General features: G+C 43.5%; 2 protein-coding genes and 1 non-coding gene across 3 annotated transcripts; 2 read left to right on the forward strand and 1 right to left on the reverse strand.

Annotated features, from left to right (window-relative positions):
* Positions 1–32923: 32923 nt before the first annotated feature.
* trnas-aga (transfer RNA serine (anticodon AGA)) lies at positions 32924–33005 on the forward strand. The gene has a single exon. It is a non-coding gene; the product is annotated as a tRNA-Ser (tRNA).
* Positions 33006–54042: 21037 nt separating this feature from the next.
* LOC140734641 (NACHT, LRR and PYD domains-containing protein 3-like) lies at positions 54043–74334 on the forward strand. Its single transcript, XM_073058883.1, has 11 exons — positions 54043–54048; positions 54516–54608; positions 57404–57682; positions 58617–58774; positions 59494–59665; positions 59767–59832; positions 63371–65096; positions 68327–68413; positions 69651–69821; positions 69973–70140; positions 70294–74334. The coding sequence occupies exons 2-11, from the start codon at positions 54548–54550 to the stop codon at positions 70379–70381; spliced, it is 2976 nt and encodes a 991-aa protein (XP_072914984.1). The 5' UTR covers positions 54043–54048; positions 54516–54547; the 3' UTR covers positions 70382–74334.
* Positions 74335–80358: 6024 nt separating this feature from the next.
* Positions 80359–114011, reverse strand: LOC140734012 (equilibrative nucleobase transporter 1-like). The gene is made up of 11 exons (XM_073057591.1): positions 113823–114011; positions 94824–94975; positions 93400–93533; positions 92742–92863; positions 92086–92225; positions 90906–91102; positions 88498–88671; positions 85197–85309; positions 83815–83990; positions 81311–81434; positions 80359–80457 (listed from the first exon to the last, which is right to left on the reverse strand). The coding sequence occupies exons 1-11, from the start codon at positions 114009–114011 to the stop codon at positions 80359–80361; spliced, it is 1620 nt and encodes a 539-aa protein (XP_072913692.1).
* Between the last annotated feature and the right edge of the window lie 14944 nt (positions 114012–128955).

Raw genomic sequence — 128955 nt, forward strand, 5'->3', positions numbered from 1 at the left:
CCTTTTGCAAGGAAGAATGGGAGAAAATCCCCCAAACAAGAATTGAAAGACTCTTAGCTGGTTACAGAAAGCGATTACAAGCTGTGATACTAGCCAAAGGGGGTGTTACTAAGTACTGGCCATGCAGGGTGCCCAAACGTTTGCTTCGGGCCCTTTTCCTTTTTTGTTATTTTGAAACTGTATAAGATGGAAATTTTAAAAAAAGGGTAATCTTGCTTATATTATTAAAGAAATGTGCCATCTTTAACTTTATGCCTTTTGGAAATCAAATCATCTTTTACTCGCTTAGCTCTTCACTGTAACAGAAATTTTGACCAGGGGTGCCCAAACTTTTGCATGCCACTGTATATTTTGGAGATGGTATGAGATCTATAAAAGTGATGGGTTACTCCTGAACACGAAAAGGACCATTATCCTTACGGGAAGGTATGCTGGAGGTGTTGGGGAAGGATTAAACTAACTTGGTAGTGACATGCGAACCGAAGTGATAATACTGAGGATCAGGCAGCTGGTATAAAAACAGATATAGTGTGTTGTGAGATCATTAGGAAGGACAGGCAGATGACAGGGCAACATTACAGTCATTTGGAAGAGTTGCAGTGTAACATGGACACAACATTGCAAAGAATGTGGAATACAGGAGTGAAGGTGTTATATTTGAATCCACGCACTATACTGAATAAGGTCTTGTAGCGCCATTAGAGATTGGCAGCTTTGACGTTGTGGACATCACTGAGACGTGACTGAAAGAAGATTATACCTGGGAGCTGAACATCCAAGGATATACATTGTATTGAAATGACAGGCACGTAGGCAGAGTGGGTAGGGTAGTTCTGTTGGTAAACGATAAAAAAAAAAATTAGAAAGAGGTGATAAAGGACCGGACGATATAGATTGTGTGGGTTGAGTTAAAAAAAATCAAGGTAAAAAGACCCTGATGAGAGCTCTATACAAGCCTCTGAACAGTAGCCAGGATGTGGACTACAAATTACAAAAAGGAGATAGAAAATGCATACCAAAATGGCAACGTTACGATAATAATGGGGATTTCACTATGAACGTAGGTTGGGAAAATGAGGGTAGCGCTGGATCCCAAGAGAGAAAATTCGTAGAATGCTTACGAGATTGGCTTTTTAGAGCAGCTTGTGGTTGAGCCTTCCAGAGGAAAGGTTATTCTGGACTGGGTTATTCGTGAATGAACCAGATTTGATTTGGGAGATTAATGTGATGGAACTTTTAGGAGGAAGTGTAATGGCAGTTAATAATGTTATTCCTATGCCACTCAGCTAGTAGCAGTAGTTCACATACTGTACAAACTGGGTTATCAATGAAGTTCAGATGTGTATCCTGCATGCTGGCGTCCTGGTGTGCTCTGCACTATCTCTGAATAACAAACAAAATATGGTGTCAGAAGTGGTTGATCGTCGAGCGATTGGTGCTGCAAACGAAGTGTGATCCACAACAAGAACTTACATACTTACAGTTCCAGTATTTGGTACTGTAGTTCAGTGGGAGTACGCAATATTTGCAAGTATAAGGCCTGGGTTCAATGCTGGCATGAGCATATATGACACTGGTCCAATCAGTATTGTAAAGAAAATTGTTTATTACACCATTTATAACATTGTTCTTGTAAACGGAGTTCTATCATCCCAACTGTTAATCCTGGGAACAGCAAGTGGAAACGCCTCCAGAAGCATTCACACCTGTCGGCCACAAAGAGCAGGTCGAAGTTAAAGCCTGCTCATTCAATGCAGAAAACGAAAAAGAATTGTTTGTTTCGTCTATTGAATCAGTAGCTTTGATCTTTTAATGGTGAGAGAACAAAAAGTACCTCTCGGAATCCGACAGCCGTTAGGAAGCCATGGGGTCGATAATTCACGGGTATCTTCTTCGTCATGGACGTTAGTATCACATATTTTTCGAATAAAATTCGCTCCATCAATTGCAAACTCTGCTTCTTACACACACAATCAACTTCCTGCTACACGACATCACGATAGCAACAACCGTTAATGATGCAGCACATCATATTCTTAACACATGGCCATCATCATGCTCGAAGTTTTGAAAAAATGTTTTCCGTCTCAAAGTTCTATTTGATATACGCAGAATATATTAATGTTTTAAACCTGTCACAGAGATTTTACTGGCTTCCACAGCAATCTGCATTCTGACTACTTCAATTTAATGCCTGTTGCATACTACTGTATATTACTTCCACTGTTTCCATTAAGCTGTGTGGGAGCACTGCCTCGCAGCAACTGAAATGCTCCCGCGCTAAGGGCCTTTCTTGCCACGCAGCTGAGGTTTTCTTTTACATAATGTTGATATAATTTTGAAATCTAAGTTATTATAATTGTGAAATTTCCTGTAATTAATTGTTAACGAATATAATACATAATTATTCTGGATAATAAATGTACTACAACCTTTACTTTGAAACTTTCAGAGCTTCAGCTTACAATTCTGTCTGCGTTCAACTTACAACACTGTTGACAATTATAACCATAAACACAGAATGCCAGTCGATAGTTCATTTTTAGGAAACTGTCGGCCACTGAACGCCGACACCGTCTAAGTTTAAGAGTTTACGAAACGTGAAAGATTTTCGTTCTCGTACTTTATTTCATTATATTCTTCAATTATAAAATTATTAAAATAAGTGATCCTTCGATTTTCATTCTAAATATACATGGTATGTGTATTATAAAAAATCACATTTAGCGAACTGCGCCGATTTCAAGCCGTGTAAAAATTTCCTCCTTAGGGTAATGTCTGGTCCACGGGACTGTAAAAACAATTAGAGGGAATGTTGATCACATACAGTCCGTTCCACTGTCGAGGACGTTCAATTGGTCTTGTATTATTTACCTTAGCATATGCAACAAAGGAGTTGCGGGATAATCTTAAGGCAGCGGAGTTCTAGCATTTATTACAAAATCTACTCTACTCGAATTTCAATACTTCGAAGACGTCTGCATAACCTAAGTGCAATGAGTAAGACCTAGCTGATGACCTCACAATCGCGACTGACAAGTATAATGGAACCCTTGTTACTTCGCTATTCCCGACCAGTCAGGGACCGACACGCTTCTGTGATACGTAGAGCAACCAGGAAATTCTACAATTGTTACATTAATGTAGCTCTTAAATGCAGAAAATCAGAGATAATAAAATAAACAATACAAACTGTTCCTAAAACAGAGACAATGTTTGAAAAAATTTGGATTATACAAGAATTTTATTTTGTAAATTGGATATGTTCCTTACTTCCACCCTGAGACTTTCTCAATCCCGTGCTTACTGTATGAATCCAATAAAATCCTGTTCATATGTTCAGATACATTTTCATCAACCACGGTGAACTTAAATATCATAATATCTGAGTTAATAATCACTGTTGCCTAATCGGATAAATATCTTTCCCGATTAATGCTAACCGGTTGTACAGTGAGATCTAACAAGAGCGGTCTCCTGATGCGAGAATAATTGGGTTTGTAGTTTATTTAAATCCCCCTCCCCTTTACTAGAAACAGATACTTCACTCCATTTTTCAGCTCCTCCCTGAATTTTCTCTGTGTCAGTCCATAGATACAAGTGTTGGTGCAGGTATTGAGAAAAGCCAACATAAACGCACATTGCTGTAGGATGTAGGTCGGTTTGTTGAAATATCTGTCTGTGAATGAGTAGTTTTCGAGTTGCCAGTTCATGGAATGTACGGCATGGGGCATCCAACATAATAGGAAATTGGCCGACAGAGCGAACAACAGAATCATTGACTTTCTCCGGTTTGCCACCTCTGGATCATTCTGATTTTCGCTGCTGTTCCGAAGTGCCTGGCGAACTTTACTTGTCGCTTTAATCCGTTTGATAGTTAAGACATTAAAGAGCAGGATTAAACACATGGACAGTAAAGGTGTTGTGATGCTGTCAAATACCTCATAGGCTTTCCACAGGGGTGACGTAAGGTATTCAGATGCGGCGACGCAACGCCACTTATCCACTGCAAAGTAGAATGGAATGGACTTAGCACAGCAGGCTGAACTCACTGCTGCTATCACCACAGCCGCTGTTCTCTCGGTGCAATATCGGTTCCGCAGCTTCTGACAGCAAATAGCGATGTAGCGATCGAAAGTGAAAGCGACCGTCAACCAAACGGAACATTCCTTGGCTCCGACACTTAGCACAAGTACCACAGTGCACATGGGAGTTACGAACAGGAATTTTGCAAACAAGTATATGTAATTTATCTTCTCTAATATAATAACAACGATGACCACCATCAGATCTGCTGTCGCCATGGCCACCAGGTAGAGTGTGATGCATTTGGATAGTCCGCATTTTCCGCGGGACAGGATGACAATAGCCGTCAAATTAACTGAAATAAATTGCAAAATACTGTATTACTAACAGCTACCGCAGACTGGTCTATATGACTTTATTTGGTGATGTGAGTAATAGTTGGATCGGAGTTGCCTGGAAATGCCTCCAAATTAGCATTTCGCCAGCGCTGACCGAGATTAGAAAGAAAGCAGAGGTTGATATCTATACACCCTCAAGCGGTTCTGTAAATTAGTGCAGAGAGGACATCAAGTGCTATCCCTAATACTCGAATTAGATAGATAGATAGATAGATAGATAGATAGATAGATAGATACTTTATTCATCCCCATGGGGAAATTCAACCTTTTTTTTCCAATGTCCCATACACTTGTTGTAGCAAAAACTAATTACATACAATACTTAACTCAGTAAAAATATGATAGGCATCTAAATCACTAACTCAAAAAGCATTAATAATAGCTTTAAAAAAAAGTTCTTAAGTCCTGGCGGTTGAATTGTAAAGCCTAATGGCATTGGGGAGTATTGACCTCTTCATCCTGTCTGAGGAGCATTGCATCGATAGTAACCTGTCGCTGAAACTGCTTCTCTGTCTCTGGATGGTGCTATGTAGAGGATGTTCAGGGTTTTCCATAATTGACCGTAGCCTACTCAGCGCCCTTCGCTCAGCTACCGATGTTAAACTCTCCAGTACTTTGCCCACGACAGAGCCCGCCTTCCTTACCAGCTTATTAAGACGTGAGGCGTCCCTCTTCTTAATGCTTCCTCCCCAACACGCCACCACAAAGAAGAGGGCGCTCTCCACAACTGACCTATAGAACATCTTCAGCAACTCACTACAGACATTGAATGACGCCAACCTTCTAAGGAAGTACAGTCGACTCTGTGCCTTCCTGCACAAGGCATCTGTGTTGGCAGTCCAGTCTAGCTTCTCGTCTAACTGTACTCCCAGATACTTGTAGGTCTTAACCTGCTCCACACATTCTCCATTAATGATCACTGGCTCCATATGAGGCCTAGATCTCCTAAAGTCCACCACCATCTCCTTGGTCTTGGTGATATTGAGACGCAGGTAGTTTGAGTTGCACCATATCACAAAGTCCTGTATCAGTTTCCTATACTCCTCTTCCTGTTCATTCCTGACACACCCCACTATGGCCGTGTCATCAGCGAACTTCTGCACATGGCAGGACTCCGAGTTATATTGGAAGTCTGATGTGTACAGGGTGAACAGGACCGGAGAGAGTACGGTTCCCTGCGGCGCAATTAGATGGAGCCTTGCGGAGAAAGGTACGGGCAGTAGAGATATTTTTTTCTATATTCAATATTAAAATGGCATAATTGTATATTAAATTAATTTTCGTCACTGGATTGGATTTGAAATGAATGTATTTAATAATTACATCGATAAAAATACCTTGAATTTCTTGCATTTGAAATCGGAGTATATTTAGAGACGACGGGGGCGGGGTGGTGGGACCTTCTGACTTCTGGAGATGTGAAATGGCTTTCGCGGCTAGCCGGTACAGAGGGATAGATCATACAGCTCAAAATGAGCCGTCGATCTCTGACCGCTCCTCCTGGAGGAACGTTGATACCAGCGAGGTGTCCCGAATATTAGGGCCGCAGAAAGAGGTAGACCAATGTTGCGAGCGGGCACCGTGTGAGAGCTTAAACGTAGGCTTTGCCCACACAAGTGCCTTGGGAAATGAACATGCTCGGAGAAAATCTGAAAGAATTTGAAAACAATACCCGAGCATAAACTTGCACATAGTCAGAAAACATTATGTTGGATTGTTGAATGGAAAGCGAGAAAAGAACCATCGAAGAAGATGGGATAGTTATGGTAATAAAACACAAACTATACTCCTTCCTTCATCAGAAAATAGTGCTGGAAAGAGCAAGGTGATGGTGTAACGGTTCAGTCGCTGCTTTGAGGGCAAGCTCATTTTTGTTTGGAGAAACACAAATAATTGAAAATCATATTTCATTTGCATGATTGCTTTTACTCCGCTGTTGTGGAGGGCCCATGACAAGGAGTCATATTTGTTTATTGAAATCCAGATTCCAAGTTAATTCATCAAGGACGAGGTACCTCAGAATGTTGGACACGTCAGTATATAACTGAACTGTAATTATAAAACGGCCTGAAATTATGTACCATTTATTTCTTGGCTGACACTCTACATCACATGAATTACTTTGCCCCCTTAAACTAAACCACATGGATCGCAGACTTTAAGACATAGAAGCAGAATTAGGCCTGTAGGCCCACTGACAACAGAGGAGAAACCTATTTTACACGGATAAAAAGGATAATCTGATGATAGTTTAGGATTTAATCGAGGGTTGTGAGTTATCGATCTCCCGTTCCTGCAGTAAAATTTAACGGTATCTTGAACGAATTATGCGGGGACTGTCCGATCTCAAAGTGATATTACAGCATAGAGTGAACTCAGCATGGCCAACCTCGATGTGGCAAACTTCACACGTCTCAGCGCTAGTGGGTAATAGATGCCTCTGACAGAAAGTGATGTTTTGCAGAATCTTACTGACCTGTCTTGAGTACTGAAAGGTATGGACCGGAGACGTCGATTGTTTATTCCTCTCCAAGAGTGCTGCCCAATCTGTTGAATTTCTCCAGCATTTTGTGTGTGTTGCATTTTACTTACTAAGCATTTTGTTTTGTTTAATTCAGTGATATTGATAATAATGCAATCTGTAGTGTATACATGTATGCGTGTTTGTCTGTGGGTACTGTATTCATGTATGTATGTAACTCTTCAGTCAACTTTCCATGTAAAATTAAACCATTAAAAGTAACGCGAATTACATTTAGAAAAGAAAGTAACAGCACAGTTTCTTTTCAACAACATATAACTGAAAAGAAGCATTGGACTGTGCACCTTAGACAACGAGATACTGTTAATCTACGATGCCGCAAGCGTAATAAAAGACGGGCCATTACTTTACCAGGAATACCGACTGCTGCAAGTATCGGGCAGTAAATTCTGACGATGTTGTAAATTACAGGATATCCCATTTTCTACCAGGAGCACCGATCAGTTCTACAAATTTTGTCAATTAATCTGCGTGTACTGATTCCAGGAGTTCTTTTATGACAAGCGGAACGATAGTTAAGACAGTTAATGATTAATCAGTCACATTATCCACGATCCAATAAACAAACACGTATGTCAACTACTTTCACTGATTGTGCCAATATCTACCAGAACTTGCTCTTCAGAACTTGCAAGGAGAATTGCAAAAACATTCATTTATTGTTGCTTCGAAAGATTCTCAGTGGAGATCATCAGAACAGCTTTGTTTTGCAATGCTTGAATTGTTAAACAGATTTTTTTCCATTCGATTTTTCAATTTTGGGGAAAGAACCTCCTTATTCTTCAGTTACAGATCAATTGTAAAATTGTTAGCATCAGGTGGACCAATAAGATGAGCTGAGTTGAACGTAGGTGCAATGTGCGATAAGCCTTCCTACGAAGGGATAGGTTAGTCGCTGTTGTGTCTTTTCAGTGCCTTTTCTACTGGAAGCGACACCACCAGGTAGTTAACTTAGGATAGAAAGACGCCTCTTTAGAACAGCTACGAGGAGGAATTACTTTGGCGTGTTGAGTCTGTGAAAATAATTACCGCAGTCAGCTGTGGTGGCCAGTTAATTGCATTTATTTCAAGCGGAGGGTGATAGGTTCACCATTAGTCTAGGTGCCAAAGGTTACGAGAAGGCAGGAGTGTCGGATTGAGTTGGATGATAAATTGGCCATGATAGAATGGCGGAGCAGACGTAATGGACCGAATGCCTATGCCCATACCTATGGTTTTATGTTTTATCGATAGTGTAACAACCAGGGAAGAGGTATTTTCAACTTTGCAGCACATAAAATGGATCAATTCTCAGTGTATGACCGATTGCTTGATTGGACTTTTTGGTGAGCCTGAGAAAAAATTGTAGAGACGCTTGTGGAGATATTTGCTTTATCGTTAGTCACTAGTGAGGTTCTGAACGTGTGAGCCACGTGAGGAAGAGATGAGTCCACCCTAATTCATTGATGAGGGAATGATAGGAGTGCCAGGCTCAAAGAGTTAAACTGTGACTAAGCTGGGAAATTACAAGTAACGAACGACGAATTTGCAGCATTGATCGAGTGCAGGAAACACCTGTACTGGGAGATTGGTGTCACCGTGTTTGTAGGCCAGATTGCATCTATTCCATCGTGTTGAACCTGAAAAGAATCTCACGTTGCCGTGAGCAACACACTCCCCAGCTAAGCCGTGAAGTGGGAAATAACCACAAAGCTTTTTTTTCAAATGGTTTCGACTTTTCTTAATATTAATTTGCAATTCCTTACTGCAAAAGAGGTAGATGGCACGGAATTTGTTAGGTGTGCCAAGAGGGAATCGTAACACAATATGTAGACAAACCTACTGGATGAAGTGCCAAACCAGATCAGGTGCTGCTCAATGTACCAGGTCCATAAAACCACAGGACAATAAGACCATAAGATATAGGAGCAGAATTAGACCATTCGGCCCATCGAGTCTACTCTGGCATTTAATCATGGCTGATCCAATTTTCCCTCAGCCCAATCTTCTGCCCTCTCCCCTTATCCCTTTATGCTCTGACCAATCAAGAATCTATCAACCCGTGTATTAAATTTAACTAAAGACTTGACCTCCACAACTGCATGTGGCAAAAAATTCCACAGACTCTGTTTGAAGAAATTCCTCGTTATCTCCATTCTAAAAGGACGCCCCTCTAATCTGAGGCTATGTCCCCTGGTCTTAGAACCTCCCACTATAAGAAACATCCTCTCCACATCCACTCTATCAAGGCCTTTCACTGTTCTTTTGGTTTCAATGAGGTCACTCGTCATTCTTTTGCATTCTAGTGAATTGTTCTTCGTATGACAAGCCATTATATCATTGAAGCATTTTGGTGAATCTCCTTTCAACCCTCTCCGATTCCAGCGCATCCTTTCTACGATTAAGGGCCCAGAGCTGCTCACAATACTCCAAGTGAGGCCTCACCAGTGCTTTGTAAAGTCTCAACACTACATCCTTGCTTTTATATTCTAGTCCTCTTGAAATGAGTGCTAACATTGCATTTGCCTTCCTTGCCACATACTCAACCTGAAAAATAACTTTTAGAGAATCCTGCACAATGACTCCCAAGTCCATCTGCCCCTACATTTTTTGTATCTTCTCTCCATTTAGAAAATAGTCTACCATTACATTTCTTCCACCAAATTGCATGACCATACACTTTTAGACACGGTATTTCACCTTCCATTTCTTTACCCATTTCCTCTATCTATCTACGTCCTTCTTAAGCCTCTTTACTTCCTCAAAACGACGTGCCCCTCTAACTATCTGCAGATCGTCTGCAATCTGAAACAAAACCACCAATTCCATCATGCAAATCATTCCAACCGATTTGTCAGGCAAGATTTTCTCTTGAGGAACCCGTGCTGACTACAACCTTTTTTATCCTATGCCTCCAAGTACCCTGAGACCTAAACCCTTGATAATCGATTCCAACAACTTCCCAACTGCTGAGGTCGGAGTAGCTGGCCAATAGTTTCCTTTCTTCTGCCTCTCTCCCCTCTTGAAGAGTGAAGTGATATGTGCAATTTTCCAGTCTTCCAGAACCATTCCAGATTCTAGTAATTCATGAAAGATCATTACTAATGCCTCTACGATCTATTTAGCCACATCTTCCAGAACCCTGGAGTGTACACCATCTGGTCTAGGTGACTTATCTACCTTCAGACTTTTCAGGTACTCAAAGACCTTCTCTCTGGTTATGGTAACCTTACACACTTCATGAGCCCTGACGCCTGAAACTTTCACCATACTATTAGTGTCTTCTACTGTGAAGACTGACTCAAAATGCTTATTCAGTTCATCCGCCATTGCATTGACCCCATTAGTACTTCTCCAGCATCGTTTTCCAGCGCTCCAATATCCACTGCCACCTCTCTTTTACAGTTTATGTATGTGAAGAATCTTTTGTTACCCTCTTTAATATTATTTGCTAGTTTATTTTCAGATTCCATCTTTACCTTCTTAATGACATTTTAGTTGCGTTTTGTTCGTTTTTAAAAGCTAATCCTCTAACTTCCCACGATTTTTGTTCTATTATGTGCTCTCTCTTTGGCTTTTATGTTGGCTTTGACCTCTTGTTAGCTACGGTTGTGTCATCTTTTCCATTAAATATCTGTTCCTCTTTGGAACGCATATATCCTGTCTTCCGAATTGTCATTGCTGCTCTGCTGTCATCCCTGCCAGTGTCCTTTTCCAATCAGTTCTGGTCATCTCCTCTCTCATGCCTTTGAAATTCCCTTTCCTCCACTCTATTACTGATACATCTGGCTTTAGCTTCTCGTAAACATCCCTATCAAAAGCCTCTACTCACTATACAGTGCCTATGTTTGTAAACCAGCTATCTGATCTTCAGCACTATCATCACCCTTTCCTACGATACTTCTTATATTGAAATATATGCAACTCTGGTCACTATTCGTTCACTGGTCAAACTTTTGATTTCTGATTTTGTCTCCAGACCTAACAACATCTGCTTCCATAATCTCTCCACTCAGTATTCTGGTACTTTGGTTCCCACCCCCCTGAAACTCTAGTTTAAACCCCACTTGAACCCTCCAGTTGAAGTGCAAACCGTCCCTTCTATACAGGGCTCTACTGTCATGGTCCCGTCTGGTATTCCCCATTACCTCCTTAATTGGGCCCTAACCCCCTTGCCTGATTTCCAATCATCCCCAATTCAGCAAATTACACACACCTGCTTCCCATCAGTAACTGCAGGATAAAAACCCTGGAAACACAACAAGGAACTGCCAGTTCGTTGGTCGACTACAGTGTGAGTAACCTTGTTTCACGGTTCTTAGGACTGGCAGTTCTAAGTCTAGCATCGCTCCTGGATACCGATTCCACGCTCGCCGCGTCACTAACGCCTCCCGACTCTGCCTCTGCGTCCGTGTTCTGCACTTGGGTTCGTCCACTGCCACGCTCGTGTAACACCGACTTCCGTGGTAGAGAACCAAATGATCCAACAGTCTGATACTCTGTCTCCTATTCCCACTCCTTAGCGATGTATTAAACTCTTTAATCTTCTTAGGTCTCGCCTCACTAGCACATGACACGGGTAGAAATCCTGAGAACACAACCAAGAAGGATCTGTCCTTTAACCTAGCACCTACGTCCCTGAACTCCATTTACAGCACCTCTTTACTCGTTTTAGTCGTGTCATTGTTACCTACATGGACCACGACTCCTGGCTGTTCCCCCTCCCATTTAAGAAGGCTGAGGACTCTATCCGGGATATCCTGGACTCTGGCACCTTGGAGGCAATATTCCATCCAGGAATCTCGTTGTCACGCACAGACCTTCCTGTCTGTTCCCCTAACGAATCTCCTCTCATCACATCACAGCGTGCCTTTTCTTCCCTCCCATTCCCTACTGAGTCACACTCAGTGCTAGAGTCCCGACCACTGTCTTCCTGACCTCTTATAACCCCCCCCCCCCCCGACTGTGTTCATGAAGGGGATGGCCACAGGGTTATTTTGTAATAGCTTCTTAAACCCTTTCCCCTTCCTGACTGTCACCTAGTTTTCTGTGTCCTGTACCTTTGGTGTAACTACCTCTCTATATGTCCTTACTATCATCCACCCCAAGCTCCCGAATGATCCGGAGGTCATCCATTTCTATCTCCAACTGCTTAACGTGGATTGTTAGAAGCTGCAGATGGATGCACTTACCGTAGGTGTAATCGGTAGGGACACTGGAGGTCTCCCTGCCTTCGCACTTCCCGCAAGAGGTGCATTCAACTATCCTGCCTGGCATCACCACTGTCCTAGTAGTGCAGATATAAAGAAGAAAAAGAAAATAACTTGAGATGTTCTTTTCTTTTGTTTTCTCTAACTGAAACCTCTCATCTCTGAAGTCTCGAAGATCTAAAGTCTCAAGATCACAACTCTGATTCTGTCTAGTCAGACGACGGCAGCTGTGCTTGCCCCTACTTTCCTGTAAGTTGCTTTTGGCGATGAAGTATCAAGTGTAAGATCTCTCGGTGGGTGAGAATTTGAGACAGTGTGTACAACTGCCTGACCTTTATCATCGCCTTGGACAGGGATAGGAGCAGAAGGTGTGGGAAAGTACTTAATTGGGGGCAGGGAAGATTATGATGCTCTGATGCCAGAACTTGGGAGCATAAATTGGGAAATGGTGTACTCGGGAAAATGCACAACGGAAATGTGGAGGTTGTATTGGGGGCACTTGCATGGGGTCTGGATAGATTTGACCCTTTTAGGCAGGGAAGAATGACAGCGCGAGGAACGAATGGTAGAGAAGAGATTTGGAATGTTTAGTCAAGAGGAAGAAGCTTACTGAAGATTTTGGATGCATAGATCTTCAGTAAGCTTCTTTCTAGCTGAACTATGTCCATACTTCACTGGTGAAGATTCATAGCGACAGGTTTTACGAGCATTCAGAAAAGCATAGTCTGTTTTGCAATTACCAGCATGGCCCTGTGAGGGGCAGATCGTTCCTCACAATTCTGATTGTATTTTCTGAGGATGTAATAGCACACTGATGACGATAGAATAGTGGATGTGCTGCATATTGATTTTCGTCAGGCTTTTGGTAAGGTTCCCCATGGTAGGCTCTTTCAACACATCAGGATACAAGGGACCCAGGGAAACTTACGGGATTTATGATAAGCTTATCCATAGAGGGCAGAAAGTGGTTGTAGATGAATCGTATTCGCTACTGTGGTTGGTGACCAGTGGTGTCCCTGAAGACCCTTGCTCTTCGTTACGTTTTGAAGTGGATTGTATATGGAAGTGAAAGGGTGGCTCTATAAATCTGCAGTTGAAACGAAGCTTGATGGAGTTGTAAATTGTGTAAAATGCTGTCGTAGGTTACAACAGTGCATTGCATGAGGCAGAGGTGGACTTAGAAGGGGCAGATGTTCAACCCGGAAAAATGTGAAACAATTCACTTTGAAAGGTTGAATGAATGCAGATATGCTTGAGGTATTTTCTTTTACACAGGGTGTGGTCGGTTCGTAGAACGCACCGTCAGGGTTAGAGGCAGGGGCGGACACGAAAGGGACCCAACAGTATTTTAGCAGGGCAAACGGATAATAAAAAATTGAGGAAGGAAATATCTGATTGATCAGGTTAAAATGTTGGCAGGAGATCGTGAGCGGAAGGGCCTGTTCCGTGCTATAATGTATAACGTTCTACGTTTCACTATTTCAGACGAAAAGCTTCGAATATGTCAACGATCTGGGGAGGGAACGCAGTCAGCAGCAATGAACGGATCTAATTACGAAGAACTGCCTTTTTTGGGATCAAACCTCCTTCGTAGCGAGTGGTACGACCTCGGGCACAGACAGGATGTCCCTATTGTCCGATTTTTGATTAGAAGTGGAGTGTATTTCAGCAAAGTGAAACACAGAGGGACGGAGCGGTCGGGAGCTGACAGCAGATCAAAATCAGAATCAGGTTTATTATCATTGTACTACACTGTTGGTGAAGGTGATGTTGACTGAGTTTGGGTCTCGTGGACGTTAGACTAATGAGGTGAGGAAGAGATCTCTTGAATCATACGAAATATTGAAAGTTCTTGATAGAGTGGATACGGAGGTAATGTTTCCAAACGTGGGTCAGTCTAGGCACAGCATCGGAATAAAAGGACGCCCCTTTAGAACAGAGATAAAGAGGAATTTAGAATCACAGAACATTACAGCACAGAAACAGGCCTCTTGGCCCTTCTTGGCTGTGCCGAACCATTTTTCCACCTAGTCCCACTGACCTGCACCACATCCCTCCATACCCCTCTCATCCACGTACCTGTCTAAGTTTTTCTTAAATGTTAAGTGAGCCTGCATTCACCCCTTCAACTGGCAGCTGATTCCACACTCCCACTACTCTGAAGAAACTCCCCCTCATGTTCCTTTTAAACTTTCCCTTTTCACCCTTAACCCATGTCCTCTGGCTTTCTTTTCTCCCCTAGTCTCAGTGGAAAAAGCCTGCTTGCATTCATTCTATCTATACCCATCATAATTTTATACAGCTATCAAATCTCCCCTTATTCTTCTATGCTCCAGGGAATAAAGTCCTAACCTATTCAACCTTTCTCTGTAACTCAATTTCTGGTAACATCCTTGTAAACCTTCTCTGCACTCTTTCAAACTTATTGCTATCCTTCCTGTAATTAGATGACCAAAACTGCACACAATACTCCTAATTAGGCCTCACCAGTGTCTTGTACAACCTCACCATAACATTCCAACTCTTATACTCAGTACTTTGATTTATAAAGGCCAATGTGCCAAAAGCTCTCTTTACGACCCCATCTACTTGTGACGCCACTTTTAATAGTTAGGTATCTAAATTTACTTTGGTAAATGTGGCGGGCTGTCAGGAGGGGCCGGTTGCGGTAGAACTCAAGTGCAGACCAACGAATGTTCTTTTACCAGGATTTTATTAGCGGCCCCAGGGGCAACAGTCTTTCAACACCAGGAGGCAGGCATGAAGCCAGAATGACAGGCGGAGGTCTTAATTGAGAAAGGCTGTCCGGCGAGGGCAGACGATTACGGATGCTTCAGGCGAGAATCGGGTTCCAAAGAGGCAGAATCCGGAAACACAGAATTCAACAAATTCATTATAGCCGGTCGGAACGACACAGTTCAGGACTGGGACGAACAGGCAGAGAGGGTGAGTCGAGGCAGGGTTTAAGTGGACCGGGTAATGAGCGAGAACAGAAACAGGTGGGTGCTATTGAGGAGATAAGTGGGTAATTGGCGAGAGTCCGATTAGGGAAGGGGCTGGTTCAAAACCCACATGACCAGGTGAAAGAAGGTAGAATTTAAGGGCTGTAGTGGTCCAGAGCTGTCAGCAGAGCCCTTTTGACCCCGTGTTCAGGTCGGAACCTTAATACGTGCCTTTTGAATTTATTGCCACTGATGGCTGTGGAGGCCGTCATTAGATATAGTTAAATCGGAGATTGGTGGGGTCTTCATTAGTAAGAGCTACAAAGTTTACAGGGATAATGGGAGTGTGATGGATAATAAATGGGCCATAATTAAGTACTGGAGCAGCCTCAATGGGCCAATGGCATAATAATACACCTATCGTTTGTTATATATTTTGTTCCTATGTCGTATTATCATATGGTCTTATGGAATTCCTTTAGTGTTGAATTACCAGCAATTCCATTTATCTCTCTGTGACGTTGTACAAGGCGACTCTCTTGATACGAAATGTTGACCGAAGACGTTGTCATTTGATTTTTTCCCACGGAAGCTCTTCGACCGCCTTCCAATCCACCCCTTCCGCCGATTTCCTTCAGCAGATGATTATTGAGGGAGACTTGCACACTCATTTCAAGCGCAACACATCTGTCTACTTGGATTTAATTGTTGGCAAATTGCCGGCTGCCATAAAATTGAGAACCAAATTGCCGTACAAGGCCGTGATAGGTAGTGAGTAGCGGGGTATCGGACCTTCAGCTAGGTGCGCCTAACGGTGGTCAGCCTGGCTGTTGTATTGAAAGAGGTCTTTCCAACGCACTGCGAGTATGCTGCCACCTACGATGACACGAATACGGATAATGGATCGCAAAAGCTGTGATTGAAGTGAACGTTTGAGGTTTCCCGCGACCTTCAGTCAAAGGAAGTTCAGGAGGATGTTGCCTGGAGGGCAGAACTTTATTAATGGGGAGAGATTTGGATAATTTCTCTTTCACCGCTGGAGTAAAGAAGAATGCAAGTGTCCTGATAAAAGTACATGCGCTTCTGAGAGGCATAGAAATTTAAATACTACCAGCCCCCGCCCCGCCCCATCCCGTGGTTTGCGTTACAAGAAAAGAATGTTGAAAATTCAGTTAGATCTTAAGGATAAGATGTTTTCATATTGTTACGAATGTGCCACAACTCTGAGGGGCCGAAGGGTACAAAGTCGCCCCCTCCTTTTTGAGAATCGCAAGATCGCTATTAATTCGGGTCTGGGACCCAGGAAATGAGAGAGAGAATCCACAAGGTTTTGGAATGTGTGCTGGCCTCAGCGAAACAAAGCCACTGATAACGGCCATTGTCTCGTGGAGACGGAATTGTGTATTGAGTACTGTACTATTCATTGAAGCCCCTCAGGGGATGACCAGTGTGGACTGGTTGAGGGATTGCATCATCCCAACCTGATTGACATCTGAGACCCCGTGAGTAAGGATAAAAGAGGGTCTGGGGAACACCCCTTAGACACACCAGGAGAAACGCTGGAAAGCCAGTGACAGCGTTTTATAGCGAACGCCGGTGAGGGCCCGTGTGCGTCCTCCCTTGCCAGGGTAGCGGGCTCATCACGGAAGAACGGCTTAGCTAAAGGAGAGGCCACAAGTGAACGGCCACAACAACGGGACTTCTGACGGATCGAAATCATAAAAAGGAAAGCCGGCAAGTTTCTAAAAATCTCTCTCTCCAACAAAATGCTGCAGCCTGCATGAACTGAGTGACTTTTATACTTCCATCGGACAATACATTATCCCCTAGACAACGATAGAGCGTATTTCTTATTGATTATTATTATACCTGCACTTTTAGGTTTAGTATTGTCGTATATTATCTGTATGTTTGCATTGATATTATTTTTGTGTATTTTTACTAATAAATACTGTTAAAATAGTACCATCAGACTTCAACGGACCTCTCTATCTTTGCTGGTAAGTGACCCAGTTACGGGGTTCGTAACAATATACAGAGAATGGGTGATATCTGGAACGTGCTTCCAGTGGAGATGGCTGAATCAGATACAATATGAGTATTTCAAACGGGCACTTTTCAGATATATAAAGCATAAAAGAGGGGCAAGAGTGGATAACGGATACTGGAAAATTACCCCGGAGAGGTGGTATTTGGGATCAAAGAAATCGTGACGAACTTGATGAATATTTTGCGTCAACCTTCACTGAGGAAGACGTCAGCAGTATGCCAGAAATTCGAGGGTGTCAGGAGGCAGGATTCAGACTACTAAGGAGAAACTGTTCAGGAAAGGCCTGAAGGTAGGTAGGTCACGGGAATGCACCCCAGAGTTCTGAAAAAGGTAGCTGAAGAGCTGGTGGTGCCATTAATAATGATTTTCCAAGCATCATTAGATTCCGGAATGGTTTCGAGGGACTGAATAATTGCAAGTGTCACTCCACTCTTTAGGAAGTTCGGGAGTCAGAAGAAAGGAAATTATAACCCAGTTAGCCTGACTTCAGTGGCTGGGAAGATATAGGAGTCTATTATTAAAGATGAAGTTTCAGGGTAAGTGTCGGGGTCCGGTCCGGAGCCCGCGTTGATCCGGTCCGCGGACTCCGGACTCCGGGTCTTGCAGCTGTCCCTCCCGTCGCCCTTGAGCCAGTTAGGATCCTCCTGGCTTTAGGAGGCACACCTGTGGCCAATTGAGCTGCAGGTGTTTATAAGGGGCCTTGGACCTGAGACCAGGCAGGTGGTCGCTTTGTTCCGTCTCCTGCTCTCTGCCGGCTCCATACTCTGCCCCGCATTCTGTTTACCGTGCCCGGGTTCTGACCTGCTCCGCATTCTGTTTACCCTGCCCGGGTTCTGACCTGCTCCGCATCCTGTTTGCCCTGCCCAGTTTCCAACATGCTCTGTATTTGTTCTGTCCAGGTTGGTCTTGCCCCCTGCTTTTTCTCGCATGTGCTGGTCCCGCTGCTCCGCCTGTTTTGCCTTGCTCGCGCTGTCTGCCTGCCTCTCCCGTATGTTACCTGGGGATCCTGGCGGTCGTGCTGGTCACACTGGACCTAGTCCCCGTTCTACCCCTTTGCATTCTGCCCTTTCCTATCCGTTGCCGACGTCGGGCAGGCCCGGTTGACCTGCCGCTACCCGGCAGGGTGTTCCGCCCCTTCTGCCCCCCCCCCCCCACTTCCGATGGGTTGTGCCCCGCACCTGGCTAGGAGTCCGCATCTTTCCCAGGCCTCCGTGTTTCCGCCTGGGATGCGGCCCTACCCGGGACATATGCGGCTCACCCAGGGGGTGCTCCCCTCCAGTCGAGCCATGTACCTCAAGACCCCGCCTTTTGCCTGTACTCTGGGATTGTGCCCCGCACCCTCCTGGGAGTCCGCGACTTGCCCAGGCCTCCGTGTTTCCGCCTGGGAGGCGGCCCTACCCGGGACATATGCGGCCCGCCCAGGGGGGTTCTCCTCCAGCCAAGTCAGGTACCCCAGATCCCGCCTCTGCCCGACCTCTGGGATCCTCCTGCCTCGCCTGAACTCTGGGATCCTGCCCTGCCTGCCCGACTAATACTCTCCGTCTGCCTGAACCCCAGCTTTAACCCTTGCATGCCATGGCATCCCCCTCCTGTCCTTCACCTAGTACTTCAGTGCCTGCGTCCTGCACTTGGGTCCATTCCTGTCCCCGTGCCTGACAGTAAGATTCAAAAAACCAAAGTCAGCATGGTTTCCTTCAGGAGAAATCTAGCCTGACAAATTTATTGGAATTCTTTGAGGATATAACACGTAGGATAGAAAAGGAGGGCCAATGGATGTTGCATACTTGGAGTTTCAGAGGCCTTTGACAAGGTGCCGCAAAAGTGGCTGCTTAACAACAGAAGTGTCCCTGTTATTGCAGGACAGACAGTGGTATGGATAGAAGATCAACTGACTGGTAGAAGGCAAGGAATGGGAATCAAGGGGGTATTTACTACTTTTCTGTGATTGGTGGTGTACTGCATGGATGGTGTTGCTTCCGCTTCTTTTCACAATATATTTCAATGACTGAATTGAAAAAATTACAAAAATCAAAGATGCAAAGGCTCTTGGGAGTCCTAAAGAATAACTTGCATATTGAATCGTTGGTAAGGAAAGTAAATTCAGTGTTAGCAATTTTATTATATGTAATGAGCTGCCAGACTAAGTAGTGAAGTAAGTATAATAACATCTTTTAAAAGGAAGCTGGACGAGTATGCAGTTAGGAAATATTTGACGGATTCGTGCAAACACCAGCAAATGGGACAAAGGTGGATAGGCATCTTGCTCGGCATGGCCCATTTGGTCGGATATCTCTATGGATTTATGAACCCATCCATAGCTCGTATAGCTCAGAAATATATTCTTATTACAAAGCATTACGTAAACCCTGTTATTGCATGGCGTTGCAGTTCTTTATAATATTTCTTAAAATTCTCCTGTCGTATCTGACTCCTCTACTCCTTCAGAGGGATTTCCAGCGTTTACCCATTCGCTGAATCGATATGTTTATATTCTCTACTCCTTGGTTAGTTTTACGAATGTCCTTAGTTCAGGAACACTCTGCTGAGCTCATTACAGTAATGAGTTCTTCGCTTCCGTAGAGTGTCACGGAAGTAACGACATCGTTAAGATGGTCTTTGCCTTCCCCACTGCACCCCCCCCCCATATTTTAAATACCTCAATCGTGCCTTACATTATTTTTCTCCGCTCCAAAAGGAACAACGCAGATTCTTTATTATATAGAGTATGTATTAGTATTAATTTGAATTTGCACAGCTTGCCTCCCTCTGCATTTTTTCTTCGCTGTCTGTTTCCGTCTCTTCGTATGTAGCGCTATTTCTGTAAAATTCTATTATTCACTTTCCCCCTGTAAATGTTGGTAAGAAACGAATGGCAAGGTGGAGTATGATGACGTATACCTACTTTGATAATAAATGTACTTCGAAATTTGAACTGTAATCTCTAATTCGCCCATGCAATATTCCGATGAATCACTTATGCGCCAGTACAATCGCAATAGGTGACGACCAAAATTGCACGCATTTTTTGTTGTGATTAACAGATGTTTTATGTTTCTTTACACCTTACGATGGAAAGAAGATCATTGATGAATCAACTGAATTTGGGTCGGACCAGGCTTCTGCCCTAAGGAACTCCTGAAGAGATGTTGTATAGCTCAGATAACCGTCGGCTAACCACAGAACTTATTCTCCTATGTAATAGCTATGAATTCAATTAGACGATAGATTTCACTGGGTTATTATTGTTGTCCTTACTATACCACAGAGGCTGTAACACTGATCTGTCGGCACAAGAAAACATCAAATGGGTGGAAAATGAACTACAGCAGAATGAGCATTATTTCCTTATTATCAGTTGTTTCATGATTCTTGGTGTATTTTTCAGCAGGTAAACCAGGTACCCGAATCCATAGAACTTGAGGATTTCGATTTCTGCTTGCGTGGGCGACGTTTTAGTAGAGGGATACTCATCTGTCTGACATGTTATTTGTTTTTTCTTCTTTTTCCAGTAACATTTCTTTACATCCGGAAATGATTCCAGCAAGTTCAGCTTTTATTTCAATTTGTGTCTCTGAATTTATTTTCATTTTGTATTACTCATGATGCTTTTGGGAGAAGCTCATTGAGTGCCAGCGAACTCTTCAATAGCACTCTATTATAACAGTTTCCTCGTCATGACGGACATAATGGAACTGTGACGCTCAGATCTCATCGCATCTTCACTTTTACCGAACTCTCAGCATTGAGATAAGAAGCTTTCCTAATGTTTTTGGAGCCAAAATGCATAATACCGCTTTCCCCATACTCAAATGTACTTTCTATCATTTTCCCATTCCCAGTGGAGCTTCATTAACCGAGGTAGTTTTGTCCTGCAAGAAACGAAACCAGTTTGCGTTGATGTTCCAGATATTCCTTAGAATTGATAAGAATGAGAGGAAAACGTAGTCAAATAATCACAATCCTGAGGAGTTACACTAATAGCTGTAATCTACTACCTGAACTATTTTCAGTAGCAAGAGAGTCACGAAAAGGAGGACACATCTCTGTCCACAGGATGGTGATGGCATTTTATCACATACTTCAGGGAAGATCGATATATATATCTATATATATATATATATTTATATTATGTTGTGATGTCTCTCTTCAAGATGGCGTCGGAAAGTGTGCATTCTTTGCGTGAAGCTCCGAAGGGAATTATCAAATATTTCCTTTTTGGACTACCACAGCTGAAATCCACATTCACAGCCATAGTTACTCAGTAAGCGACTTCGTTTAAATACGTTGACAATCCATCGATCTGCAAAGTTGGCAAAAACGAGGAAAGCGTGATGGCTAGTAAGTAAGATTGAAAGGCAGAGCCAATAGACCCCCACTTCCTACTATCTTGCTGGCGAATATACAGACTCTGTGATAATAAAGCCCTCAGAGCAAGATTGCAGTGCTAGAGGGACATTAGGGTCTACTGTGAACTTTGCTTCATGGAAACATGACTCATCCCTTCCATGTAGGACGCATCGCTGCATCCCGAGGGTTTCACCCACTCACCGCAAAGACAGAACAGCTGAGTCTCTTGCAGGTAGAGAGGGGCGTAGTCTGCTTCATGATTAACTCCTCTTGCTGCAAAGACGTAACGTTTCTGATCAGTCCTGCTCACTCGATCTGGAATATCTAGCGTTCAAGTGTTGTCTATTTTATCTGCCGAGGGAGTTTTTCGGAATCGGGTTGTAAGCTACGCAGATGGAATATGAGATGTTGTTCCTCCAGCCGGACAGTAGTCTTAGCGTGGCAGTAGTGGAGCCCCTGGACCGACGTGTTGGGATGAGGACTAGAGTAAAAATATTTGCCCACCGGGAAATCCTGCTTTTGCGGATGGACAGAACGTGCTCCGCAAAGCAGTTCCCCAAACAGGAGAAAGTTTGTAGATGCTGGAAATCCAAGCAACACACTCAAAATGCTGGAGGAGCTCAGGAGACCAGGCACCATCTAAGGAAAAAGGTAGTCGACGTTTCGGGCCGAGACCCTTCATCAGGACTGGAGAAAAAAAAGACGAGTAGGAGCAAGAAGGTGAAGGACCGGCAGAAGAACCACAAGGTGGTAGGGGAAACCGAGGGGGGTGGCAGGGGTGAAATCGAGCAAATCTATGTCGGGTTTCACCAGTCTAGAGGAGCACATCCAACCTGATGGTATGAACATCGATTAATCCAACTTCCGGTAATTTCCCCCTCCCATTTCTTTCTTCTTCTTTCTCCACCTTGTCTCTTCTCTACTCCTCACCTGCCGCTCTGGTGCCGCTCCTCATTTCCTTTCCTCTGTTGTCAACTCTCCTGTCCTATCATATTCCTTCTTCTCCAACCCGTTACCTTTTCTACCTATCACTTCCCATCATCTTTAATCATCCCTTCCCCCACCGATCTGGCTTCACTTATCATCTTCTTCCTTGTTCCCCTTCCCCTCTTCAACAGCCAATGCTACAAAATGGCGGAATCCATCAATAAGGATCCCCATAATCCAGGACATCCCCCTTTCTCATTCTTAATTTAGTATTGTAATATTTAATTACAACACAGAACATAGAATAGTACAGCACATTAAAGGCACTTGGCCCACAATGTTGTGCCGACCCTTAAACCCTACCTCCCACATAACCCGACCTTAAATTCCTCCATATATCTGCTTAGTAGATTCTTAAACTTCACTAGTGTATCTGCCTCCACCACTGACTCAGGCAGTGCATTCCACGCACCAACCACTCCCTGAGTGAAAAACCTTCCTCTAATATCCCCCTTGAACTTCCCTCTCCTTACCTTAAAGCCATGTCCTCTTGTACTGAGCAGTGTTGCCCTGGGGAAGAGGCACTGGCAGTCCACTCTGTCTATTCCTCTTAATATCTTGTACACAATTTATAGTTTGTTAATAAGCGTTGTGATTATCTGCTGCCGCCAGGTACCAAATTTCACGATATATGCCAGTGTTATTAAGCCTGATTCCGAATCTAAAGCGAACTGGCACAGGAGAGGATCTAATGACAGCTTAATCAGTTATCATCCGATTAAAATGGGGCGGCAGGGTCAGGGTTGAGAGTCATGACAAAATAAAACACAGAACTGTGAACATAAACTTCTGTATAATACAAGAAAGGGTGCCTACGCCCTCGATGTTTTGCCAAGTCAATGACAATCTAAGCTAAACCCATGCATGCAGAATGTTCATAACCCCTCCCCCCCATTCTTAGCGTATTCATGTTTCCATCTAAAAACATCGCAAGCGTCTTTGTCTTACTCACCTGCGCTACCGCCCCAGGCATTCACCGGTCTGTATAATAAAGCTGGACTCATTCATCTCATTTGAATTTACACCCCCACCCCACACTCGCCGCCTTCGTTTGGACATGTCGAAAATGGATTACACTAGCAATGCTCTGCATAATCTTATTTACTGCCAGACTCTCCGATAAACTCTCATCTACACTATAATCTAGGCACAATCGTTATGAAATTCTTTTTCGCCCTCTTTAAAGGCCGCAGGTCATTGCTATAAAAGAGGAAAGCAGATTTAAATGCATATTGCAGATACCGGCCTTATCTCCGAATGGCCTGTCTCTATGCTGTAGTTCTGTCCTGTATAATTTGATCACCCAAAGTGAACTACTTCACGTTAGCTGGATTAAACTCCATCTGATCTGTCTGCGCACATACTAATCTATATAACACTTAATCAAACTAAAAAGGAAGTGGGAAAGCCAGGATATGAAGGCGGAGGGAAGGGAAGAAATGCAAGCTGGCTGATTAAGGGCAGGAGTACAAGCTTTACCCGCGATTCTATTGGAGCCATCTACTCTATCCGCTGCTCCCTGTATAGCCTTCTCTACATCCATGAGACCCGACGTAGATCGGGGGATCGCTTCAGCGACCAGCTTCGCTCCATCCGCCACAAAAGGCGAGATTACCCGGTTACCGCAGATTTTGCTTCTGCTTCCCATTCCTATTCTGACATGTTGCTCCATATTTCCTCCACTACTACGACGAGAAATACCTCATATTCGGTCTGGGCAGCCTTCAACGACGGTATGAACATTGATTTCTCAAACTTCCAATATATCTCCTCCTCCCCGTTCTCTCTTTTTCATTCCCTATTCTGGCTCCCACTTCTTCTCACTTTTCCATCACCTCACTCGTGGGCCCCTCCTCTTTCGCTTTCTCCCGTGGTCCACTCTCCTTCACCATTAGATGCCTTCTTCAGCCCCTTATCTTTTCCATCTTTTGCTTCGCAGCTTCTTACTTCGTCACCCCTCCTATTTCCACTTACCTTCTCCTTTAATCAGCTTCACCTATTACCTTTTTTTCTGCTTTCCCCCATTCCTTTACAGGCCTGATTAAGGGTCTCGACTAGAAACGTCGACAGTTTACTCCGCTCTATAGATGCACCTGACCTGTTGGGTTCCTCCAGCATTTTGTGTGTGCTCAGGATTTCTAACAGCTGCAGAATCGCTTGCGTTTCAAATCTGCTGGGAAAGCCTTCCATAATGGATACTGTAACGTTACTTACTAAAACCAATGTAGAGAACCTCTTCAGTTTTACCTTCACAGGCCGGTCCATAACATTCATTAGCTCCTCGAAAAACTCGAAATTAGTAAGATGCGACTTGCCCCACCAAGGCCATACTGATTGCCCGGTTAAGCCATGAATTTCCAAATGCTCATAAATACTGCTATTGAATGTTCTCCAATAGCCTCCCGTTAGACTGTATGACGTAGGAGCAGAATTAGAATATTCGGTCTATGGAGTCCACTCCATCATTTTTTCATGGCTGATTCATTATCCCTCACAACCCAATTCTACTACCTTTGTCCGTAACACTTAACACCCTTGCTAATCAAGAACTTATTTGAATCTGTAATTTAACCTTCAGGGAATCCTGCACGAAGAATCCCGTTCCTTTGCACCTCTGATTATTGAATTTGTTCCCTGTTTAGAAAAGTCTTCGCTTTTATTTCAACAAAGATCCATGACAATGCACTTTCTGGCACAGAATTCAACCTGCCGTTATTTCGCCCATTCTCCTGACCTAATTTCTTCTGCAGATACTCTGCTTTCTCAACTCGAACTGTCCCTCCAACTATTTTTGTATCTTCTGCATATAGGCCACAATTCTGCATCCAAATCATTGACATATAACGTGAGACGAAGTGGTCCCAACACCAACCACTGTGGAACACAACCAGACACCGGCAGCGAAACCAGAAGAGGCCTGCTTTATTCCCACCCTTTACGTTCTGCCAGTCAACTAATCTTCTCCTGCCCCAACAATCTTTTCATCTACCTATGTCATAATCCTGGGGTGTATTACATCTGTTGAAATATCCGTCTTCAGTCCATTCAGCTGGCCAAACACCTTTTCTTTAGTAACAGTGACCACACTCACTTTTGTCCCATGATGCACTGCGATCAAGTCGGCGACTAGGAAGAGGGAATATGAGGCTTGTCCTGTAATCTGTGTCTAGCATGAAATTAGTAATACAGGAGGCCATGAGATTCAGGAGTGGGAAGTGGAATTAAAATGACTGGCCACCGGAAGTTCACGGCTGTTAAGGCTGGCCAAGGTACTTGACGAAGATCTGATTCAGACCTCAACAATGTAGGGGAGGCAATAAATTACACCGATTGGTTGTCATGCAAAGAACTGCTTCAATTGGAACGACAGTACAGAATTCTCAATTCAGTCAAAGGAACAACTGTACGGGAAGATGTACCATTTGGGTCTTTTGTAGGAAAGGTGATTCGTGGGGAGGAGCAAAGAGGCAAGGAATAGCGGCGAGTGTGATTTCTACAGAAAAAGGAGAAGGGAGGGAGGTAAAAATGTTGTTGGATGTGGGATCCCGGCAAAGTTTTGGAGAATACTACATTGGATACGGAAATTAAATTGATAGGGCGGCGGTGTAGTCTTAGACAAGGACAAGGCTATCTCTGGTATAATTTTCTGCAAGCAGTTTGTCAGTGATGGGGTGAAGCCGGACGTGCGGGAAATGGACGAGTTACAGATGATGCCTCACAGGAGAACAGATGCTGCAGAGACGTAGGAATCCAGGGTATAGAATTGCATTCTTGCGAGTGTCACTGCGGAAAACGGTGTCGATAAGATTACTGGGGCAATCAGCGGGTTTGTAAAAGACGTTGGTAGCCAATCTTCTCCGTGGGTGGAGACAGGGCGATGGAAAAATGAGAGAGAGGTGTCACAGATAGACAAAGTGAAATTCAGAACGAAGTAAAAGTTGTTTGAGAAGTTGATGAAATTGACGAATCCGCATGGGTGCAGGAAATAACACCAATGCAGTCTTCAACGTAGCGGAGAAAGAGTTGGGCAGTTTTATAGATACAACTTTAGAAGTTAATTGCTCTACGAATCCCTTGCAAAGGCAGGTGTGGCTGGGGTCCCATGCGAGTGCCCAGGCGAAACATTTGGCAGAATGAGAGGAGCCACAAGATTGTTGTTGTCGAGACCCCGTTCTGCCAGACGGGGGAGCGCGGTGGTGGAGGGGAAATATTTTGGTCTGTCAGCAAGAAAGAATTGGAGAACATTGAAGCCTCCCTGATGGGCAATAGAACTGTATAGCAAGTGAACGTCCATGGTGAAAATGCTGTTGTCATGGCGGGGGTACAGACGTTTGTTGAAATTATGTGGACCTTGGGTAGTGTCGCGAATAACAGAACCAAAAGGAACAAAATGGAGTACAGATATGAAGACACGACTTCAGTAGGGCAGCACCAGGCGGAGACAATGGGCTTGGTGATTCCGTTACGTTGTCAGACTTGGGTAGGAGGTAGCACCGGAATTGCAGGGCTGGGAAATAATAACGTTTGAGACTGTAGAGGGGAAATATTTGAAGATGTTGAGGTCTGTGACGGTGCAGGAGACAGTAGTCTGTTCCGCCTAAGCGGGGTTCTGCTTCAGATACATGTACGTGGAGGTGTCCGTGAACTGCAGAATGACATTGAGATTTGGTTGAGATAGGGACAGGACTGGATGCTTAAGGTTGCTGTGTGTCGATAGTTAGAAGAGATAGAGGGAAGGAACAGGGGAGAAGTGTTGTCGGGGCAATATCATTGCTGCATTCATTTGGGAGATACTAGTGTGCTTATCAACTGACTCTATATGAGTAGAGATCAAAAACTAAGAACGGTACTAGCTCTCTAATAAAATTATACTACATACCACCAGCCGTCCGTCCCTAACATCCATCGGAATGTTGAGGAGCAGATATACAGGCAGATTAGGAAAACGTGCAAAAAAGGGAATGTTTTCGGGGGAGACCGATTTTCCCAATATGGACTAGAACATTTTGACTGCAAGTGATTTAGACAGAACAAAATACCTTACGTGCAGCCAGGAGAAGTGCTTAAATCATTATACAGATATTCCTAGTAGAAGGGAGGCGATACTGGACTTGGTTTTGTGAAATACGCTTGGGCAGATGACAAACTATTTAATGCTAAACAGTGGTTCCCAACCTTTTCTATGCCCCACACCCCTAGGAAATGTTTGATTAATGTTTGCACCCCCTACAAAAGTAATATCATATTTGAAGATGAGAAGTCTAATTTCTAATTTTTGAACCACAAATTGAACCGCATACTATACTAAGGGTGAACAAATTGAATTAAAAGAAAATAAGCTTTTAATTCAGTGCATAAAATGAAAATATGAACTGAGCAATTAGATTCTAATTTATTCAGAAAAATTGTAAACAGTAAAATCAATCCCAATTGTGAACATAAAATTCAATGACTTCTTTGCTCCTGCTTCTCATTCATGATTTAGTCAAAACGTGGAACTTTCTTGCTGACTGCGATCCGCAGGTCTGCCTGTGGATTCAGGCGATTCCTAGATTTTGTCTTGATTGACAAAAGAGAACTGAATTCAGATTCACACAAGTATGTTGTTGCAAATGGAGTGAGGACACGGAGTGCTTTTCCACCAAGTCTTGGGAACATATCCAGCGCTGCACACCAAAACTCCTCCAAAGTCTTGCTTTCAAATTGTATTTCAAGAGCTCGATTTGTCCACAAATCAATAAGATCTTCCTTCAGCTCTTCATAATCTGACATTTTCTCCAAATTGTAGGAATATGGATTCATGATCCATTCTTCTGAAATCTTCAGGTCTCCAGCAGCAAAATATCCATCAAACAATTCCGACAGCATTTCCAAATGAGCCATAATTTCTTCACGCACAGTAGATGTTATGGATCCAGCATCATCAACCATCTCATCTACTGAAGGAAAATTTGAGAGACTGCCTCTTTCCATCCTTCGACGCCAATGGCGTAACTTTTCTTTGAAGGCATTCAACTTTTCACAAGCCTTCAATATGTTTATCCCTTTTCCTTGAAAAGAAACACTCAGGTCATTCATACTAGTGAAAATGTCAGCTAAGTAAGCCAGCATTTGGGCGAATTCCTGTGATTCCATTGCCCCAACCAGATCACATTCACGCTCCTCCAGAAAAACTTTGATTTCTTCCCGCAGCTCAAAGAAGCTGGTTAAAGCTTGTCTTTGTGACAACCAACGGACAAAGTGTGGAAAAGCAAATCTGAATGCTCACTTCTCAGATCCTCACAAAATGATTTGAAGATGCGATGGTCCAGAGCACACCCCCGATCCAGTTGATGATCTTCACACAAGGATCAAGGACTTTCTTCAAATTTGGAGGCAATGTTTTTGATGCCAAAGCACGCCGATGAAGAAAACAATGGGTAACTTGCAAGTCTGGAATCTCCTTTTTCATCAATGCAGAAAAGCCAGATTTATTTCCAAGCATTGCAGATGCCCATCAGTGCACACAGAACCATTGACTTTGATATCTAAATCATGTTTGGCAAAGACGTCTTTCACCAGCTGCATCACATCCTTTGCAGTTGTGTTTGTTTTCAGATCTTTACAAAACAGGAAATCTTCCTTCACAGCACCATCATTGACATACCTCACTAATGTGATGAGTTGACTACAACTGGAGACATCAGTTGACTCATCCAACTGAATGGAGATTTTAAAAGGACCAGCTCAGACATCTGAGATGACTTGGTCCAAAATATTTTCACTCTAATCACTGACTCCGTTGTGAATGACGTTATTTGATAGGGGCACCTGTTCAAATTTTTTTCTTGCTTCTTTGCCCAGGATAATTGTTGCCATTTCCAGTGCACATGGCTTGATGAGATCTTCCCAAATTGTATGGGGCTTCTTGGATTTGGCCAATTTATATGCCACTTGGTATGAAGCAAGAAATAGTGGTTTTTCAACAGAAACGAAACCTAATTTTGGAAGAGTTCCATGTGAATCAAAACGAGCTCTTTTGATTTTCAATGACCCAACATCAAGTCCTTCAATCAGCACTTGTTCTTGAAGTGCTCTTGAAGCTTGGATGACTTCAGATTTGAGTTGGAAAGCACAACTCTACAAAGAATGCACTGGGTTTTTTTGCATGCCATTATTTCCTGTTGTGCAAGTGAAAGCAAAGCACACATAGTCATCATTCCATTTCCTTCTTTTTGACATGATGAAGGGTTAACGAAGGGAAAAATATGAGCTAATATGAGAAAAGCTATCTGACTAAGTCAGGGATGACCGCTTTACTCAACCAGACACGCCTATAGCAAAGTATCACGAGAAATACGCTTTCGAATATTATATTACGATATTATCTGCGGTTAAGCCAAGATAAATCGTCCGGTGGAAATGCTACGGGGACGCAACGCGAATTAGTAGGCTACTGTCTATTGAATTTACACACCTATTTCCGATGATTACTGGAGATATGAACTCCCATCACACGATTCAAAATTCTCGGTGCTAACCATGATACCTCCTGAACTAACATAATTCAAAATTATCAATGATTCAAGAAAAAAACCTTTTAAGAGAAAAAAAACCTTTGAAATTCAAAAACTTCTTTAATGCATCGAGACAAATACGAATGAATGAATTCAGCTGCTTTTTATCAAAATGCGGCTTTTTAAAATTTTATAATTGAATAATTTACCTACTGTCTGCGGGTTTGGTTTTAACGCGAAGTCGTTACTTGATGGTTGATTCAGGATATATTAAGATTTTGGCATTATGAGATGATTTTTAACTCTGAGATGTAACCTTCTAACTAACAATGATGAGACACCTCGACTCTGAGGTGTAACTTCCCAGGTAACACTGATGAGACTCCTCAACTGTGAGGTGTAACTTCCCAGGTAACACGAATAAGAATCCTCAATGCTGACTCGGGCAGCGGGAGACTGGAGTGAGTTTACATCTCTCTCGACTCGGGCAGCGGGAGACTGGAGCGTGCTTGGGACAAACGTTACTACCACTTCTCAAGGCACACTGGCAGCTGGCTGAGTGATGACTCGTGACTCGTCACTCAAGGACACAAGCCACACTTTGTCGCACCCCCTGAAATGCCATCTCGGCACCTCAGGTTGGGAATCCCTGTGCTAGAACAATTTAGGACACCGTGGGCATAAAACCACAATTTTTAAGTTATCTATGATCAAGGATAGCATGAATTTTGTAGTTGAGTATTAAATAGGGGCTGGGCAAATTATGAGAATGTCAGGCAGGAACTAGGGAGCGTTAATTGGTAGCAGCTGCTTTTAGGCAAGTCGTTATCTGGCATGTGAAAGACATTTAAAGACCAATTGTATAGTGTACAGGACAAATGTGTTTCAATAAGATCAAGGATAGGGTGGTAAGATGAAGTATTCTTGGATTATGAGAGAGGTGGTAAAATAGATTCAGAACAACAACAAAATAAGAAGCTTTGGCCAGTTTTAGGAAGATAAAATCAAACTGGGTCTTTGAAGGTTATTCAGAAGCTAGAAAAGGACTGGTGAAAGCAAATAGGAGAGTCAAGAAGATTCCCTTAGCAGGTAGAGCAAGAGGCTAACTAAGTAGAGGGTACGATCACTCAACGATAAATAAGAGAACATGTGCTTGGAGGCAGAGTACTCGGCGAGGTGCTAAATGAATACTTTGCACTATTTATCAAGGAGAAGAACATAGCGGATAGTAAGATCGGTGTAGAGAGTACTAATATGCTAGTGAATTTTGAGATAAGCTGACAGGTAGTGTTGGTCATCTTGAAGAACATGAAGGCAGATGTACTCAAGGCCTTTTAGAATTCAATCTAGGTTATGGAAAGACGAAAGAGACGAGATTTAAGAGAGCTGCGGACTTACTGAAGGCGTTTTAAAATGCTCCATCTCATTGGCTCATCCAGAAGCCTACAACGAATGAAGATGCATTGGATGTGGGTGCTTGGGATAGTAAATTCGCAGATGATACACGGATTGGTGGTATGTAGATAGCCTAACTCTGTGTGTGTGTGTGTGTGTGTGTGTGTGTGTGTGTGTGTGTGTGTGTGTGTGTGTGTGTGTGTGTGTGTGTGTGTGTGTGTGTGTGTGTGTGTGTGTGTGTGTGTGTGTGTGTGTGTCATCATATCCAGGGCCTGATAGTATATTTCTCAAGTTACTGAAAGAGTAGATTGCTAGAAAATTGACAAAATAGTGTCACTAGCAACATCTGAGTTCCCAGTGGAATGGAGATGAGCGACTGTTCCTTTAGGAATAATCTACATAATTATTGTCAGTGGGTCTCACATCAATGCGATGCAGAGTTATAGTTTACGTAAAAATGGGACCCAAACGATTTGTATTGGCGTGGAAATTATAAGCAGGAATCAAGAAGTCTGGCAGAGGTTAATGTGATCTATGTTGTGAGGGTGTGAACATGGCTGGAATACCAAGTATGTGTTTTTTCATGAATGCTTACAGAGCAAAGGTATGGAGCTGAAGTGTAATTGTACATAATGTTACAGAAACAGCAGAGAGAAAGTTATGAGATCAAGAGGAAGGTATACAAATTACCTGATCCATTTTATGTACTCCCTCTGTAGAGGGAGTGCAGATGGGAATAGTAGAAGGGCTCGGCATTATTCCCCAATCATTCTGTGATTCAAGAATAGTGTTAGAGGAAAAGAGGTAACTTGCAGAATCTCCGATGTAAAGCCATAGTTGGCAAAACACACTGGTTAGTTCAAACTTGGTTTGGGGGGAATTCCTAGAAACAGTAATCGGATACTGTTATTTGCACATTGACTGTTTTTGTGTGTGGATTTCATTAATACAATTCTATGTGCAGTTGTGGTGGGGGACTGAGGAGAATCTGTCCAGCTCTGAATGAGTCTTCTTCCGGACAACTGCCCGACCGGAAATAGGGGCGTAAGGCATTGATTTGAAACGCTAGGTATGTTTAATCCTCCGCAGACACAATCTGGCATGCTAACTAGTCCCAACAGTTTATGTTTTTAGTCCAGGATCTGCCCTTTTTTCTCTGACCGGGGAAAGATAGTTACGCCGTGCACCCAAAGATGCATCTATTGCATCCAGTGAAGAACGCCCTTCTGCCTGCTCAGCTGTGTGGCCTTGCGATAAAGTCGATTAACAAACCATCCATTGGTGTTATTCAGACACTGAGAGCAAAATTGGGAATTGGGTGTTTGTGGTCGCGGCAAACCCAGTCCCCTCCAATTGAGTTTGTATTCGTTCAAATGTCTGCACGTAGTTAATTGTGAATGGTCATCGATTTGAACGTGAACTCTGTCTCTTCCTCCACAGATGCTGACCGATCTGCTGAATATTTTCAGCAGGATCCGCTTTTAGTTCGGTATGCATTCTGTTTCTCAAATACCGGCGTCAGTATTGCCTGTGCTACACATATGATGCATGGTAGTCGTGGCCGAGTGGTTAAGGCGATGGACTAGAAATCCATTGGGGTTTCCCCGCGCAGGTTCGAATCCTGCCGACTACGTGTTTTGATTTTGGGTTTTGCGTCCGTGACACCCTGATCCAGTTCTCAGATGCAGACTGTAAAATCCTGATCCAAACACCAATCTCTGGTCACCGCCACCAAACTTGGGAAGCGCCCAGTTATTCTGCTTTGCTTCAGATGGTCTCTTTGGCAATCGGGCAGCGCGTTCGGTAACCGGAAGGATGATGTTTTGTGCTTACACAGGGACGCTGGAAAGCCAGCAGCTTTTTCTGTTCGTTTTGTATGCTCAGTGCTGTTCCTCTTTTATTTACTAAAAGCTATCCCCCTATATAGAAAGCAAAATACTACCACCACTTGCGTGTCTTTCCACGCATTTCCCCGTAAGATTAATGCACGGGGCATGGAACATGAAACCAATACAAACTCTCATGTGGCACCAACGCCTCTCAGTCTTCTTTAATATGGAGTATTTACTTTAATTCACCGTGGATGAGTATTTCCATCCTCTTTTTCTATTTGGGACTGTCGTGCAGTCTTGTGTTTGGTGAAGGTTTTGCTTCACCTGCCTCTACCTCACCGTTTCAAACTAAGTCTGTGATTTTATAATTAAATAAAGTCTGTTGTGTTTGGTTTAAAGTATATAAGCTTGTGCGACGCCAGGCAAACAAGCTCTCTTTTCTCACTAACGCAGTCTCTCGGTAATGACTGAACAAACCGATGAGAGTTCAGACAGATTTTCAACGCAAAATGGATCGAAGAGTGTGAGGCGAGATCGGCAACAGCAGACTGTGGTTAGATAATCAGCCTGGTTTGGATTCAATAGCGGAGTTGGCTCAAGGACTGGAATAGCCCACTCCGACTTCTGTTTTATATTGTTCAACGTGCAGCCTTTCTGATCTTCAAAGAGAAGAGTTTACCAACATGAGAATTTGGCTATGAGCATGTAGCTCAGTGGGAGAGCGCAAGCTTCGAATGTCTGAAGTTCAGATACAATCGCCGGCATCGCCACATTGGTGACCATGCATTTTCAAAAAAGGGGAAAAATACCAGATGAAGAAATTCCGAGCAAAGATTCTGATACTATCTCCGGGATGTCTAACATTTTCTTTCCCTCGCTCTCCGGAGTAAAACACTGGGATAAGCAACTGCCAGCCAAACATTCAAGGAACACACATTGGATAGTTATAAACGGGCTCTTGTTGTGTGGTGTATAAAGGCTCGAAAGGTGGAAATTGGCAATTCGTCCCGCCTTTAAAGTGAGTGTGCATCTAACCATCAACATTCCTGACTGTACGGGGCTATTAGCGAACTGCAGAACGCACACCCTGATGGGCCGTTTATTGTCTCCGGTGATTTTAACCAAGCGAACCTTAAGTCAGTGCTCCCCAAATTCCATCAGTATATGGACTTTGCAACGAGGGGGGAGAATGCGTCGGACCTTATTTACACAAACATTCCCGGCGCTTATCGAGCAGAGCCCCGCCCCCACCTCGGTTACTCAGACCACATCTCTGATATGCTAATCCCTGCATACAGACCGCTCGTCAGGCGCTCCAGACGAATTTAGAAGCGGGTGAAAACCTGGCCAGCAGGAACCATCTCTGCTCTTCAAGACTGCTTTGAGCACACTGACTGGCACATGTTTAGGGAGGCTGCAACCGATGGCGACTCTACCAACTTAGAGGAGTACACAGCATCAGTGACCAGCAACATCAGCAAGTGCATTGATGACGTTACTCTGTCCAAGACCATCACTATACGTGCCAACCAGAAGCCATGGATGACCGCGGAGGTGCGGGCACTGCTGAGGACCCGCGACTCCGCCTTCAGAGCAGGCGACGACGCAGCCCTAACAAAAGCAAGAACCAGACTGTCCCGGGCCATCAGAGGGGCAAAGCGTGCACACGTCCAGCGTATCCACAGCCACTTCCAGGACAGCGGCGACACGCGGCGCATGTGGAAGGGCATCCAGGATATCATCAATTGCAGGACAACATCACCTGACTGTGCGGGTGATGCCTCCCTTCCAGATGCGCTGAATAACTTCTACGCCCATTTTGAGGCGGAAAATTACGTGGCGGTAAGGAAGTCCACCCCTCCTACAAATGACCAGGTTCTGTGTCTCACCATGGCCGATGTGAGAAGAACCCTGTGCAGGGTCAACTCACGGAAGGCTGCTGGTCCAGACAACATCCCTGGTAGAGTGCTTAGAGGATGTGCGGACCAGCTAGCAGATGTTCTCATTGACATCTTCAACATCCCCCTGAGCAGGAGGATGTTCACCTGGTGGCGAATCTCACCTGGTCCCTCAACACCAGCTCTATAGCAAAGAAAGCCTAGCAGCGTCTCTACTTTCTGCGAAGGCTGAGGAAAGTCCATCTCTCCCTCCCCCGCCCCCATCCTCATCACATTCTACAGGGGTTGTATTGAGAGTATCCTGAGCAGCTGCATCACTGCCTGGTTCGGAAATTGCACCATCTCGGATCGCAAGACCCTGCAGCGGATAGTGAGGTCAGCTGAGAAGATCCTCGGGGTCTTTCTTCCCGCCATTACGGACATTTACACTACACGCTGCATCCGCAAAGCAAACAGCATTATGAAGGACCCCACACAACCCTCATACAAACTCTTCTCCCTCCTGCCGTCTGGGTAAAGGCACCGAAGCATTCGGGCTCACACGACCAGACTATGTAACAGTTTTTCCCCCCCAAGCTATCAGACTCCTCAATACCCAGAGCCTGGACTGACACCTTACTGCCCTATTGTCTTGTTTATTATTTATTATAATGCCTGCACTGTTTTGTGCACTTTATGCAGTCCTGGGTAGGTCTGTAGTCTAGTCAAGTTTTTTTTCTGTGTTTTTTTTTACGTAGCTCAGTCTAGTTTTTGTACTGTGTCATGTAACACCATGGTCCTGAAAAAACGTTGTCTCATTTTTACTATGTGCTGTACTAGCATTTATGGTCGAAATGATAATAAAAAGTAAGGTCAGAACAATTTGATTATCGATCCCTCTGACTGAAGAACGCAGCCATGAATGCGCTAATGAGTTAAACCAATTCTTGAATAGATTTGATAATTGCCCTGCTGTTCACACCCACCTCAGTACACCAGTCCAGGTACCAATGCTCCCTCAGCACCAACGTCTCCCCTCCTCCCTTCTCCCCCACCAGTTCAACACATGGATGAACAACACAGGCTACCATTGTCTACATCCTCTCATTGCCCTGCACCTACCATTAACAGCTCCGCATACCAACTCCTGTCGTCCCGATCTTCACTACCCCCGCAGCTCCCGCCTTCCACCTTCCAGTCATTATGGACCTATCTTCACTACTGAGCAGGTGAGAAGGGCTTTGGGGAAACTCAGACACGGCAAAGCCTTGGGACCGGATGGTGTGAACCCCAGGGTCCTGAAGGAGCGTGCTGAGCAGCTGTGTGGAGTTCTCCAGCGCATTTTCAATCCGATTCTCTGCCTGGAAAATATTTCAAGTGTGTGGAAAATATCATGTGTGGTCCCAGTACTCAAGAAGGGCCAAACTAAAGACTCTCATCCAGTGGTCCTGGCCTCACCCATCATGAAGACCCTAGAGAGGTTGGTCTTGGCTCACCCTCGTCAAATCATCCCTTGATCCCCTGCATTTTACCTACCAAGAGCATAATTGACTCGACAATGATGCCATCTATCTGCTGAACAGACCTTACTCCAATTTGGATAAACAGAAGCACTGTGAGAACCAGGTTTTTAAAAAAATTTCTCAAGTGCCTTCAATATCATTCCACTCTCACTGCTGGGGGAAAGGCTCCGTTCAATGCAGTTGGCACTTTTATTGTATCCTCGAATATGGACTACTTGACCGGCAGACCACAGTTTGTGCTGCTTTAGAGCTGTGTGTCAGACTTAGCTATAAGCAGTGATGTTGTTCAGGGGCTGATAATCGATGCAGGGATGGAACTTGCTATCTTTCTTGTTCACAAAAAAGAAGCCCGCTCCTGCCGGCGAGGTTGACGGACAGATAAACCCCATGTTCAATGCCTCCTTAATGTATTCCTCCATGGCCACCATTTCAGGACGAAAGAGGGAAAAGAGCCATCCCAGGCGAGGACTAGTGCCAGGTAGGAGGTCTATGGCACAGCCGTATGGCCACTGTGGGGGCAGGGTGGTGGCCTTTATTTTACTGAAAACCTCAAGGAGATCCACATATTCACCCGGAATCCCAGACGGGCCCCACATCCTTAGCTGTGTTACGAATGTGCCACAACTCTGAGGGGCCGAAGGGTGCAAAGTAGCCCCCTCCTTTTTGAGAATCGCAAGATCGCTATTAATTCAGGTCTGGGACCCAGGAAATGAGAGAGAGACGTTTGGAATGTGTCCTGGCCTCCGCGATACAAAGCCACGGATAACGGTCATTGTCTCTTGGAGACGGAATTGTGTATTGAGTGCTGTACTATTCATTGAAGCCCTCAGGGAATGACCAGAGTGGGCTGGTTGAGGGATTGCATCATCACAACCTGATTGACATCTGAGACCCCGTGAGTAAGGATACAAGAGGATCTGGGGAACAACCCCTTTAGACGCACCAGGAGAAACGCTAGAAATCCCGTGACAGCGTTTAAGAGCGACAGCCGGTGGGGCCCACGTGCGTCCTTTCCCTTGCCTGGGATTGGCGGTCGTACCACGGAAGAACGGCTTAGCTAAAGGAGTGGACACCAACGAAATTTCGAAGGATGGACATCATAAAAAGGAAAAGCTGGCAAGTTTCAAAAATCCCTCTCTTTGCTCCAACCAAAGGCTGCAGCCTGCATGAACTAAATGGCTTTTTATATTTCCATCGGACAATACATTATCCCCTAGACAACGATGGAGCTTATTTCTTATTGATTACTATTATACCCGGACCTTTAGAGTTAGTATTGACGACGTATATTATGTGTATGTTTGCATTGATATTATTTTTGTGTATTTTTACCAATAAATATTGTGAAAAATAGTACCATCAGACTTCAACGGACCTCTCTATCTTTGCTGGTAAGTGACCCAGTTACGGGGTTCGTAACAGCTGAGACAGGAGGGGATTCATAGAATGGAACTTGAACTGGACCCAGACAGGTAGACAGGCATGCCGGTCCCCACTCTTGGAGTACCTTCATGATGGTTACCTTCGAGCACCAGTTGGAGCGGTTGGGTGGAAAGGTGGATCTGGCCGTTTCCCAGAGGTCGACCGTCCAGCGCCTTGACGTTGCTCTTTTCTCTTAATTCCCGAGTTGGAACTCCCCTTATTTGAGCGAGAGAGATGTCCATGAGACTCCCAGCAGCTCCGGAGTCAATAAACACTTTAGGTTTATGGGTCTGAGACCTCTACGACAAGGTAACTGCGAGCTTTACAGAATTAGGAGAAGATGACTGAAAGGAGAACCGACCCGTCATTATTCCCCTCCATTCCTTTCCTGTCCATATACCTATCCAATTTTACTTTAAATGACAATACCGAACCTGCCTCTACCACTTCTGCTGGAAGCTCATTCCACACAGCTACCACTCTCTGAGTAAAGAAATTGCCCCTCGTGTTACCCTTAAACTTTTGCCCCATAACTCTCAAATCATGTCCTCTTGTTTGAATCTCCCCTACTCTCAATGGAAAAAGCCTATCGATGTCAACTCGATCTATCCCCCTCATTATTTTAAATACCTCTATCAAGTCCCCCCTCGACCTTCTACGCTCCAAAGAATAAAGACCTTACTTGTTCAGCCTTTCCCTGTAACTTAGGTGCTGAAACCCAGGTAACATTCTAATAAATCTTCTTTGTACTCTCTCTATTTTGTTGATACCTTTCCTATAATTCGGTGACCAGAACTGTACACAATACTCCAAATTCGGCCTTACCAATGCCTTGTACAATTTTAACATTACATCCCAACTCCTATACTCAATGCTCTGATTTATAAAGGCTAGCATACCAAAAGCTTTCTTCACCACCCTATCCACATGCGATTCCCCCTTTCGGGAACTATGCACCATTATTCCTAGATCACTCTGTTCTACTCATTCTTCAATGCCCTACGATGTATGTCCCATTTGAATTATTCCTACCAAAATGTAGCACCTCACACTTATCAGTATTAAACTCCATCTGCCATCGTTCAGCCCACTCTTCTAACTGGCCTGAATCTCTCTGCAAGCTTTGAAAACATACTTCATTATCCACGCCACCTACCTTAGTATCATCTGCATACTTACTAATCCAATTTACCACCCCATCATCCAGATCATTAATGTATATGACAAACAACACTGGACCCAATACAGATCCCTAAGGCACACCACTAGTCACCAGCCTCCAACCTGAAAAACAGTTATCCACCACTACTCTCTGGCATCTCCCATCTAACCACTGTTGAATCCATTTTACTACTTCAATATTAATACCTAACGATTGAACCTTCCTAACTAACCCTCCATGTGGAACCTTGTCAAAGGCCTTACTGGTCTGTATAGACAACATCCACTGATCTATCCTCGTCAACGTTCCTCATAACCTCTTCAAAAAATTCAATAAGATTTGTCAAACATGACCTTCCACACACAAATCCATGCTGACTGTTCCTAATCAGACCCTGTCTATCCAGATAATTATATATACCATCTCTAAGAAAACTTACCATTAATTTACCCACTACTGACGTCAAACTGACATGCCTATAATTGCTAGGTTTACTCTCAGAAACCTTTTTAAACAATGGAACCACGTGAGCAATATGCTAATCCTCCGGCACCATCCCCGTTTCTGATGACATTTGAAATATTTCTGTCAGAGCCCCTGCTATTTCTACACCAACTTCCCTCAAGGTCCTAGGGAATATCCTGTCAGGATCCGGAGATTTATCCACTTTTATATTCCTTAAATGAGCCAGTACTTCCTCCTCTTTAATTGTCATAGTTTCCATAACTTCCCTCCTTGTTTCTCTTATCTTACACAATTCAATATCCTTCTCCTTGGTGAATACCGAAGAAAAGAAATTGTTCAAAATCTCCCCCACCTCTTTCAGCTCCACACATAGCCGTCCACGCTGATTCTCTAAGGGACCAATTTTATCACTCACTATCCTTTTGCTATTAATGTAACTATAGAAACCCTTCGGATTTATTTTCACCTTACTTGTCAAAGCAACCTCGTATCTTCTTTTAGCTTTTCTAATTTCTTTCTTAAGATTGTTTTTACATTCTTTATATTCCTCGAGCACCTCATTTACTCCATGCACTACCCATAGTGCTTTCCCCTTAGATTCCTTCTTCACCTCTCCTGCCTATCCCCTCCTTGCTTCCCCTCCCCCACCCCTTGATCTTTCCTCTGATTGGTTTTCCACCCTCCCCCCACCTTCTTTATGGGGCCCCTGCCCCCTCCTTCTTTAGTCCTGACGAAGGGTCTTGATCCGAAACGTTGACTGCTTCTTTCAACGGATGCTGCCCGACCTGCTGTGTTCATCCAGCTTTTTTGTACGTCTTGATTTGACCACAGCATCTGCAGTGTACTTTGTGTTTACTATATTTATTATCGATCTCCCTCTTTTTCTGAACCAAGTTTCCAATATTCCTTGAAAACCATGGCGCTCTCAAACTTTTAACCTTTCCTTTCAACCTAACAGGAACATAAAGATTCTGTACCCTCAAAATTTCCCCTTTAAATGACCTCCATTTCCCTATTACATCCTTCCCATAAAACAAATTGTCCCAATCCACTCCTTCTAAGTCCTTTCGCATCTCCTCAAAGTTAGCCTTTCTCCAATCAAAACTCTCAACCCTGAGTCCAGTCCTATCCTTCTCCATTATTATATTGAAACTAATGGTATTGTGATCACTGGACCCAAAGTGCTCCCCAACACATGCGTCCGTCACCTGCCCTACCTCATTCCCTACCAGGAGATCCAACGCTGCTCCTTCTCTAGCCGGTACCTCTATGTATTGCTGCAAAAAACTATCCTGCACACATTTTACAAACTTCAAACCATCCAGCCTTTTTAAAGAATGGGCTTCCCAGTCCATGTGTGGAAAATTAAAATCTCCCACAATCACAACCTTGTGCTTACTACAAGTATCTGCTACCTCCTTACAAATTTGCTCCTCCAATTCTCGCTCCTCATTAGGTGGTCTATAATATACCCCTATAAGTGTTACTACACCTTTCCCATACCTCAATTCCACCCAAATAGTCTCCCTAGATGAGCCCTCTAATCTAAACACAAAAATACAACTGCAGATGCTGTGGATCAATGAATACGTACACAACGCTGGAAGAACTCAGCAGGTCAGGCAGCATCCGTGAGAAAAGAGTAGCCAACGTTTCGGGATGAGACCCTTCATCAGGAATGGGGTCTATCCTGCCAAAGCACCACTGTAATATTTTCTCGGACAAGCAATGCAACACCTCCTCCTTTTGCCCCTCCGATTCTATCACACCTGAAGCAATGAAATCCAGGAATATTTAGTTGCCAATCAGACCCTTTCTGCAACCATGTTTCACTAATAGCTACAACATCATATTTCCAGGTATCAATCCATGCTCTAAGCTTATCCACCTTTCTTACAATGCTCCTAGCATTAAAATAGATGCATTTAAGAAACTTTCCACCTCTTCCTCTCTGTTTATCCCTAACGATGCGAACAACTTTATTATCTTTTTCTTCCTTCTCCCCTACATCTTCAGTCTACAGGCAGAAGGTCTTATGAACAGGCACTAACAACAGGTGAAGAACCCCATTATGTAGATGCCATGACTACAGTCAAACAATCTCGAACTACAAGCAAAAATTCATTTTATGAACAGGCATTGATTATAGGCAGATGATCCCCACGTGAACAGGTGCGCCATTTGGCTGGAACCACCTTTCTGGATAGCACCCAGAACGGACCCTCCTCTGTCTTGGGACCCTGGCCCTCCAGCACAGGATATGCAACCCCTCAACTGACCTGAATAGTTCCCAGATACATTGATTAGGATTGAGCTCCTGGTGTGGACAGATCCATGGAATATGGAGAGTGCAACTGTGCAGTGTTCCCATTGTGTGGCTGACCCAAGAGATTTGGAGGTGGCAACCGTGCACAGTGTTCCACATTTTGGGTCTGACTCAGTCATTTCCTGATATAACCCATGCTTTACAATCCACTGAGATTCCAGAGGCATTTGACTTCATACTCCTCTGGGTTCCTAGGGCTGGATTCACTTCCCTGTTGATCAGCCATTGGAGACTTGGATGGACAATTGGACTTGCAGGATGATTTGGAACCCTGTGGGGAGATATTGCAAAGTTCTGGAATAGATATGCTGACTGGAACTGTGCTCCTGGTGTGGCCTGACCCAGAGATAGACGAACTGGAATCATGCACGGTCTTCTCAGATCCAGAGATTTCATATTGGTTGGACAACTGTTGTTATCTCAAGTCTTATGAGGAAATACCAAAGAAAAAAATTGGGATGTTTTCAAGTAGAATCCTTCTTGTTCCTCTATCAGTGCAGACATCAGGAGAGAGTTTAGTAAGAGCGGGCTTACTCACAGTTGGTACAAATCGGTGAAGGAGTGTAGGGGTACCTGCACAGGCGGGATTAAATCTCTTGATGGATAGGGGTTACAGGAGGAGGAGGAGGGGGGATCAGAATCACAAACTTCAGGAGGGTGAGTCGCTGGGGGAGAGGGAACATGCAGGTCAGGGCAATGAACATCCTCCTGTTCTTATTGTCATTGGGGTTTAGTTTTGGTGCAAAACTCACACCAATTAACTTTTTCAATCACAGTCTCAGGGCACTGAAAACTTAAGAGACTGCTGCAGTGGTCTGTTCTCAGATCTTTTGGGAGGCCATGACTTCATTTTTTCTGCAATGGGACAAGAGAAGGGGGAGCTTCCCTTTCTTCCTAGGAGTGTGTTATTAGAAAGTGTGGAGGGAGATTCCCTTTGTGTCTGACTCCAAGTATATGTGAATGGTTAGAGGGAGCTTCACCTTATGCCTGACCCAGGGAGTATTTGACCAGATGGTGTGAAAGGAGCTTTATTTTGTATTTGACTGAGGAAGTGTTTGATTGGACACCTTCTTTCTAGCATCTGGTGGGCAGGAATCAGTCAATCTGGAATAGATTCCATTCCTGTACGTTACAGTGATTGCCAAAGTTGGATGGAATTTGTGTGGGGTGGGGTGAGGGTGCTAGTGGACCTGGAGAGGTTCTGTGATGCTTCTCAGTCTCCGGGCTGATCTCAGAAATGTATCCTCCATAATTTACTTCACAGGCTGTTGTCAGGGTGGGCAGCTCTGAGAAACATCCCAACACTGAATCCTTTTTGTGAGATGCTAGGGGAAGGGGAGGTGGGTGAAGTGAGAGGGGGTTTAACACCTCTTTCTCCCCCTAATACATGGATGGGTCCCACCCCTAACTCCTTGATCACTTTGTGACCCCTTTCTTATCACCGTCTCCTCACCTCCCTCTTGTTACCTGGCAGGCAGGAGTTGGTCTTGCTGGAGACATATTCTGTTCTTGTTGGACAAAGTGAGTGCCAAGGTTGGCTGGATTTCAGGTGTGGTGAGGGTGCTGCAGATAGGGAGAAACTGTATTGCTTCTTGCTCTCTACATGCGCACTGGAAATGTTACCCCATGATTCACCTCACGGGTGGGGCAGCTCTGTGACATCACAAATAAAGTGACACGCAATATTGATGGTGGAGGGGGAGTGTCATGACAAGTGGGAGGAGGGAAATTCTCATTAAAACGTGGTGTGCACCTACTTAAACCTCCTCAATCAGCTCCCACTCTCCCTCCCAGCACAGTACAGGCTTGGCCATTCTTTTGCCCCCACTCCCTTTGGGTAGAAGATACAAAACCCTGAAAGCATATACAATTAGCCTCAAGGATAGCTTCTGTCCCACTGTTCTAAGACAATCAGATGGACTCATCCTCAGTTTACCTCATCGTGGCCATTGCACCTTACTGTCCGCCATTCAAGCACTTTGTTTTGTAACTTTAACTCTATATTTTCCATTCTGTTATTGCTTTTCCTCCTCAATGTACTAATGTGACAAAATGATCCGATCTGTATGAAAGGCATGCAAAACAGTGTTTCACTGTTCCTCGGTATATATTTCAGTAATAAACCAATATACAAGGACTTCCTGTAAGCAAAGGGATTTACTTCAGTGTACTTTATTAATTAGTTCAGCATAGCATCATGGGCCAATGTCTAATTCAATTTACTACCTCATTCAGAATCATCTCAAAGCCTCAAAGTCCGGTGCAGATGCTACTGCACCACCAGCTCTCAGTAATGCAATTTACCCAGCAGGGATCTCTGTTACAGAGGGAGTCTTTTCTTCATCACAAACACCTGTTAAGAAGGTAATCTCCCACATCATGGACCTCTGTTCCAAGTGGATTCTCTATCCCATTGGGATACCTGAAAATGAGTGACTTACTCCCCCCATCAGATACCTCTGTTAAACTGGCAGTTTCTCACATATGGACGAGTGCTGAAGAAGGAACGTTCTCTCATTCTGAATACCGGTCAAAAACCAAGCCTATCCCCCATCATGGAGCCTTGTTAAAGAGCTGATATCAACATCTGAAACCCCTTTTGAAGAAGTACTCATTGGAAAGGGTCGGGAGAGGTGCTCGACTGCATCTTGAATGTGATATACTGGGTGTGATTGCCTGAGCAGCAGAAGGCAATCATGCTACACTGAGACTGGCCAGCACCTCAACAGAAATTGAAAAGGCGAGTGTAAAGGGCAATGTTATGATAGTCATGGGATATCTTAACATGCAGGTCGATTGAGAAAATCAGGTTGGTAATGGATCTCAAGAGAGTGAGTTTGTTGAATGCCTAAGAGATAGCTTTTTAGAGCAGTTTGTCCTTGAGCCTATTAGGGGAGCAGCTAGATTGGATTGGGTGTTATGTAATGAACCAGAGGCGATTGGGGAGCTTAAGGTAAAAGAACCCTTAGGAACTGGTGATCACAATATGACTGTGTTCAACTTGAAACTTGATAAGGAGAAAATAAAGTCTGATGTAGCAGTATTTAAATGGAGTAAGGGAAATTACAGTGGAATGAGAAAGGAGTTAGCCAAAGTAAATTGGAAGGAGCTGCTGGCAGGGATGTCAGCAGAGCAGCAATGGTGTGTGTTTCTGGGAAAAATGAGGAAGGTGTGGGATACGCATATTCCAAATATGAAGAAATACTCAAATGGTAGAATACTACATCTGTAGCTGACAAGGGAAATCAAAGCTAAGGTAAAAACAAAAGAAAGGGCATACAACAAAGCAAAAAATAGTGGGAAGATTGAGGATTGGGAAGTTTTTAAAAACCTACAGAGAGCAACCAAAGAAATCATTAGAAGAGAAAAGATGAAATATGTAAGCAAGCTAGCAAATAATATCAAAGTGGACAGTAACAGTTTTTTCAAGTATGTTAAAATTAAAAGAGAAATGAGAATGGAAATAGGACTGCTAGAAAATGAAACAGGAGAAATAATAATGGAGGACAAGGAGATGGCTGATGAACTAAATGAGTATTTTGTGTCAGTCTTCACTGTGGAAGACACTAGCAGTATGCCAGATGTTGTAGTGTGTGAAGGAAGAGAAGTGGGTGCAGTTACTGTTACAAGGGAGAAGGTGCTCAAAAAGATGAAAGGCCCAAAGGTACATAAGTGACCCAGATCAGAGCAACTGCATGCTAGGGTTCTGAAAGAGGTAGCATTAGATATTGTTTCAAAAATCATTGGACTCTGGCATGATACCAGAGAACTGGAAAATTGCAAATGTTGCTCCACTTTTAAGAAAGGAGGAAGGCAGCTGAAAGGAAATTTTAGACCAGTTAGCCTGACCTCAGTAGTTGGGAAGACGTTGGATTCAATTGTTAAGGATGAGGTGATGGAGTACTTGCTGACACAGGACAAGATAGGACAAAGTCAGCATGGTTTGCCTCAGGGAAAATCCTGTCTGACAAACCTGTTGGAATTCTTTGGGGAGGTTTTAAGTAGGATAGATAAAGGGGATGTAGTAGATGTTGTATACTTGGCCTTTCAGAAGACCTTTGAGAAGATGCTGCACATGAGACTGCTTACCAAGTTAAGAGCACATGGTATTGCAGGAAAGTTACTAACATGGTTAGAGCATTGGCTGATTGGTAGGAGGCAGCAACTGGGAATAAAATGATTCTTTTCTTGTTGATTGCCAGTGACTAGTGGTGTTCCGCAGGTGTCGGTGTTGGGACCACTTCTTTATATGCTGTATATAAATGATTTAGATGACGGAATAGATGGCATTGTGCCAAGTTTGCAAATGATACAAAGATTGGTGGAGTGGTAGGTAGTATTGAGGAAGCAGGTAGGATGCAGAAGAACTTAGATAAGGAGAATGGGCAAGAAAGTGGCAAATGAAATACAATGTTGGAAAATGCATGGTCATGCACTTTGGTAGTAGAAATAAACATGCAGACTATTTTCTAAACGGGGAGAAAATCCAAAAATCTGAGATGCAAAAGGACTTGGGAGTCCTTGTGCAGAACACCCTAAAGGTTAACTTGCAGGTAGAGTCGGTGGTGACAAAGGCAAATACCATGATAGCATTCATTTCAAGAGGTCTAGAATACAAGAGCAAGGATGTGATGCTGAGGCTTTATAAAGCACTGGTGAGGCTTCACCTTGAGTATTGTGAACAGTTTTGGGTCCCACATCTTAGAAAAGATGTGTTGGCATTAGAGAGGGTCCAAAGGAGGTTAACAAGGATGATTCCAGGAATGAAAGGGTTGTCATATGAGAAAGATTTGATGGTTCTGGGTCTGTACCCACTGGAATTCAGAAGGGGGGCTTTCATTGAAATCTTTCAAATGTTGAAAGGCCTAGATAGGGTCAATGTGGAAAGGATGTTTCCCATAGTGTGTGAGTCTAGGACCAGAGGGCACAGCCTCAGGATAGAGGGGCACCCTTTCACAACAGAGATATGGGAAATTACTCTAGCCAAAGGGTTGTGAATTTGTGGAATTTGTTGCCAGAAGCAGCTGTGGAGGCCAGGTCGCTGGGTGTATTTAAGGCAGAGATTGATAGGTTCTTGATTGGACTTAACATCAAAGGTTACAGGGAGAAGGCTGGGAGCTGGGGTTGAGGAGGAGATAGAAAAAAGGATCAGCCATGATTGAATGGTGGAACAGACTTGATGGACTATATGGCCTAATTCTACTCCTATGTCGAGGCTGAGGGAGCTAGTAATAGGGTGCTCTGCCTCTTGCCTCACCAAACAGTGCCTCCCATGCGGGGGGTGGGGAGGTGTGTGGTGTCTACAGACACCCCAAAGCATCCCAGGCAGTGTTAGCATCCACCACTGGGACTTTTGGACTTTATTCTGGACTCTGGGGTTGCTGGGAACAGCTGAGCCCTCAGATAGGGTTAGTGTAGCTTTCCAGCGGGGTCATGGTTGACAGCCTGCCCCAGCATGCCTAGTGGCCGGCGCTATTTATTGTTCTTGTTTTAAAATGCTTTCGTAGTACTCTGGTGGGATGTTCAAGTTCATTTACTGTTACATTTTAGCTTGGGTTATACAGTCATTCGCATGTGTGACTAGGGCGTGTAATAATCACATCCCCTATCTGTATGTAAACACGAGGAAATCTGCAGATGCTGGAAATTCAAACAACAACACACACAAAATGCTGGTGGAACACAGCAGGCCAGGCAGCATCTATAGGGAGAAGCGCTGTCGACGTTTTGGGCCGAGACCCTTCGTCAGGACTAACCGAAAGGAAAGATAGTAAAAGATTTGAAAGTAGTGGGGGGAGGGGGAAATGAGAAATGATAGGAGAAGGTGGGTGATAGGTGGGATGAAGCTAAGAGCTGGAAAGGTGATTGGTGAAAGTGATACAGAGCTGGAGAAGGGAAAGGATCATGGGATGGGAGACCTCAGGAGAAAGAAAGGATGAGGGGGAAGCACCAGAGGGAGATGGAAAACAGGCAAACAAATAAATATGTCAGGGATGGGGTAAGAACACATTTTTCCCTCCCCCCCTCTGCTTTTCACAGGGATCACTCCCTACACGACTCCCTTGTCCATTCATCCTCCTCCATCCCTTCCCACTGATCTCCCTCCTGGCACTTATCCTTGTAAACGGAACAAGTGCTACACCTGCCCTTACACTTCCTCCCTCACCACCATTCAGGGCCCCACACAATCCTTCCAGGTGAGGCAACACTTCACCTGTGAGTCGGCTGGTGTGGTATACTGTGTCCAGTGCTCCCGGTGTGGCCTTTTATATATTGGTGAGACCCGACGCAGACTGGGAGACCGTTTCGCTGAACACCTACGCTTGGTCCACCAAAATAAGCAGGATCTCCCAGTGGCCACACATTTTAATTCCACGTCCCATTCCCATTTTGATATGTCTATCCATGGCCTCCTGTATTGTCAAAATGAATCCAAACTCAGGTTGGAGGAACAACACCTTATATACCGGCTGGGTGGCCTCCAACCTGATGGCATGAACATTGACTTATCTAACTTCCGTTAATGCCCCTCCTCCCCATTCTTACCCCATCCCTGACATATTTAGTTGTTTGCCTGTTCTCATCTCCCTCTGGTGCTCCCCCCCCCCCTTTCTGTCTCCTGAGGCCTACCATCCCATGATCCTTTCCCTTCTCCAGCTCTGTATCACTTTCGCCAATCACCTTTCCAGCTCTTAGCTTCATCCCACCCCCTCCGGTCTTCTCCTAACATTTCACATTTCCCCCTCCCCTCACTAGTTTCAAATCTCTTACTATCTTTCCTTCCGGTTAGTCCTGACGAAGGGTCTCGCCCCGAAACATCGACAGCGCTTCTCCCTATAGATGCTGCCTAGCCTGCTGTGTTCCACCAGCATTTTGTGTCTGTTGTTGTTCCCTATCTGTATGTAACTGAGTGTGTTCTCTACCTGGGTCATAGCCGCTGGTCAGTTTTGTGCTTGTCACAATAAAACTGGCAGTTCAGCTAAACAAGCTTCTCTTGTCTGTCACCATGGACTGAATGCTCCTCACAATAGAAAGCTCGAAGTAAATTTATTATCAAAGTACATGTATTGTGCTTATAAAAAGTATTCACCCCTCCCTTTGGGACATTGAATCACAATGAATGTAATTTGGCTTTTTTGACATCAACAGAAGAAGTCCCTTTCATGTCAAAGTTAAAACAAATCTCTACAAAGTGATCTAAATTAATTACAAATATGAAACACAAAATAAATGATTGCATAAGTATTCTCCCCCTTCAAGTCAGTATTTAGTAGATGCACCTTTGGCAGGAATTACAGGCTTGATTCTGTGTGTATAGATCTCTATTGCTTTGTACATCTGGACACTGCAAATTATTCCCCACTCTTCTTTACAAAACTGCTCAAGTTCTGTCAGATTTTACAGGGATCATGAGCGAACAGCCCTTTCCAAGTCCAGCCACAAATTCTCAATTGAATTGAGGTCTGGACTCTGACCTGGCCACTTCCAATAAATTATGTACCTGTATTCCCAGATCCCTTTGCTCTACCACACTGCTCAGAGCCTTACAGTTTATTGTGTAAGACCTAATCTGGTTGGTTCTACTGAAGTGCAAAACCTTGCACTTGTCTGCATTAAATTCCATCTGCCATTTTTCCAGCAGATCCCTTCTGCAAGTCATGATGGCCTTCCTCACTGTCCAGTACACCCCCAATCTTGATGTCATATGTAAATTTGCTCATCCAGTTAACCACATCATCATCCAGATCATTGCTATAGATGACAAACAACAAAGTCCCAGCACTGAATCCTGTGGCACACCACTAGCCACAGGCCTCCAGTCAGAAAGACAACCCTTGACAACCACTAGAATGCAATGTAGGGAAGTGCATGGTAATGCACTTTGGTAGAAGGTTTAAAAGTATAGACAGGAGAAAAATCAAAAATCAGAGGTGCAAAAGGACTTGGAACTCCTTGTGGGGGATTCCCTAAAGGTTGAGTCAGTGGTAAGAAAGGCAAAGGCAATGTTAGCGTTCATTTCAAGAGGACTAGAATATAAGAACAAGGATGTAATGCTGAGGCATTATTAGGCATTAGTCAGACCACATTAGAAGTATTGTGAGCAGTGTTGAGTCCATTATCTCAGAAAGTTAATGCTGGTATTGGAGAGGGTCCACCAGAGGTCCACAGAATGATTCTGGGGATGAAAGGGTTAATGTAAGAGGAGCGTATGATGGCATTGGACCTGTACTCACTGGAGTTCAGATGAAATTAGACATGATTGCATGGCAGAGATCATTCAACAGGCCAAATGTCCTAATTCTTCTCCTACCGTGTAAGTTATGGCTTATGGTCTGAAAAGGGAGGATTCCATGCATAGTATGTAAGAGTGATCTTGGTGTCTGCATTGATGGATCCACAATGATTGTACCAGAGATGGTTGTCATTTTGAGCACTGAATTAAAGAACTGGGAGTGGATGCTACAACTGTGAAGGCTGGAGGCCAAAGATGACCTTTTCTGGGATTGGAGGACTGTGTGTGTGCATGGGTAGATGGGAAGGAGAAACAAGGCTTGTTTTGCTGTTGTTTCATTGCTTAGCTTGTTCTGTTTCATTGTATTCTGTCTTATTGTGCCAAACATTGTGGGCATGCTGTGTTGTCATCGGAGTGTGTGCCCCAGCAAACCCTCGGGTGTGTTGGTTTGTTAACGCAATTGACGCATTTCCTCTGTATGTTTCAATGCTAAACCTGGAAACATGTGTCCAGTCTTGGTAGCCACAATCACAGGAATAACATGATGATGCAGGAGAGGGTACATAACACATGTACCAGGAAGTGTTGTAATTGGAGAATTATAGTGATAAGTGGAGAATGACTGAGCTAGGATTATTTTCCTTGAATAAAGGGTATTGACATATATAAACCTACAAGAAATCAAGACAGGCACAATTGGATCAGGACCTACTCCCCATTCACAGGAAAGAATCACACAATGAAAACGGAGTAAGCTCACTGCCCAAATGGCTGGTAGAGGCAGGAAATTCATTGAAATACAGGTGATTGAAGGAACACATACACAATAATCTGTGGGACTAAGGTGAAACCTACTTACCCGAGATAGAACTATTTACTCTCTCCCTTTGTGTCCTGCCTGATAATGAATTCTCAATCCATGTTAGCACAGTACACTCAATTTCATGAGTTACAACATTATTTACGAATCTCTTCTGCAGGAATCTATTGAATATGTTGCAAAAACCCAACATGAATAAACCATATCCAGTTGCCTTATATAACTTCCACTAGTCTTGTAACTATGCCCCTCACTATAAATTCTACCACTCATGGAAACTTCGTTAATTCATTATACTCTCTAAGGATCATATTTGTTTCATTAATGTCATGACTTAGGCTTCTGAACTTCCAAGAATCTGCTGATAAATTGTTTTCGGCCACATCCAGTACTAGTATTGGGACCAAATTTGATCTCAAAGTGTGGTATCAGCAGTATTCATTAGAATACATCAATATTTCTGACCTCCATCCAGAGTGCAATAAAGACCACTGTGCCATTTGTCTTCCTAACAATTGCTCCACTTTGTTGCTAATCTTCTGCAATATTTGCACAAAATGCTCTGATCATATGAAATTATTCTCCAATTACAATAGTCTGCCACTCTATTCCACTTATGGTGTGCATGATTTCACACTCTCCTACATTAAATTTAATTCACCAAATTTTCACCCACTCACCCAACCTATTGATATGAAATTGCAGATCCACATCACAACAGCTGCCCAAGTATTTCATGTCATCAGCAAAATGGTAACTTGCACTCTGTGTTCTCCTCCCACTTGTTAATCTAAGTTAGAAATAATTGAAGAATAGGAACTCAGTTTGTTATATTCTTTCAGTTTGTGCAACATCTGTTTATTTCAAATCTTCTGTTCCCAAAGCAAATCCAATCTTTAGTCCATGCTAATACACGTTTGCTAATAACATGCACTCTTACCTTGTACACCGGCCATTTGAGGCATATTGTCAACTGCATTCTCAAAATCTAAAAACCACATCGATAGATTCCTCTTTAACCAACTCTTCTTGATCCATAATTAATTCCAGCAAACTTGTCAAACAATTTATTCCCATAAAATGATTTGTTTCCACCAGTCTTCTCTAAATGACAATCCATTTTCCTTTATGAAGGAGTCCAGCATTTTGCCAACAACAGATGTGAAGCTAATAGGCCTAAAGTTAAAGTCTTCTGTCTTCCCCTTTTTAAAGAAAGTGTGTCAGATTTGTGGTTTTCAAAGCCGCTGCGAACTTTTCAGAAGTCTGTGTTTTGACAAAACACAACCAGTTCTTCCATCGTCATTGCAGCCACTTCTTTTAAAGCACTTGGGTGCAGCCAACCAGGACCAAGTGAATTGTTTGACTTTAGTCCCATTATTAACATCTTGTCCCTTGCAGTAATTTTCAAAGTGTTTTATGAGTACATCCTTGATTACATAGAAACATAGAAAACCTACAGCATAATACAGGCCCTTCGACTCACAAAGTTGTGCCAAACATATCCCTACCCTAGAAATTACTAACCTTACCCATAGCCCTCTATTTTTGTAAGCTCCACCTCTGTATCCACCTCCACCACCATTGCCAGCAGCCCACTCCACGCACTCACCACTCTCTGAGTAAAAAACTTACCCCTGACATCTCCTCTTTACCTACACCCCAGCACCTTAAACCTGTGTCCTCTTGTGGCAACCATTTCAGCCCTGGGAAAAAGCCTCTGACTATCCACACGATCAATGCCTCTCATCATCTTGTACACCTCTATCAGGTCACCTCTCATCCTCCGTCGCTCCAAGGAGAAAAGGCTTAGTTCACTAAACCTGTTTTCATAAGACATGCTCCCCAATCCAGGCAACATCCTTGTAAATCTCCTTTGCACCCTTTCTATGGTTTCCACATTCTTCCTGTAGTGAGGCAACCAGAACTGAGCACAGTACTCCAAGTGGGGTCATATCGCATGCCACTCATGTGGTGCCCGGAGGAGCTCACATATATCAGTCGTGGAAGAATTGGAATAAAATATATCAATAATAGTCCTACACTTATTCATTGTAGTGCCTGAGGCCATTCAGCCCATTGACTTCATGGCTGTATTCAGGGAAGCAATCACATCAATCCCATTTTGCCTCTCCTTATTTCTCCATTTACCTTGCAACTTATTCTCCCTCTGCCGCATCCTGTCCATCTCCCTTTGGTTTAGATGCCACACTAAGAATAAATTACATCAATTGACCTACCAGTTTAGTGTTTCAAATTGGGAACAAATCATGGATTGGAGTTCATGAAAAGGGAAGTAGTGTTCAAACTCTACAAGGTGTTGATGAAGCCACAAATGAGTAATGTGGGCAGTTTTGTTAACAATTAATACATGATAATTAGCATTAAAATGTGCTAAGGAGAGCCACCAGAGTTTGGCCCAGTACATCAACTGTACTCTTTTCAATAAATGCTGCCTGGCCTGCTGAGTTCCCCCAGCATTTTGTGTGTGTCCCTTGAATTTCCAGCATCTGCAGATTTTCTCTTGTTTGTCACCAGAATAATTCCTGGGATGGGAGCGTCAACTTATCGCTGGTTAAATCACAAATTTCAGGACAAGAAGTGGCGTTAGTTAATGCAGACCTGGAACCTTCACAGATGAAGTCTGAAATTTCTGCATGGCAATTAATGACAATCCCCAGTGAAATCTACGCCCAGTAAATTGAAGGAGATCCCAAGATCAAAATGGAAAGGACTCTAGGAACTCGGCAGGTTGTGCAGAATCTGTAGAGGGAAATGGACAGTTGATGTTTTGGATCAAGATAAATGCAACCCAGATAAAGGGACTTGATTGATTAGGCAGTCGCATTCTGAGAGGGATTATGCTTGTTCATAGAAGTGTTTCCAGATTGGGAAGGAGTTGAGATGAGGGTTGTTGGTGGCCGAACGGACGAAACCACTGTGATAACTATCGGGTCCTCCAGCCACTGCTGATGCTGTGGGGAACTCCAGAGACACGCAGGCGCAGCGCCGACCTTAGGTAGTGCGGTTTCTTTGGTTTGGGCGGACATGAGGAAGGGGTTGGTTGGAGCAGAAGGGACTTTGTTGGTGCTTGGGGAGTGAGACCGAGCTCTACCGGGCCCGTTGGTGCCCGCAGCCCGGCTCTACCGCGAATCCTCGGCCTGATGAAGGGTCTCGGCTGGAAACGTAGACTGCTAATTCCCCTCTAACGATTCTGTCTGACTTCCTCCAGCATTTTGTGTGCGTTCTTCGGGTCAGACCCGGTTTCTGTTACCGTACTTCTTGTTCTCAGCTGGGAAAGGCAGTATAAAGGCACCCGCGGTGGGGGTGATTTACTTCGTTTGCGAGAGTAAAGTACGTGGACAAACTCCCGGTAGAAGGTTCCCGAGGGGCGTGGGACAGTGTGTGATCAAGGGAGGATAGGCTTTGGGGGATCGGAATGCGCGTCCCTTGCTTTAATTATTGTCGTTTTTTAAAATTTTACAGAGCACCAAAATTTAGGAACATCTTCCAATACCATGCAAGAAAGTACAGAAAGAGGACAAGATCTAGTGACTTCAACAACAAGGAGCCATACGGGTTTGTTACAGTCTAGATCTTGTTCTTTGAACGTACAGTTGAGAAAGAGAAGGTGCGGGCACAGCGAGGGGAGCGAGTACTGTTATATAGGGAGGAGTGCAGGCATTGATACATCTTTCGTACGAGGGATTTTCGTATGCTGCAAATCAGTGACGGAGGAGAGGAGCTTCCTGAGCAGCAGAATAATCCGAGGAATGGAATGATCCAGGGAGAAGAAAGACCCTAGAAGTATAATGGAGTTTTTACTGTCGCGGGCGGCTACGGAATCTTTAGGGTTCAGGTCCTAAATAGAGATGTTGCATTCATTCCTCGAGATAGTGGGAAGGGTAAACTGCAACAGGTGGAGCTGCCTCTGGAGGCTGATGTAGGATGGAAAGTAGTTCTCATTTGAACTAGCTGGAGGGATGAACGTCCTTTCCTCTGCCATATCCTGAGATCTGATTTTTAAAACAGTTCCAAAGATGTTTGGAAAGGGAGACGTAGAAGAAATGAATCCCATGTGTAGAGCCTGGTCTCCTTCAGGCTCACAATGAAATGGTCCAGGCTTCAACACTGGAGATGAGGATGTAGAGCAGAGGACTAGATGTAATTATGTGTCTTACAGTGACCACAACTTCAGTCTTGAAGAAAAAGTCATTAGTTTTTTTAAAAAAGCACTGAAGCTTTACAGGAGTGTTGCCAACAGAAGTGAGAGCTGAGAGGTAATGTTACAGCTATATAGGACCCTGGGCAGACCCCACTTGGAGTAAACGTGAGGGAATCTGCAGATGCTGGAAATTCAAACAACAACACACACAAAATGCTGGTGGAACACAGCAGGCCAGGCCGCATCTATAGGGAGAAGCGCTGTCGACGTTTGGGGCCGAGACCCTGACAAAGATGCTGCCTGGCCTGCTGTGTTGCACCAGCATTTTGTGTGTGTTGTTGTTTGAATCCCCACTTGGAGTGCTGTGCTTAGTTCTGGTCACCTCACTACAGGAAGGATGTGGAAACTATAGAAAGGGTGCAGAGGAGATTTACAAGGTCGTTGCCTGGACTGGGGAGCATGCCTTATGAGAATAGGTTGAGTGAACTTGGCCTTGGAGTGACAGAGGATGAAAGGTGACCGGATAGAGGTGTATAAGATGATGAGGGGCATTGATCGTGTGGATAGTCAGAGGCTTTTTCCCAGTGTTGAAATGGCTATCATGATAGGGCACAGCTTTAAGGTGCTTGGAAGTAGGTAGAGAGGAGATGTCAGGGTTAAGTTTTTTACACAGAGAGTGGTGAGTGTGGAAGGGGCTGCTGGCAGCGGTGGTGGAGGCGGATACAATAGGGTCTTTTAAGAGACTCCTTGATAGGTACATGGAGCTTAGAAAAATAGAGGGCTATGGGTAACTCTAGGTGATTTCTAAAGTGAGTACATGTTCAGCACAGCACTGTGGACCAAAGGACCTGTAATATGCTGTAGTTTTTCTATATTTAAAAAAAAGAAATGTTGTATCTGGCCACAAATGGGAGTATTAGTGCTGAAGACAAAAGTGTTTTTCAGCAGATTAAATGTGGTTGGTTTCAACATGAAGGATGTAAAGTTATGAAAGAGATGATGTGGTAATACATGGTTACTTCAGAAAGTTGGGAGTGTGGGCAGTTACTGTAAGGGGGGAATCTGTCAGATAGTTGCTGCACCTCCTCCTGTGTGACTACTGCATCTGCAGATATAAATCTCTCTCCCCTGTCTACCCCAAATACTGGTTAAATTCTGATCTGGATAGATGGAGAACTTTGTAATTAAATGTTGGCAGCTAAATATACAAGGAGCAAAACTGTCAGATTATCCTGAGAATAAATAATCTTTAATGTTGCCCTTTTGGAAAAGATATCTAGCCTCTTTCACCCTGCCTGTAAGTGAGCCCATAGGAGAAGTGTGGAGCAGATTTCTAACAGAACAACTGTTTTGTGCTTGCTGCTATGGGTACAGAAGTTGTCTTTTGATCCCAGGTTCATTTAAATTTGCTGAATCACCTGAATTTATATTCCCAGCAGCGGTGGAGATAAGTGGATAACCAGAGATAAGCATTCCACATGTGTTGTAGGCAAGTTACTGACCTAGTTATTAGTGATTATCTGGTAGAGGAGGTGATCCATGAGAAGCTGGAATACTGATTACATAACATGGGCATGTCAGTTATTTCCTTTGAGACCAGACCACGTTGTATCACTGGACGCTGACATGTGCAGTGTATAGGAATATCACACTGCTGATGTGGCTCAGTGTTTATATCTGCTGATAACAGAGAGATCATTGATGCCTGACAGGTCAATAGGAAGCTCAGCTTTCTCCATTTTCATTCACAGATTATAGCTCAACATTCACTGAGATCAGGACAGATTTGTGTGATTTCAAATAGTTCAAGGGCCAGCAGAATGTGTGACCCAGGGAGTGGTGGTGGGGTCGCAAGAGTCTGGACAGTGAGTGACCCAACAGGGTTCTTGCTTTTGGAGGATAATAACAGTAAGATCTGTCTGTGTCACTGCAGTAGTTACTATAGAGATCCCCATTCATCAGTGCATTCACATGCTGTGTAATTATTTTTAATCAATTTTGCTATCTACCCTGCTAATGCACTGACGTAGTCACCTCCTGTCAAGATGATCAACTTTGCCACTGACCCAGTTAATAATCAATCAAACTGTCCTGCTCCAGAATCTGCTCGTCCAGAACCTTGACTCACACTGCAGTCCCTCATTCTGAGTCCGTGTAGTGCACGGTTTAAATCACTCTACTGTAACCTGCATTTCGTGATTTTTTTCAGGTGGGAAATTAACTCGTATACGAAAGTTTTTCAAGCGCCTCTTGCCAAGTGGCTCATCAAGGAGGGATGATCAGGCTTCAGGAATCACAACCACAGAACAAAGTGCGATTAAGGAGAGTTGCCTTGTGGAATCTCTCCTGGCTACAGGGAGAGAGGAGCAAGGTCAGCATGAAAATAGTGTTGTCAGGGATGGTGACCAGGCTGCTGCGGACAGCCCGCGTGAGGCGACTCCTCCCCTCAGAGATTCATTAATGAGGGAAATGTCAAGTTTTGACCAAGGTACGGGTGAGTGAACTGGGAGAGGACAGGGGCAGGGGAATGAGGAAGAACAAAGCTGGGGAATTGAGGAGGAAAAGGTGGTGATAGCAGCTATGGAGGAGACAAAGTGCTGTGGGAGGGTGCAGAGGAATATTGGGGGGGCAGAAATGAAAAGGGAGTGGGTAGGAGAGGGGACTATTGCACCTTCAGAGCAGGAGTGTTGATGATGATGCTCAGAGCCTTTGGTTTATTGTATTGGAAGAAATGTAGCTGCTGGGTGAATAAGTATTTCTGGGTGGAAGTGCCATTTTCAATGGGATTTATTGCCCACTCCCCACTGCCCCCGATGGCCTGTTCATCAGTACGGAACTTCTGGCGTAAGGACTCACTGCACCTTTGGGTGGGTTTTAATCCCAGCAACACTGAACAAATGGAGAAATATTTCAGGATGGGGCTGTGACCTGCAGGTGGTGGGTCAGTTTCCATGCACCTGCCCTCGTCGTCTTTGGTCAGTGAGCCAAGAGGCTTGGGAGCCTCTTCTCATTACCACCATCAGGGAGGAAGTGTGACTCCGAAGACGTGCACTCAATGCGTTAAGAACAGCTTCCTCTTCTCCGCTGTTAGATTTCTGAACAGTCCATGGACACTACCTCACTTGTTGGCTGTCTTCACATTGTATATTTTTAAAAATAAATTTATTGTTGCAATGTAGTGATAAAAAACCTGATTCTGATCTTGGTGAACAACAGCAGTGCATTTTGAAGGGGAAACACACAAAATTCACTGTGAAAGTGAGAGTTTCGCGCTGGGGAATTGTACATGGAACTGGGGAGGTGAGAGGGGTGGTGGGCACGGTTCAGCAAGCTTTAGGGATGAACAAGGGCTCAGGACTGGAACTAGTGGTGGGTGAGGGCCATTTTTTGGCCGATGTTTACTTTTCCATTCCTGTACATAGACCCAACGTTCCAGCTTGTGAGACAGTGGGATGATTACCAACTGTTCCAGCTGACCAACTTCCACCGAGAAAGACTGAAACAGGCGATTGAAGAAGGGGTAGAGGGACTTGCCATGATGTTGAGACAGAAGGGCCATTTCAGTGGACAAGAACAAGAGGTGAGTGGCAGGTAGAGGGTTCATTCAGTTTATTTTAACTGAACTGACAGCATCAAAGGGAAGAGACCAAATGTGGTGTTGCTCTCATTCTCGCGTTCTGGGGCTGATTACTGCAGTGACAGTGTTATGTGTACCGCAGATCAGAGCCATAACCTGTGAGTTGGGGAGCACTGAGATCTGCAGCTTCAGAGCCCTTCTATTCATGTCCCATCTAGACCTGTGGCCCAGTTTGCTTCATTACATCACAAGGAAAATTCAGGATGAAGTAGCCAACTGTATTCAACATTGGCTTAGCGTGAAAAACTACATTGGTAGCAGATGGTTGACTCTCTGACTGGAGGCCTGTGGTGAGTGGTGTGCTGTCGGGGTTGGTGCTTGGTGAATTGTTGCTTGTTATCTATGTCAGTGATCTGGAAGATATTGTGGAAAACTGGATCAGCAAATTTGCAGATGGCACAAAGACTGGGGTAATAGTAGACAGAAGGAAGGCTATTAAAGTTTGTAGCATGACAGGATACACCACTTTGTTTCAGAGGCATTTAGCCACACACACACACACACACACACACACACACACACACACACACACACACACACACACACACACACACACACACACACACACACACACACACACACACACACACACACACAAAGTTGTCAGCATAAGTGTGGTGGGTAGAGGGCCGTTTATAATCTGACTCTGTCGTTCCTTACAGAAAGTCAGAGAGCTTGCGGAGAAGGGAAACCGGACAGAGAGCTGCACACTCTTTCTCAACCTGGTGACAGAGAAAACCTTACAGGCTCGCAGGGTGATGTGGGAATCCTTTGTGAAAATGCGGAATAGGATCCTAAAGTTGGACCAAGCACTGAATAAAATCCAGGAGATGGGTATGGTAAAACAACACACTGAACACAAAATTAGAATGAAACAGTGGACAATTAATAATAATATTCAAATTTTGTTTCATGAATCCTCATTAATTTAACAGGTCCTAATCCTCATGAGTACATGAACATCGCTCAAGGTTTATCTGAGTTATCTGCTCAGCTGAAAGGTGAGAGAGGAAATGCAGGTTTGAAATCTTTCTCATTAGAATCGATGCCAGGATAAATCTTAGAATGGGACGGCTGGCCTGTCAAGAGAAGCTAAACAATTCATTGTCCTTGGAATTTAGAAGACTGGGTGGGTCAACATCTAAAGGGGTCTTGATGGGGCAGGCGCTACTTGTGCAAGTCACGACCAAGGGGGTAGATATATATATAATTTTTTTTTTGAAATATTGTTTGTTTTGAATGATTTGTTGAGAGAGTGGAATGGCTAAATTACTGATGTAGAAGACCATGAGGGATATCAGGTTGGAGCAGATTACGGAGACAGAGGCATCAAGGACCTGCAGTGGATTGTGAATGGGAACTCAATTGTTAATTCAGGCTACTGTAGGATGAGCAGTGAAAATACGGAGTGAAGTGTGAGCTGGCTGAGTGAAGAGGGTCTTGCTACATGTTGAAGGACTACAATTAGAGTTTCAAAAAAATTCATGTTGATGGGGCAAAGAGACCAAGTGGAAAGCCAGAGCAGTTCATCTGAGGAGGAGGTGAGGAAATGAACGGAGTGGGTTGTTGAAGACCCATCGATAGAGCAGGAATGGGATGATATTGTGTTGAAGGTGGATGGATCCTGTGATCGAGAGAATATGGTATCACCATCCCAGCTCATGCTCACGTGGACACCCAGTGGAAACAGTCTAGTGAAAATCATTTCCTCTCCCAGTGCACTGATGAATGGTATAACAAAAACACATTGATATAGTACAGATGCAACCCCTGCCCATTCACGGACTGCCCCTTTCCCTGTACAGTCTCCTCCAGAAAGCCTATCCAAGGGCTGATGCAAGAGCCGCCAGCAGATGTGTCATGCCAGCCATGAACATATCTTTTCCCCTTCTTTTCACTGCATATTGACAATTTTCTCTGAATTCCAAGTTTTCTCTTCCATCTTCATCAGCACTAACTCATCTTTTTGGAGCCTGTTGTTTTACCTCCTCCCTGTCACCATCCAGGGAGAGAAACACCTTACTGGAGAAGCAGTAGTGTGTTGCATTTGTACTTCAGTGCATTGGATTAGGTACTCATCGGTGGCCTCCTTCACATTGGAATAAATAAATACAACCTGGCTGAGCACTCTGCAACACGATTACATCTCCCAACCCCACCCAGACACACAGATAGAACACAGAACATTACAGTGCAGTACAAGGCCTTTGGCCCACAAGGTTGTGCTGATATTTTAACCTACTCTTAAGATCAATCGAACCCTTTCCTCCTACATAGCCCTCCATTTTTATATTATCGATATACCTGCTTAAGAGTTTCTTAAGTGTGCCTAATGCATCTGCCTCTACCACCACCCCTGGCAGGGTGTCCACACACCACACTCTGTGTTTTAAAAAAAAATACCTCTGATATCCCCTCTATAGTTTTCTCCAGCCTCCTTCAAATTATGTCCCCTTGCATTAGCCATTTCTAGCCTTGGAAAAAGTCACTGGCTATCCACTCCAACCATGTTGCCTGTTATCTTGTACATCTCTGTGAAGTCACCTCTTATTCTTCTTTGCTCTAAAGAGAATAGGCTTCATTTGCTTAACCTATCCTGATAAAACATGCTTTCTAGTCCAGTCAACATCCTAGTAAATCTGCTCTGCACTCTCTCTAAAGCTTCCACATCCTCCTAGAATTCAAAATATTATCGAAGTACATATATGACACTATATACAACCCTGAGATTCATTTTCTTGTGGGCAATCACAGTAAATACAAGAAACACAATAGAATCAATGAGAGACCGCACCCCACAAGATGGACAATGACCAACGTGCAAAGAAAAACTAACCTTCCAAAAACAGTAGAAATAATAATAAAAAAATAAATGATAAATATCAAGTACATGAGATGAAAAGTCCTTGAAAGTGAGTCCATAGATTGTAGGAGTAATTTGGTAATGGGGTGAGTGAAATTTAATGAAGTTATCTGTCTGGTTTGAGTGAATGATGGTTGAGGGGTAATAACTGTCCCTGAACCCGGTAGTGCAGGTCCTAAGGCTCCTGTAACTTCTTCCTGATGGCAGCAGCGAGAAGAGTGCATGACCTGAATGGTGAGGCCCTTGATGGATGCTGCTTTCCTGTGATAGCGCTCCTTATAGTTGTGCGTAGTGGAGGGGTAGGCTTTACTCAAGATGATCTGGGCCATATCCACTACTATAGGCTTTTCTGTATAAGGGCATTGATGTTTTCATACCTGGCTGTGATACAAACAGTCAATGTACCCTCCACCACACATCTGTAGATGTTTGTCAAAGTTTTAGATGACATGCTGAATCTTCGCAAACTTCTATGAAAGCATAGGTGCTGTCATGCTTTGTTTATCTCGAGTATCTCTTGAGATACTTGTGAATCTCAAATCTGTACTCTTCTCAGAATATCCAGTGCTCTGTACCCCATCTCTCCTGAGCCCAGGACAGATCCTCTGAAATAATGAAGTGATCAGAGCTGAAAATAATGCTCCAAGTGTAATCTAACCAGAGTTTTATAGAGCTGTATCATTACCTTGAGACTCTTGAACTCAATCCCTTGACTAATGAATCAGTAGTTTCAATTGCCTTCCACTTGAATTCTCCATCTTAATTTCCAATTTGGACCCCCCCAACTTTGGCCCTCTATGTATTCCAACAAAGTCCAGAGTAGTTCAAGGAATAACACACTGATTTTCAACAAGATGCATGACAGCACTCTGATCTCAACTTTAAATGTAATATCTCCATATTACAACCTCTCCAGTCTCTATCTGATTGTTTTCTTGTTATGACAGCCTGTCAATCTGTAAAGTTAACTGAGTTCTCCTTTCTCCACAAATGCTGCTCAAACTGTTGGCTTTTTCTCTCAACTCCAGCATTACTCTCATGCAGTAGACCAGCTGTCACTATCCTCTCTCAGCACCACGTGCATCATTCAGTCTTCCTCAGTCCAGCCTGTCTCACAGACATTCCCTCTGTGCTCTTCACTCACCCCTCTCTGCAGCTGAGGACATTCTGGTTTCCCAACTTCTCCATATTCTAATGAAAGATTCTCGACTGGAAATGTTAACTCTACTTCTCTAGATGCTGGCTGGCTCGCTGAGATCTCACAGCACATCCTGCTGTTATTTGATATAATTCTTGTGAATCTCAAATCTGTACTCTTCCCAGAATATCCAGTGCTCTGTACCCCATCTCTCCACAACAGCCGAAAAGAGCAGTTTTGTCTATGAGAAAGTGGTAGCTGCAATTTACAGTGCAATGTCTGCTACAGTACAAATGTGGAACATAAAGGTGTCAAACTTTTACCTTTACAGCTGTGTGCACAGCAAACTGTGATATCTGACATTCCCCTTTGCTGTTCACTATCTACTCAGTGACTGTTAATCAAATATTACTTTGTTTGCTGAAGTCCATGTAAACATTGAGTTAAACGCTAAACGTTGAGTGAGTTGAATATTTCAAGTTCTACTTTAAGTACAGGAGCTAACGTTGTGGCCACTTTCTGTCTCTCGCCATGGAAGATGTTCAAGAGAAACACAAGGAGACTCTGCGGGCACAAACGGAAACACTGAGAGTGAACACGATGCTGATGAGGGAGAAGGTGAAGGGTTTCCTGCTGGTTGATCATTGTGCTGAGCTCACGGTCATTTCTACAGTTCAAGGTCAGAAGCTGGTGGAACATGAGCTGCTGGCAAAAGGCCGAGACCATGAGCAGTGGGGACAGAAGCTTCTCCGGGGTGAGCTGGAAAAATTTCAGATTGATGAATTGTTCCGGAGCAGCATTTCCCAGAGTGAATCGAAGTCTGGAATTTCGGCATCAGTGGCTGGAGTGGCAGGGATTGGGAAAACAACAATGATGAAAAAGATTGTTTGTGACTGGACCATGGGGAAAATATATCAACAATTCCAATTTGTCTTCAGTTTCAAATTTCGAGATTTGAATTCCATTAACTGTAGAATAAACCTGAGGGAACTGATTCAGGATCAGTATCCTTACTTTAGGAATATCCTGGGAGAAATCTGGAAGAACCCGGAGGGATTACTCTTCATATTTGATGGTTTGGATGAGTTCAAGCACAGAATAGATTTTGCTGATAATCAGAGACACACAGAACCTCAGCACGTGTGCACAGATCCTGAAGACTGGTGTGAAGTGTCGGACATTGTGTACAGTTTAATCCAGCACAAGCTGCTCCCTGGGTGTTCAGTGCTTGTGACCACCCGTACTGCTATGTTACATTTATTGGAAAAAGCTGAGATCAGTGTCTGGGTTGAAATTCTGGGATTTATTGGTGATGAACAGAAAGAATATTTCAACAGATTTTTTGAAGATTCGGCGATGGCAGCAGCTGTTTTAAAACACATGGAGGAGAATGAAATTTTGTACACCATGAGCTACAACCCGTCCTACTGCCTCATCCTCAGTCTGGCACTGGGCTCCTTCCTCACACAGAGAGACAGAGACACAGTGCAACTTCCCAAAACCATCACCCAACTGTATTCTCACTATATTTACAACATTCTGAAACATTGCAGCTGTGAGATTGAAAGCCCTCGTGATGTATTACTGAGGGTTGGTCAGATGGCCTTTGCTGGAGTGTCTGAGGGGAAGATTGTGTTTACAGATGAAGATTTGATCAAGTACAATCTGCAACCTTCCCAATTCCTGTTGGAACTTTTGGAGAGAGAGGATTGTGCCCGGAATGTGGTGTACACATTCCCACACCTCACCATCCAAGAGTTTGTAGCTGCACTTGCACAATTCCTGAACCCAGATTGTGGGGGAATCCTGAAACTCTTCACTGAAGCCCACAGCAAGGCAGATGGGCGATATGACATAGTACTTCGCTTTGTTGCTGGTCTCTCCTCCCCAGAGTCAGCTCGGGGCCTGGAGGAGTTTCTGGGTCCATTTGCTCGCCAAACAACCTGCCGAGTCATTGACTGGATGAAGGGAGAGATTAAACGCCAGAATGAAAATTCCAGGAGTGTTGTGAGAAAAAGGACCCTTTTGAACACATTGCACTATGTGTTTGAGTCCCAGAGTAGTGGACTGGCTCAGGCTACACTGGGATCTGTGGAAAGACTTTCATTCTGTGGATTGCTACTGACCCCAGTTGACTGTGCAGTCCTGTCTCATGTCATTGGGTTCTGTGATACAATAAAACACCTCGATCTGGAGTGTTGCTATATTGAGTGTGAAGGACTCCAGCGGCTGGGACCTGAGCTGCACAAATGCCAAGAGTTGGGGTAACTATTCATTTATCTGTATATGAGAATTGTTATTTTTCTCTTTGTTTTGCTTCAAAAGGAAACAATTCGTTAGAACTGCAGAGAAGCAAATAAGACACTTTTGACAAATGACCATACCTAAAATTATTTCCAGGTATGGAGGGAATAAATTGGCTCCTTGGGATGAGCAGCATCCCAAGGAATGCTTATGTTGGCGCGTGGCCTAGTGGACAAGGCATCGGTCTAGTGATCTGAAGGTCACTGGTTCGAGCCTCAGCTAAGGCAGCGTGTTGTGTCCTTGAACAAGACACTTAACAACACATTGCTGTGAGGCAACACCGGCACCAAGCTGCTTGGGTCCTAGTGCCCTTCCCTTGGACAACATCAATGGCGTGTAGAGGGGAAGTCTTGCAGCTTGGGCAACTGCCGGTCTCCCATACAACTCTGCCCAGGCCTGCACCCTGGAAACCTTCCAAGGCGCAAATCCATGGTCTCATGAGACTAATGGATGCCTATAATGGGATGGGCAGTTCGGGTCTTTGTCAGATCAGTAATACCATCCAGTGAGTTAATTCTGTTTGTGCCCGTGGTCCTCACTGATGAGGTTCCTTCCTGCTGTTACCGGCTCCCAGGCTGACATTAACAGTGTGCCTGACCATCTCGCCCTCTTCCCATATGACAAGACAAGTGAGAGCAGGAAAACCAGGAATTTGGTAATAAGGGACAGTATAACTCAGGGCAATCAGTGGGTGGGCTGAGTTTTCCCCACAGGTTGGGGGTTGGGCCAACAGTGTGGCGTCTAATGCAGTCGGTACTGCTAGTTCTTGACCCCGGGAATTCTTTGCAATCCATCCCATGTAATGTCCTGCTCAGAGAACTTCAGAAAAGCCTAAAACTCTTGGACAATCTCTGGTGAGAACTTAATCCTGAGGAATGAAGTGTTGCATTTTGAATCACTAATAATGCTTGGGTATGAACCTTGAACGGTCACTCCCTGGATGTATTGACATCAGAGAGAATACAGTGCTAGTGATCCTGGTCTGATTCTGATCTCCAGGACTGAATGTGTGGCATTTCTTCCATAATTTCTCCTTCTCACCATCTGTCTTTCCTCCGTTTGCTCTTTTATTCCCCCATTGTGCACAGAGGTGAGATATAAATGCTTCTCTTGTGTAGGTGAGAGGTAGATCTGGGAATGCTAGGGATGTGGGGAGAATAAAATGAGTGTTTGATGTTCAGCCCAGACTGTACTCTGAAAGGTCTGTTTCTGTGAAGTGACTTGACTTAAATACTTACCAGATTCTTGCTTTCATGATCAGAATCAGGTTTATTATCTCTGATATGTCGTGAAATTTGTTCCTTTGTGGCAGCAGTACAGTGCAATACATAAAATAAACTATAACATAGTGAGCCATATATTAGAAAATAAAAGACACAAGAGGTATAGCAGATGCTGGAAATCTAGAGCAGTACAATGTGCTGGAGGAGCTCAGCAAGTCTGGCAGCATCTGTGAGAATAAACATGGATGGGAATAAACTGTTGACATTTTGGCTGACATAAAGTGCACTGCAGATGCGGGGGTCAAAGCAACAAGTACAAACAAGCTGGAGGAACTCAGCAGGTCACATCCGTGGAAACGAGCAGTCAATGTTTCGGGCTGAGACCCTTCGTCAGGACTCAAATACTACAGGTAGTGCAAAAAGTGGTGAGGTAGTGTTCATGGGTTCATTGTTCAAAAATCTGATGCATGGGGGCGAAGAAGCTGTTTCTATCGTGCTGAGTACTGGTCCGTAGGGTCCTGTAGCACTTCTCTGCAGGTAGTAACGAGAGGAGGGCATGTCCTGGGTGGTGGCGTCCTGATGATGGATGCTGCCCTTTGATGGTATCTTTGATGGTGGGGAGGCTAGTGTATATGATGAAGCTGGCTTAGTTTCTAATCCTCTGTTGCTTTTTCTGATCGTTTCCAGTGGCCCCTCTGCACCAGATAGCAGAATAATCTCCCTGGTGTATCTGTAGAAGTTTTCTAAAATCTTTGACATACCAAATCTCCTCCAGCTCCTAATGAAGTCTTGCCACTGTCGTGCTTTCTTTGTAATTGCATCAATATGTTGCAATATGATTAGCTGGAATTAAAGAGGAAGGTGGTTGTGATGAAACTATACTGTATGTAGCAGCTGTTAGACCGCAGCTGGGATACTCAGTACCATTTTGCTCACTGTAGGTAGCAGGCAGTTGACTGGAGAGGATGCAGAGGAGGTTAATGAGAATGCTGTCTGGAATAGAGCACTTTCACCAAGTGGTGACACTGGGTTTGTTTTCCAAGGAGTATGGAAGGCTTCAGAAATAGTTTGGCAAAGGAACTAAACAGTTATGTGGGGGATAGAATGGTCATTTTTTTCCCCTGAGTACAGAGCTGTCTGTAACCAAAGGGCAGAAGTTTCGGTCCAGACTAAGAGTTTTAAACAGGAACTCAGGAAGAAAGTTTCAACCAGAAGGAACTGTTGGGGGCAGAGGGTGGGTGGGGTGAAGGCGGTACTCTTACCATGAAGTAGCTGTTAGATGACCAATGGTATAGAAGGTCATGGCCCAGTATTTGAGCATGGAGAGGTAGTGGATGGTCAAGACGTGTAATATATCGAAGGAGGGATCATGTACTAAAACTGTGCAGTATTCCAGATGAGGCCTCATCAACACACTCTACAACCGCAAGAAAATGTCACTATTTTGAAAGAGCAACTCCTTCACTATGAAGGTCAAGATGTTGTTTCCTTTGTGACCTGTTTGTTGGACTTGCTTGCTGACTTTCTATGATACCTACATGCAAACACCTGGATTTATACTCTTGTCATTTAATAGTCTACCTTTGGATTTCTTTTACTGAATTTTATGACCTTGAATGTGCACAATTAAACTCTTAACTATTCTATTGCTCAGTCTATCCATCTTCTTTTGCAGAATCACATTGTCCTAATTACAACATGTTCTTCCACCTATTTTGTATCATTGGCAAACTTGAAAACCTTTCATTTCATTTCATTTCTGACTCCAGTCATCAGTGCAAACAGTAGACAACTGAGAGCTACAAACAGATTCCCAGGCTGGTACCCTCGCTACATTCTTCCAGCTGGGAAAAGCGCCCATTTATTACAACTGTTGTCTTTGGGACAGTTATCATTCCATGCTAGCACACTTTCTGCAGCACCCTGCATCTGACTGGAGGCATCTCATTTTGTCTGTCTCTGTTTAGATTGGATAATAATAAACTGGGAGATTCAGGCGTGAAACTAGTGTGTGCGACTCTGAAGAACCCGGAGTGTAAAATACAGAAATTGCTGTAAGTACCATTCTGTGAGAGATTATTTTTACAGCCACTGGGTGTTTGAAACAACATCAGTTTTGTTGTTGCCAATAAATTATATATAGCTAAGCAGATACATAAATATATGCATACATATATTAAAATAAAGGGACCCTTTCTAGCTGGCTGCCAGTGACTAGTGGTGTTCTGCAATGAACAGCGTTGGGACTGCTTCTTTACACGTTACGCTCGTGCATTTTGGTGGAAGGAATAAAGGTGTAGACTATTTCCTACAGAGGGAGCAAATTCTGAAATAATGGATGCAAGGGGACCTTGTGCAGGATTCCCTAAAGTTTAACGTACAGGTTGAGTTGGTGATCATCTTCATCATGTCCCATGTTGTATGATGTGGGTGATCATGATCTTTGACCATAATTGTTCTTAGCAAATTTTTCTACAGAAGTGGTTTGCCATTGCCTTCTTTTGGTCTGTGTCTTTGCAAGACAGATGATCCCAGCCATTATCAGTGCTCTTCAGAGATTGTCTATCTGGCGTCAGTGGTTGCATAACCAGGACTTGCAAAATATATCAGGTGCTCATATGACCATCCACCACCTGCTCCAGTGGCTTTACGTGATCCTGAATTGGGGGGCTAAGCAGGTGATGCATCTTGCCCAAAGATGACCTGCAGTTTAGTGGAGGGAGGGAGCATCTTACATCTTCTTTGGTAGAAAAGAACCTCCATCCTGCCAGCCTACAGAGTCAGTGGTAAGGAAGGCAAATACATTTCAAGAGGACTAGTATATAAAAGCCAGAATATAGTGCTGAGCCTTTATAATGCAATGGTCAGACCACACAGTATTAGGAACAGTTTTGGGCCCCTTATATAAGAAAGGATATACTGACATTGGAGAGGCCCCAAGGAGGATCATGAGAATGACCCTGTGAATGAAACGGTTAATGTATAAGGAGTGTTTGATGACTTTGGGTCTGTACTGTCATTGCCACAGAAGGCTGTGGAGGTCGTCATTGGGTATATTTAAAGTAGAGGTTTTTAAAATGGGTTCTTGATTAGTCAGGGTGTCAAAGGTTATGGAGAGAAGGCAGGAGAACGGGGTTAAGAAGGATAAATGAGCCATGATGGAATGGCAGAGCAGACTCAATAGGCCAAATGGCCTAAATCTGCTCCTATGTCTTACGGGTTTATGGTCTAATCACTGGAGATTTCCACTGTGTCCCGTCTATGTCCTCACTCTCCCTCTCTAATCTCTAGATTGCGTGCTAATGGTCTCACACATTTCTGCACCTTGGATCTTGCTTCTGCTCTCAGTGCAAGTCGCTCACTGACGAAACTGGACCTGGGTGGGAATAAACTGGGAGATTCTGGAGTGGAGCTGCTCACTGAGGCTCTGAAGTACCCAGAATGTAAAATAGAGAAACTGTGGTAAGTATCTATGGGAGAGATTGTGTTCAGTCGCTGGGTGGCTGACACTGATAGTTAAAATGCTAAATAATTGTGTTACTGACAAACATTGGGGATTCGTACTGTCATCTGTCTCTTTGTACCCTTTACCCTCAATCTTTCTGATCTCCAGGTTAGGTGCCAATGGCCTCACAGATTCCTGCATGGAGAATTTTGTCTCTGCTCTCATTACAATTCCCTCACTGACAGATCTGAGCTTGAGATCAAACTGCTTCACAGACCAATCAATCCCAGCTTTCCAGCACCTTATACTGACCTGCCGGAATTTGGAACGGATTTGGTGAGTGTGCTAATGTTTGACATACCTGATGAATAAACTTTTCTGTTGACATTTGTGTGCAAGTGTCGTTGAAGTACTAATCTCAACTCCATGTTGTTGATACTTGTGAAACCCATATACTTTAGCTTTCTTAATTCTTTCATTCTTTCACAGGCTGGAAAGGAATGCATTCAGTTGTGCTGGCGCCCTACAATTGGAATCACTCCAGCGATCCAGATCCAAACTGAGTGTGGAAGTGTGACCATCTCAACAGTTCCTGCCATGCATTCAAAATGGTTGTGCTCTGGTTTAAAACCGAAGGCATCCAGTGCTTCCTGATGGAGCTGCTATTGTGCTCTTCCTTTGGAACACTAATAGTTGCAGTCATTCTGGGGGTTGGAATTACCTAGGGACAATCCTGTTGTCCACATTGCTGTGGGTGATGTGGTTGGAAATTTTTCTCATTCAGTCAGCAGCCTGAAAGTATGATGATAGTTTATTACATACCTCTGAATGTTAATTTATAATCCGTGGGCTTTCGCAGAACTACACTGAGACACAGGATTGAATATTCAGCCTGCCACTCATTGTCACATGAATGCTAATGCTGTGGGATTGAAATTATAATGAACCTTTGTGCAACTTATTGTATCCACAAGTGAGAGTTACTTTGCCATAGAGTAATAGAGACCTACAGCTCAGAAACAGGCCTTTTGGGCCATCTATTCCATGCCAATCCTCTATCCTTATCCTCTTATTTCATACAACCAAATATATAATTTTATATACAATGGATTCCAGTTAATTGCATCATTGGCTAATTGGTGCAGCTGCTTATTTGGGACAACTCTAATAATTCTTAAGAACAAAATTGAGACAATTGCTGGGTTTCTCTGTTTATTTGGGTCTCATGCTGCTTAAATTTGGGCAGGGAACTATTGCTGAATTGTTTCTAATTGGCAGCAGTCATATGCACTTATTGTGGCCTTTAGAGCCTACGCCATATTTAAATCAAACAGTTTGTAAGTAGCATTTGTTGTGTTGATGTTCAAAAACCAGTGATTTTGTCATTGACAGTTGATGATAAATAAGCGGTAAGACAATTTAGAGTTGTTTTCCTCACTGTGGTTTCAAGCATTCAGGCTTGGAGATGCCAGAAATGGCCAAGAGTGAAAATGGAAGGATTACACTTCAACAAGTTTCAAAGGTACACTTAATGTCAGAGAAATGTATACAATATGCATCCTGAAATGCTTTTTCTTCGCAACCATCCATGAAAACAGAGGAGTGCCCCAAAGAATGAATGAATGACAGTTAAATGTTAGAACCCCAAAGACCCCCCCATGCGTAAGTGGAAGCAAGCAACAATCCACCCCTCCCCCACTGGCAAAAAAATCATTGGCACCCGCCACCAAACTCTCAAACGTGAGCAAAGCAACAGTAAAGACACAGACTTGCAGTACCCCAAAGACTACTTGTTCACCGGTATTCAACATACCACAGGCTCTCTCTCTCTCTCTCCCTAATAAGGAAGAAAGAGATGTCTTTGTTTCACAGCGAGAGGGGAGACCTAACAAACAACTCGCTGGTTTATGATGTTAAAAGTCCGTTGTGTCACTTTTTGTCGAGCTCTGTGCCCAAAGATTTCGGGTCTCTTGGCACACAGCTGTAGATCTTCTGACTCCCCTGACGACACATGGATCTCCTGCCGTGACACCGGCCTTCGATCCGCCCGTCTTCAGAGCTCCAAGATCCTCTGCCTCCAAAGGCGAGCTGAACTCTTAGGCCGAGCCCTTGGCGTGTCAAACAACGGCCAGTTGTGAAACCCCGAGAGTGGGTCCCATTCCCGCAAAGAACCATAGTCAGTATGTTACTCCGGGTCAGGGCCTTCAAAAGAACCCTGAAAGGGAAAAACAGAGATATTAAAGATGGAAATAGAGCTGTTTGCAAAGATGCAAGCAAAGGAGTTGCTGTTAGGCGCCATTAACCCTCCTAAGCTCCACCTCCTAGTTAGTAACTACGAAGAATTTGGAGGTATCAACAATCGTCTTGAATGTTACAATGAAAGTGAATATTTGGAGAATGTGATCACCATATGAAGGCAGTCCATTATCTGCACTAGGTATCTGTGCTGATTTAGTTCATTGCAAACATTGGATGAATTCCTCCATAGATAACCTAATACTCAGTTTATGGTAGTGTAACACCATTGGTAGTGTTCTAATTCATTCTGTATTTCATTCCAATATGTATTTTTTTAAGTTTGTCTTTAATTATTTCTAGGAAACCAGCTAATTGGAACAGCCACTTAATTGAGCCAAAATGTGCTGGTCTCAATGTGTCCCAATTAACTGGAATCTACTACAAATTTACAAGATCACTGGCAACCCCATTCTCCTGAGCTCTAGAGAAGAAAGTCCTAACCCATTTAACCTTCCCTGATAACTCAGGGTTTCAAGTCCTGGCAGCATCAGTAGCTGGACTTTCTTTCCCACAGTGTGCACAGCTCTGTACTCCCTCATTTATCCATTCGCTATAGCTCAATTCTTTTTCGTTTCTGGGAGAAGAGTAGATCCCCACCCTGACCTGTTAGTCATGTCCTCCTGCTCTGAATTTTGCAACTGTTAACGTTTTTTTCTACCTACGTCCTCACTCTCTAAATGCCCCCATCCACCAGCTGATCAGATAGTGTTGTTTTACAACTTATTCCCCATCCTCACACTAGTTTTACTCTGTTAGAATAGTCACTCTAGTCTTACTCTATCAGAGTCTATTCTCAACTGCTGCAAGGGATGTCAGTGAGACAGCGCACCTTCCCCAAGATACTGAGAGCTGGCTGCCATGCTGTTGCTGTTTGATTTATGTAATTACCAAGATGATTACAGGATCACTGTGCATGGAGTCCCAGTCAATGAATTTTTGTTTCTTCTGGCTGGTCATGACTTGGTAAGTGAGATAAAATTTTGGTATGGAGAAGCCGAGGTATAGCTGTGGCAGAGCAATTTGAGCTACTTTATAAGAATGGGGTCTAATGCAAAGCTAAAGAGCTGGAAATATTAATGCCATAGTGCAGACTAAAGGATGTGTTTTGAATGCAAGCGAACTACATCCTGGAGGAACTTCTTAGTCTGTGAATGGAGGTCCTTCTGCCCCCATGTGGCAGGCTTAAGGGTCGTACTCAAAAACAAAACCACTGGAATAACATGTTGGATCAAGCTGCATTTGGGCAACTGTGATGGACAATACTCTGCATCAGGAAGAAAATAGAGGGGGAGGGTAGCCAGTGTATGGAACTGAGAACAAGGGGTAATGGGTAGAGAGAAGGAGGAATGTTGTAAAGATACAGCAGGTTATGGAGGCAGTAAGGAATATTGGGAATCTGGAAATGTAAGATAATCGATAGTCTGAATGGAGGAGGGAGGACTAGTAGCTACAGAAGGTGATGGGTGAAACCAGACTGAGGGAGGTAGGGTGATAAGCAGATTAGAACCAGGTAGATGAGATGTGTCCTGATAAGGGAGGAATCAGGAAAGTCTGAATGTCCTACCATTTCGTAACAAATTTGAATCTTCTCCCATCCATGCCCCTCACTAACTGAACAGCACAAGTTACTGTTCACCAGCTACCTTTAAGTGCCCCTTGCTGTCTGGACATTGCAAGTGCACTCAGACACCTGCTCATGGCGACCATCCCCAGACTGTCCTCAATCTAGTTTATTTGCTCTCTGACCGCCTGGATTTTGCCTGTGGCGCCTATTTCTTCAGCAGCACAAAAAGTGGTGCACCATCAGCCTGAGTTTGAACAGATCGTTGAAGTGCAGCACTATACATGTAAACTCCAGATTTCTTCCAGTTCGCTGGCTATAGGAAAGAGTAAGTCAGAGGAATATGTGGCTGAGGGGATGGCACGCATGTCACTTCTGGCTTCTTGGATCATTGGGACTGTTTCTAGGAAAGATCTGGTGCATACAAGAAGGGCAGGTTACGCTCAGATCAAGAACAGGGACCAACATTTTTGAAGGGAAGATTTCTGTGTTGATGGGGAATTTTCAAAATGGAAATAGGTCTAGAGCAGATTTTCAGATTGGGAAGTACAGTCATTTGGAGAAAGTATGTCAGTCAGTCCAATACACAGAACAGGCAGTGAAATGTATGCAAGATTACACCTATTTTAATGCATGGTATATAATCAGTAAGGTAGATGGACTTGAAATTTTAAAATGTGACCTTGTTGCCATCACTGAGACATGGCTGAGTGGTGGGCAGAATTCTGGAGGAATGACACAGGATTGTTGTTGTTTATGCAGTTCCAATGGTAATGTTCTTGTTTCTAATCGCGATTACAGTTAGAGACTCTGAACTAACATTCTGAGCTCTGATGAGCCATCACAAACACCATTGCCATATAAATAGTTCAAGAATCAGTAGGACATAGTGATCATAACTCTAAATTCCAATGCCTTACTGTTAACTCAGGAATATGTTCAACAGAGAAGCAGTTTCAGCGACAGGTTGCTATCGATGCAATGCTCCTCAGACAGGATGAAGAGATCAATATTCCCCAATGCCATTCGACTTTACAATTCAACCGCCAGGAGTAAGATATGTTAAAGTGCCGGGGTTAGGACTCAATGTATTTAAGTAAACTACTTAAGAACTTTTTAAAAGCTATTATTAATGCTTTTTGAGAGGGTGATTTTAGATGCATATATTTTTACTGAGTTAAGTATTGTATGTAATTAGTTTTGCTACAATAAGTGTATGGGACATTGGAAAAAATGTTGAATTTCCCCATGGGGATGAATAAAGTATCTATCTATCTATCTATCTAACATAATTCCCCCACCCCACCCCGCTAATCTTCTGTACTCCAGTCAGGCAGAAGCTCGAGAACACGTACCACCAGATTCAAGGACAGCTATGATCCTGCTATTATAGGACCTCTTATGCAACAAAATGAACCAATGTTCTCCCAAAGTCCCTTTTCAAGGCTTTTGCACTTTATTTGCCCACCTGTATGCATCAATTATCGTTTTGTACTTGCATCATGTGGATGGAATGATCTGTTTGGAAAGCATATAAACAAGATTCACAATCTCTCAGTGCATGTGACAATAATATACCGATCAGGTAGTTATGTAAGGGGTGGACCAAAAATTTTAAAAGGCAGGTTTCAATATTTTCAGCCAGGTGACTAAAATGTTATGAGATAAAATACAGCAGCAATGTGTACAAAAGCAAAAATAAAATTCTGAGGGATGGAATTAATTTCCACTTAGCAAGGTAATGACCAATTATGGATTCACTTGGAAAGATCTGTATGATAAATTTTCCTGCCTTCTTGTTCCAGAGAGGTAAGAAAATGTATGGATGATGGGTATGCTGTTGTTGTAGTTTACAGTTTACAACGGGCAACAAGAACTAAATAATCATTTCCGATAAGAGGCAGTATGTGAAATTAGACAAGCACATCTTCACATCCTTCTCAGTTGCAGGAATGTGTTCTCTTCCTTTTCATTTTCTCTCTGCAGCAATAACTGCATCTCTAGTGATCATTCAGTTAAACTGTTAAGTTTGGGGATGACACCCTGTCATTGGACCAATTACCAGAGGTGATGGATCCAAGTACCACTGGGAAGTATGTAAACAAGCTAGTGTCTGGGTGCAATCACAACAACCTGGAGATGAATATCAATTTCAGGAGAAATGTGTCTTCTCTCCACCCACCCACTTATCAACAACTCCGCAGTTAGCATTGTTACAACATTAAAGTTCCTAGGCATCATTATTTCACAGGACATTATGTGAAATAACCGTATTTCCTTAATTTATAAGAAGGCTCGGCATGATGTACTTCTTGCAACAGCTGGTAGAATTCCATCTTTCCCAGAAAAAATTGTTGCAGTTCATGCAGGTTTCAATCACACCAGTGCATGGTAACCTGTCTAGATGATTATCACCCAGTGGCAATTAAATCCACAGTGATGAAGTGTTTGAGAGGCTGGTGTTGAAGAATATCGGCTCCTGTCTGAGTTGCGACTCGGATCTGCTCTAATTCGCCTATCAAAGCAGCAGGTCTACAGTGCATGCTATCCCTTTGGCTCTTCGCAAAACTCTGAAACATCTACACAGCAAAGATGCATACATCAGGATGCTCTTTATCGATTACAGCTCGGCATTTAACACCATCCCCTCAAAACAATCTGCAAAACTCCAGGACAGGAGCCTCAATACCCCTTTGAGCAAGTAGATCCTGGATTTCCTTACTTGTAAACCCCAGTTAGTTCAGATTGGCAGTATCATTTTCTTCACAGTCTCAATCAAAACAGGAGCACCACATGGTTGTGTATGTAATCCTCTGAGTGGTGTAAGAATAACAACCTCTCATACAACGTCAGTAAGACCAAGGAACTGATAGTACACTTCAGAAGGGGGAAACCAGAGATCCATGAACCAGTAATCATCGGAAGATCAGAGTTGGAGAGGGTCAATAACTTTAAATTCCGATCTCAGAGGACCTGACCTGGAGCCATCATATAAACATAATCGCGAAGGAAGTATGACAGCGCCTCTACTTCAAAGATCCTCAGTACCCAAGCCATGCTCTTTTATCGCTGCTACCATCAGATAGAAGGTACAGGTGCTTCAGGACCCTCACCACCAGGGTCAGGAACAGTTTGTAGTCCTCAACCATTAGGGTCTTGAACAAAAGGGAATAACTACACTCATTTATGGACTCTTGTTAATTTCATGCTGGTTATTTATTTCTATTTATTTATTATCTGCATTTGCAGTTTGTTTACAGTTTAGAGATCCTGTTCCTTCTCTAGATATTGGTTACTGTTCTATCGATTTGCTAAGCATGCCCGCAGAAAACGAATATGGTGACATGTATGTACTCTGATAAAAAAAAACTTTGCTCTTAAAGAGGGGGAAGACAGGTTCAAAAAAGTGAAGTAGCCTCCACAACTCATCGGAGTTGTATGGTTAATTTTGGTTAATAGGGGCACATGGGGCCGGTACATTTTGTTTCATTTAAGTGGTTGCCTCAATTAGCAGGGTTCATGGAAATAATTGAAAAGGTAGAAAAGAAGACAAACGACCGCTTAACTAAGTTTAAAAAAGTGTCTAAATGTAAAACAGAACAAATTAGAACATTACAGTAATGGAGTAGTATTTGTAAAATTGTGCATTAGATCCTAATCAACGAGGAATTCATCCAGTGTATGCCGCTATGTTCCTTCGATTGACTTTAAATGAGCAAAATTAGCGCAGACACCTAGTGCAGTTAACAGGTTAGCTTCGTACAATGCTTTTGACGACTGCATCTTCCAAATATTCATTTTCATTGTAACATTCAAGATGATTGTCGATATCCTCAATTAGGCATGGTACTCTAAACTGAGAGGAACCAGCCTATCCTGCCTTTTAGTTTATACTTGTTAACCAATACCCAATTCTCACTATATATTACACTCAGTTATACCCATACTCTTAACTTTTATCAAGGGCTCCTTCGTATTCTTTTTGGCCCAGAAAATCACGTTCAAATAAATTCAACAAACTTGTAATCTCAGTGGTACCGGACTGGCTACTAATTTGGGGTTTTGTATGTTACCTTTATTAATAGAGTACCTGTAACCCTTTATTGTTTTTATGGTTAGATGTTATACAATAAATGTCCCAATACACCAGCCGTGTTCAAACGGAGCGCTAGAAACAGAGCTCCCGCGGACTCTAATGCTGATCTATCCGGTTCTGCGGGATATCGGAACTTTACTGAAGTGCGAAACTTCTTCCCTTCCCCCTCGTAAGAGGAGTCTAATGCCAGAAAGTACAGGTTCGTGTAAGAGGTATAGGATCTTATAAGGATTTTAGGAAAACCTTTTATCACCCTAAGGGGTGGTTAAAATCTAGAATACATTGGCCAAGGGAATGGTTGAGCTCAAAACCACCCCTAGCGGCCCAAAAAGTCCTTATCAGTCGTCAAGAACCCATTTCTCTGCGCATGGTCCGTGGCCTTCTCTGACTTAAAAGTGCGCGTCTTGATTCCTCTTAATTCTGTCCGAATCTCTTCCTCCATCGTAACCTCAGATAGTGCGCTACAGAGCCCAGCTAGGGGAAGTGACATCCTGTAGTCTAAACCCTCTACAAAGTACTGCAAACCTTTGCTTTGCGCCCCTATGAAGGGGAATATGTTCTCACTATCGATCCTCATCCGAAAATTATTTCTACCCTAGCCCTCAGCCTCCTCCGTACGAAGGAATAATAACAAAAATCTGAGCGTACTAAACGTTCCTAGACGTAACATTTCTATTTTAGTTCAATCAGTCCTCTTTTGAATATCATCAGTTAAATGCCATTTGTAATGTCAATACAATTACATGATATTGGGGTCACAGTTACTGCGTTACTGCTATAGAGACCCGTGTTCGGTCCTGACCTCTGGCTCTGTCGTGTGGGGATTGTCGCTTTGCATTCATTATCCTGAGTGTTTAGTTGGGAATTTAGATCAGAGGCAAGGTAGAGATGTCAGACTGCGCGTTTTCCCAAAACGGAAATGGGTAATACATGATATATTTATAAGTTGATTGGAGGAAAGTATTGGGGGGGGGGCGGGGGGGGGGGAACTGATGCCAGAGGTAGTTTTTTTTTGACACAATGCATGGGACGCATTGCTGGGGACAAGTAGAGACAGGTAAGTTACGGATATTTAAGAAACTTTTAGTTAGGCAAATGGGAAGGAAAAAATAGAGAGCTATGTGTATTGGAAGGGTTAGTTTGATCTTGGTGAAGGTCGGCACAACATCTTCGGTGGAAAGACGTAGTGTGCTGTACTGTCCTACGTTCTTTGAGTTGTAGAATCTGAGAAGAGTTGATGAGAATGTGGGAAGAAAGACATCAGCGCGGACTCTATGCGTAATGCATTTCTTTAGGTGCTCTGGAATTAGTGTCAATTGGCGCTTGATGGTCGGAACCGAGTCGGTGAACAGAAGGGTCATCTTCTCCACTGTGTGACTCTTACACGGAGAGCTCAGCTCCGAAATAAAGGAGAGACTCATCGATTTCAGTCTCACTTGTTTTCGTATCAATGTAGAGTACACTCGGGGAAAAGATTTAATTTTGTGAATACACTAACTCTGCTTTTTATCACTGAATGGAAGGACTTTAATCCATTAATATTCTTATTGTTTCACTATTGTACCACATGAAATGTGAGCATTGCCCTTGGGTCTCAAGAGTATTCTCTATCGAGCCACCAGTATTCTGCACGACCTTTGTCCCGAGATACAGTTTCGGATGAAAGGACTTCTCTACTGTCACACAGTCCCAAACTGCACGTCGGAGCCTCTTTGTTTAATTGAGATTATTGACAAAGACCTGCCTTGCTGGAGGTTTTACCTTGCGCGGAGCAGAGATCACACTGGACAATCAAGGTTAAAAAACGCAATGAAATCCCTGTCTGACTGGCAGTGTTAGTAAGAAATAAAGGAATTCAGTGCGAAACAGACATTTAATTGTGTTACGGACGAAACCATTGATTATATAACATTAGCTGTGCATCTTTCACTCTCTGTTGATAGTTCAGACACAAATAGCCCAAATTAAATATTCCGAATTGTTGAACGGAAATAACAGATACGTAGGTAAACCATAGGTGGGTGTGGTTATGGCTTGCAAGTTATATTCAGGCTGTAGCCAGGAAAATATAGGTATATGTCCAGACAGACCATTGAAGAGTATAAGGGATGTACTGTACACCTAAGAAGGAAATTATGAAGGAGAAAAGGGGACATGTGACATTTCTGGCAGATGAATGTAAACATTAATCATAAGAGGTATGTAAATATATCTTAACCAAGGAGATGGTATATCTCCTTAAGACTCAATATGCGCATCTAGATATTTTCATGCTGAACAGCTCTCTGAGCCTATTTGAAGGAAAGTGCGAACTCCTAACAGTAGCCACTACTTCACCACGCCAGCTCTGACTCACCCGACTTCCTCAGAAGCTTTGACACATCCGCCCTTCCCCTATTAGCTCCAGCCAACCACACAATCACTCCACCTGCTCCCACTGACCGAGTACTAGTCCCTCCCATTCCCAAACCCTCTGCCACTGGACCCTCCCGCTAAACAGACATGTCTCGTTAGCAGCTCCCACTGCTCCGAGGTCCCCCATGAAAGACGTGTTGTCCGTGCTCCTGTACGCCTCTTGCTATTCCATAGACGTACCACTTCACCCCGTTCTCTTCATTCTCTTCCGTCTGCACCACAGGTAGACATTCAATGGGTGGGCGAAGGCCAAGGACACAAGCGCAATAAACACGACGTTCAGCTGTCAGACAGAGGAACGACACAGAATAAATAGCCATCAGTGGATGAGAACTTTTTAAGAAACTCAAAAATTCTTCCTTCCTAATAGCAACGTGGTTTATTGTACCAACATACTACCCCATGACCTGTCGTCCATGTCCAATCTAAATCCAACATTATAAGCAACAATCCAGCAAATAACTAACATGGTCTGGTTCTGATACACACAAGGATGGAATGTTGGACGAATGATATGTAATGTATCTTAAAATGTTCCATTTAGGACCGTGTCCTGAAGACTGACTTGTGTATGGACATTAGATACATCTATCACTGGATTTCGCCAACTCATCATGATAGATTTTCATCAGATTCAGCTACTTTTGTTTCAACCTCATTCGTCTTATTCAACGTAGAACTGTCATATTCAGATGCACTCCGTCCATTCTTTTCTCGGTACATCAGCCACTGGATCAGTTCACTCATACAGAATGGGGAAAGTTTATCACTTTCACTGCCAAGTTCCAAACACTGCCGTGTCCTTCACCTTTCCCATCTGTATGAAACCTCACAAAATGCTTGAGGATCTCAGCATGTCAGGCAACATCTATAGAAATAAATAAACAGTCGACGTTTCTGACCGAGACCTTTAATCAGGATTTCCTGCACCTGTAGATTTTCTCGTGTTAGTGTATGAAACTTCTTCTCGAATCTCTCCACATCAGGGGATAGAGATGGTCCTTTGGTTGAATAGCACCCCAATAATACCGTTTCCTCAGTTATGCCAGTTGGATAATCTGCTGAAGGGCACAGGTTATCTACCTTTCTGGAACCGTCCTGACACCTTGGACGGGGAAGGAACTTCCGATACTTACGTACAATGGGTTATTCTTCAAAGGTCCCTTGACGAGAATGAAACATGGATACTGGATGAGGGAGAACATGGCCGCTAGAGCCTGCGTGGTTCCGTAGACCTTTCCGAAACAACACGGGGGGAAACTGTGGCAAGAGGAGAAGGAGGCGGTTAAATGTTTAAAATACCACACTTCCACAATTGAGTGATTCGGCTAAACTGACGATTTTGGGGTTGGCTCAGCACAGTCTGTTCCCTGCCCTACCTTTAAATTCCCTGGTCCCCTTTCCCTGCGTTGCATTTAGAACCAGCGGAACCTTGTGTCCGGCCTCCAATTAATATCTTTGTGGCCCATTCACCGCGCTGTTTTGAAACGGTCGATGGTTAAATTTTACCGGGTACACCAGAAAACTGACCGGAAGTATGTTGTGCGTCAACAACTATAATATCTAAAAGCTCAGAGAATGAGAGTAGTCTTACTGAGACATTAAACATCCCGAGCAGGTGGCAAAGCACTATCAACTCTGCCCTCCATCTCGTCTCCCATATTTCACGCACCTCTGCCCTCACTCTATCTCCCCGCCAGCCCACCAGGGATAGAGTCCCCCTGGTCCTCACCTATCACCCTACCAGCCTACAGATCCAACGTATAATCCTCCGTAACTTCCGCCACCTCCTACGTGATCCCATCACCAGCCACATCTTCCCCCCCCCCCCCCACTCTCGGCTTTCCGCAGGGATCGCACCCTACGCGACTCCCTTGTCCACTCATTCCCCCCTTCCCTCCCCAAGGACCTCCCTCCGGGCACTCATCCCTGCAAACGGAAGAAGTGCTACACCTGCCCCCGCACTTCTTCCCTCACCACCATCCCAGGCCCCAGACAGTCCTTGCAGGTGAGGCACCACTTCACCTGCGAGTCAACTGGGGTGATATACTGTATCCAGTGCTCCCGATGTGGCCATTTATACATTGGGGAGACCCGCCGCAGACTGGGAATCCGTTTCGCCGAACACCGGCGCTCCGTCCTCCAGCAGTGGCGGGATCTCCCTATGGCCACACACTTCAATTCCATAGACCATTCCCACTCCGACATGTCTGTCCATGGCCTCCTCTACCGTCAAGATGAGGCCACACGCAGGTCGATGGAGCAATACCTTATCTCCCGCCTAGGTAGCCTCCTTCCTGCCGGCATGAACATCCAACTCACTGACCTCCGTTGATGCCCCTCCCCTACCCTTAACCCCACCCCTATCTATTATTTTAGTCTGGTTCTCTTTTTCTCTCTTCCCCCCCCCCCCTCACTATAATCTCTCCCCCCCAGACCTACCTTTTTTCCTCTTTTATTTCCCATAATTCTCTACCTTCCCCCAGCCCATTTCCCTCCAGCCTATCACTTCCCAGCTCTCTACTTTATCCCTCCCCCCACTTCTTATAAACCCTCGACCATCCCATGTTACTTCACTCCCGATGAAGGGTTTCGGCCCGAAACGTCATTATTACCTCCTTCCACAGATGCTGTCTGGCCTGCTGTGTTCTGCCAGCCTTTTGTGTTTTTTTATTCATTTCCAGCATCTGCAGATTCACTCATCGTGCCACCACTTAATAGCAGAGATTTCTTTACGGAAATTTCTTTAGAGAACGGGTAGTGTAGTTCTAGATAACACACGCAAAATAATGGAGGAACTCAGCAGGCTAGGCAACATCTGGGAAAAGAGTACAGCCGACATTTCGGGTTTTAAATGCTGCCTGGCCTGCTGAGTTCCTCCAGCATTTTGTGTGTGCTATTCGGATTTCCAGCATCCGCAGATTTTCTCGTTTGCAGTGTAGGTCTGGAATTTTCTATCCCAGAAGGTGACGGAGTAATATGACGAAGCATACGTATATACGAAGGATTATTGGCATAGAAGATAATTGGCATAAGGCAGCTTGCAGGTCAAATTCATTAAATGGCGGGTTAGGGCAATTTGATGGGCAGAGTGGCCTCATCCCTTTCCTTTTGTGATTGCATTTTCGTGACCACAACTCCAAGTTCCGGAACGCAGGCTACCAAATTCCTTCCAGGATGGGAAGCGGGAGGAGCTCACCTGCTAGATAAGCTGTCCTACAGACCTGTGTCCCAGATTCGATCTGACTGTGTGTGCTGTCCCGGTTAAGCTTGAACGTTCCCCCTGTCGCTGTCTGAATCTCCCATTGGGGCTCTGTCCTTCCTGTCACATCCAAAATACATGCTGGGTAGTGGATTAGCAGGCTACTATGACTTTCTGTGGTCAGTTTTGTGGGGATATTAGTCAGGGAATCGTATGTCACTGTGGACGAGCTAGACTCGGAGAACATGGGTCCTTCTTTCATTGTTGAAATTGAATAGGGATTCTACCCGCAGCCTGAGAGCCCAGAATCGTTGATATAATTTTAGGGAATGCAATAAGATTCGTGAATGACAAGTACAACAGCGTGCTAGCTGGTCGGCTCGGAGTCGGTAGGCCGAAGAGCCAGTTTCCGCACTGAATGACTCTACTTGGACTTACGCAACGGCGACGAATGCTGCCTCACTTCCGTAGAGGAACGCTACATGGACCACGTGTAGGATGAAGGTCAAGAACTGCACCTTCAGCACTGGGATAGCGGCGCAGAGAGAGAAGAGGACGGACAGAGTGACGATGAAAACGAGGGAAAGAACCGCTGACTGCATGTCTTCCAGCCGCTGACGGGCAGCCGAGCCTGAAACAAGAGGGGAGACCAGCTATGTGTTACTCCAGGACCCTCCTTGTCCATCTGGACAGTTTAAAACCATAAGGTAAAACACTTGAGCGACAACAGATCAGCAGCATCCACAGAAATAGAAATAAATAACAATTTAAAGGTGAAATTAAAGCGTGTTGGACTATTAATGGGAATACTACCAATTATTCTGGAGAATATGCAGTGCGATGCCACAGATCCGGATGATCAATGCTAGTTTTTCTTTGTTTGAATATATCTGTCTGGGACAGACAGGAGTATTCAAACTCTGGGAGTGAGAAGAGCATCGAGCGTTTTTAGAATACCGAGACAAAAACAGAAGATGTTGGGATCAGGTCTGGTCGCACCTTTTGGGAGTGAGAAAGTGCACTGTTTTTCTCTTCCCTCCCTGATTGCCAGCTTCCTGGCTCAGGGTTCTCTTGGCAATTATTGCCCGCATTATCTCTGTTCTTACTAATCCTTTCCTCTCTACACTTTCATGCACTTTATATTTTGTTTTCTGTATTGCGGTTACCGACATGTATCTTTCACTTTTTCTCAGTTCTTCGCTATTGGCAGATCTGCTTTCGACCTTTTTCTCTTATGTTATAGCGACACGGAGATCTTTAATAGTTCCAATATTATTGGACTCGTAATCAAGTGGCATACAACTATTCAAATACCATTCTTGATTTTGAGAGAGAGAGAGAGAGAGAGAGAGAGAGAGAGAGAGAGAGAGAGAGAGAGAGAGAGAGAGAGAGAGAGAGAGAGAGAGAGAGAGAGAGAGAGAGAGAGAGAGAGGTTGAGGTGCGTGAAGGAGGAAGAGGTATTGTCCGAGAGAAGGGAAAAGTAGGAGTTACATAACAAAAAAAAAGTTCGAGAGGAAGGAGAGGAGAGAGAAGACAGTGTGCATGATGGGTGGTGCGCGAGGAGAGCTGTGAAAGAGAGAGTGTTGCAGTGGGGGACAGAAGGGCAAGAGGAAGCTGAGTGAGAGAAGAGCATTTAAGAAAGAAGGGAATAGAAGAAAATGCGTGATGAGTGTAGAAATGGAATTCTGATCGAATCCGTTATAGCGATGCCAAGGGTAAAGAACGCAGAGATCCGAGGGTAAAGTTAGTCCCCTAAATGGTATTAAATCCCGACCTCCGAAGGCGGGAAACTATCTTCACTGCCATAGATTACCTGTGACAGAGCCTATTCGTCGACTTCTCCGTTTGTGTCGATCCAGGATCAGCCCATTCCAGGGAGCACAGAAAACGGCGCACATCTGGGTGAACGCGAAGGCGTTTGTATAGCTGCTGACTGTCAGAGAGGAGAGGAGTTGTGGGCAGATGCAGAGAAGGAACGGGTCAGATATTGCCCAGATGGGCGGGTGGATAGATAGATTGATAGTCAGAGAAAGGGTCAGAAAGATAGATAAATGGATAGACAGATAGATAGACAGATGTATAGATAGATGGAGCAGGAAGGGAAACGGGGAAAATAGAAAAAAATGTAAAACCGTAGTAAGTTTCGCCGTATTCTTTTAGCGAGGTAAACGACTTCAAGTAGTTTTTAACAGGGAACCACACCATTAGTATAGTTACTATAGTACATGGCTAGAGTGTGTCAGACAATGTAAAGAGCCGTTGAAGTTCAGCCACAGTGTTCAAACAGACCTCCTCAGTGACCTGCCTGTTCTGCAGTGAACGCCCAGGGTTTGATTGCAAACGGCAATATACTGACCCTCCCGCATACCCCTTTTTTGCTCTTCACTTACCTCTCATTCACATCTCGCTTAGCTTCTCTTCCTACTCATGAATCTCAAGCAGATACTGACTCTTCCGATTCTCTCTCCTTTCTAACCTTCTACTCCTCTCCACTATCTTCTCCTCTTTCACACATTCTATTCTCCATTCTCTCTCACACAAGCTGTCTTTCCTACTGTTCTCTCACTCCCATTTCTTGCTCGCTTTACATCTGACCTTGCCCTTTATTTGCTGAACTCCAACACCCTTCAGGTATTCATTCTCACTCCCGCATTCTGTTCCTTTCCATCAACGTTACCTTCATCTTAATTCCTATACATGCACTTATTCATGTTCTAACTCTCCTTTCCTATTCTCTCTCTCACTTCAACTTTCACATATTCTGTTTCTACAAGTAACACAATGGACTCTTAAGAGGATAACATTTGTTTACTCTGGGGAGATTATACCGAGCGCCGCTTCACCCTGCGGAGTGTATATAGCACCCCTCTATTTGGAGGAAATTGCACAAAGCGTCTTTCCCATCCTGAGTAGATTACTCCGAGCGTATCGGTGGTCTCCTGGTGCGCTTCTGTATATAGTGACGCTCCCAGGCGGGTAGTATTACTTCACAGCACGGACTTCTCTGGATGGTAATAAAGCAACATGGCCGACGTTATATGTTGCAGTTCTGAACACAAGAAAATTCGCCAAACCTTTATAAAGCTCGCAATCCCATGAGACCTCTTCGCTCTCTGTAACACCCCTTCTCCCTGTCAGCAGTTTTGAGCCTTTACTACTCTCTTTGTAGCACCGCCTGGCACCTAGACCCCTCTCTATCTCTGTAAACCACTACGACCTCCACAGCCCTCTTTAACTCTGTGAATCGGTCTAATTCTTCCTACCATCTTGGATATCTGTACCACTTTCTAGTCTCAGTATCGATATCTACCCCTGTCGCCTGCTCCGGACTATACAACGCTTCTTATGCTCATAGTTAGTGGTTGGCAAAGCGGTTTGCAGCGTCAGCGATAGGGGTTTAATTTCAGCCTCTGTCTGTATGGGGTTTGTACGTTCTCCCCGTGATGGGGTGTATTTCCACCGGGTGCTTCGGTATCCTCCCACATTACAAGGACGTAGGGTTAGCAAGTTGTAGACATACTATATTGGTTGCGGTCACAGGTAACACTTCTAGACTGCCCTGCACGATCTTCAGACTAAGTTGGTCGTTGTGGCTGATGGCACATTTCTCTGTATGGTTCGACGTACATGTGACAAATAAAGTTAATCTTTCAAATATAATCTTATATCTCCAGTCCTGTTACAACTATTATGCCCCAATTCTGGTTTTAACTGTCATATGATCTTATACCCCCCACCTTTGTACCAGCTCGTGGCCTTAAACCCTTCCTATCTCTGTAATTTCCCTGAATAGGGACCACTGACACCAGTCCCAGTCTCTGCTACCGTATTTGCACACTGCCAGATATTTATCTATTAGCCCCTTACAACCTCTAGAACCCCGCCATCTCTGTAAGCCCCTCCAGCCTCCAAGGCCCCACGTATTCTTGTACTATCTTACTCCCTCCTATGATGGCACGTTCATCGCTTGCGAAGCTCAGGAAGGATCGCTTCGCCCCTTCTCCATCGCTATAGTACTTTTCTTTCCACTGCATCGCGTAGGTTTATAGAGAAGATCGGTGCGCACGGACTGATTCCACTCTTTAGGCGGTGGAACGTTCCACACTGGTTACAGCGAGTTGCGGCGACTGTGGCGACCGCAGTGCGGTAGGTGGAGTATTGGAATTTTTCTTCTCCTAGACAGACTGCCTGGCAAGACTAACGAGTCCCCTCTACCCAGATTTGGAATCGGAGTTGTCCTTCTCCTAGGCTGGCCTCCAGCCAAGGATGATGAGCCCAGCTTGCACGCCAGGTTATACCTCTGGACACTCGGGTCGCGCCATGACGTAGCAAACGGAGTAAAAATGAGGTACCACGTGAAGGGCGTTTTCTATGAGCACAGTAGTGTAGGAGAGGCCATATGCGAGTAACCTCATGCATAGCAAACCTTACAGTGGTCCGACGGAGATGACTACATCTGGAAAGGAGAGGCTATGGCAGACGCTTCACTTTAATTAAGTGAGTTGGACGTCCAACCCAGGACTCACGGTGACGTCTGTAACTTCCTCCATATATCTGTAAACACCCCGCTTATTCTCCGCACCAGTCACTTTCTCTACAAGCACCCTCCAAACATCAACTCTTATATTTCTGTAACAATCTCAAGTTGCCTAAATGCGTCCCTATCTCTATTACATCCTCTGATCCTTCTACCTCAGCAGCCTATCACTTGTTGTCCGCCCGCTTTCTCCCCCTCCCCCTCTCTTTCTTTCTGTCTGTCTCTCTCTCTCTCTCTCTCTCTCTCTCTCTCTCTCTCTCTCTCTCTCTCTCCTCTCTCTCTCTCTCTCTCTCTCTCTCTCTCTCTCTCTCCTCTCTCTCTCTCTCTCTCTCTCTCTCTCATCTCTCCTCTCTCTCCTCACTCTCTCTCCTCTCTCTCTCTCTCTCTCTCTCTCCTCTCTCTCTCTCTCTCTCTCCTCTCTCTCTCTCTCTCTCTCTCTCTCTCTCTCTCTCTCTCTCTCTCTCTCTCTCATCTCTCTCTCTCTCTCTCTCTCTCCTCTCTCTCTCCTCTCTCTCTCTCTCCATCTATCTATATATATCATCTATCTTACTGTCTCTTTTAACTGCAATGGGTTCCTCCCTTACCTTTGTTGGGATCCCCGTCCGTCATCAAGTTCAGCATGGGATTCAGGGTCCCGATAAACAGGAAGTGACGGAGCTGGATAAGCGACAGCCAGAGGAGGTGCGTAAGATAAAGCCGGGAGAAAATGCAATTCGCGAAAGAGGGAATTTGATCCTGGTTATCTCTGTCCACCGACTCTGTAATGAGCAAGGGGAAAATAGATCTGAAAATAACTGATCATTCATGGTGGATATTTCCAGGCGTTATATTCCTGAAACTAATTCTCGTTGCAGTTTAAGAGGCTGATTGTCTCTGTACTCTGGTTTGGTACAATAGCCAACTCAGTCAGGAGACCCGACCCAACCCCGTCGTTCACTTGTATCAGCTATCCATGCAGCAGAAAATGCAGGGCTAAAAGCACACACACTAGGCTTCTATTCCGCTTCTGTAATGTCACTGAATGATTGCTTAGCTCCTTAAGGTGAACTCTTGATCTCACAATCTATCTCGTCGTGGCCTATTTTCCTTATTGTCAACCTGCCCTATACTTTCTTTGCAACTGTCAGACTTTATTCTGCATTGTTTTCCCCTCGCATTCAATGCACCATTGTGCTGAAATTATATGAAAGGCGTGTAAAAGACGTTTATGTTTCACCGTGTCTCTGTACATGTGATAATTATAAATCAGTTTCCCAATTTACCCTGTTCACACAATTTACATAACTCAACATTGTAAATTATGAGTGACTAAGATACAAGAGACAGCCACGATCTTTATCCCATGGAAGCGAAGTGTACAGCTATAGGGCAAAGGGTTGAGGTGAAAGGGGAGACATTATCAGGAGATACGAGGAGTAAGGTGATGGTGAATAGCTGGAGCGACCTACCTGAGGACATAGCATAGGCAAATGCAGTTACGTTTAAAGGACATTTGTACTAGAACTTGAATCAGAAAAGCGTAGCAGAATTCAGGTCGAACGCAGACAAACAGGGTCAGTGCAGAGAGCATCACGTTGGGTATGGATGAAGTGAGCCTAATGCGCTCATGTCTGTGCTCTACGAATCTATGTCCTCCGCGATGTTCTCCCCATCGGGACCATGCCGCATCATAGAGCAATGTCCTTTCATTTCAGACAGTGGAGGAAGCTGTTTGTGTAACATAAATCATTGTATATTTTACATTTTTACTTCTCAGGTCATAGGGAAACCATTTGGCCATCGAACCTGTCTAAATGCCTTTTACACGTAGTGATTGCATATAATTTCAGCAGCTACTCTGACAGCGGGTTCCCAATATCAACTGCTCTCCGAAAACCTTGCCCTCAGACCCCATTAAAACGTTTTCCTCTTACTTTTGGTTTATCTTTATACAAAGATATTGGGGGAAATGACAATCGACCATACTGATGTCTCTCATTATCTTACACGGTGCTATCAATTGACCCCCCGACTTCCATTCCTTCATGGAAAACAAGCCCAGTCGTTTCCTTATCTCTTCATAACTCTTGTCCTTCTAGTGCCTCCAACAAACGATGGAATCTCTAGCGCACTTCTTGTAACGTGGCGAGCAAAGCTAGACATGCAGATATTTGATGCATTCAATCCTATTCGTTCCAAGCGCTCCTTGCGCTCCCGCAACCCTTCAGCATCATCCTGCTTCTGTAGTCCCACAGGGGAGGTGGATTATAGGAGGCAGAGCTTGAGGCGCAGAAAGGGTAGCAGAATGACGGGGCAATGGTAGAAAAGACTGCAGGAGGAAAGACGTCAAGGGCTTTTTGTGGTTAAGCAGGGAAAGAGAGGCTGGTATGAAGAGGTACAGTGGAGAGTAGAGAGTAAATGGGGGTGGGGTGAGGTAGGCAGCCATAGGAAGCGGAATTTTGGGACGTGGAAGAGAAGAGACAGTAGGGAAGTAATGGTAGTGCAGGAAGGGGATGGATACTGAAGGAATGGGGGAAAGGAGGCGAAGCGCACGGACGTAGTAATACGCGTGGTGCTATAGAAAGAGGTGGTGTTAGGGCAGAATACCGGGAATATAGTGAAGGGAGCTACTGTTGGAGGATGGTGGGGATAGTAAGGGGAGTCGAGGAGAGAAATAGCTGGATAAGGTTAGAGCACAAAGTTTAGATGTCGTTGCTTTGATGCCAAGGAATAAAACAGAGAGGAATGAAGGGGAGGATATGGGAGGATGTGGGATTTGGGGTTGGGGGGGGGGGGGGGAGGTTGGGAAACGGCGGGCTGAGGTTAGAGTGCAGTGCTTGGAAGGAGTTGATTTGGTGGTCAAGGGATGAAATGGTAGAGAAGGGAGAGTAGGCAGGAAAAGAAAGCCAGTGAAACAGAATGAGGCTAGGAGGGACAGAAAGGAGAAGGGCAGAATAGTGGTGAGGGCCGGTGTTTGAGTGGGGAATGGAACATGGTCTGGGGTAGTTCTTACCTTCTTTCCCATTGGGCTGGAGATTCCCATCACTACTTTCGTGTATCTCTGCCGTATCCCCTTTGGACTCCATCCTCCCGTCTCTCCCCCCCAACCACCGCGTCGTCCCTTCCCTCTTCAGCTCCTCCTCCGGTCTGCTCCAAGCTCTCGCTCCTAGTTCTGGCTGTTTCCCAGTTGGAGCGCCTCTGATGGAACGTCTGCTCTTCACGGGAGAACCGCGAACCATTTAAACATCCTTCAAGTCACCCTATGAGGGAAAACATTCGATAAACTACATGTTATTAGGATAGACAAGGTGGCCGCACCAGCTCTCGGGCGATTTACTGTGGAGGAGATGGACTAGTGCGAAACATTTTTCCAAAACGATCATGTAATGAAGAATTGAATTCATGGAAAATCCAGTTAATGTCCGTTTACATTTCGGTATATGGCACCGGTTAGCTTCGACATAATCCCGCTCCATCTGCTAACCTTTGCATATCTTCCATTCTCCCGAGTGTCCGTTCTACTTATAACTTGCATTTAAACCTCGATTACTGACTGGCTAGTAACCACTCCTGGTTATCTGTTATTCCATATATAAACTTTACGATTCTATCGAATATATTCCAGCCTGCAAACACGTCCTCTGATAGGTATTATTCTATATATAAATTGCATGGACGCTCCGATAAGATGCCCGACCATTATTCTCTTGCATTCATCTTTGCCCTGTGAGTGATCATTTGAACACAATAATTAGATTCCAACCTTCAGCTCACTGCTGGGGTTTGCTGTTCTGTAGATAACCCCCAGTAGAAGAAATATACGGTTAGATTCCATTTTGCATTGTGATTTCTGTATCCGTTACGCTCCATATAACTCTCGACACCACAGTTATTTTCCTCCCGGTAGTATCCTTTATTCTATATGTAACGTGTCCTTCAGTCCCAAACGAGTTCCCTCCATCAGATTTCATCCTCTATCTAATTTCCATCCATCTGCTGTCCCATCAGGACCCCACGATTAGATTGGGGGCCTGTAACTTACTCATTGGGATATGATATCCCTTGCATAAACCCTAAGAATCCCACAATTATAGGCCGAGATGTAACTCACTCCTGGGTGTCTATTATTCTCCACACAAACCACGCTGACTCCCAATCCCCTCCCCTCCATGTATTGCCCAGCTCTGCCTTACCCGTAGGTATATCCCTCTGGAATGGGGTATGGGATATGTGTCCGTGGCATCAGAAAGATAGTGCGCACGATGTGAAAGAGGCTTAGGGAACTGATGAATAGGAAGATGGATCTCAGGGAGAAACCAGTTTCGTACAACACCTGCAGGGAGGGGAAGAGAGCGGGAGGGAAAATGTAGAGGGTGAGAAAGTGTGTCTTTCAGTCACCACCACCGCCCCCCTCCCCCCATTCATCCATGTTCCTGTTCTGTATCACGAGCGCTTTCGCCCTGAAAAAAAACCTTCACTATGTTCGGTCTGCTAATCTCATAACTTCTGTTTCCCCCTGCCACCTTCTGCTACCCATCCTTTTCCGTCCATTCCATAGTCTCTCACACTGGAGCATCCCAAGGAATTGTTGCTTCAACAATTCCCTGATTCTGATTTCTCTCATCCAAATCATTTTGTACCCCGGGGCTAATCCCGCACCGATGTCTTCTGCCCTTCTTGAATATATCTTCCTCTCTTTCAGTTTCCCCTTTACCCATTTGGTCAGACTGTCTAAACGTGTTGTGACCGTGGGCAATTTCCTGCTTATTTACCAATCCCAGTCTTGTTTAAACCCAATGTGAGATATAGGAACTACATTCAAAGTTGTGTAGGTGCTTGGAGCTCTTACCTTGACAACCAGAAACACTGCTGGTGATGAATTGTAGGCTCCGTCGTACAGTGTGATAACAATAGAGCGCTTGCTTCCAAATAGATTTCCAACCTGGGGGGATGTTGTGTACCTAATAAACACTCAGCGGGATGTCAGGAAGAAGGCTAAATATTGAAACCCAATATTTCACCACATAAATTGCAACACCCTATCAAGGGCCCCCTTACACTTTGTGATTAGATGTCGGAGACACGCGTAGAGGCAATCCCCTACCGATAGGTGGGGGATTACTTGCATAGCTGCTGCTATATGGGATTCAATGTACAACATTCAAATAATATATTGTCAGAGAGTCATCCTGAGGGAGCATTTCATTTGAGGAAAGTTATTGCCGAGGGAGCGCCGCTTCGCAGGAGACCAGAACCCAAGTAGCGCCGCAATCCGAAAATGAACAGCACAACGCCGTGTGGGGCGGGGGGGGGGGGGGGTGATATTTGTGTAGCGGAGCACTGTGTGCGGGTCGCAGCATGATAGAGCGCTGCACTGTGAAATCTGGAGTGCGGAATGAGCGCGACTCTGTGAGCACCGCATTGAGGGGTCGCCGTTGCTGAAAAGAGTGTTTGCAACTGAGGAAATATGTTGAGGGAGCATTGCAAAGTTGGAGAGGAGCGTTTACCCTGTACGTTTGATATCAGCAAGATAGCTCCGCCCAGTCCAAGTAGGGTAAGTGCAGGAAACAGGAGCTTTGCCGAAGTTGCAAGTGAGAGAGACAAAGAAAAATCTGACTGCTTTCTAGTTGTAAAATTTTCACTGCAGCAAGAAGTTTCAGCGATTGTCCAATCACGTGGGACAAACAAGGAGACATTTATTTCAACCCAGGTGCCTGGGCGTACCAGTAGGAACAGTTCCTGGCGCCGCATGTTCTAACAACTTAGACAGTGCTTTAAAGATAAGTATCGAGGGCCGTCTGTGGCGTCACAGCATTTATTTATAATAGTGGCTGGAATATCTTTACATCGACATGACGTGACAGAATCAGGTGAAAGGTCTGATGAGAAACAGCGCCCGCTATTGCGGATAGATTCTTGTCCAACAGTGCGTTCCTACCTTTGCGACAGCTCTGCGCTCCCTCGGTAGTACCGCCAACAGCACTGTAGCTCCCATAGTACAACACTGAGGCTGTACTTCCCTTCCTGCGCTGCGGCGCAGCTCAGCACCTGCCATGCTGAGAGTTCATCACTCCCTCTACACTAACGGTATTACAAATCATTATTTCCTCGGTAAAACTAAGTTGTCGGCTCTGTACTCTTAGCACCACCGCTCCCTCTGAACTGCTCCGACCGCATGTCGGCGTTCCCTCAGTATTTCGGCAGTCCCTCTGCGCTGCACTTTAGTGCAACTCTTCCAAAATTGCGGCTTACCAGGTGATAGGAAATGTGAGGAAAGGCCCGGCTATAAGCTGCCAGTGTAACAGATAGAATGGGCATCTACTTATATCTCTTTCCATCAAACACACATATTAACAAACACACGCACACCAGACTCACCAGCCGTGGAGAAGGGCGATCATCAGTGTTGCGGAAGTGTAGAAGAAGCTGTGAAGATACGAATACGAATTGGGACACCTAGAGACGGGGCTTTCAATGCCCACCTCCTCCCGCAGGCATTCCCTCACCCATAACCACCCGGAGTAGGCACCCTATTCTTCATCACCGTTCCCAACCTCAGAGTTTTCGAATCACATGGCGGTTGGCGATGTAATAATTCGACTGGCCTTTTTTAGAAATCTTCCCCAGAACTCCGTCGAAGAATTGCGCCCGATTCCTTTTACTACTGGGTGATCTACTATCGGTATTATATCTCATTCCCTTTTTCATTGCACCATATCCTCTTGCTTCTCCTTTCCATTCGATCTCTTTCGTTCTTTTCCTCTCAGAACCAATCATGACCGCGCCTTCCACACGTCTAAAGCCCTCTCCCTTCGTCCTCGTCATCCACGTGACAGTTGCGCCTCCCGGACTCCAGTTCGTCGGTAGCTTTCCCCGTTGACCCAATCGCTACTGCCTGTTCTCCACACCCAGCTCACCAGAGGGAACTTACATGGCCACGAAGCGGGTCACCATGGTGCCGACAGTAATCGAACCAAGAAGCCAATGGCTATCACCGCCAATGTTCATGACGAAAGTGGCGATGGTGTAGATTAACGTGAATTGCTCATCCTGTAGAGCGCAGTCCACTGTGTGATAGAGAGACTGGGGTGAGCGGGTGATTGCTCGTCAGAGTAAGGAGAGAGGAAGTGATAGGGGGACCGAGGACGAGAAAGTGAGTGAGGGGAAGAAGAAATGAGAGAGAGGGAAGGAGGGAACGAAAGGAGGAAGAAGGGAAGAATAGCAAGAAGGAAACGTTGTGGAAGGGATGGAGAATGTGATCAGGGGTATAATGCCTGTGGAAGGAGAGGATAAGAGAGAGAGAGAGAGAGAGAGAGAGAGAGAGAGAGAGAGAGAGAGAGAGAGAGAGAGAGAGAGAGAGAGAGAGAGAGAGAGAGAGAGAGAGAGAGAGAGGAGAGAGAGGGAGAGAGAGAGATGAGAGAGAGAGAGAGAGAGAGAGAGAGAGAGAGAGAGAGAGAGAGAGAGAGAGAGAAATAAATAAACACATAAATCGGGGAAGTGGAAGGGAGAGAGAAAAGGGTAAAGGTATGAAAAAGATCCAGGGAGACGAGAGAGAAACAGTAAGGAACTGGGAGGGCAAAGGAGGATTAAGCGAGGGAGTAGTAATGACGGAGGGAGAATGTGATGTGTGGGGATGGGTTGAGTGATGTAGGGGCAACAGTAGATGTATCATAGGCAGTTGAGAAACAGCAGTCAAAGTGATTAATTACAGTTAAATCACTGGCCTTTGTTTACTCTGCTGATGAAGTCTGCCACATCCCTTCCCAAGGAGCCATTTCAGCCTCTATAGTCCTAAGGGAATTATTACCAACCAATCTTTTGGTTCTTTGACAGAATGGGTCAGAATCAACAGCATCAGAATTTTACACAGAATGTTTCTTACCCCCCCATATTAAAACAACAAAGTGGGGCAATTTTGCAATGTAGAGTTAGAGATAAATTAATAATTACCTTGATACTTTGGCAATTGTGTAGCCTGGCTCCCAGCTGCTGAAGCCCCTCACAATGAATGTGGTGGCACACAGATCGAGGTGTTTATTTTATCAGAGCCCAATGGCATGAGAGAACACCAAAAGCCAATTCAGGTTAGTTGTAATCCAGTAAATGAAAGCATTTGTTCAGATCCCAGTATAGCCTGAGACAGTCCACTACTCTAAAACCCAACAGCTAGTGCAATATGTCCAGGAGGCTCCTTTTGCCATCTTCACTCCATGCATTTCCAATCGGGCATTTAACCTCTTCCTTTACCCAGTCAATTATGTGGCAGGGTGTTTGATGAGGAAATGGACCCAGAAACTTTCCAGGCCCCAGGTTGACCCTGGAAAGGAGAGACCAATAACAAAGTGAAGAAAGAACTCAAATCACCCATCTTTCTTGCTGTGGGCTTCAGTGAGAAGTTTTAGGATATCCCTGGGATCTGAAATCACGAATCATGCAAATGTGGCTACAAACACTTGGATGTTGAGGTGTGGGAATGTGTACACAATGCTCCGGACACAATCTTCTCTCTCCAGAAGTTCCATTAGAAATTGGGATGTTTGCAAATTGTACTTAATTAAATCCCTATATTGTAAGCACAATCTTCTCAGACACACCTGTGAAGGCCATCTGACCAACCTTCAGTAACACATCACAGAGGCTTTCAATCTCATGATTTCGGGATGTGGTAAAGAAAAACACAAGAGATTCTATAGATGCTGGAAATCCGAGCAACACACAAAATGCTGGAGGAAATCAGAAGATTAGGCAGCATCGATGGAAATTTCAGGCTGAAACCCTTCTTAGGGAGTCTTCTTGATGTTTCACACCGAAAGACTTCTTCAGGTAAATATAATAGTTAAGTGGGTGGTGGCCTTGAGTGCTCATTGTTCGCCTCTGTGGCTCAATGTGAAGAAAGGGTCCAGTGCCAGACTGAGGAGCTCGCAGTAAGAGGGGTTGTACTTAAGGTGTACAGGATATTGTGCTTCCTCACATGTTTGAAAACAGCTGCTGCCTCTATCAGATCTTCAAAAAAATTGTTAAAATATTCAAAGGTTCAAAGGTCCAATTTAATGTCAGAGAAATGTATACAATATACATCCTGAAATGCTTTTTCTTCACAAACATCCACAAAAACAGAGAAGTGCTCCAAAGAATTAATGACAAAGATACATAAGAACCCTGAAGACGCTCCCCAGCTCCCCTCCCTCCCACGCATACTGTAAGTGGCAGCGAGCAACAGGCAAATATTCTCCCTATCATCACCAACAAATAACAGAATTTCAACCCAGACACTGATCTTTACTTTTTTCAATTAAATGCAATACAGTGGCAGTTGGTGTTGATTATTGAACACCCTGGGAGTAGCTTGTTCTGGATTAAATTGTACACAATGTCAGACACTTCACACCAGTCTCTGACTGTTGGCAAAATCTATTCTGTGCTTGAATTCATCCAAACCATCAGATATAAACAACAGTCCCTCCAAGTTCTTCCAGATATCTCCCAGGGCATTCCTAAAGTAGGGATACTGATCCTAAATCAGCTCTCTCGTTTATTCTACAATTAATGGAGTTTAAATTCTGGAACTTGAAACTAAAGACAAATTGGAATTGTTAGATTTTTCACGTGGCCCAGTTATAAGCTTTTTTTGCATCCTTGTTGGTTTCCCAATTCCTAGCATTCCAGTTACTGTTGTTGAACTTGCAGATTTGGATTCACTCTGGGAACTCCCAGACTTGGATTTACCCTAGGAAAAGCTGCCCTGGAACAATTGATCAGTTTGAATTTTATCCAGTTCTCCATGGGGATATTTCTGTTTCCACATCTCATGGCTTTGTACCATTGCCCCTGCTCACGTTGTACAAGTCTCCACTCTTGGAAAGCAGAACTACCCATGAGCCCAGTGTATTAATCTACTCGTGAGAAACTCTTCACCTTCTCCTTCATCAGGAATATGGTTCCTCTCAGAGTTTTAGTTTGTGCCCACAAAGACTCATAATGTTTCTGCTGAACATCTTCCACGGGAACAGACAGAAAATGGACACATTAGATATACAATGTACGAGATTACATGAATTAACTTGATGCTTTCATAAGTGAGAAGTGACTCAATATTGAAGGGTGTCCAATAAAAATCCAATCCTCACACTCTTATTTTAACTGAGTTATAAAGATAAAAGTTCCCCCAAAAGACCCCCACCATCTGGGTCATACAATCATTTCACAGCTGCCAATGGAATTCCCTCAGCTCACCCAAATCTTCAGACCCCCACTTATAGTTGAGCCTCCCAGCTTCTGAGGATATAAACCCATTCTCTCACTAAACCCTCTAATTCTTCTCATGCTTTATTTCAGTATTTCGACATTTAAGAGGTTTGGATAAGTGCATTGTTGGGAGGAGTATGGATCCCACCTCTCCTATTGAGCCCAACAATAGATCTGTACATTTAATGAAGCCAAATCCATCTCATCCATTTTCATAAATTTACCAATTACAATTAGTAATCAAACTCCTTCCACTATAAGATTCTATCAACAACTGAGGTGTAAACAACAAATCAAAGATGACAGCTGAATAAAAGAACTATGCAGAGAATGCAGTTCTGTTTAACCATTAAGAAGAAACTAGTCTAGAACTTTACAAGCAGGAGCCATGGTGCTGGAATTATACTGGATATCTCTGCAAAGTCACTAATAGATACAGGGTAAGATATGTAGAAAAATGCTCAGAGGTACGAGTGCAATAAAGTTGTAGAGGTAGGGGATTTCAACTTTCCTACAGTTAACTGGGATTGCATTTTCTGAAAGTCTTGGAGTCAGTGTAATTCGTAAAGTGCATTGAAGTGAGATGTTTTAACCAGTACTTTGGTATTGGCAAATGAATGTCTGAAGTGTGGGAAGGACAATTTCAATATAAAACATTAGACGGGAAAAGGACCTGGCAACACAGCACCTTGTAGGTTGGTGCTCATCTGACAAGTGGAAATCATTCAAAGGTGAAACAATAAGAGTTCAGAGTCAATGGATTCCCATGTGTGTGGAAGCAAAGGCAGCACATTCAGGGAACCTTGAATGTCAAGAAGTACCAAAGGCCCGATGAAGAGAAAAGAAGTGTGTGGGAATCATGCCTCAGATTCAAAAGCTCAAAGTACATTTATTATTTTATTATTATTATTTTGAAGAGGTGACCAAAGGCAGGGCAGTAGAATTGTCCACATGGACTTTAGCAAGGTCTTGGATATGTTTCTGGTTGGCTGGTCTGGATGGTTAGAACACATGAGATTTAGGATGAGTTAGCCAATTGGAAACAAAATTGACTTGGTGGTGGGAGACACATGATGGTGGTGGAGACTAGTGTTTTGACTCAAGTTCAGTGCTGTGTCTCCTGATTGTCATGTATATTAATAGTAGAACAATACAGGCCCTCTGTCCACCACTACGTCTGTGCTGATCATGGCCAAACTAATCCCTGTCTGCCATCTTTATTTCTGCTTTTCTTGTATGATAATGTGTCTATTTGAATGCCTTTTAAATATTACTATCCTTTGGCAGTGCGGAACAGACATCTACTGCCCTCTGTAGAACATATGTACCCTGCAAATTTCTATTTAGCTTTACAAACCCACCATAAGCAAAGTCCTCTGTTGTTTGAAACTTTCAGCCTGGGAAAAAGATAGACTATCTATTCTATTCAGGCTTTTCATAATATTCTTATGTCAGATCATCCTCAGCCTCAGACACTGCAAAAAACAAGCAAACAAGCAAACTTGTAAATAATACTCTCCAATGCAGGCAACATTCTGCACGCTCTCAAAGACTGCACACCATTCCTGTAATGTGGTGACCAGAACTCTACACAATTCTCCAAATGTGGCCGAGCTGAAATTTTATACAGCAGCAGTATGACATTTTGTCTTTGATACTCAATGCCATGCCCAGTGAAGGTAAGCATGCCATATGCACTCTTTTCCACCATGGGCAGCTGTGTTACTTATTTCAGGAAGCTATTGAGCTGTAATGTGGATAAGTATGTAGGTGGTATGGTAAGAAAGTTAGCAGGCAATACCAGTGTTGAGGGTACAGTGCAGAGTGAAGATTGACAATGTTTATGATCCGGCGACAATGAATATAGAATTGAGACAGGTTTTTATATAAAATAAACTTTTATTTAAACTCAGCTCAACAACAAATGAAAAGTAAACAAAGGTCTAAATGAACTGGAAGTTAACTACTATACGGCAACTAAAAGCGATAAATGCGAATACAGTTCTTAGAGTGATAAATGCAAAAGTCCAAGTGATTTATACAGTCAATTGGGAGAGACCTTCCTGAAGTAACAAATTCCTCGACGATGTGAGGTTACTGCTGATCCTAGCTGAAATATGCCTTGCCTGAAGGATTTACGATGAAGGAAAGAAAAATGGCTTAAAGAAACTGACCTTTTCTGTGGCGAATAATACTGTGTCCAACCCTTTCTGCTTTTATAGCAGGGATTATCTCAGATGCAGGTTAATACCTCTTTGAATGAGGATTCAATAAGGTCGATCTTGTATTACTGCCAACAACACTAACTTTACTCGATCCTTCGACTTTTCCATACTTCGATAAATTCTTCACTCTCTGACTGAATTGAAGCAGTAGAAACCAAATCACAACTAGCAGTGGTTTTGAAAACTGCCAGCACAACTTACAATCGAGAGTAAAACTCCGCTTTAAAATGAAACTCCATCATGAGACAACTACACAGCATAACGGAGTAACTGACGAATTAAACAACTAACTGACTTGCGTCACAACAAGGCTTTCCAGTTTTATATCTGTTGGAATAGGCCATCACATGACCTCTCACTGGCGGGAAATTACATCACCCTACCATCACAAGACCATTACATCATGCTCACCAGATACTCAATTACATCATAGTCATGAGGTAGTCACAAGATACCCATGGGGTATGTAACACAATGTTTACAGAAGTATCTTAGTCACTGGAAAAATGGGCAACAGAGTTGTAGGTGGAACTTAAATCAGACAACTGCAAAACCATGCATTTTGAAAAGCTAAACCAGACCAGTATAAACACAGGTTGACAGGATGGTGAAGGTGGTCATCAGACATAGTACTAAATATAAGAGTCAGGTTGTCAGATTACAATTATACAAACTGTTAGTGAGATCATACTTGGAGTATTGTGCACAGAATAATAAGGCTGTTATTAATTAGACAGGTTGTGGAAGAGATTCACAAAGATTGTTGCCTGTACTTGAGTTCTAAGGAGAGATCAGCTAGGCCTGGGTAGTCTTCCTGGAGGCTGAGGAGGTGACCTTAGGAAGCTTTATAACATTATGAGGTGTACAGGCAGAATAGTCTCTGTCTTTTCCTAGGGTAAGGGATCCAAACCTATGGGGCATATATTTAAGTGAGAGGAAAGGTATAAAGGGGACTGAGAGGCAAGAATGTCCACATAGTGGTGGTAGGCATGTGGAATGTATTGCTAAAGGTGGTGGTAGAGTCAGGTACAGCAACAACATTAAAATAACACTTGGACAGGCATGTGGATAGAAATGAAAAGAAAAAATTTTGCTTTATTGTCTATACAGTGTCAAATGGGATTAGCTCAGAGAAGAATCTTAGCTGGAATGAACAAATTGAAGAGGCAGTTTCCACGGCCTTTTACTCTATGAACCCAGCAGATATAGAGAAAGAAAGCAAGGAAGGTGTATGTATAGAAAATGTAGGACAGTGGACTACAGAGGAGTTGGGTATAATTGATGGTAAATGTCAATTTATATCACGGGGAGGAGGTTGAGTATCTGGACCCTTCCAGGGGTGTGTGGAGGTTTCATAGTGTGCCAGGACCCTGCCTGTCAGAGACAAATTATTCACAGATCAACATCGCCACTGCAGTGAAAAAACATGAGAAGATGAGCAAGTGTCATTCTGTTCTCTATCCCATGTGATAATAAACTGACCTCACAGTTTTCTTTCCGCTCAGCTCATGTTCGTATCCACAATGTGTCCCTCTCATCTGAACATCAAGCTAAGCCGTTCAACCCCTTCTTCAATCATGTGCGTCAATATCTTTTGGTAGTTGTTCCACTGCACCACGTACTGGGAAATTGTCCACTTTGGATCTATGATCAGAAATTAAAATATTTCTGAAAGCAAACCACATTTCAAAAATAGTTTATTTTTATGATTCTAACTAGTAGTATAAATTAAAGTCAAACAGTGAATGTCAAATATTTGGGCTTTTAGAAGCATGAAGAAATAGATTATTAGGTAAAATTAAAGTATTCTGTATAAGAATGTTAATTGGCGAATGAAGAGAAAGCAGCTGAAAAGCATTTGATTTTTTGTTTGTCAGCTGTAATGTTTGCAGAACCAAGGGGATCAGGCCCAGCTGTATGCAATGTCCTAAGGCTCAGCTTTACTCAGTGTGTGTGACTGAGTGAAAGAGGGGTTCACAGCGATCAGTACTGGGGCCCTGCTCTAGACAGTGTGTGTCACTGACTGGAATAGGGGGGAAAGTGTTAAATATCTAAGCTTGATGAAAGTGCAACTTCAACTATGTTGGCTGCAAGTAGTTCAAAGAGTGGCATTAGAGAAATAGACAGGTTGATTGAATAGACAAGGACATGGTAGATGGAAAATAAATTCATCCATCTGAGTCAAAAACATGGTAAGTGGAGTGTTGTATTTGCTCCTGAGGTGACTCCCTCTGCTGATGGGGAAATTAGAAGTGAGCACGATAATGTGTAACACATAATGCAGCTGAATAAATCAGGCATTTGGCCAATGGAGAACGTCAATCACATCAAGTAGCAGACAATAAAATAACAAACAGAACATCCCACCCTCAAAGTTTCATCAGCACAGAGACAAACATTGAACATTCAAACATATTTTCTGACTGGCATCATTCTCATCACTCTTTCTAAAGCGACATCTCTCCTATAGATGGGTGACCAAAACTGAACACAATATTCCAAGTGCAGCTTCAATGTTTTGTAAAACTGCAAACAACATCTCAGCTTCTAGTCTCAATGCTTTGAATGATGAAGGCCAGGATGCCAAAAGTTGCCTTAATGAACCTGCATTCCTGCAACACCACTTTCAGGACACTTTGTAACTGGTAACCAACCTTCCTCTGTTCTGCTACACTGACTGTGAAATTCTAATACTTGCCTTACATCAAATATTAGACCTCTTGGTGCACTCAATAAATCCATTCTCAGCCCCAGATTTGCATAGCACGAGCAGTAGTACATCTGCAGAAATAGATTAGTAAACCTGCTGCAATTATGCCATGTCAAAATACATTAGAACACAATTAAATCAAACAACCGTATTCTGTGGTGAAACCCTCAAAGCTCACTTGTTAGAATCATAACTTCAAAGCTATTTGATAAGCAGACTTTTTGAAAAAAGTTAAAACTAGCCTAGCCTAGGCCAATATTTGCCTAGGCTAGAGTATCCTACAATTTTTTTCCTAGAAACACTTGAGGAAACCGTCAGAGCCTAGTAACCCAAAACCTGACAAAAGGGATGAAGGGGCATTTAATCTTGTGAAAATGAATTTGTTCAATCACAATCCCTGGACACATGCTCCAATCCTCTTGCCAAGCATGATTTCCTCACCTGACCACCTCTCCCTGCCTCAATGGGACAAATATATCCATAACCCCATGAATGTGGTTCCTAAATAATTTTCATATTTCTGTTGTACAGAGCTCCTAAATTTTTGGCTAATCACTTCGTAATTTGCAATCCTTTAATTAATACTTCTCCATAGTGCTCCTACCCCTGTCCAAGGCTATGCTAAAGGGAACGGAGTAGTGGTCACTGTTTCCAAAATGCTCACCCAATAAGAAATCTGTCCCTTGACCAGGTTGATTGTTGAGTACCAGATCTCTTCTATTCAGCCTGTCTACATATTGGGTTAGGAATTCTTTCACTACCCACCTACTAAATTTTGTTTAATCGAAACCGAGGGTTCCCAACTGCGCTGACACTGGCTGACAGCTACAAAATGGCTTGTAATTCCTTCGTTCACCTGTTCTGACAGCTCCTCCTAAACCAACAGGACCTTCCACTAGTGGCAGTGGATACCGGGGAACCCTCATCTTGCAGCTACACTTCCTCCAATACACATTCACAAAATACACACAGCAACTACCACAGTTCAACCCCCAGATCCACCAACATTCTCACATCCCTCCTTTCTCCTGCCACACTACAATGCATATAGTACATCCTTGCCCTCACAAATACACAATTTTCTCTCTTACATACTGCTCTCCCCCCAACAAGATCTCTTGTAATGCCTTTATCTCTGCCCTCCCACCCCACTCTCCTCACTAGTTCCTCAGTTGAGACGGTGCCTCTGATGAGAGGAATCACCTCACTTGGGCCAGTTCCAGTGTCTCTCACATCACACTCTCAAGTCAGAATTTGTTCCTTTTCCTCTGTGGCAAGATCCACAATATTATCCTCAGTATGACTTTGCTTTTGTGTCTTGGCTCCCATGTTCTGATCAGCTTTCTTTGATTGTCTGAGCAGTAAAAATCACTTGGAAACTTTTCATATCGGAGATAATTTCCCAAGTGAAACACGATAAACTGCAAATTACAGCCGAATGATTTAGAACTGAGCCAGGGCTCCAAGTGAGCATATTCTGGAACATGAGAACACTAATGAATGCTCATTGGGTCACTGGTAGGGTAACCAAATGCATGTACACACAGAGAGCAGAGCAAGAAAGACAGACAGACAGATTACATATCACAAAATAAGTAAATGCATTGATAAATAGTGGGTCTTAATGGCATTTACTACAGGGGTGCTGGCAAATGTTGCTGTCACTGTCCTCCACATGAAAAACCTGCCTGGGTCACATATTGTCTAACTCTCCTGGGCACTCAAATCCCCTCCCCCATCACACCAGCCCATCCCCACCCAGGGTACATTACCCCTTCCACCCATGGAACCACACAATAACCTCCCTGTTCTCCTAATCAGGTCACACCCTGGTTTGTAACCTCTCCCACCCCATCCCTGTAAGACCCAACTGCCCTGCCTTCCCAGGTCAGACATGAACCACACGTCCTGCCCCCGGTCATTCCATCCTTCTGTTCCTGGGTTACACCTCTCTTGGTGAATCTGAAATGTCCCAATTTGCCACACACTCAGTAAGTGCAGTCCTCAAATCTGAAGAAAGTGTACAAAAGCAAACCAAATATTGATCCTCTGTTGTGCAGCATCCTTCCATCTGACAGAGTGACAGAGTCACATCAGCAAATAGTATCTGAGGTCACACATGCCCTTTTCCATTGATCCATGGTTAGATCTCAAAAAAGGCCCATCAGATGTCTCCATTACAACTTGTATATAGTAAACATATTCCCACACTCTCAGGTTTCAAAACCTATGTTATCCAACCGTCACTTATTCCAAATAAATTAAATACCACTGTACAGAGAGCACTGGTCTCTGGTTACAGAGTGGTCTTTATCCCTGGTGCTAGGAATTTAAATGCAGGCAAATAATCAAATGATCAAATAATCTGAAATAAAATGTCATTACCAACATTGGCTAGTGTCCTGCTACTCCACAATTAGATATCTATGCCCTTCTCCCAGAGACACCCACTTTCTGTGAACAAATGTTAAATACTCCCAACTTTAGCACAAATTTTTGTGTCTTCCCTTCCACTGTACGATCTCATGGTTTTGAAACATTAATTCCAATCTCCTCTTGGTTTACAAACATAATGTGAATCACGGTTAGGGCTATAGATTTATACATAATGACATTGTAAAATTCTCGAGCTAAAACTGAGGGCACATATTCCCCTTTTACTTTCAAACATATTTCAACCATTCAAAACCGAGTAAGATGTAATACACCACCAATACATCAACTAGTCCTCTCTCCTCTTCATCACCACTGAGTTAAAGTTCTAATTAGCACTGAGCCTTTCCCTGATACACTACTGAGGGCAAATGAAAATTTGCCTCAGGAGCAAGGTGTGGGGAAAGGGCCAGATTTGCATTCCAAAATTTGATTGCTCCGCCTAACTCATCAGGATAATTTGACAGTTTCACTCCCAATATTACTGACATTAACCTTTCATAATTAGATACCAAATTATTTTTAATTACTTGACAGAGAATTCCAATAGCCTTTGCTGGATTTAAAGCAGTATCTGGGGATTGTTATTTGACTTGGTCAGCATGGCAGCAGTAGATTGAATGTAATCCTGATAAGTGTGAGGTGATGGTCAGTTGTGGGTGTATAATTCACACAACGACCAGTCAGCAGCAACTGGCACGGTATGCAGTGGTTAGCATGATGCTATTATAGCTTGGAATGTGTAGTTCAGAGTTTAATCCTGGTGCCACTTGTAAAGAGATTATACATTTTCCAAATGAACAAGTGGGTTTCCTTCCATATTCCAAAGGCATACCACTTGGTAGGGTAATTGGTTATTGTGAATTGTCCTGTGATTACAGAAATATTAAGTTGGTGGGTCGTTGGACACTATGATTTCTGGGCCAGAAGAGGCTGTTTCACGCTGTTTCTCTAAAATGTATAAAACATGGTCAAGAGGTTTAGTTGCTGCTCTGATCAAGCATTAGACTGAGGAATAAATATCAATTTAAGTGACTCTGACAGTCGAGTGATTTTGATGACAGATGGGGTGGTTTTAGTATCTCAGATTCACACACAGTGCAGGAAGTGTACACCATGAACGATAGAGGTCTAAGGACTACTGAGGAACACAGAAACCTTGGTGCAAGTATACCTGATGATAGCATCACATGAAGATGATGTCTGAAGGAAGCATGCAGGATGTCTATCTTTCATTGGATGAGACATAAAGTACGAGTGCAGGAGGTCTTGGTACAACTTTACAAGATGCCGATGAGGCTATATTTGCAATAATGCTCACAGTTTTGTTTTCCACACAATAAAATTGATGTGAATGAACTGGAGGGGAGAAGAGGATATTGTCTTTGAACAAAAACATTAACATTCACTTCACACAAATATGGACTGCTCTGCTGAATATTCACAGAATTTCCTGAGTATAAATTTCCAGCACTTGCAGTATTTCCTGGGATTAAGTATTTCTGTTGAGATAGGTTGGGCTTGTTGTCCTTGGAGCACTGGAGACCAAAGAGAATCATGATAGAGGGACATAAAATCATTAGAGATATGGACAAGGAGATAGCAAACACCATAGAACCAGGGTCAAGCAGTATAGAAATGGTCCCTTCAGCTAAAATGGTCAATGCTGTCCAAGATTCCCATCTAAGCTCATCCAATTTTCCTGCATTTGCCCTATATCCTTCTAAAACAGGTGTCCATGGACTTCTCAGTCAATGGCTGGGCATCATGTCATCAAAAAAGCTTCAAAACCCCTGTTCTAAATGTTTCTTCTCCATGTACCTGTCTAAGTACCTTTTAAATATCTTCATCTATTTCCCTTGGCACCTCATTCCACAGACTGAGCATCTTCCTACTGAAAAAGTTGCCCCTTAGGTCCCTTTTAAATCTCTTCCCTTTTGCCTTAAATCTATGCCCTCTAGTTCTTGATTCTCCACCCATAGCCCTGCACCTCCTATGATTTTCTACACCCTTATAAGATCACCCCTCATTTTCCCATGCTCCAGTGAACAATCCCAACATGCTCAGCCATAACTCATTCACAATTCTTGGCATCATCCTCTTCACTCTTTCTAATTTAGTAACATCTCTCCTATAGATGGATGACCAAAACTGAACACAATATTCCAAATGTGGCTTCAATGTTTTGTGCAACTGCAAAACAACATCTCAACTTCTAGTCTTGATGCTTTGAATGATGAAGGCCAGGATGCCAAAAGTTGCCTTAATAAACCTGCATTCCTGCAACACCACTTTCAGGACACTTTGTAACTGGTAGCCAAAGCTCCCTCTGTTCTACTACACTCCTCTGGACTCTACCTTGACAGTGAAAGCCGTACCCTTACTTGTCTTTCCAGAATCGAAATCAGAATTAGAATCAGGTTTATTATCACCGGCATGTCACGTGAATTTTTTTAAACTTAGCAGCAGCAGTTCAATGCAATAGATAATCTAGCAGAGAAAAAGTGATAATTCTGTAATAAAATAACAATAAATAAGCAAGTAAATCAATTATGTATATTGAATAGATTAAAACCATGCAAAAACAGAAATACTGTATATTAAAAAAGTGATGTTCGACGATTTAAAAGTGAAGTCCAAAGATTCAATGTTCATTTAGGAATCGGATGGCAGAGGGGAAGAAGTTGTTCCTGAATCACTGAGTGTGTGCCTTCAGGCTTCTGCTCCTCCTACCTGATGGTAACAGTGTGAAAAGGGCATGCCCTGGGTGCTGGAGGTCCTTAATAATGGACACTGCCTTTCTGAGACACCGCTCCTTGAAGATGTCCTGGGTACTTTGTAGGCTAGTACCCAAGATGGAGCTGACTAGATTTACAACCTTCTGCAACCTCTTTCAGTCCTGTGCAGTAGTCCCTCGATACCAGACAGAGATGCCGCCTGTCAGTATGCTCTCCATGGTACAACTAAAGAAGTTTTTGATTGTATTTGTTGACATGCCAAATCTCTTCAAACTCTTAATAAAGTACAGTTGCTGCCTTGCCTTCTTTATAACTACATCGAAATATTGGGACCAGGTTAGATCTTCAGAGACCTTGACACCCAGGAACTGGTCCCTCTATGAGGATTGGTATGTGTTCTTTTGTCTTACTCTTCCTGAAGTCCACAATCAGCTCTTTTGTCTTTCTGACATTGAGTGCCAGGTTGTTGTTGCAGCACCACTCCACTAGTTTTCAGATCTCACTGCTGTACATCCTCTCATCACCATCTGAGATTCTACGAAAACCTGATGTAGGTGTTTGTGTTGTTCAGGTCGTCTAAAGCCTTGTGGGGAGCCATTGAGATTGCGTCTGCCGTTGATGTATTGTGGCAATAGGCAAATTGCAATGGGTCCAGGTCCTTATTGAGGCAGAAGTTCAGTCTGCTCATGACCAACCTCTCAAAGCATTTCATCACTGTCGATGTGAGTGCTACTGAGTGATAGTTGTTAAGGCATTCCACATTTTTCTTCTTAGGCACTGGTATAATTGTTGCCTTTTTGAAGCAAGTGGGAATTTCCACCAGTAGCAGTGAGAGCTTGAAAATGTCTTTGAAAACTCACGCTAGTTGGTTGGCACAGGTTTTCAGAGCCATACCAAGTACTCCATCGGGACCTTCAACCTTGTGACGGTTCACTCTCTTTAAAGACAGTCTAACATCGGCCTTGAAGACAGAGATCACAGGGTCATCAGGTGCAATAGGGATCTTCACAGCTGTAGTTGTGCTCTCCCTCTTAAAGCATGCATCGAAGGCATAGAGTTCATCTGGTAGTGAAGCCTCGCTGCCATTCATGCTATTGGGTTTCGCTTTGTAGAAAGCAATGTCTTGCAGGCCCTTCCAGAGTCTTCCAAAATACAACTCCTTGTACTTATCCAAATTAAACCACATTTGCCACTCCTCCGCACTATAACTGATCAAAATTCCTCTGTATATATTGACAAGTATCTTCAGTGTTCATGACTCCACCTACTTAAGTGTTATCTGCAGACTTACTAATTCTCATCCAAACTGTCCATATAGATTACTAGCAATGAACTCAGGAACATCACTAGCAACAGGCCTCCCATCTGAAATATGACTTTCTGGCATTACCTTTTGCTTGCTACCGTCAAGCCAATTTGTATATCTAATTAGCCAGCTCTTCATGGATCACATATGATCTAATTTTTTTTAATCAACCTACCATGCAGAACCTTATCAAAGGACTTAGTGAAGTCCATATAGACCATGTACCTTGGCAGAGGTGTCCAAAACCAGAGGACACAGATTCCAGCAAATTATTAAGAGGCTGAGAGGGATTTGAGGAAGATGTTTTTTAATTTGAAGTGTAGTTTAAAACAGGAACACACTGCCCAAAGAGGAGCAGGAGGATACAGTTAGTTTCACAACATTTAAGAAGTACATGAGCATTGAAGCTGCCAGTGGACTATGAACCAAGTACTGATCAATGGGACCTGTGTACAGAGTAAGTGGATGCTCAGAATATGCACAGCATGTCTCTCTGCTGTATGATCCATGACACTGGGCATGCTAAATTAAACGTTCAATATTCAAAGTCAATTTATTATAAAGTACATGCGTGTCACCATATGCAATCCTGTGGTTGTTTTTGCTTGCATACTCAATAAATGTATGATCGAATAATAACCAGTTACAGAATCAATGAAAGACCACACCAATATGAGTGTTTACCCGGTGTGCAAAAGACAACAAACTGCAAATACAAAGTGCTTCGCCCACTGCTCTACTTTCTCTCCACCCATGACTTTGTGGCTAGTCACAGCTCAAATGCCATCATAAATCTGTTGACAACGTAACTACTGTTGGCAGAATTTCAGATGGTAAATTGAGGGTGCTTAGAAGCAAGGTGTATCAGCCATTTAAGTGGTGTTGCAGCAACAACCTTGCACTCAACGTCAAAGACTATAGAACAATATAGTCTTCAGAATGGGTAAGGTAAGTGAATATACACCAGCCCTTATAGAGGAATCAGAAATGGAAACTGCATATTTCCATGTTTCTAAGTGTCAACATCTCTGAGGATCGATGCAGCTACAAAGAAGGCACAACAGTGGCCATATTTCATTAGGAGCTTGAGGAGATTTGATATGCCTCCAAAGACACTTACAAATTTCTACAGTTGTATCATGGAGATCATTCTAACTGGCTATATCACAATCTGTAAGCAGGGGTGGTGGGGTAGTGGGGGTCTACTGCACAGGATTGAAATAGGTTGCAGTGAGTTGTAAACTCAGTCAGCTCCATCATGGGCACTAGCATCTGTAATGTCCAGGATATCTTTAAGGAGTGATGCCTCAGAAAGGCAGCATCCATCATTAAAGGCCCTCATCACGCAGGACATGCCCTGTTCTTATTGCTGCCATTAGGAAGGAGGTATAAGAGCCTCAAGGCACACACTCAGTGATTCAGGAACAGTTTCTTTCCCTCTGCCATCCGATTTCTGAATGGACATTGAATCCATGAGCACTACCTCACTACCTTTTTATTTTTCATTTTTGCACTACTTACTTGATGTAACTATTTAATGTATATATACTTCCTGTAATTCAGCTTTTTTCCTGTATTACGTATTACATTGTAATGTTGTCACAAAGACAAAAGATTTCACAACATACGCCAGTGATATTAAACTTGATTCTGATTCTGAGGAAGAAATAATAATAATAAATCAATAAGCAATAAATATCGAGAACACAGGATGAAAAGGCTTGAACAATACTGACACCAAACTGCCTGTTTCAAAGCTCCACACCCCCCTTCAGCTTCAAATATACCAACTATGCTCCTTTGTCACAATTGGGAATATTGGATTTTATCCAGGTATCATACAGAGTTTGGTAGGATGTGCTGGAGAAAACTGGCAATTAGTGAACACAAGAGATTCTGCATATGCTCAAAATCTTGAGCAACATGCAGAGTATTCTGGAGGAATGAACATCCACAGAGGGAAATGAACGACATTCAAGAATAAGGATGGGGTGGTGTAGGTTGGAATCTTTTGGAATGGGAAAAGTGGTGAGACGATGGGGGCTGACAGGAAGTTTATGCTAGTGGGAGTTCAAAGAATAATAACACTGGTTGATGACAGGAGGCTGCTCCTTGACAGTGGGGAAGTGAGCAGGAGAGGCTGATTCTCCTTGAGATGTTCAGCTGTGGAAAGTTTTAGGCAGCAGAGCGATTCAATATATTTCTGGCAGACACTGGTAGACTGTTGACCTGCAGGTGGGGCAAATAGTTTGGGAAAAGTGAGGGAGGGGGAGTGTTGTTGGGGATAAGGTTGGGACAGGTGTGATCTTTTTGAATGGCAAGCCGGCTGGATGTGCTGAGAGACCTATATCTGTTTCTAGTATCTATGTGCTTAAAGAGAAGGAATAAATAAACCTTTCTTGGGTTGTCAAGCTGTACCAATGGGTTTTGTAGGATTTTGTGTTTGGAGCCTAGATGTTCCCTATCTGTGTTAACAATTTGGATGATGGAGCAAACACAACAGTTCCAAGTCTGATGACACAAAATGTATGTCATTAATGACAAAGAATTGTATAGGTTATTTTATGTGTCTTGTTTGAATCTATGAGCCTGCAATACTGATGGAAGTGTTCCTTCTTACCTGTACATCTCCTTAAGTGTATTTATGGCAATAAGGACTGACCAATTTCGATTCGGTGTCTAGGTTTCTTCTTAGTTTGTGAAACAGAATCAGCAGGAAGATCGTGGGCAGAAGGTCCCATAAACTTGCTGGTCCAGAGTTTAACCTTCACGTGGCAATGCTGGGAATGCACCAGAAGGAGTGACCACACAGCAAGGCGTGGCCCAGAATGATGGGTGCTACAGGGATGGGTTAGGATGTGACCCACGAAGATTCACATTCTGGGGGGTTGAACAGTGTGCCAGCCCGGGTTGGTTGAAGTTGTGTGACCAGGTGTAGTAATGCAGTGGGACAGACTGGGAGGATCTGGTCCATATGATCTACAAGGAAATGTTTACCCTCACATATCAGTTATTCCTTAAACCTCTTGTTAATATTGTTTATAACAGTTCATCAGAATTTGGGAACGTCCGTCACTATCATGGCCAAAGGTGCAAACAAAGGAGGGGCTGTAGTGGACTTTCAGATCAAGGCAACACATAGGTTTGAGTAGCCTTCTGTAAATTGTTAATATACTCCATGCAGTGGGTCTGAATCTGCTGCAAATTGACAAGCTTCACAAATGAAGAGGGGGGCAGGGCATGGGCCAGGAAGGGAATGTTAGTATCTACAGTGGAAACATAGTCATGGGTGGAGGGAAACAGAAACTGTCTAACAAAACGTTAAAAAATGTAAAATGCACAAAATCAGAGATTTAGGAGAGAGGGTTCCTGAGGAATAGAGTGAGTTGGGAAGAAGGAGGCAACTGAGCAGTGAAGGTGATAAAATTAGATATGGATACCCAGATAAGAGCAGTAATAGCGAGCAGATCAGACACAGTAACAGGACAGTGATTGTGATATGTGTGTGTGGGAGGTGGAGGGGGTCCTGCGTCACATGAATAGATCGTCTTCTCGTGGCATGTAGGAGGGAAATCTGTCATCATGGTTGGGTCTAATGAGATGAATGTGCTGTAGCTCTCCAATCCAAATAAAAACAACAACAAGAAAAATCATTCTAAGGGAAGACGTGATTTCATGTGCAGTGTGCAAGGTTTGGATCTGAATATGATGGTTCAAGTTGCAAAAAAAGACCATTCTGTGAATACTGTCCCAGACACATATTAGCATTGGGGATAAAAGTGTTGGCCAAAGGTTAAAATACGTTGATTTCAATGAGGCAAGTAAAGTAGAGATTTTAAACAAATGTTTGGTGTACACCTATCATTTAATTAGAATGTTGGCATCTGAAGTCGCAGATCATAGAGTGCAGAAATAGGCCTTTGTCCCATGGTGACTATGCCAACCATTAGTCTATCTGCACTAATCCTATTTACCAGCACGTGATCTGTGGCTTATTGTACATTTACAATTCAAATACTATCTAGATTCTCCAAAAATGTTGTGAGATATATGTATATTTAAGAAAGAGGTTGATAGATTCTTGATTGGTCAGGGCGTGAAAGGGTACGGAGAAAAGGCAGGAGATTGTGGCTGGGAGGAAAATTGGATCAGCCATGATGAAATGGCGGCGCAGGCTCAGGTGGCCCAAATTGCCTAATTATGCTCCTATATAGTCTTATGGTCTTATAGTTTCAATGTATGCAGAATCATCGTTGTTGCTGATGAGGCCAACCATTGTAGTATCATCAGCGAACATAATGATATGGTTTGAGGTGAATCTGACAGTACAGTTGCCAGCGACATTGTCTTCTTTTGCTCTCCTGCTCAGCGCCTGGTCTTGTGCAGACATGAGCAGTGCTTCTGTGGAGAACCTCAGCCGTGCAATTTCCAGCAATTTGTAGGACTTTCTTATGTCAGCCATCTCTGATATCTGGTGATGGTACATCCCGTGCAGTGGCTTGTCCTAACATGGCCTCTGGTCCTTTGGCTCTCCTTCACCCACTTCCGTTTCTATGCCCTCTGCCTGCTGTCTGAGGTGCTCCCCCAGCAGATTGTCCTTTGAGGCCATTTTACTGACATACTCATGGATGTTTTGCATTTCTTCCAGGATGGTGGCCTTGACACTTCTAAATCTCTGTCCTCCTTTACTCTGGCGGATATACTGTCAGTTGACTTTGGACTTTTGGTGAATTTTCCATTTACTTTTAGTAGTTTCTGGGTTTGATGTCAATGGCTTCCAGTTCATTCCTGGCTAGGACACTATTGCGGGTGGGTATCTGAAGACTGGTAGGGCGAATGTGTTGATACCTCTGATCTTGTTCTTCTCATTCAACAGGCTTTTTCAGACCTGTTTCACTCTTTGGAGGTACTTGGATGTTGCAGCCTTCCTTGTGTCATCATCGTGTCTTCCATGCATCTGCAGGATTGCTGGGTATTTGTAGCTGAACTGTACATCTAGTTTGTGGCCTTCATGGAACTCAACTATTTCACAACCTCATTTTGAGAGTTTTCCACTTTTCATTACCATCCAGCTGCACTTTTCGAGTCCAGATGAGATCTCGATGTCTGTGCTGTACACCATTGTCAGGTGGATTAGTGAGTCAATATCTCTCATTTCTGACATACAGCTTGATGCCATCCGTGAAAAGGAGATTACTGATGACCAGTCCACTCTTAAATCTGTACTTATATTCAATCTTTGAGATGATGTGGCTGAGGGGGTTCATGCTTAATGGAACAGCAGTGGGGATAGTGCATCACCCTGTTATATTTCACATCTGATGGACACTTCTGCTACTGCTTTTGAGTTAACTTCTAGCATTGTTCTCCAGCAGTTTATTAAGCGCTTGACATAGATCCTTAGAGTCATGTTGACCTTGTGCAGAAAATGGCATTTGCACGATCCAAGTGTGGGGCATTGAGTCAATGCTTTCTGGTAGTCGATGCAGGCTGTACTTTGGTTGGGTTGTCTGTTATTGGAGACTTGCATAAGTGCTTTGTCTACCAGTAGTTGGTGCTTGGAACCTCTGGTTCCATTGCCAATACCCCTCTAAGGAGTGCTCAGGAACGTTCACACATGATCCTTCAGAAGCTTCCATGTTGTTGACAGGTAGGTTATAGGATGTTAGTTTGACGGAGTTGCTCCTTTCTGAGGATCCTTCATTATGAGTACTGTTCGTCCTGTGGTTACCCAGTCACGGTGGGTGCTTGCTTCAAGAAGCTGAGTCATTCGAGCTGCCAGCTGTGTATGTAATGCTGTTAGTTTCTTCAGCCAATTATATCAGGCCCTGATGATATTCAGTTCTTCATACTTGTTAACTGTTGCTGGACATCTTCTGTTGCGATGGTGACTGGTTCTTTCTCTGGGACGTTACAGAGGTTTGTTTGTAGGTCTTTCAGCCATTGTGCACTGGGGCTGTGTAGTGCATCTTTCTCGTATATTCTTTTCCAGTATTGCTCAGCTGCTGTTTTGTTTGGTTGAGGTACTGGCATGTTATCATTCTGGAATTGTGCGAACACTTTTCCTGGTTCTTTGGAAAGATTGCATTTATTCGCTTGGTCTCTCCGTTGTTAATGCATCTCTTAGTTCTAGAGCCAGAGCTGTTAACGGTTGCTTGGCATTTACGGGGCTTCGGCTATAGACATACCTCCGTATTTCCATAATAGCCGAGATGAGCCTTTGCTCTTCAGACTTTTCTGCAGCTCAGTTAATCTGCTGACCTCTGCCCTTGTGGTTTTCATCTTGGCTTCCAATCGTCGACTTCGGAGGTGGGTGGGTGGGGGGGGCAGGATGTAGCCGTGGTTATGACAGTGTATATATACTTGAACTTGAACACTTGAAATCACGAATTGGCTGAGAACATTGTCAGATTTGAATATTAATATCACCCACTGCCTCCGCTCCACTTCCTCCGATCGTTAGAACTGAAGAATATAAGTTTTATATCAGCATCAGCGCTGGCTGGTTCTGCTGTAAATTAACCATCTATGACGATGTTTCGGTTTGTTGTTTTCTGCGAGTACAGCCTGACTTCCTGTTGTGTCCCACATTCCGGGTATTGGCAAGACATATCACGGACAACAAAGCACAACTGGCTCCAATCTAACCCAAAGTTATTCCCAATGCCCCATTTATCATCGGAGGAAATTTCACTGCGAATTAATTTTACCCGTTCTCCTTTCTTTCGTGGTTGTGACACCGAATATCTGACTTGAAATCTCGTTTTTACTTTCTCCTTACAGAGACGGTACCAAAGTGGATTGTGGGTCTTCCTTTCACATCCTCCTATGATTCAAAGATTGGGCGGAAGCAGGACTAACTCGGTTTCTCGAGAAAGAAACCACAGAAAAGGTAACAAGCTGTGGAGTATTTTGCCCTAAACCTCTAGCCGTTAAGAAAACGCCGGAATCACCGAGTAAAACATGCTAGCGAGGCTCATCGAAAATAGTTAAAAAAAAGATAAAACAAAATCATGGATTGTGCATTGTGTCAGCGTGTATTCATGAAAAACAAATTATCTTCAGCAAAACTTTCGGCGTTGCATTTGATTGTAACTAACAATATATGCATCATACGCTGAGCATTCGTAGATTTTAGTGTCCTGGGCAATGAGTTATACCGGAGGTAATTAAAACAATCCAAAGTGGTAATAACATTTGTGGAATTGAAGGTTCTTCAACGGACAGAGAGCAGTAGAAATACATGAATGTGTTGACTTCATTTCGAATTACCGCCAACAAACTGGATGGATTAGAGTCGTGACCCAGGTGTTCACTGAACAGGGTAATATTTCTTCTGAAATTATGAAATATGGTATATCTTTTTTATCGATCCAAATTGGTTTGTCAGCGTGACTGTGGGAATAACACAAGACTCAAGGAAGTTCTGTTTAGGTTCATTGAATAGAAAAGGAGGAGGCAGTAAGGTAAAATCTGCATATTATTGAGAAGTGATACATTTTGACGTTGAGGGATCACGTGTGCCCATAGGCAGTAATCCTGCAAAGTAACGTGAATGGACCACAAACTATTAGAGAACAAATAGCCCGTAGTAGTTTACTAGAACGGATTTTAAATATATAACTGCTGCTCAAATTATATAGTTACACAGAAAATCCATGTCAGGAGTGTTTACACATATAAACGCTGCCCACCCCTACAAACACACACACACACACACACACACACACACACATCTCATTTTATAATTTTGAAATAATGATCTCTCAATCTACATAATCATGCTCTTGTTTTTCGATGGAATGTAAATAAAGCTTTTCTCTGTGTCAGTATGTGACGGAGATAAATCAACTAACAATTATCAAACTTACGACGGCTGTGCAATTTTTCTCTGATGTTCTGATGTTGTGCCCCCCTCAAAAAAAGAACAAAACACGAGAGGTTCTGCCGGGTGCGGATGATTGTGTATGCGCGGCGTAGAGGAGAACTGTTCTGTGTACATAATCATTTTAGAAATCATGTAAATGGAAAGCAATGCTTGTCTTCATCAAAATTTGAGAAATCGGGTTGTAGAAGCGTGCAATGTTGATGGTCTCTCATTTGAAGTACTGTGGCTGCTTATAGTAGACATTAAGAAGATGAAGAACAAATGCACCGGGATGCTGTCTGAATGAGAGAGTAACAACTATAAGGAGAGATTGCACAAAGGTGAATTGTTTACTCGGGACTTTCAGTATGTGAAGGCGAACGAAATATATAATTATGAGAGGGATAGAAAGTCGGAGCCTTTTTCACAACGTGGAAATTTCCTTTACTGAAGGCCTTAGCTTTAAGGTGAGGTTTACACAGGTGTTGGTAAAGACCGGGAAGGTGCTTCCAGGAAGTGGTGGAAATACTCATCATGGCATTGCTTAAGAAACATTTATACAGACATGTATACAGTTAGATGCAAATAGTTTTGGTTGTCATCAAGATTGGCACGGAAATCGAAGCCGAATAACTGCTGTAGCGCGGTGCTATTCTGTATGTCATGTTCTCTGATCTCTGTTCCATGTATACGTTATGATTGAAATGCTATAATATGCTGAAGGTTGTATTGGTCATTTATCAGATTGAACAATTTATCACTTTATTGAAGTGTGTTAGTTTAAAGTGATGAAGTAATTTATTTATTTTTAGTCCGTGGATACTCTCGCTTGGGTGAAACTCGGCATTAAGAATTGCATTACTGAATGAGCTGCTTGTACGATATCAGGTGCACAACTTGAGGTAAACAGACGGTTCACAGTTGAAATTCTAACCACCCTTCTGGCAGAGCACTTCTCTCAACTTCAAACCATCGTTGCAATCAGATATTCCAGTACTTGGTTTTTCTCAGTTAAAACCCGAGCAAGCACATTTTGTTAAATAATAATTGTTTTCAGTTGTTGTAATCTGTTCGCATTTTAAATATCTATTTTTAGTTCAGTTGCACATGATTGACATTTGGGACCCGTGCGAAAGAATATAAAGCCTTTGGGAAAGCATACTTCTGCAAAACATTTCTCCGATTATCTATAGTTCAGAGACTACTACTGATCAACTGGAAAATGCTGAAAATGTACTACAGTGTCGAGAAAATATTGTATGTGATCATTGCCATCATAGGCATTCCTGGTAAGTTAGTAGAAATATAAAGTTAAATTTTCTTGGAATTTGTGTTAGGCAGGAATACAATGGTAAAACCATTAAGTTAATACGTTGGGATCGAAAAAAGGGGATAATTAATTAAATTAATTAGTGGAAAATATTGCTGGAGAGAGAAAGTGTGCTTTGATCTTCTGAACTCCGGAGTATGTAAAGAGGCAGCCGTGGAACTAGCAGACGTATCTCATGCATCTTCAACTTACTATATGTAGTGGAGCTTTGCCTATACACTGGATGGCGTCACACCTCTTCGGAAAGGAACAGAACTACCTGTAAACTGAGCTATCAGATGATCGATCGATACAGTAGGCCACGAGGAAACTCCGGGCAGTAAAAAATTTAACCATATGTTTATATTAGTCAAGTTGTCAGAGTCCATTTTAAAAAAAACCTGAAATTTAAAACATTCCTTCAGGAAGTATCAAGCAGTTGACAATGCTTTACGAATGTTAAGCTGCGTTTGAAAAAATCCTCTGGAGATCTTTGAGGTTGCAAGGTGTTAAAGATGTGAGTGTCTGAATATTCAAATCGGGTCTGCAGATTCCAACTTAATAGTTCATAATAAACTTATTTCGGGTCTGATGTCACAGTGTATCGGCATAGATTGAAAACTAATTTAAACCGAGAGTCGATGTGACTGATTATTTTTCATGGTGGAAGAACGAAAGTGCCACTGAGCTGTGCTGAGAGCATATGTCATATTACGAGGCCAGCAGAATTATGAGATGTGAGGAAGATGCCAAGGGGCTTAGAGGTATTATAAATTGGAAGAACGTAGATATTGCACGAGGGTAAGAACGTAAACAATTGCGAAGTTATTGTAACAATGTTTGGAAAGACGGGTATTGAGATAAATAAAATTGTGAATGTTAGAGTAAAATGGATCTGCGTGTTCTAGTACACCGTATAAGCAAGCATTCGGGTTCAGGAATAAATTAATAAAGGTAGTGTTGTTTTCATAACAAGGTCGAATAGGATTCCTTTGGGCTTTTGAGTCCAAAAGGACTGATTTTATAAATCAGTCTGATTTATAAATTGGGTTTCCTTTGACTATGATAGAAGCCAGACGCTGTCGCCTTGGAGACCGTTATGCAAAGACCCACTCGTGACAGCAATTCAAATTGAAAGTACTTAATCGCGACTGTCTTTCATTATATTATGTCAATCAACACGAAACCTTCGCTAGAAAGGGTTAGTAACTTTCAATTCTTGGGTGTTACTATTTCAAAAGATCCGCCCTCCACCTAGCACGTAAGTGAAAATGTGAGTAAAGTACCTCAACGCCTCTTCTTTCTTCGGAGTCTGCGGATGTTCGGCACGTCATCTAAAAACTTAGACAAACTTCTATAGATCTGTGGTGGAGAATTTTTAAATTCTTCCATTACAGGCTGGTATGGAATCACCAATGACCTTGAACGGAAAATCCTACAGAAGGTACGGATTCGGCCCAGTATATCACGGGTAAAGCTTTCCCAACTATTGAGCACTTCTGCATGAAAACCTGTTGTGCAGCATTCATCATCGAAGGCCCCCACACCCCTTGCCATGCTCTTTTCTCCCTGCTACCGTCAGGTATATGGCGCAAGAGCCTCAGTACGTGCACCACTACGTTCAAGAGCAGTTACTACTCCTCAACCATCAGGCTCTTGAACAAAAGACGAAAACGACACCCACTTGCCCATCCATTGAGACGTCCCCACAACAAATGATTTCACTTTTAGGACTCATTATGGTGTTATTTCATATTCTCGTTATTTATTGCTATTTATTTCTGTTTTCATTGGCACAGTTTGTTGTCTTCTGCATTCTAGCCTATAATTCGCTGGCCTATACTTCCCTTTACGGCGGCATATAATTTACAGGTTTGATTTTTCATTGACCCTGTTATAGATATTATTCTATAGATTTGCTGTGTATGCCCGCAACAAAATGAATCTCGGTGTTGTGTATGGTGAAATATATGTGCTTTGATATTTTAACTTTCGACTTTTTCGATAATCGACTTTGAACATTTTAACTCGGGAAAACAATTCCTACGGCGATATTATCTTCAGTATAATTGCTCATCGGGAATATACTGAGTAAACTTGACCTTTTCTTCTTGGAGCGACAGAGGATGAGAGGTATCCTGGTAGAGGGGTATAAGATGATGGGAGGCATTGATCGTGTGGATAGTCAGAGGTTATTTTCCCAGGGCTGAAATGGCTAGCACGAGAAGGCATAGTTTTAAGGTGCTTGGAAGTAGGTACAGCGGAGATGTCAGGGGTAAGTTATTTTTACTCACAGTGGTGAGTGTGTCGATTGGGCTGCCGGCTATGGTGGCGGAGGTGGATACGATAGGATCTTTTCAGAGACTCCTGGATAGGTACGTAGAGCATAGAAAAATAGAGGACATTGAGTAACTCCAGGTAGTTTCTAAAGTAAGTGCATGCTCGGCCCAGCATTGTGGGCCGAAAGGCCTGTATTGTGCAGTAGTTTTTCTATGTTTCTATATGAATGGTGCAACATGGTATTTTAAAATTTACGGTTTATCATGGAACTTTGAGTGGTCGTAGGTGTCACACTAGGGTGGTACGGATTCATGTTGTCTGCCTGGAATGCATATTTTGAACCAGCCGTGGTATAATAATGAGACAGCTTGTGAAATAGAAGACTACTCAGCGAGGTTAATGGCCCTTGTTGAAACAACCAAAAAAAGTAGGAAATATTCTGTCTGTTTGTTTGCATCCGCGAAAGAAAACCATCATTGATGTTTCTGAACCTTTGTCAGAACGGGAAAGGGGGCTTGTTAAGCTGCATGTAGAGTGTTTGTGGGATGCTTGTGAGATGGTAAAAGCAGGATGACAAGTAGGGTAAGATGCAAAACTAATCTATCTGATAAGTGAGTGAGTGGGAGCATGAGAGACTTATCATATCGGCAAAGAAACAGGGAAACCAAAATTCAGGAATTTCGAAATTCAGACAAGAAAGTCATGTCTCGTTCGATTTTGCGCATGCCCTCTACTTTCAGAAGAAATACAGAATTAAGGCAGATGATGGCGAGGGTAAGAACGACCCAGAAAATGAGGTAATATTGTGTATAATCCATTGATATAAAGAAAAGGAAGTAATTGTGCTGCCATTCACTCATTGGTCAGATAACCTTCTTTAACGTTTCCGCTAATTCCTACTCCCCATTTCCCTTCAGATGTCAAGCTTCTAGAGGCCCTGTTAACTCTTCCAGCCGTAACGAAATCCACAAAAGCATCAGATCCATCCAAAGATACCCGCCCCGTCTACTAAAATTATTCATGATGATTACAAGATAGAGCACAATAGGGAATGGTGAGGCAAGAAGCACATTGGATTTTCAGAAGAAATTTGATAAGGTCCTAAGAAGGAAATCGTTGAGCAAAGTTGATGTTGATGGAACTGGGAGGACCACACAGACGGCAGTCACGTAAAACGTTGTAAAAGCTGTACCATTCTTGGGTTGGCATGGTGTTCAAAGTTCAAAGTATATTTCTTAAAATAATACATATTTGTCACCATTCACAATCCCATCATGGACGGGGCCGTATCCATGAGATTTTGGAGGATTTTGCGTTCAAGGGCATTGGTCTCTCAATCGCAGCCTATAATGCATTCAGTCAATATACTCTTCTCCACACACCTGCAGAAGTTTGCCAAATTTTAGATATCAATTATTTAGAATGAGCTAATAATATATGTAAAATATTTAGTGGATGGTGACCACCCGTCATTTTTTCCAATTCTGCTGATGTCGTGGTATTGATAGCATACTAGAAGATGGAAAGAAGTTGGGAAATTTGAAGAGGATAAGCTGTGTGAAACGCCGTGTACATCGGAATGAAAATAACGTAGCAATCAGTGATTTATTCAATTCCCTGCAGCTGTTCGTAGTCCTGTTTCTCGCTCTCTTGTAGCTGGATTGAAATTATCAAAGGACTATTCTGCACAACTGAAGGCTCGCCTATATGTCTCAGTTTCCTTCTTTCAGAAACAGCAAGCAGTATACGAACTATTAATGATGTACTTGTGATTTCTGAAATTGCTACAAATGTCCCCAGTCTAACACTCTCCTTATTTTGGTTCAAAATTCGAACCCTTTCTCAGTCTCGGATAAAAGTTTTTCCAATGATAGCTAGTATCTTCTTTTCTTTCTGTAGTGAATTTAGTGGCGATTTTCATTCTGTCACGAGGAAAATGCGGCCTCTCCAAATGCACCACTCGCTATCTGGTGGCCATGGCAGCGGCGGATCTACTGCTCATTACCACGGAAGTTATTTTTCGTAAGATCAATGACCATTATTTTCCAATGTGTTTCCTGGACATCACCATTGTTTGCCGTACAAATCTTGCATTAACATATGTAGCTGTAGACTGTTCTGTCTGGTTCACCATAGCCTTCACCTTTGATCGATATGTTGCCATTTGTTGCCAGAAGCTGAGAACAAAATATTGCACCGAGAAAACGGCAGCCATTGTTCTAGCAACAACAGGCATTCTGTTTTGTCTGAAAAACGTCCCCTTTTATTTTTCACGTGAACGCAGAGAGATTATCGACAATGTACCGTGGTTGTGCGTGACGAAATCTAATTTTTACACAGAACCCGGATGGGTAGGATTTGGCTGGCTTGTTGCGTGTTTAAACCCGTTGCTCCCTTTCGCAGTGATTTTGCCGCTTAACGCCCTGACAATCAGGCACGTTTTAGTGGCCAGTCGAGTCCGCAAAGGCTTGAAGGGTCAGAGCAAGGGAATGAACAGCAGTGACCCGGAAATTGAGAACAGGAGGAAGTCTATCGTTCTACTTTTTGCCCTTTCCGCCAGTTTTATATTCCTGTGGCTGACTTGTTTGGTAGAGTTTGTCTATTATCAGATCTCCGGAACTGGAGGAGAGTGGGACGACCCTGAACTTGTCGTTCACGAGGCCGGCTTTCTGCTGAGCAATATGAGTTGTTGTACAAACACGTTTATTTACGCGGCAACTCAGACCAAGTTCAGGGAACAGTTGAAGAATGCGGTGAAATATCCAGTCATGTCAGTGCTTCGGAAGATCAATGCAGCAACCACTTAGGTAAACTGAGACTCTCTTACTGAACCCGCATCATCCCGAGGAGTGAATCCTCTACTGAAAAATCCCGGGCAAACTGAAACGTATCATGCTGCCCAGAATAACCTTTAGCAATGGTCGGCACCCGCAGTGCTGCGACTGCAGCATCAACCCACCAGCAGATGGATATACCTTTATATTTTAAGTTGACCCTCCCCGGTGGTTTTGAAGCCTGAATCCCCGGGCTATTGACACTGTGCCAGCAATTCCTTAAATAATTTATAGTGCGCCGTCAGTGGCTCGAATCAGTGATGCTCTATGGTAATGGGGACGTCAATTACCCTGATTCACTAGTTCCCGCGGACAATGAATCTATACTTAAAGTACACAGTGGTGTCGATAATCTGCCCTTTCCTCGGTCTGAATGGCACTGATAGTTGTCTGATGTCGAAATACTCGCAGTGAACCCGACGAGAAATCCCACTGACACTTTGCGGAATGTAGCTTGGTACATTGGAAGAATGCTTAGATGCGAATGCTTCACAATGTCCGCGATCTCTAATATTTATTTTTAATAATCCCACTGTTCATTGGCAGTGCGTACAACTGCTTACTGATCCGTGTATCTGGAACCTCAACTAAACAGTACTTCTGGCAATTGGTCGGTCTTCTTGTGTTTTCCCTCTAATCAATTGCTCCAAAAATTCAAAACAGCTAAATTGTCTCCCAAACATAAAATAATGCAAAGAGTATCATTATCTGTTTGCTGTTTAGCAAAATTAGTATGAAGTCCTCACCGGTCTCTATTCCATCCCTCTCTCCCACGCTTTCATCTTCGGCCCAAATTTCATATTATTTATTTCTGTCATGCAAGTTCAGTCCACACCTCTCTTTGCCGAAGTCAAGCACGTCTTTTCTCCTTGCACTCAAGACACTTTGAAAGCTAACCTTCTTGTTGCAATATTGAGAACGTCTTTTCACAATTTTTAGTTTTTACTTTCTTCATAATTCTTCTCCCGCTACTGTTGCTGTTTCACTAACTAACTTGTTACCATTTTCTCAACGGCGATTGGAAATGGACATTGCCATCAAAGTGCACTCCCAAGATAAATTAGATGCTGTTAAGTTCACGGAATTGAATGCTCCTTGAACGAATGAGATCATTCAGTGTGTTCCAAATGTAGGAGCATAGGGACTGGACAAGAGGAGACGAGGCAAAGCTGAGGTATGAGGAGATGAATCTAATAGTGTCACAACCACGAATTCAGGAGTCAGCAGATTCGGCAATTGCGTTCATGAATATGCACATGCCAACTAATTATTATTTCATTGTGATAGTATTTAGCTCCATGCATTCCGTTGTAGTGTTCGTCGAGATGTGGACACAACAATGCTTTGCTGCCTGCTTGCATTCCGCCTTGCCCGAGAAATTGGACTGTCGAGTCCACGGACCCGGAAGACTAGCAGTATTCCTTTTATTCTTAGTTGTTCTTTTCTGTCGCAATTTAGGCTACATTTTTCATTTCAGAGTTTTAGTTAACGGCCCTGTTTGGCCAAGCTTTTATTGCTTTTTTTCCCCTTTGAACACTGTTCGCATTAAAGTCTGTGAACTATCGACCTGCTTCTGTGTCTCTCACTCCAAACTTGGGCTATATGCGAACCGGGTGACAAATAGGACAGAAACATGCAGAAATAATCGGCTTGTTAGGAAAATACCATTAGGAGATCTTCGGTAAGATGTAGAAGAAGCAATAAATGTGGAGTTCAGCTATCAGGTCAGAGTATTAGGTTGGAGGTTGTGGAAGGGTGATCTGATGTGAAGACATCACGAATTACAATTCCACGAGTCCAGTTATCCTTTTTAGTTTTGTCTAGTTAATTGTATTCCTCTTTGTGAAAATAATCTCTTACTATGTATTATATTGTAACTATCTCTTTTTAGTTTAGACACCCACGTCAGCCTTCACTGAGCTTATATAATCGAATATTAAGAAAATAGTTGTTTTAATTCTCCCTGTAATTTTTCACCGCCCCTTATAAATTAATCTTCAGTGCTCCTTCAATAGGCTCCATCCTGCCACAGTCCCCATATTTTTTTTCGTTATGACGAATAAAATCCATAATTTATTTATTTTGCCTTATGTGCTCGATCCCTATTGCCAAGGTGGATAAATATTATTGCTGTGTTGCAAAATATTCGCTTCTAACAACATGACCAGGCTCCAATTAATATGCTTGCGTGGGATTACTTAAAAGGAGAACACATTCAGTTCTATGAAGGTAAGCACAATTTCCATAGCACCGCTACGAGCAGATACTGCTGCAGACGGCCAATGCAGGAGTCACCAAGTATCTTTCATACCGCTCAGGGCCGCGTTTCAACATGGAATTCCGTGCAAGTGAATCAACATTTCTGAAATTGTTCTAGGCTCCTGACAGCAGTGAATGTAATGTAATTAGCTCTGTTAATGACCCTTTCCACAATCTTCTAGGTGTGGCTGTCTACATCAAAGGAAACTCTCATGCTTATACAGAGGTGAATCATATAATGTATTGTTACGTGGTAAATCCTTACTGTTTCATGGAAAATTATGACGACAAACGAAAATTATTTCGATTGTGGGCATGTAGTGTTCTCGCACAGGTGTAAAAACTCTGAACTAAACACGAAGTATAAACAATGAGGCGCGATCCCAGTAAGATTTACCGTTTACTGTTCACTCTTCCACATTAACGTATGGTGAAAACTGTTGCTAAAACAATACAAAATATATACAGTATTTGTTTCCTTCTTGGCATCACATTTACTTGCAAAAATAAAACTACAGCAAACTATATTACATTAAAGTACACCATACAGTCAAAATCTACCTATGCCATCAACTGCTTTAAATACACTTCAACACAAACTATCCGCAACTCTTTAAATAACAAAGAACATAAACTTTATCAACCGTCATTACTTTTAACAGATCTGCGTTAACATTTTTACTTCAACATATCGATTATCTTATTAACTTACGGCGTTGCTTCTATGATGTTTCTAGTGCGTAGAAAGAAAACTTTCCTCGTGCTGATCCTGCACACACAAGACCCCTCCTTCCCGTTTCTCCAAACGGGTACTTTCCCAAAGGACGCAGCGAAACCAGTTGTGACGTCATCGCACGCCGCGATATATCACAGACAACGAATTTACTTTCAACAACCTTAACTTTAACCAGAAAACGATTACAAGCGAATTACTAAAGCGAAAATATAATAAACTAAACGAATGCCTTCAGGGCAACACACTCCCCGCCTGACCTTTGTAAGGTCACTATGAACATAATACAAGCTTCAGTCTCTAAATCAGTCCTTCGGTAGAAGTAGAATGACTTCTGCAACTGGCCTTTGGTAAGTTTTCACATCACCTTGGTCAGAAGTTTTCAACTCAACCTTCCTGACATGTCCATCACTACCAGGGAATATGGCAGTGATTCTGGCCATTGGCCAGCAGTTGCGGGCGATTTGCTTGCCCCTGAGCAGGACTAAATCTCCAACTTGGAGATTCCTGCGAGGTTCTGTCTACTTTTGTCTATGTTTGCAACAAAGGTAGATATTCATGTCTCCAACGAGACCAGAACTGATTTGCGAGAGCCTGAACCTGTCTCCATTGCTTTGTGTACAAATCCTTATCTGAGAAGTCCCCAGGTGGAGGGGGAGCTCCTGTCTTCTGCGTAAGGAGCATTAATGGCGAGAGTATGAAGGGGCTTTCCGGGTCAGAAGAGACAGGTAGGAGTGGTCGTGCATTTATAATGGCTGTGACATCTGCCATTAGTGTGCACAGTACTTCGTGGGTCAGTCGAGTGCGTTGCTGCAGAAACATTGAATCAAGGATCCTTCTGGCGATACAAATCATCCGCTCCCATGAGCCTCCCATGTGAGAGGCGCGTGGTGTGCTGAACTCTCAGTTGCATCCCTGCTCGCTGACGTACCTTTGCACCGTCTTGTCCATCCTGAGCTCCTTGGACGCTCCAACAAAGTTCGTGCCGCAGACAGACCTTAACTGTTTTGCAGGGCCTCTTAGTGCAAAGAAGCGCCTGACAGCATTAATGTAGCTGGATGTATCCAAAGATTCGATGACTTCAATGTGTACCGCTCTCGAACTCATGCAGCTAAACATGATGCCCCATCGTTTGCTCTCTGCTTGTCCTCCTCTAGTGCGTCTAGTGGTGATAGTCCGGGGACCAAATACATCGAGCCCCACATATGTAAAAGGAGGGCAGGCTTCAAGACGTTCTGGTGGGAGGTCCGCCATATGTTGAGCTTCCATCTTGCCTCGCAGTTTCCTGCAGGTTACACATCTGTGGAGTACTGAATTGATCAGTATTTTGCCTCCCAAGAACCACAATCTAGCTGCCCTGATTGCTCCTTCCGTCAGGTGACGGCCCTGATGCCTTACCTGTTCATGGTGATGGCGAGTAAGCAGTAAGGACACATGGCTATCTTTGGGTAGGATGACTGGGCTCTTTTCTGCAGCTGAAAGGTGAGAGTGTATTAACCGGCCTCCAATGCAAATGAGATCGTTCTTCAGAATCGGGTTGAGTTTCCTCAAAGGGCTGTCCTTTGGTATTGGTTTCTTAACTTGGAGGGCCGAAAACTCCCTTGAAAAAGCTGCTCTTTGAGTTGCTTTAAGGATGACATCCTTTGCCTGCGCCAATTCGTCCGCAGTGTACCTACGTGGGATATGAAGCTGTTTGAGATCTTGAAGTGAATCTCTCCAAGCCTCCCATCCGTTTAGCTTGTTTTCTGGTGGAGGAGTATCCAAGTCGGAGAGCTCAGAGGTAAGTTCTCTGAGTAGGACTCTTCCCTGGATCGTAACTGGCGCCAGTAGACCCAAGGGATCAAAAACACTGTTGACAGTGGAGAGAACTCCACGGCGGGTGAATGGCTTGATCACGGTCGGCACGGAGAACGTGAATGTGTCTGTTGTAATCTCCCAAAAGAGGCCCAATCTCCTTTGTGTGGGTATGGTTTGTCCATCTAGATCTAGGTCTTTGATTGCTGGAGCACAGTCATCGTGTGGAAAGGCCTCCATTACTGCCTGACAGTTTGATGCGAACTTGTGCAAGCGGAGGTTTGACTCAGCGAGTGAGGCTTGTGTACGTCGGAGCAGATCGATTGCTTC

Source organism: Hemitrygon akajei, chromosome 10 (genome assembly GCF_048418815.1).
Source record: "Hemitrygon akajei chromosome 10, sHemAka1.3, whole genome shotgun sequence".
NCBI lineage: Eukaryota > Metazoa > Chordata > Chondrichthyes > Myliobatiformes > Dasyatidae > Hemitrygon > Hemitrygon akajei.

Bases quoted from the DNA above. Each gene is read 5' to 3' on its own strand.
- LOC140734641 (XM_073058883.1), top strand. From the start codon at position 54,548: ATGCAAGAAAGTACAGAAAGAGGACAAGATCTAGTGACTTCAACAACA. The intron at 65,097-68,326 runs GTAACTATTCAT...GTCTCTGTTTAG, and splicing joins CACAAATGCCAAGAGTTGGG to ATTGGATAATAATAAACTGG. The intron at 68,414-69,650 runs GTAAGTACCATT...TCTAATCTCTAG, and splicing joins TGTAAAATACAGAAATTGCT to ATTGCGTGCTAATGGTCTCA.
- LOC140734012 (XM_073057591.1), bottom strand. From the start codon at position 114,011: ATGGCTGACATAAGAAAGTCCTACAAATTGCTGGAAATTGCACGGCTG. The intron at 94,976-113,822 runs GTTGGCCTCATC...CGCTCACCCCAG, and splicing joins TCGCTGATGATACTACAATG to TCTCTCTATCACACAGTGGA. The intron at 92,226-92,741 runs GTAAGAGCTCCA...CCCTCCCTGCAG, and splicing joins CAGTGTTTCTGGTTGTCAAG to GTGTTGTACGAAACTGGTTT.